Consider the following 115,229-nt stretch of genomic DNA (forward strand, 5'->3'; position numbering starts at 1 on the left):
CAGCAGCCAGACAGCACTTCACAATATTCTTTCAAAAGCCTCTTTTTTTAGACCCCCCTTTTTTTAAGACCTCAACTTATACTAAGTTTGGCCATACTGCACAGAGTTTATCAGACGTATTATTGTTTAAGATGCCAGATTTACACCATAGAGGAAGGGAAACTAAGACATAAGTGAAAGAGTTGTAAGCTACAGATGTCAAAAAGAGGAAGATGAAACTGATTCATTGATATTTTAGAAACAAATATAATTATTTTAATTCAATAACTCTCCTTATCAAAGATAAGTACACATACTGAGAATTTAATACATCAGCTTGTCTTGTAGAGATAATATGAATGCATTGCAATTCTGTTAAACCTGTACTTAGATTTCTGGAGCATCAGTCACTCTCCAAAGTCTTATTTTTAGAATTATTTGCGATTTCCCCCTCAACATGAATCTGAATCCAAATTTTGAAATAAAATTAAATCTGAAATGAAAAATAAATGGATCCCCCCCAAATATTCAAATTTTTCAAATCCCACTTGGATGTTCCCTGAACCTCTTTAATAAAAATTCTGCCTTGCAGTCAGTCTGTGTCACGGTTAGATTTATAATGAGGCAGTACAGTGGTGTCATTTGGGGCTGGGTTCAGAAGCTTGATTGCCTAGATTTGAATTCTCGTTGTCACCACTAGTTAGCCATGTGACCTGGGGCAAGTTCCCTCTGTATAATGCCAGTTTCCACACCTGGAAAATGGAGATAATATTTATTCTTATGTTTAAGGATTGTTATGAGGAGTACATGAACTAATACTATAAAGGGATTAGAATTGTTACCAGCACACAGTAGATGATAAGTAAATCTTAGCTGTTGTCTGTCATTCAGCTCTATATTCAAGGATGTTCCCAGCCAAATAGACTAGATTCTTCGCCATCATTCGCTAACTAGAGTGGCAATAAACTGGGGAAGATAGTCTATGCATACTGTATCAGACTGCAACAATATGTGGATATCACATTATCCACGGAAAAGAGAGAAATACGGAATAGTAGCACAATCAGCTAGTACATGGCAAAACTTGATTTTGAACCCGGGTCTCTCTGCTCCAAAGGCCAATCTGTTCTCTTTGAACCCTGTTGCCAAGAGCTCAGCATGAGCTGACAATGTGCAGTGGTTGTTAATGCAGTGAATGTGGTGGTAGGCAAATGGGATGTGTACAGGCAGAAGCCTGTGGAACAGAGGAATGGTGGTAGCCCTGCTCCATTCCTCTGTTTGACCATCTGGATCGGTCAGACCATGCTTCCAAAAGTGACTAGCGGGTGGGAAGACATGGAATCGCGTCCTGTGGTGACCCTTAGGAGGGATTAAGATATTTTGCCTGAAGAAGAGAAGACAGCTGTGGACATGAGAGCAGTCTTCAAACAATAACCAATTTATCAAAAATAGAGGGAAAGAGAATTCAGTATAATATAGGTGAAAACTTCTTTCTTTTTTGCCCACACCGTGTGGCTTGCAGGGTCTTCCCTGACCAGGGATTGAACCCGGGCCGTTGGCAGTGAAAGCTCAGAGTCCTACCACTGGGCCACCAAGGGAATTCCCTAGGTGAAAACTTTCTAACTGTCTGAACCATCCAAGGCTCTCTGGTTTGGGAAGTGATAACTTTGCTCTCATTGGAAAGATTGAGGAGAAGCTCGATAACCACTTGATGGGGTAAAGTAGAGGAATTTTGTCAAATGAATTCAACATATGTTTAGTGGACGTCTGTTACAAGCCATGTATGGTACATGAGTTAAAGTTCCTGCCAAACTTGAAATTCTATTATGAAACTAGAAGGGCTAAATAGGACCTTATATCCTGCTCAAAACTCTGACTTTGACCACTATACTCATTGGCATAAATATCCTTGTAATTAATTTTAAAATTATAATAATTATAATAATATAATAATTAATTATAATAATTAATTATTATATTATATATAATTATATATTATTATTAATTATAATTATAATAATTAATTATAATAATTATAATAATATATAATTAATTATATATTCTGCTTTCCCTGACCTGAGTAACTTTTGCCACTTGCTATAAAGTAGGGGCAAATTCCACCATATCAACCTGGATTGTTCCTGTTCCATGTTCTCCCATGTAAGCTTCCTTTTAGCACAGGGGAAACCAAGAATAATTTAGTCAGCAGTATTAGAACAGGAAACCAAAGGTTTCCAAGTACATTTTAAAGGGAAAAAAATGCAAAATAAAATGGAAAATAGTACCAACCTCAAATATCAACCTCAAATAAATATATGAGCTGACAATTCACCTACATTCTCTGGAACACATCCTGTTCCAGTGCGCAGAGCTCCATATTTTTATTTTATGATTCTGGCCCTAAAATGATTGCCCTGGGCTTAGGGTTCCAAAGTAAAGAAAGTGGATACAGCTTGTCAAATAGGAGCTGTGGTCAGAGCTGAATGTAGGTTGGAGTAGCGTCTATAGTGGTTGCTGGGAGGACCTATACTATGTGACCAGCAGAGTACAGCCATGACTGACCAAAGCATGTTTGAAAGCATTTGAAAAGGCTTTATCTATGTTTTGTTTTCTAACACTGCCTCCCAATTCATAAAACCTCAATCAGTATTTGCTCAAGTGCAGGGTGGTAGAAAGTCGAAACATTGGGCAAAGTAACAGGGAGAAAACTTGCAAGTTGATATTTAACTTTGAGCGAGTCATTTGTCCGGTTCACTAGAAAGATTTATGCTCTGAGAAAGGAGATGGATTAAGACTGTGGTTTTCAAACACAGGTCGTAGCCCACTGAGAAATCAATTTAATAAGTTGAAATCAGCATTTTAAAAAATTAAATAGAAAATTCCAGACTGCTTTGCACACAGCAAGGGTATTATTTAATGAAACTTTTGCTTATTTCATGTGAATACACACACAACCCATATACACACACACACACACACACATACACGCACATGCACATGCACATACACACATGTGTATACTGGATTGTGCAGTAAAGTGAACATTTTACCATGGAGCACAGTCAAAAATGTTTGACAAATGCTGACCTAAGAGAACCCATTTAGCATTTGGGCCACAGAGAGGACCCCAGAAAAAGCAAATGATTTTGGATCCTCTATTACTGAGTTGACAGATTAATGTATTTTTATAAATTGTGATACAATATACATAACATAAACAGACTAACGTTTTAAAATGTAAGGGAAAAAGCACTAAATGCCTTTGTCTAAAAACTAAAAACCTCCCACCCCCAACTTGTATCATCTTAGAGGTTTGGGTTTACAATGCTGTCCCCCTTCTCCCATCCCCATTGTTTTTCCTCCTAGGACTAGGACCAGGACTAGGTTCCTGGTCTGTATCTCCCGGAACAGGTGTATGTTTTGATTTTGATCTTATGGGGCAAGTAGCAAAAGTTCCCTCTTGTATCTGTGACTGAGTTAGAGAGGAGAGTGTGTTTACATTCAGTTGTACTTTTACATTACAAAATAGATTGTTAAAAAGCAGGTAATTAACTAGAATCTAAATAGGCATATAATTTGGAACAAGATTTAGAGAACTACAGTGTGCCTTGGTGAGCACACCAGTCTTACCTTCCTTTTCAGATCTGGGCAGTTGTCTGTCACAGACCCTGACTCACTTTTATTTTTGCTTATATTTCATATTTGCATCCTTGTTTTTTGTCCTTTAAGTATAAATTGTTTCCCCAGCTACATTGTTTGCCTTTTCAGGGGTACAGATTCCTTTCTTATCTCTTTAAGTGTCTTTGCCAGACACACAATACTATTCAATAAACGTAATTGTATAAATGCAATAAATGATAATTGATTACTTTTTCTTCTCAGCCATTATCAATAACTGAGTCATTTTTACTGGAATCAGGGCAGTCAAATGCCATTGAAGACAACTTTCCTCTTCTGGAGCAATAACCTCATTGCTAGTTGCTTAGAATTTCTCAGTTTCCAGGCTTTTCCCCCTCAGGCCACATTTACTCACTTGGCTTGGGCTCTGAACTAGCAGCACCTTGTATTTGTATAACTGTGTAGTTAAAGGAGCTTTCCTACTTTTTAATTCACTGGTGAAGGAGATAAAGGGATGTTATCTTCATGTGGCCAATGGGGAAACTGAGGCATAGAGCCATTAAGCCCATGGTTCTGCAGCACAGTTGGTGACAGCTCTGGACTAGTTGCTGACTTCGAGGCTGGGGCTCTTTTCACTACATCAGTGGCTTCTCTGCTTTGTTTTTCCCTCCTATTTCTCCCTCACTAAATTGGAAGATTCCTGCTTTCATCTCAACGTGAAGAAAAAAGAGAGGGAGGGAGAGTTGTGCAGCTGATGATTTCTATAACTCTCTTTTCCACCAGTGATTTCCCTGAGGTATTTACGTAGAGTAGGATTTTTAATACACACCACAGGCAAGCCGGTCTCCTCTGGCTAAATACCTTATTTCTTCCTCATCAATCCAAGTCTGGCCTGAAGACATCTTCCATGTTACTTTCCTGCCGGATCCTGCTCCATCCCACCCAGACTGACTCAACGAAGAGTCTACTCTGTGCCAGTTTACTGTGTGTTTTTAGGAGACTGCACCTGCCTTATCTCACTTAAACCCACAGAAAATCTGTGAGGCAAGTATTTTTATTCCCGTTTAAGAGCCGATAAAACTCAGGCTCAAGAAAGCTGAGAACTCCAGTTCCTCAACTCCAGGTTTTGTGCTCTTTTCCCAGATCTCCAGGGCTTTTATTTATTTACTTGCTTGTTTATTATTTAAGCACATCATACATTCCTCTCCAACCTCCAGTTTCCTTTATGCAAAATTCTAGCATACATGATTTAAAAAAATTTTTGTGTATCTTTTGGAATAACTGCAAGAATTTTAGGTCCACTGTAAGGTAAGTCTTGTGTAACAGTCTGTGGAAAGTTGGAAATTGAATAATGTCCATTTCAGTTATGCTGGATAGTTTAAATAAAGCTACCAAAAATTTATTTCATTGCAAGCAACTAAGTTACTGGGTCTCCAGAAGTGGGAGGCAATGCTATGTAATAATGGCAACAACAACAACGAAAATCAGATTTAAAAAATAAAATCTTTGAACATATGTATGGGTTACCAGACAAAGCAAAATTGCCTCTCAGTATGTATAGATACTACAAACAATAAATGCTGGAGAGGGTGTGGAGAAAAGGGAACCCTCTTGCACTGTTGGTGGGAATGTAAATTGATACAGCTGCTATGGAGAACAGTATGGAGGGTCCTTAAAAAACTAAAGATGGAATTACCATATGACCCAGCAATCCCACTCCTGGGCATATACCCAGAGAAAACCATAATTCAAAAAGACACATGCACCCTAATGTTCATTGCAGCACTATTTACAAAAGCCAGGTCATGGAAGCAACCTAAGTACCCATTGACAAACAAATGGATAAAGGAGATGTGGTACATATATACAATGGAATATTACTCAGCCATAAAAAGGAACGAAATTGGGTAATTTGTAGAGACGTGGATGGACCTAGAGACTGTCATACAGAGTGAAGTAAGTCAGAACGAGAAAAACAAATATCGTATATTAACGCATATATGTGGAATCTAGAAAAATGGTACAGATGAACTGGTTTGCAAGGCAGAAATAAAGACATAGACATAGAGGACAAACATATGGACATCAAAGGGGGAAAAGGGGTGGGATGAATTGGGAGACTGGGATTGAAATATATACACTAATATGTATAAAGTAGATAACTAATGAGAACCTGCTGTATAGCACAGGGAACTCCACTTTGCTGTACAGTAGAAACTAACACAACATTGTAAAACAACTATACCCCAATTTAAAAAAAAAAAAGATTCTACAACAAAGCAAGACAAATTTATTTTCATCTACTTGAAATTGCAGAGGAGGGAGATCCTGCAAAGCTTCCAGGGAGAAAGGGATAGTGAAGGGAATGTAATTGCACAGTATCCGTTATTACTAATAAAAGCATGAAAATAAACATATAATTGGCACGCTTTTTAGTGTCTTCTTTATTGTTTCATTTTACTGAATGTAAACTTTTAAATTTGGATTTTCATAGGTTCCATCCTGACCTCCAGTCTCCTAAGTCTATTTTCTCCACGTGGTTATAAGATTTTCACCTGGATTTTAGCATTCTTTTCTTTTCTTTTTTTTTAAGGTCCAACCAGTCTGGGAAAGAGAAGGGACTCAGGACCTACTGTCAGAATTTCAAGTTGGCCGCATCACAGCGAATCCATCCCATTCCCTGCTTTAACTTTTTCCTGTGTAGAGCAACTAAGGTGCAGCGATATTCCTACTTATAAGATTTTAAAATATTTCTTCTTGGGGAGAGATTTTAGGGCGGCGGGCACACCCCTCTGTACTTCCACATTTCGGAGCGTAATAAGTGGAAGAGCAGAAGCCCGAGGCCGGGAAACGGATTTGGATTTCAAAGGGCTATTGTGCCTCCCTCTGGGCTCTGACCTGGAAAGCGCTTTATCTGTAACCCTTTTATGGCCCCAGACGTATTCTTGCTTCCTGGCTATTTGTAAACTTGTCTAATCTCCCTCACAGGACTGTAGGTTACCGATCAAAGGGAGGGAGAGGGTGAGAATGTTTGTAAGAGTTTAGAAAGTGATAACAATCCCATTTTATTTATGTATTATGCATTGCACAATCCTATAATAACAATGACAATGTACATTAAAGTTCTTCTACAATTCTATCACTCTAATAAATCGCTTGTTTCTATTTTATCTTCCATTTCCTCATGCATTAAAACATTCTGCAAAGCTCTGTGCCAGCCTTAGGGATTCACGGGAAGCTTTTACACATCCTAAATGCAAATTTGCATTTTGCTTTTTTAAAAAAATTATAGTTGATTAACAATATTGTGTTAGTTTCAGGTGCACAGCAAAGTGATTGGTTATACATATATAGGTACATATCTATATTCTTTTTTTGACTCTTTTCCATTATAGTTTATTACAAGATATTGACTATAGTTCCCTGTGCTATACAGTTGCATTTTGCTTTTAATTCTTTTTCCTTTTTACTTATCCTAAGTATTTCTGATGCTGCAAAAAATATTCACAACATGGCTTTAGTGACTACCTAATATTCCATCAACGACATACACTTTAAAGTGTTATTTCAGTGTAAGTATCCAGCATTTAGGAGTAAACGCTAACACCCTTTGACCTTGCACTGCAGGGCCAGAAGACCGGTCAAGGTTAGACGGAGGGCTCCGGGAGGAAGGGCTGCGGCCCGCGCGCCAGCCGGCCGGCCGAGGACGCGAGGAGGAAGGTGGTGCGCCACCCCCTCGACCCCTCCCGGCACCTGCAGTCTGGCGCCTTTTCCCTCCGACCTCGCCTCCTCGGGTTCCGCGCTCCAGCGAAGGGCCCCCATCCGGCTGCGTGCCCACCCCTAGCCCCGGGCTGTTTCCAGAGCGCCTCCTAAGGTGTACGTGAGGCAGGAAGTGACGCAAAGGGTCTCCGAGGATCTGGAGAGGGCGGGAGACTATAAACGGCTGACTGCAGGCAACCAACCCATCAGAGGGCGTCAGCATCGGCCGGTGACGGGCAGTGGAGCGTCGGACCCGGGAGGCGCCTGTGTGAGTGACACGCTGCTGCTAGAATTCCTCTGACCCTCCTGCCCTCTGTTCAGCCTGCAGGGCTGCTCCGAGCAGTCTCGGGGGCGGCCCTCCGCCGTGCAGTCCAGCAGCCTCAGGGAGCCGCCGGGGGCGCGGGGAGGCTGCAGCGCCTCCGGGTGGGGCGGGAGGGGGATGCGCGCCGCGTGGCGGCGGGGAAGGGGTTGCGGCGGAGAGCGGAGTAGGCTGCAAGTGCAAGCAGGGTGGAGCCGCGCTGCAGAGAGGGGCTGCCCTACCTTTCTCTTCCTCTTGGTGCCCTCCTCCTCTCGGCCCCCGACCGGCGAATGGATTCTGTTACTGGTAGGCGAGATGAGGGGTGCCCCACTGTCGCTCTGCGCCCCGCCATTCTTCTTCCGGTTCCTCAGGCCACCCGGATCCCTTGTCCTCAGTAGCTTGCCCTTAAAAAATGCAGGCCCTCGTGGGACAGCCCTAGCCTGAGGGCTCGGGAGCGAGGCGTGAGCCACGCTGCCGCAGCGCAGAGCCGCTCTGCGGGGAGCACGTGGCCGCTTCAGGAAGAGTTCCCAGGGAATGGCTGTCGCGGTGCGTGGGTGACCTTGAGCTCGTAGCTCTTGGATTCCTTGGGGCCCGCCCGGGCCCTGGTCTCATTGCTGTCCTCGACTGCATTACGACTGGGTCCTGGGCATTTAGGCGGGGGTTTCTATAAGCTGTATATTTGAACTCTAATACAACCTGATCTTTCAGCGCTGCCCGTTGGCCTTGTGTGTGGGTTCTCAGTTTTCCCAAGGCAGAAGCCGACTGAAAGCCGCAGGTGTTCATATTAAGAATATTCGGATTGTTAGGCCCTCCTCACTAACAGATGGGAGACCGTAGGAATAAGATTTATACTTTGTGAAAGCTATGGTCTAGAGGCTAAATAAAAGCTATTTGGATTGGAATCGGCTTTTGCCTTCAGGAAATTAGGAATATGGTATAAAAAGGCTGTGCCGTATGGTATAAATGGGCTTAGAGGCGCATTGTGTCACTGTTTCGGGTGGACAGCTTTCTAAGCTCGTAGTGGGGAGAGTGGGTAAGTTGTGACTTGACTCGGGTTAATGTCTTCCCTCTGCCTACTGCTTGTGGCGACTTTGGGTATACCAAGGAAATTGATTGCTGCTGCTTTTTTCGGAGAAGATTGAAGTAGGAAATAGTTGTCCTGTTACAAAAGTATTTGGATACCTTTATTCTAGGCTTTGATAGGACTTTGGAATACTAGATGCTGATTCTGTGGTATCTGAGCTAGGGAGTTTGACCTTATTGACAAAGACATTTAAGGTGATTTCCAGAAGTGGTTTTCTACCTTTTTTTTTTTTTTTTTGGTGGTATCTTATTTCCCCGACCAGGGATCGAACCCACGTCCCCTGCAGTGGAAGCTTGGGGTCTTTACCACTGGACTGCCAGGGAGGTCCCTGATTTTCTGCTTTGAAAATTAAGGTTAGGCTATCTAAAGTATACTTGTTTGCCCTGCTGTTCCCCCCCCCCCCTCAATTTTGGATTATAATAAACTCAATATGCTTCACAAGAAAATCCAGAATTAAAAAAATTTTGTCATTGATATGAAATATTTTCCAAAAGTCTATATATAGCATAGCATCCTTTAACTTTTCTTTGATGGAATGTTCTGACAAGAACATTGTAGTGCTGGCTGTGAACCTAGCCTGTGCTGAAGATTGTTGGATAGCAAACAACTCAGCTAACTCTGCCCTAAGGGGTGGCATTTATTTGCCTCTGATAATGTAGTTATCTGTAATGGAGACGGCTCCCAGCTAAACTTGAATCAGACAACAACTGAAAGCTCCTAAAAATGATTCTCTGAGGCCTTTTGGAACTCTTCTGTGTGTGTGCCTTCTGTCTGCTCTCGCAGATGAGCACTACACAAACAGACCGCAGGGACTTCAGGTGGTCCTGACCTTCAAGTTGAGCAATCTTTTTTTCAGAAAGCCAAATAGGAATGAAGATTTTGCTTGTTTTCTTTGACTTCCTCCACTGCCTTTTCATTTTAGGCCCGTAAAGTTAACTCTTGAAGCTAGTAAAGACCTTGACCAACCGTCTCTTTACAAGTCATTGTGGGTATACACAAGTATGTGCATTCTGAGGGCCATGCAGAAGTTTTGTAAGTTCCTGTAATCTTTTCATTTTCACCTGCAAGTGCCTAATTGTCTTGGGAAATTGTTTGTAAAATGGGTATCTATAACCAATTGCTTGACATCTTGGAGCTCTGCCAGGTAAAGGTGAAAGTTTTTCTACTTTTTAAAGTTTCCTTACTACCCAAGCTTTACCCAGTCATTTCAGGATAAACCAAATTAGTAGCAAGGATGGGAAGATCCCACATCCAAGGTTTTCATCATATTCTCTTTCATATAATTTCCAAATGATATGAAAAGTGAACCTCATATACATTAAGCATGCCCCAGTACTGTTAACAAATAAAATATCTTTAGTCTTTGTTGATTATGAAATAATTGCATTTCAAGTATTATAGGATAGGGATATCAGAGAAGGCTTCATAGAGATGGCCCTTGAACAGATCTTGGAAGAAATGAGTAGGACTTTAAGAACAGAGGAAGAATGTTAGTGGGTACAGGCAGGGGCTGGATTCTGTCTCATCTTGGAGAAGATAGAGGGCGGCGAAGTAATTAGGTAGTGTAGGTCTCTAGAACAGAGCCTCAAAAGCAGGCAGAGGAACTTCATTTTATGTGATCTCCAAGGACTTGAAACTGTGGCTTGTTTTCTAAATTGAAATGGGCTTGTCAATAATAACAAACAAGTGTCTTATTTTTATTTCAGGTAAAGTGGAGTAGCAGCTTTGGGTATGTTTTATATATAGGTGAAAGTGTATTTTGGTACCTGATCCCCACAGCCCTTTAGCTGTACATATTTTGTACAGAACTATTGTTTTAAGACATCCCAAAGTAGCTTAAGACCACAAGATAATTACTGTATTTAAAAAAAAATTAAATAGAAATTAATGCCACATTTCAAGAAAGTAGGAATAAGATGATTTGAATTTGAAAGAAGTTTGGGGCTGTAGTCTAGCGAGTACCTTTGCCTGCCTCCTGTCTTCCATCCCATGGCTCAATTAAAAAACATTTCAGATCTTCCTTCCATTTCATGTTCAAAACATGTGGGGCTCTGGTTTTGCTTACCTTAATTTTCATTATTGTAAGAAACTGAATAGTTTTCCCAGTTATCACTGAGAACACCAAAGATATACAAGATGCTAATATGAATAAAAATCAAGGTGATGTTTGGTTTGTCTCTTGTAATAGATTGTTAGCACTGGTGGTGACATCTTGACAGAAGCCAAATAAGGGTTGTTTGCCTTTTATACATAGTCTTGTAAGAGAACTACTTGTTTATAGACTGGTATATAAATGGTATGAAAAGTTTCTCTCCCATGCTTTTAGAGCACGTAAATTAGAGTTATTTCAGTTAGAAGAAAATTCATTAAGGGTTCTTTGAAATAGCTTTACTATGTGTGAGATTATTTTGAAAGAATAACTCAATTTTGTTATGTGTAAAACTTCAGGAATAACTTTTGTGGATATCATAGAATTAATTGTGTTCTTCACAGATGTGGGGTTAAATGACGGAGTTAAAATGGAAATTACCTAGGTCACACTTTTTTTCCCCTGACTTGATTTCTTTTATGTTATAGTCTTAATATTGTGTCTGGGGATTGAAATAGAAATAGTGTATCTGTTTTCTCAGTAAAAAATATACTTTTAATTATACAAAATCATGGCATGTGCTATTAATATCTGTTTTTTCAGACTTGCAATCACTCAATCTCATTGTTTATATGTAGATCATTTATTTAAATATGTTGTCACTTTAGTCTTTAATTTAAAACTAGAAGCCTCGAGGAATGGCTGGGTCAGATGAATATTAAACTGGTAAGCTGTTTTTTCCTAGAAAAGGGTGACTAAAGTTGGTTCAGGGTGGGGCCTTCTAGTTCTGGCTCTAGTGATTGGGTCTGTACGGTTCTGGTGCAGTGGTAGTGATAAGCTTTTGTACCACATGGAGCAAGAGATTGTGCTTCTAAGAATATGATCTATTGCTTATTGGCTCTGGTCTTTAAAGCTTGGGGATTAAAAATTGTTTTTTTGTTAATAGGTTTTGATAGACTTTTCTAATGCCAGTTTTTATAATTTCTTTGTTTTACAATCTGCATATATATCATAGCTTGCTTTGTGCAACGTGGGTGTTAAAATGTGCTATGAGTGTACTTGTAGTGGAGGAAAAGCTTTAAAATAGTATGAAATAAATGTCCATTTTATACATCTCAACATACTATCACTTTCAAGCATCTAGATGGATTCAAACCAAATTAATTAGAAAATCTAGATTTCAGTTAATACCTACGCTTTAACTTAAGACTCCCTCTTGGTTACAGAGGTGGTTTGCTTTGAAAAAAGTTGAAATTAATTTCTTAAATTTCTGGAGATGAGAACGCGCTTTCTATAAAACCAGTGTTATAATAGAAACCCATTGGACTTCATTTTTGGATTATCAGTTTTCAGCCTTGAGCAAGTCACTTAACGTCTCAAATAATTGGCATTTTCATCTGTAAAATAGCATACTCTGTGTTTTTCTTTTACCTATTCTTTTTGCATCGAAGATCTATCAAATCATTTGTTAGGAACTGTTCATTTAATCAGAAGGATCAGGTTTTCTCTCCTTTTCTATTGGCGGTGATTTGTTACTGATTTGTGTAGCATAACCAGTCTTAATTTTACTTTTGTTAGGTTTTTTTTTTTCAGGTGCTAGTCTATTTTCTTTTGTATTTGTCTCTTTTCTTTGACTACTAAATTCAATTACTTAAATCTACTTACCATGGATAACATTCTAACTAGTTTTCCTCACATTTTTTTCTTTTTTTAATAAATTTATTTACTTATTTTTGGCTGCATTGGGTCTTTGTCGCTGCGCACGGGCTTTCTCCAGTTGCAGCAAATGGGGGCTAGTCTTCGTTGCTGTGCGCGGGCTTCTCATTGCGGTGGCTTCTCTTGTTGCAGAGCATGGGCTCTAGGCGCACGGGCATCGGTAGTTGTGGCATGCGGGCTCAGCAGTTGTGGCATATGGGCTTAGTTGCTCCACGGCATGTGGGATCATCCCAGACCAGGGCTTGAACCTGTGTCCCCTGCGCTGGCAGGTGGATTCTTAACCACTGCGCCACAAGGGAAGTCCCAGTTTTCCTCACATTTTTCATTAAAAAAATTTCAAACCTACAGGAAAAGCTGAAATAATATTACAGTGTATATCCATGTACCCTTTACCTAGATTCACTGATCGTTAACCACATTTCCTTTATTTCTTACATACTTTTTTAAACTGAACTCTTTGGAATTAAGTGACAGACATCACAATACTTCATCCTTAAATTCTGTGGCATTAATCTCCTAAGAAAAGGGTGTTCTCCTCCAAAAAATGCAATACCATTATCACACTCCTAAATCTAATATTGATACAATACTGTTATCTAGGATATAGTCTATATTCAAATTTCTTGTTTCTTCCAATAATGTCCTTCAAGCTGCCTCCCACCCCAATTCAGGATCTAATCAAGGATCACACTAAATTTAGTTGTCATGTAAACTAAATATCTTGGTTAAAGACCATTTCTAGAAAGGTGATAATATATTTTAAAGGATATTTGATATATAATAATCTAGTGTGGTAATGAAAAGTCCTCACCAGTCTGATACAGTGGTATCTATCTCATTATATTAATTCTGTATTTTACTACTAGGCTCTTCTGTGTGGCAGCTCACAATGATGGATCAAGCAAGATCAGCATTCTCTAACTTGGTAAGATTTTCAGTAAGAAAGATTTATCTGTTACCAGTTTGCAAGAATACGAAGTATACAAGGATGGCTTTCACCCAGTAAGCAGGAAATAATACCCAAAGTTTTCATCAGGTATTCATTTATATTTGAAGTGGTGGTCTTAAGGTGTAACTGATCTCACAAAGGAAGGGTATATTCAGTCTTGAGTAGAGTTAATTATGGAAAATCTTGTAAGAAGTTTCAGGGCAGAGAGACAATCAAGTAGATAAGATGAACTAAAGAAAGCACTGGTCAAATTGTATACCAGTAGACATGCATAACAGAAACCCTGAAGGAAAAGTCTGAATGAGATGAAGGCCAGTGTGTGATCCAGCCCTCATCTGCCATTGACAGAACTGGGCACAGGGAAGAATGCTGATTTGAAGGGGGAACTTCTTTTTCCTTGAGAATGTATAGCAAGTCATAGTAATGGCCCAATAATATGTATAACACCTCACCAAACTTTCTTTAACTGTCCCTATTCCCTTTCTTCTCCTTCATAATGCTTTCTCTCTGTCCTTTTTTTTTTTTTTTAATCTCAGTTTGGTGGAGAACCATTGTCATATACCCGGTTTAGTCTGGCTCGGCAAGTAGATGGCGATAACAGTCATGTGGAGATGAAACTAGCTGTAGATGAAGAAGAAAATGTTGACAATAACATGAGGGGTAACCACACCAGTGTCACAAAACCAAAAAGGTTAAATGGATATATCTGCTATGGGACTATTGCTGTAATCGTCTTTTTCTTGATTGGTAAGAATGGCCATTCAAAACTTAAATGTTCCTTGTCACCAACTCTAGGAATTCTGTTCATCCAGATCAGCAAACATTTATTTCGTACATTTTTATGTGCCATTGTGCAAGGCACTAGGAATACAATGATGGCTAAGACTCTATACCTGCCTTTGAGGTTAGCCTGGTGGGAGAAGAGAGACACATGAATCATTTCAGTGTAATGTGCAAATGTTACACTAGAAATATGCACAGGATATTTGTAGCATAGACCCTGGACCTGAGGATTCAAGGAAGGCTTCGGGGAAGAAAAGGTACCTTTGCTTTGAAAAGGTAACTGTTTAAAATAAAATTATTATATAATAGATTGACTGGTTTAAAATAGACAAAATGGAGATGCATTACTTACTTTCAAATGGCTTACAATTTGATTAAAACCAGTATTTTCAAGGGTTAGCTGAAAATATTAACAATTCTTATAGGAATAGATTATAAATGAAATTCTATGAGTTCAGCTCTGAAACTTTTTATCCTTAGGATTTATGATTGGCTACTTGGGCTATTGTAAACGTGTAGAACCAAAAGCCGATTGTGAGAGACCGGCAGGAACAGGGCCTTCGTGCACAGAGGAGACAGAACCTTTCGAAACAGAAGAGCAGCTCCCCGAAACACGTCGCATATTTTGGGCAGACCTCAAATCAATGTTGTCGGAGAGACTGGATGCCATAGACTTCACCAGTGCCATCAAGTAAGCTTGAGCTGCTTTACAAGTTCAACCTCAGTGCCTAAACAAATATTGATTATTAGGTGCAGTGGAACAAAACAAAAGTGATAGTCTGGAGGAAAAGCTTTATAGAATAGGCGAGACTTCCCATGTTCAGTTAGAGGGTAAAGAGTCAGTAAAGAACTCAAACTATGTTAAGAAAAAATGTTAGAATTTCTGTGGGGACTCTCCTTTTTTTAAAGAAAATTCACAGGCTCTTGATCTTTTTGTCATCTGGTTCTTTGTAGCCTGTTGCTTGCTGTCAGACTTTCTTCTGCTCCGATTTTCCGTCTCAACCCCTTATAAGTCATGCTGAGCTCTGCTGCTATCCATAAGGGCATCGGTAGCCTTTTTCATCCTCTAGTTCAAGACTAACTTGACTGCCCAGCTTGATACGTCTCTAGTATTTCTTGATTTCTTCTGGTTCTCACTCAATCTATACCCTAAGAAGTGTCCTTAAGGTTCCTGTCCTTAGATTTTTAAGGTCTTCTTTGGACACATATCTAACTCTGTGTAAAGAACAAATCATCTTTTACCTTTTGTTAGCCCCCTATAGTTTCAATGTTACAGTAATTCTTTTGGTCTTAAATTAGAAATCTTGGCATTTTTTACTTCATCTGGTGAATACTTCTGTGTATACTGTATATTAGGCATTATGGATAAAGTGAGGATAAGGTCTATCAAAAAAAACATCATATAACTAATATGATGTGTATATTTACAAAGAGTCATGGGAAAGAAATCGGAACGAAGAGGAGTTTTGCTTCCAGGGTATTCAGAATGCTTCAAAAAAGTGAAAATTGAAGCTGTACATCTTGAGTTCACCAGTAGTGATACTATCTTTCATTTTGCTTATAGCAGATCTTCTGGAAGCTACTCATTTCCCCTAAAGTTACCCTAAGCAGATACATCAGATAAAGAGGTTTTAACAGGTTTGAAGTCACAAATTCCCTAAAATATGGGCACACATTTTTTTTCTTCTAAGCTTGTCTCTATCTGGTTAATCCAGGATTTTGGGTCACAGTTAATTTATTTTTTTGAGTTATGCTTTTAAAACGATTTGCTTGATACTTGAGTTCAATGTTTATTTTAGGTTAAACTTTAGTTCATTTAACAGTGACTTTTTTTCCTCCAGGATGCTGAATGAAAATTCTTATGTCCCTCGTGAGGCTGGATCTCAAAAAGATGAAAGCCTTGCTTTTTACATTGAAAATCAATTCCGTGAACTTAAACTCAGCAAAGTCTGGCACGATGAACATTATGTTAAGATTCAGGTCAAAGGCAGGTATGTTGAAAGATGGTAACCTTATTTTATAAGAAGTAGCTATTCTCAGGTGTGCTAATTATAGCAAAGACCTTCAAAATAAATAATGCAAGTCAAATGCTAAATGTATTAAATCCATTTAATTTGTTTCTCAGGAATGCCTTAGCTTCATTTTAACTTAATCTTTTTTTAGCAATGCTCAGAACTCGGTGACCATAGTGAGTAAGAGCGGCGGCAGCAGTATGGCGTACCAGGTGGAGAATCCCGAGGGTTATGTGGCGTATAGTAAGGCTACGACAGTTACTGTGAGTAAGGCAAAACCATGCGTGAGACATTTTCCCCTGTTGACGAGCTCAAAAACTCATTGTCTTTACTGTTCTTAGTATAAATTTACTCATAAAATGTAACTGACCTTGGGATATTTTTGTTCTCAACCCTCCTATGCCACAGTTAAAGTAAAATCCCAAGTCCTCATCTTGGTCAGCAAGGCCCTGAGTAATTCTCCTGCTCCCCTCTTTGCTCACTCTGCTGTGGCCACTCTGACCTCCCTGCTGTTCCTCAAACTCTCAAACTCAAGCATGCTCCCACCTCACGGCCTTTATAGAAGTCGCCTTTCCCTTTGCCTGGCCCACTCTTCCCTTAAGTATTAGCATGGCTTCTTCCCTCACTTTGTGCAAGTCTCTTCCCAGCATTACCTCCTTAGGGAAGTCTTCCTTGATTATCTGATCAAAAATGTCCTTCCTCTAATCACTTCTCCTTATCCTGCTTTATTTTTCTTCCTAGTACTTATAGCACCTGACTTTATTTACTTGTTTCCACACTAGAATGTAAACTACATGAAGGGCTAGGGGTTGGTTTCATGTTCTGCTATATCCCAGAGTCTTGGACAGTGCCTGACACATGGTAGTATTTACTGAATGAATTCATGTATCAGGTATCCCCTTATGTGGGGACAGATATAAATAACCGTCTCAGCTGGAGTCTAAGTTTGGTTCTTTAATGCTTGATCTTTTAAAATTTAGGCAAATACGGCCAAACTACTATAAAATTAAAAAACAGCTAGATAGATCTATCTAGGTTTTTTAGGTTAAAAACCACATATTTATATGCTGGGGTCTATCTAAAAACTGCCTTCCGAGCCAAATGAAGTTTTAGGGTTGTTCTCTGCCTTCCTGGTTTACCTGTGCTGTATCACTTTCCCAGGCCACCCACAAGCCAGTGGTTTGGAGGCGGGTAGATTGTTCTGTTAAAGAACGTGGAGAGTTTTGGTTCACCTGCGAGCTTTCTATATTTAGATATTTGGTTGTTAATGTCAGTTTATAGCTGTACATCTGAACTCTGATAGAGTTTAGGAGCATTATGATAACAGCTTATAAAAACATCTAAAAGTTGATCTATGCAAGTCATTTTATTATAAAACAATTTTTGGACAGATTTATTATCAGAACTTTTAGTTAATTCTTATGTCCTCAATTGTCTGGAGTTCAAGTGTGGGAACATTATGTAATTGGTACTGCCTTGGCTAGCCTATCATATTTATATTGATAGATGTCTCTTTGCTTAAGGATATCTTATTATCCTTTCTCTTTCCCCCAAATATCTGAAGCAATGTAAATTAATTGATGTAAATAATCAATGTTAATTAAAGGCATCATAAGATAATAAATGGCATGAATATAGGAGACCAGAAATCTTGACTTCACTCCTGTTAACCCTGACCAGTTTTGACTTTAGAACTCTCATATATTCTTTCCTGGCCTTGGCCTTCTTTTTTTTCTCTCTTGGTTTTCTCTGTTGGGTTTGACCTGTAAAATATTTGGTGGCAGACTCTGTCGCTATTCTAATACCATAATGCTCACTGAATCTAATGTCTTTATTCTAGGGTAAACTGGTCCATGCTAATTTTGGCACTAAAAAAGACTTTGAGGATTTAAATATGCCTGTGAATGGATCTTTAGTGATTGTTAGAGCAGGGAAAATTACTTTTGCTGAAAAGGTGAGTATGAGTTATTAAATACATTGGTATCATAACATTCTTCAGCTAAATGGTATTGTTAATTTTCTTACATTCTGAAAACCATCTGTCTTAAACTCTCATACCTGATAATATAATTTATTAAAGTACTCTACAAATCAGATAAGTTCCAGTTATTTAAAGTTATAGGATACTTCCAAAACTGGCATATCCACTTGGAGTATTTTGCAGTCATTGTCTTTCAATAAAAATGCAGTAATCTGAAATGCTTAAGTGAAAGAAGTTTAAATTGTGTCTATGTAACTGAGTTATATATAGAATATATATATATATATATAAAATTCAGTTATAACTATGTTTTATAAAAAGGAAAATTAAAAGTCACCTACACAGGGCTTAGAATGGAAAGACAGTGGTTGGTTGTTTTGGATGGGTTTTTATTATTTCTCTTATCTTTTGAACTCTCCTTAAGAGTTAGTTAAACTTTGTTGTGCAGCCACATTGAATTGTTTCTTTTTTACTTTTTAAATTGAGATTTAATCCACATATCATAAAATTCACTCTTTAAAGTGTACAGTTCAGTTTTTAGTATATTCACAGGTTGTGCAACAGTCACCATGATCTAATTCCAGAATATTTTCATCGTCCCCTAAAGAAACCCCATACCCAGCAGCAGTCACTCCCCATTCCCCCCTCCTCCTAGTCCCTGGCAATCACTAATCTACTCTCTGTTTCTATGGATTTGCCTCTTCTGGACATTTTATATGAATGGACTCATACAATATTTTGCGTCTTTTGACTGGCTTCTTTTCACTTAGCATAATGTTTTCAAGGTTCATCCATGTTGTAGCATTAATCAGTACTTCATTTCTTTTTTTGGCTGAATAGAATTCTACTGTGCAGATATACCACATTTTGCTTGGCTACTTATCAACTGATGGACATTCGGGCTGTGTCCACTTCCTGGCTTTATTAATAATGTTACAATAAACATTCATTTACATGTTTTTATGTGAATAGATATTTATAATTCTCTTGTGTATCTACCTAGGAGTGGGATTGCTGGGTCATATGGTAACTCTGTTTAGCTTTTTGAGTATATAATATTTTTGAAATGACAACATTTTAGAAATGGAGGAGAGGTTAGGTTAGTGGTTGCCAGGAGTTGAGGGTGGAAAGGAAGTGGGTGTGGATATCAAATGGCAATGGGAAGGATCTTTGTGGTATTAAAACTAATTGTTCAATATTTTGATTGTTTAGAACTTAATACACACAAACACAGAAATGAGTACAAGTAAAACTGGGGAAATCTGAATAATATTGGTGGATTGTATTGTATCAATGTTAATATTCAGGCTGTTACATTATAGTTTTGCAAAGTTTGACTAATGGGAGAAACTGGGCAAAGTTTACAATGGATCTCTATTACTTCTTAAAACTGCAAATGAATCTACAATTATCTCGTTAAAAATTTCAGTTAAATTTTTTAAAAAAGTTAAATTTTAAGGCAAGTATTTTTTTCTAAACATATAAGCTATTTGAAACATTGGGAGTACTGGTGTAGTCTGCTGTAAACCTTTGTCTTTCAGTATAAGTTCAGTATGTATTCTTCTAATTTTGGTTGATTAGATCTTCATTTTCTGAGCTTTACCTGTTTTTCTTTAGGTTGCAAATGCTGAAAGTTTAAATGCAATTGGTGTCTTGATATACATGGACCAGACTAAATTTCCCATTGTTAACGCAGATCTTCCAGTTTTTGGACATGTGAGTTTTTATTTCTTGAGTAAATGAGTTACTGGGTTCTCCAAATTGTTGCTGGATTCCATCTACATTAACAGAAAGAGAACTGTGCCATCCTTAAATACTCTTTTTCCCTTGGAGAGTTTTAGCAGTAAGTGAGAAGATGAATTACGTGACTTTGAGACCTAATTATTACTCATTGGTAAAAGTACTTTATCAATAGTATCTTGAATTGAGAATTTGACATATGCCATATAAAAATAAGAGTCACATATTATAGAACCACTCAGACTTTCAAACTTTAAGGTGCTAAACTAAACTCAGGTTATAGCCCCATACTGAATTTGAATCTTACAGGGATTTCTTGAATAAATGCCTGAGCTAATTATTCTTTTGTTTTACTAGGCTCATCTGGGAACAGGTGACCCTTACACACCTGGATTCCCTTCTTTCAATCACACTCAGTTTCCACCATCTCAGTCATCAGGATTGCCTAACATACCTGTCCAAACAATTTCCAGAGCTGGTGCAGAAAAGCTATTTCAGTAAGTTCTTATTTGAAAACTGTAATGCAGGGTCAGGTTTTATGATTAGGGAGAAATAATAATAATTTGTTGATTTGATAAAATCTTAAAACAATTGGCTATAATTTTCCACATTTTGGACATTTTGGGGATGGTTAGCTGTTAACTTGGTGTAGATAAAAATGAAATTTTTCCTCCATAAAGTGATCTTAATAACAGACATTGGATTTATAAACTCAAGGAGTCCTTGTTCAATCCACCCAGTGAATTTCTTGTGTAATATTCCCGGCATAGCTTCTGCTTAAGTACTTCCTGTGGTAAAGCATTTTGTTACCTATGGCAACCCGTTCAATTACTGGAGATCTATAAGAATTTGTATTGAGCTGAAATCTTATTCCCTGGAACGCTCATTAGTTCTGGATTTTCTTTTTAAGCAACAGAATGATTCAAGTTTCCTTGTCTATAGATTGAATATCCTCAGTTCTCATGACAGTTTCCAGATGCTTTATAGTCATGATTAGTTCTTCTGGATATCTCCCTAGTGTATTAGTATCCCTCTTTAGAAATAGAACTCAGTCTGATTAGAGTACATGTCATTAATTTTTATCTTGATCTGGATATATTTCCCACCTGGTATTGGCATGGGATGTCAGTCTAGTTTCAAAACTCATGTGAGCATTTATTTGCTATGTGACATAGAACAAGTCAATCTTAACCCCATTGATCATGTTTCTTTGACTTAATTGGATAGCTATAAAGTATATTCTACTTAGCAGGTTTATTGGTATCAAACGAAGAGCCATGTACATGTAAGGACTTTCAAATATCCTATATGGCTATTAATAATGCTGTTTAAGAGGTTTTTGTAATGGATGATTCTTTTTGACTAAAACCAAACTTAGAATCAGCTAATTCTTCCTACCATCTACAAGTCTTTCCTAACCTATGAAGCCAGCCCCTTATCTTCTTGTGTAGTGTGGAGTAATGATGTTTTGACATATTTATGTAAGTAAGCCCTTTTAGAGTAGTCAGTGTTCGGATAACACATGAGGAATCAGATAGGGGAAGATATCTAACCTAACTACCAGCAGCATGAGAGTATGCTTTCTTAACTGAAATAAGAATGTATACTACCCTTGTTAGGAAACATGAGAATATATTAATGTACTTTTATGTATAAGAACTTCCTTCTGAGTCAATCTTGGAATCTATTTCAGATGTAAATTGTAGCTATGTCTCTGGCAGAAAGGCACACATCAGATGGGATAGGTAATACATTTTTTAGAAAACATTGGTTAAATTAGGAAGTAACTCATGGTTTTCAAATGACCGCCTACAGATCAGAGTAAAACACAAATGTTTGGCCACTAGTGAATAATTCTGTATGTTCTATTTATATGTCCTCTTAACCTAGAACTTTACTGGACAGTAGGAAGGACTGATTTTGTAAACCGGCGGGAGGTTAACAATAACTCAGAACTCTGATCTCTGTTTTCTACTTCTAGAAATATGGAAGGAGACTGTCCTTCTATTTGGGGAATAGACTCTTCATGTAAGCTGGTATCCTCACAGAACAAGAATGTGAAGCTCACTGTGAACAATGTGCTGAAAGAGATAAGAATTTTTAACATCTTTGGAGTTATTAAGGGCTTTGAAGAACCAGGTAAAGATCCTTGGGGGTTTTTCATTTGTTTTGTTTTCCTTACTCTTAAGGATGTGGCCAGAGGGAGGGAGTGCAGGAAGGCTGACTTGGCTTGGTTTCTTGAAATGCTAAATCTTATCTGTCCTAAAGCGAACTGTTCAGGTGTCAGTTTTAGTGGGAGGTAATAAGGTCCTAGGAAACTAACTTGTCAAAAACTGACCATTATGACTAGAAAATCTCTTGTAAGTTATTAAATAGACCAGAGGTAAGCAAATTTCTTCTTAAGGGGGCAAATAATAAACATGTTGCAGGCCATACAGTCTCCATTGCAACTCTTCAACTCTGCCACTGTAGCATAAAAATAGCCATGGACAATATGGGCATGCAGGCTGTAGTCTGCCAGTGTATCTGAATGCCATCAAATAATAATATTTGGTAAGGAAAGCCCTTGCACTTCAGTGCTTATTAGACAACTAGCACAAATAAGTAGTCAGTGAGTAACCTTATTGGTAATGTAGAAAAAAGAGTAGCAGTATGAATAAGGGAAAAGAGATCAGTATTGTCATGTGAATTTTTTAATCCCTGGAGTCCTAAGTCAGATCTGAAGGAAGGCTCTCTTACCCTTAGTGCATATACTACATTTTTACCCTTCTACTAACGTGCTTATTCTAGACTTCAATATTAGAAAACAGTTTAAAAGCTGATTGTATAATTTATCTTTTTTTTTTTTTTAATTAAGATCGCTATGTTATAGTAGGGGCCCAGAGGGATGCCTGGGGTCCTGGAGCTGCAAAGTCCAGTGTAGGAACAAGTCTCCTATTGAAACTTGCCCAGATACTTTCCGATATGGTCTTAAAAGGTAGAGTACAAATTTTGAGAACTTGAACATCTATGTACTATATTTCTAAATGTTGTAATATGCTTTGCTCACTTTTGCCTATATTCTTATGGTTCACTTGTGTTAGACCCTGAATTCTTAAGTACAAAGCAGGTTGTCTTTTGTTGTATCTGCCTTTGACTTTGAAACAGCTTTCTGTGCAGTGTCTTCATTGTACTGGGAATCATGAGTTTCTTTGAGATGCTGGAAAGCATTATATTGGGCCCTAAATTCTTAGTTTGACATATCCAGAATGATACAGCAAATCTAACATGGTCCCTAAGGAATCTATTTGAAAGCAAGCAGTGTCATACCTTTGCACTAATGTTCTATAGTTTTGTTATAAAATGATAATATATAACTTAAATATTTATAAATACAACATAGAATATGTATTTATATATTTGATTTATAAATATATAATATTATATAGTATATAATTAGTTTATGTAAGAAAGGCTTCCTTTCAAGCCTTTCTCCCATAGTACTTGCCACTCCTTTATACCCACCCACATGCAAACCCCCATCACATTCATGAATCTTTGGGTCATAGGGTAAGTTGCAGTGCTTAACTTTAATACAAAAGTACATTAATGCAGAAAACTACATACCCAGGGGAGGGGGAGGGATGGAGGGTAGTGGCACATAAAACCCCCAAAGGAGCTGTCATTAATGTAATTTCTCTGAAAACTCACTCTTTCCTAAACTTAAATTTGTGAGTTTTAATTTTATTTCAAACAGTTGTTTTTAAAGTAATCTAGTGTTTTAAGTGACTTACCTCTAGGCACATTGTTTTCAAAGAAGATACTTTGGCTATGATGTCCAATATCTCTTGGTCTGGAAGTTATAAGGGACTCAAAGAATGGAGTGTAAAAGAGTGAGGTCTAGTAAGCTGGTCCCTACTATGTACTTAAGATCTTATTTGCAAATGATCTCCTATCCTGTTCTTTGCTATATTACTTTAAAATTTGATTTCTCTTTCTTTTTTTGGTTCTTTCACCTGGGGCCTCCAAAGGAAAAGAAATATTTCTGAATCTGCAGTCTTGAATTAGAAGTTTCTGATTTCATCTTAAGTCAGTTACCTACCTATAACCTTTACCAAGACAAAACTAACTTTTTGTTGTCTTTTAGGTCAGTTTAAACCCAGCAGGAGCATTGTCTTTGCCAGCTGGAGTGGTGGAGACTTTGGAGCTATTGGTGCCACTGAATGGCTAGAGGTATTATCTATATATCATCCATACCCAGAATGGGCACTCGAACTTGTATTGGCTTAAGCTGTCCTCCAGAAACCATGCTCTTTTAAATTTGATTATATCATTTTTACCTTTGTATGTTTAGTTTCAATAGAATCCAAACTTAAACAGAAATCCCTAATAATAGCTACTGTCTGTGACAATTAAGTTAATACATATTTAGTACATTCGTATTTTTCCTTCTCTTCTAGGGATACCTTGCCTCCTTGCATTTAAAGGCTTTCACTTACATTAACCTGGATAAAGCTATTCTTGGTAAGTATCCTTTCATTAGCCATTTATAAATTTATAAACTACTTATAGAATAGTAGAAGAAAGCTTTCTAAAGCAGCACTTGTTATTTTTTACGACTTACACTGGACATAACCAGATCAAAAGACTGACTTAGCTTCCTTTTAAATAGTGGATTAAGTTATAGAATGGGTACAGACTGCCTTGTCTAGAGCAATGGTCTTAATGTGGTCCCAGATCAGCAGCATCAGGATCACCTGGGAACTGTTAGAAATGCAAAATTTCAGGCCCTACCCTAGACCTTCTGAATCAGAATCTGGAGCACAGTGGCCAGCAAACTGTGTTCTAACAAGTGCTTTAGGTGATTCCGTTGCACTAAAGTTTGAGAACCACTAGTTCTCTACTTTGGACCAGAAGGAACTAAACCATACCAATAGAATGGTATTCTAGAGACTAATTCACAACTTGCTAGATTGTGGCATCATGGATAGAAATACAAGATAATCAAACTTCTGAAAGAGTTCGGTGTTATTTAAAGTACAGATGTAGCTAGTGGATGAACTGGCTGAATAAATTGGATGAACTGGAGAGTAATGAAATGTCTACTTTGAGAATAAAAAGGAAGGCGTTACAATTAAACTAAATTTTATTAGATTAGTCATTATTGCCATTTTACCTTTGCAGCAGAATGTATTGAATATAGCAAGCTTACTGTAGCTAATAGATGCCTGCCCTAACATGGGTGAACCAGAAAGGTACCAGAAAAACAGGTCATTAACATTAAATATGCAAACTCAAGGAGTAAGAGCTTCAGTTGAGTGAAATTAGGGTTATCAGTCACGAAAGAGCTTGACTCAACCATTTTTTTATCTACTTCATTAAGACGACAGTTGTTGTATATGCCACTGATCTAGGTTATTGTCTTCCTGTTTGCCAAGTAGTTTTATAGAAGTAGCAGTGTGCAAATTGCTTGACTAAAGAAGGAGCAATGTTAAAATAATCTCTTTGCAGGTACCAGCAAGTTCAAAGTTTCTTCCAGCCCACTGTTGTATTCGCTTATTGAGAAGACGATGCAAGATGTGAGTGTATACCTACTTATGAAAGTGTAATGTAAATTAGACAAAAAATTAAGATGAAAAACATTGATATTTAAACTGTAGGTGCCCACAGAGGTTATCTATAGAGTCAGAATGTTAAGGAAGGTTTAAATGAACTTGAACCATACCTGAGACTTAAATAAGAAGGCCAGATGAGATAGTCATTGAATAAAAACAGACATGTGAATGAGTGAGGAACAAAGTTTCCCTGATGGGATTAGAGACAATATATTGGAGTGACTGAAGTTGGCGAGAAATAAGGGTCAGGGAACTTGACCTTGATCCCATGGGAAACTAGGGATTGCTATAGGGTCTCCAACAGGGCAGTAATGTACTTGCAGGTTAGGCTGGCAGTAGTATAAAATGTGCTGGAAGGAAGAAACCAGAAAGAAGATAGGCAGATCATAAAGACTAGAGAGGGCTTTTTTTTTTTTTTTTTTTTTTTAAATGGCACAACTTTTTTTTTTTTTTTTTAACTTTGGGTTTATTTATTTATTTATTTATGGCTGCGTTGGGTCTTCGTTTCTGTGCGAGGGCTTTCTCTAGTTGCGGCAAGTGGGGGCCACTCTTCATCGCGGTGCGCGGGCCTAGAGAGGGCTTTTAAAACTGTGGTGAAGTCACCTTTAAAATGTTAAGAAGGAAAACTTTTTTTTTCTCACCATAACTAGAGGAACTAACAGCACGAGCCTAGTAGAAGTAACTTCAGAAATTTGGGATTGTTTTAACTGTCTTAAATTTTTTTCAAGAAGATATAATAAAAAATTTAATATTTTTAATAGATGTTTATAGAGAAAAATGTTAGTGACTAGCCTGAATGAATAAGTCCAGAAAGGTTCATTGTAATGATAAAATAATTCCTTATTTTACAGGTGAAACATCCAGTTACTGGGCTCTCTCTATATCGGGACAGCAACTGGATCAACAAAGTGTAAGCTGAGAAAAGTGAATGAATAGCTAATAGAAAAGCAGAGTCACTCAATAAGTAGCACCTACTGTGTTAGGTAGAGGTTTAAACATAACCTTGCAGTGAGTTAAAATTTACTTGGGGGTAGGGTAGGGTTGCATGTAGCAGTCTTTTTCTTCAGATAACTTTCTAAAAACACATTCCTGCTTTTCTTGCAGCGAGAAACTTTCTTTTGATAATGCTGCTTTCCCTTTCCTTGCATATTCTGGAATCCCAGCAGTCTCTTTCTGTTTTTGTGAGGTAAGTCTGAAGAACGCTACAGCATTATATCTTAGATCTTCTTTCGTCAGTTTTGAGGCCAAGTTTCCTAGAGTGCTTATATGTTTTGAGAAGTTAGATACATGCAGTTATTGTAATCTCGCTTATTATCAGTCTTAAGATAGAATTTTAATCTTGCCTTAGTTAGCATTTGAGTTTATTTGCTAAACTTCTTCAGTTATGTATGATGAGTTTTAATAACAAGGCCGTCTATTGAACAGTGCAGTATAGAATATTTCCTTCAAACAAAGTTCTATAGGATAATAATACTGTTCTTGATGCCTGTTGAAATACGGTTGTAGATGTTCGTCCTGAGATGTTAGTCTCTTAAGCAGGGATTATAGATAAAAGCAGAAAAACCAAACAGAGGTAAGATTTTTAAGAGACAGAACTTTGAACTGACCAAGTTGGAAAACAAGATTGACTTGGTACAAGAGCCAATTAGAAGGCACTGAAAACCAGGCAGAGTAAAAAGAATGATGAAGGCTTCTGTGCTGAAGGGCTAGAGTTGGAAAACCAGCTCCGTAGCAGGCTCTTCTGCGGTGTGAAGAGATCCCAGAGTTACCATAGCGGGTCAGCATGGAAGCTGTTGACTTTGGCATCAAATTGATGATCCAGTAGAGGCCAGGCCCTTAATAGACTTCTTAACCACTGGGGGTTTTAGCCTGGAACTAGGACGGAAAGGTGTGAAGTGAGGGAGTGATGAAAGATCTGGATTTGGGGATTAACATAGCTGGAATTCCCCTTTCTGCTAGAGCAACAGTATGAATGGTATTGAAATATCTGGTCATTATGTCTATTTAGTACTTTAGGAAGAAGTGAGTGTCAGGTCCTAGGGTTGAGGAAACTTATGGATGATTTCTGTTGACCTTCAGAAGTCATGTTTTTTTTAAAAACTTCTTAATGATTCCTAGCAGTGCTGGTTCAGAGGTATAGGTAATACAGATATATACAGTCTGAAAGTAAAGAATTGAGGTCAAACCAAAGGATTGCCAATGAGATTGTCACCGAGGACAGTGGTAGGGAATAGAGTTGAAGAAATAGCTACTAAAGTTGTCCAGTGAAAGTGGAGAGAAGTTCTTGTGAGCATCAAACGGTCTTGTTAGAAAGGTAACATGTATGAATGGATGAATGCTGCATGAAGAAGAAGAAGGTAAATTTTTATCTAAAAGTAACACTTTATATTGAAAGTACATTTCATGCATGCTCTCCTCTTTCCTCATTAATATGGGCCAAACTTCCCAGAGAGAAGGGAACAAGGATATAACCTCAAGGAATTTGGCTAGAAATCTGTTTAGGGTCTGTGATGTGATTGATAGAGCAGGGATTCTATGGAACCTAGAAGAAACTAATCATTCCAGGAGTAGGTTAGGTTCAGAGGAACTAGCAAAAGCCGTATCTTCTTAAAGTAGTGGAGATGAGATAAAGTTGGAGTAGGAATATATTAGAAGCAGAGGAAGAATTACAGTTACTGTTACTTTGATGGGGAAACTAGAATGTGAGGTTCCTAGTCTTATAACCCACCTGAGTACATTAACCTACCTTTGTTTTCCAGGACACAGATTACCCTTATTTGGGTACTCCCATGGATACCTATGAGGTACTGAATCAGAATGTTCCTCAGTTGAACAAAATGGCACGTGCAGCAGCAGAAGTAGCCGGTCTGCTTGTGATTAAACTTACCCATGATGTTGAATTGAACCTGAACTATGAGATGTATAATGACAAAATACTTTGGTTTGTGAGAGAAATGAACCAGTTCAGAGCAGACATAAAGGTGAGCGCTAACTAAAATCAGGTTCTTACTGCTGAAGTATCAAGCAGTTTGAAGAATAATGTCTAGCTGTTCCTGGACAGCATGATTGGTAGCCAAAGTATGTTTTAAAGTGAACTGAAGTATAATTTCACTTAGAATCCGTAACTCATTTGAAAGGGAAGTTGGGAGGCCGAAGGTTGTAGATAGCCCACAGCAAGTCTTTCAGAATCTAAAATGGTGTTAAGCTTTCTCTCATTCATGTATCCCAAGCAACCCATAAAGAACTTGGGCCTAGAGAATATAAAGATCTCAACTATGACTCTGAACCTGTGAGTTGGGCCACATGTGCCTTGCAGAGATGACATGGATGGAGAGAGAACATAGCCAGTGGTTAAAGTGTTATTTAGTGTTGATCCTTTGTGTCTAATATTCAAACATTTGATAAAACCAAATTAATATTAATAAGTGGCTTTTATGGTACTAGAAGTCAATTTAACAGATCCCTTAAATGAAGTAAATCATTGATAACCGAATCTTAATGATTAGGATTGGCTTACTTGAAACTAATTGTAACTGATCAGAAACTGGGACTTACCAGATGGAAATAACTAGATTTTGAAGTTCACTGAACCAAAATGTTTGAAGTTTGCCACCAAAGGGAAAATGAACCAGAAAGAATATACTACACAGGATTATATACTTTTACTAAGTACATTATATTACATTTCTTGATGAGGATGGTTTTCTTATGAGACTAAGAATGGATAATTGTACTATCTGCTGAGCTTAAATATGAGCGTGTTATGAGTTTATAGAACTTGGAACCTCCTGTACAAGATGGTTAAGTCTAGCTTTTGCTGGCTTGAGGTTGTCTGTGAGTCTCACCCCCTTGTATCAGAATCATTTCAGTTAGTACACCTAAATTTAGAAAGGTATATAGAATAACATCCTTAGAAATATAACATCTAATAAATAGTGAGTTTAATATCTTTCTGCTTCAGGAGATGGGTCTGAATCTACAGTGGCTGTATTCTGCTCGTGGAGACTTCTTCCGTGCTACGTCTAGACTAACAACCGATTATAAGAATGCTGAGAGGACAAACAGATTTGTCATGAGGGAGATCAATGACCGTATCATGAAAGTACGTAAACCCTTAGAAAAGGAGGAATTCAAGTATGTGCATTTTTAATTGGTAAATCTTGTGTTTCTAAAAAGTAGAGTAATAATTCCAGGAGCCTAGAATCCTTTGCTGCTTTAGAATTCAGCACAAATTTTAACTTTTACTTATTAGCAAGGTATAAAGCCAACATATCTAAACTGGAAATACAAAAGACATTTGACCTCGTATTAACTTTTTTAGGCTTTAAAAACATTTTAAAGAAGGGATCATTAATGGTATTTCTGTTTAATTTAGCCCTTAGCTGCTTTTAGCCTAGTCTGCTTGGAAGAAGCAGAAGACTGCATTACAGTGGAAACTTGTAAACCTTCCCTGTATAGCCTCCGACCAAAAAAAAAAAAACCAAAAACGCAATGCAGTTAGAGTTTACAAAGGAATTGACAACTTGCTTTACAATTTTAACATTAGAAGATTAGTAGCCTGTTCTCAACATTCTTAAATTCAGGGAAATTTTAACATTTGAAGTGAGAGAATGACAGTTGTTTTACTCTATCAGGTCCTTTCCTCACAACAAAAGTCAGAGCACTGTGTAAGCTCCCTTGTATGTTTTGTTTTCGTAGGTGGAATATCACTTCCTGTCACCCTACGTATCTCCAAGAGAGTCTCCTTTCCGACATATCTTCTGGGGCTCTGGCTCTCACACTCTGTCAGCTTTACTAGAGCACTTGAAGCTGCGGCAGAAAAATAACAGTGCTTTTAATCAAACACTGTTGAAAAACCAGTTGGCTCTAGCAACTTGGACTATTCAGGGAGCTGCAAATGCCCTCTCTGGTGACATCTGGGACATTGACAATGAATTTTAAATGTGATACCTATAACTTATATAAGAACATCAGGGTAGTGTGGTTCCTAGACTTGTGTTGGTTGTGCTAAATTTTCAGTAGGGCTACAAAACCTAATACTGTTAAAATTCTACCCAATCTTGGTACTGCTAGATGTCTTTAGGCAGCAGCTTTTAATACAGGGTAGGTACCTGCACTTCAAGTTAAAGTGACTAACCACTTAAAAAAATGTTCACGATAGAATATTTTCTCTGATTCTCTCTAGAGTTTTAAGTGCTTTGTAATGGTAAACTGCCTCTTTCCTGTTACAGTTATGAAAAAGTCAGAACCAGTTACGTGAACTATTGCTCTAAATCCTAAGTACGTGAACTGGTATCTTCTGAATTGGAGGCGGAAGGTGATACCTGCTGAAGGTGGAAAGTGGCAGCTTAGCGTGATCCTCCACCTTCACTGGATGCCAGATAGGAGATCCCAGGCTGTAAGGCTTTACTCTCCACGTGAGATCTCTGCCTTCTTTAAGGATTTAGCTGGTTTCCACATCTGAAAGTGAAACAGTTCACTTTCAGAAGAGATGGGACTTGTTTTCTTGCCAGTGAGGTCTGAAATAGAGGTCCTTCAGCTGCATAAAAAGGAGGTTCAACTGTTTAATCACAGGAGTAAGGCCTTAATGTGTTAACCTCAAGATTATGTATGAAAAGAGGAGACCAGAAGCCAAAGACCTAGTCTATTTCCTCTTCCTCTGTCCCTCGTCCCATAAACCTTTGTTAGTTTTTTGTTTTCGTTTTTTCCAAGGTATTTTGAAAGAGAACCAAGTTTTAGGTGTTTAATTTCAAACTCAGTTCGTCAGACTTTAAAGAACACACTGCCAAATTTTGGCCAAAGTGTTAATTTTTTGGAAAAGCTTCCTGTCATTTTGGCACTGAGATATTTATTGTTTATTTATCAGTGACAGAGTTCACTATAAATGGTGTTTTTTTTATAGAAGATAATTATCGGAAGCAGTGCCTTCCATAATTATGACAGTTATACTGTCGTTTTTTTTTTAAATAATAGCAGCATCTGCTAATAAAACCCAACAGATACTGGAAGTTTTGCATTTGTGGTCGACACTTACGGGTGTTAGAAAACAACCGCAAGCCAAATAAAATTATAAAGCTAAGTCTTGGAGAAGAATTAAATTTAATTAGTGGTTGCTAATCAAGTTAAATTTCTATTTAGCTAACCAGATAAAAACAGCAGTTCCCCTAAATGCAGTGAATTGTGACCAAGTTATAAATTAATGTCACTTAAGAGCTGTGATCGTACTCATACATGCAAAATTTTACAGCTCAATTTATCCAAGGTGTAACTTTAATTCGAATTTTGCAAAATTTCCAGTACCTTTTTCACAAACCTAACTCACATTATCGGGAGCAGTGTCTTCCATAATGTATAAAGAACAAGGTAGTTTTTGCCTACCACAGTGTCTATATCGGAGACAGTGATCTCCATATGTTACACTAAGGGTGTACGTAATTATCGGGAACAGTGTTTCCCATAATTTTCTTCATGCAATGACGTCTTCAAAGCTTGAAGATCGTTAGTATCTAACATGTATTCCCAGCTCCCTCTTATTCTCTTTTAGTTTTAGTTGCAGAAACATGGAGGTCATTAAGCATTTGGTGGATAACTTCAACCACTGTAAAATAAAATTACTTCCTTCAAGAGTCTTTGTTTTTAAACCTAACGTTGTGTTTTGTTATATTTGTGGTTTCCCCAGGTCTTCTGTTTAGTGGGATAGTAGCATACATTTATAATGTTTGCTGTTGTCAAACGAATTTAACTTTATCCCCTTATTTGCATGTTATCGCCTATAAACTTAGTTCATACAAGTCTGAATCCAGAATTGACCTTTTAGCTTAGAGCAGGGGAAACTTATATAGGAGTTTGGGGGGAGGGGGGAGGGGGGAGTGGAGGGTGTGGGGAGATGAAGCTTGCAGAGAGGTATTTGATCATGTCTCCCCAACCATTAGGATTTGGTGGTTATAAGTTAAACATAGATGTGAACAAATAAGTTTGAGGCTACATCAGTCAGGAATTTATTTTCTACTCAGCCATCATTATAAACCTGATAATCAGCTATTTGTTCTGAGGCAGTTCAATACTGTCGCCTAAGAAAAAGTCCATAGGGTCTCTTCAGATTCTTAAACTTAGTGTCATTTATGTAAGTTAAAATAGATGTAGATTAATACAGTCTCACTGATTTGACCATTCACAGTCTATTTTAGTCTTTACAGTGTTTTATCTTGAACTGATAGTTAGTGGTAAGTGAAAAGGTCATAGCTGGGATTCCTGGTTTGAGTATCATGCTTTATTGTATTTTAATGAAAGTTCAGTGACTTCAAGGCATATTATGAACAATGGGCATACATTTTACAACAGTAAATCTCTTCAAAAAACTTTTCTGTAGTTAGGACTAAGTTATTTACAATCAAACAAGTCGGTAAGTGGTAAAGGGCTTAATATTCCTGAATGAAATGTGTATCTGACTAGTGACAACCAACTGGTCTTCAGATTTTTTCTGGTTTTAGATGTCATGTGCATTTTGAAGGTAAAGCATAAAATGAGTGAGCTTTGTCATGATTCACTATTCTAGAACTTGCATGACCTTTATTGTGTTTCCTTTTGAATGTTCTTGAAATTTTAGTTGGCTAAACATGGTTTATTAGACTTGTCAACTTACTGCTCAGCTGTGTCTTCGTAAACAAGTGATATGCCCTTATAATTGTATACAATCTGGTATGTGCAACAATGTGGAGATTCCTCATCTGATTTAATAAAATGCTTGAACACTGTTGTCATTTTTAATAGACTTTTTAGATCAGTTTTAGGTTCCCAGGAAAACTGAGCAGAAAGTACAGAGAGGTCCCATATACTCCCTGTCTGCACACTGCTCCCACCCGTTTCCCCCACTATCGACGTCCTGAGAGCCCCACCCCCAAGAAGTACCTTTGTCACAATCAATGAATCTAACTTGACACATCATTATCGTCCATAGTTGACATTATGATTCACTCTTGGTGGTGTACATCCTATGGGTTTGGACAAATGTATAATGACATTTTTACCATTATGGTACAATACAGAATAATTTTACTGCCCTGAAAATCCTCTGTGCTCTGCCTCTTCATCTTCCCTTCCCAGGAACCCCTGGCAACCCTTGATATTTTTACTGTCTCCATAGTTTTGCCTTTTCCAGAATGTCATATAGTTAGAATCATACAATTCATTCAATCTAGCTTTTTCAGATTGGCTTTTTTCACTTAGTAATATGCATTTAAGATTCCTCTGTGTCTTTTCATGGCTTGATTGCTCATTTCTTTTTAGTGCTGAATAATATTCCATTGTCTGGATATAACAGTTTATTTCTCCATTCACCTACCAAAGAACATCTTTGTTGCTTCCAAATTTTGGCAATTACGAGTAAAGCTACTATAAACGTGTACAGGTTTTTTGTGGATGTAAGTTTTAGTTCATTTGGGTAAATACCAAGGAGTGCAATTGCTGGATTATATGGTAAGAGTATCTTTAGTTTTGTAAGAAACTTCCAAACTGTCTTCCAAGGTAACTATACCATTTTGCATTCCCACTAGCAGTGAATGAGAGTTCCTGTTGCTCCACGTCCTTGTCAGCATTTGGTGGAGTCGGTGTTTTGGATTTTGGCCATTCTAGTAGGTGTGTAGTGGTATCTCACTTTAATTTACATTTCCCTAATGACAAGATGTCTCATATTCTTATTTACCAAGTGTATATCTTTGGTGAACTGTTCAGATCTTTTGCTCCTATTTTAAGCGGGTTGTTTGTTTTCTTATTGTTGAGTTTTAAGACTTTTTTTTGTATATTTTAGATAACAGTCCTTTATTAGATATGTGTTTTACAAGTATTTTTTCCCAGTTTGTGGTTTGTCTTCTCATTCTCTTGAAAGTGTCTTTTGCAGAGCAGAATTTTTTAATTTTAAAGAAGTCCAGCTTATCAATTATTTCTTTCATGTATCACCAAACCCATCTAGATTTTTCCCTGTGTCATCTTCTAGGAGTTTTATTTTTCCATTTAACATTTAGGTCTGAGCTATTTTCAGGTAATTTTTGCAAAGGGTATATGGTTCATTTTTTTTTGCATATGGATGTCCAATTGGTCATTGGTTTTCAGTAAGAATACTCTAGCAGGTCACATCATTTGCGAATATTTTCTCCCATTCTGTAGGTTGCCTTTTTGTTTTGGATTAATTTCCAAAATATACAAACAGCTCATACAGCTCAGTATCAAAAAAACAACCCAATAAAGAAATGGGCAGAAGATCTAAATAGATGTTTCTCCAAAGAAGACATTCAGATGGCCAAAAGGCACATGAAAAGATGCTCAACATCGCTAATTATTAGAGAAATGCCAATCAAAATGACAATGAGGTACTACCTCACACCAGTCAGAATGGCCATCATCAAAAAATCTACAAACAATAAATGCTGGAGAGGGTGTGGAGAAATGGGAATTCTCCTACACTGTTGGTGGGAATGTAAATTGGTGCAGCTACTATGGAAAACAGTATGGAGGTTCATTAAAAAACTAAAAATAGAGCTACCACATGACCTAGCAATCCCACTCCTGGGCATATATCCGGAGAAAACCATAATTCGAAAAGATACATGTATCCTAATGTTCATAGCCAGCACTATCTACAATAGCTGAGACAGAAGCAACCTAAATGCCCATGGACAGATGAATGGATAAAGAAGATGTGGTATATATATACAATGGAATACTACTCAGTCATACAAAAGAATGAAATAATGCCATTTGCAGCAACATGGATGGACCTAGAGATTATCACGGTAAGTGAAGTAAGCCAGAGAGAGAAAGACAAATATCATATATCACGTATATGTGGAATCTAAAAAAACCCCCAAAACCAAAAGATACAAATGAGCCTATGTACAAAACATAAACAGGGGGCTTCCCTGGTGGCACAGTGGTTGAGAGTCTGCCTGCCAATGCAGGGGACACGGGTTCGAGCCCTGGTCTGGGAGGATCCCACATGCCGTGGAGCAACTGGGCCCGTGAGCCACAATTACTGAGCCTGTGCGTCTGGAGCCTGTGGTCCGCAACAAGAGAGGCCGCGATGAAGAGTGGCCCCCGTTTGCCGCAATTAGAGAAAGCCCTCACACAGAAACGAAGACCCAACACAGCCAAAAATAAATAAATAAATAAATAAATAAATAAACCCGAAGTTTGAAAAAAAAAAAAACTTCTCCCTAGCTCCCTCCTAAAGACCATTGGATAGCCTGATACAGAAAGGTATTCTAGTTTAAGCAATTACACATATTTAAAAGAAAAAAAAAAAAAAAACATAAACAGACCCACAGACAAACAGACAAACTTATGGTTAACAAAGGGGAAAGGGGGGAGGGAAAAGGATAAATTAGGAGTTTGGGATTAACATAAACACAATACTATATATAAAATAGATAACCAACAAGGACCTACTGTATAGCACAGGAAACTACACTCAATATTTTATAATAACTTATAAGGAAAGAGAATCTGAAAAAGAATATATATATAAAACTGAATCACTCTGCTGTACACCTGAAACTAACAACATTGTAAATCAACTATACTTCAATTAAAAAAAAAGAAAATTCTAACAGGACCTATTTTGTCTCCCCTCCGCCTCAAAAATAGGTGAGTTACCTATCTAATTTTAATTTTTAGTCACATTAAAAACCTAAAAAGAAACATGGAATTTTAGTATATTTGAAATCAATATATTCAAAATGCTATTATTTTAACATGTACACATTAAAAATTATTGCCAAGATATTTTATATTCCTTTTTCCATAATAAGTCTTCAAAATCCATTGTGCTTATCACATCACAATTTGGGCTACCCCTATTTCGAGTGCTCAATAGCTAATGGTTAGTGGACACTGCTGCTCTATAGTAAAAGGCATAACTGGTAAGGGTTTTATTTTACAGGCTTTCTACTAAGCAATTACCAAAAAAACCGTTATACAACTGAATCTCGTAGCTACAAGTGCCAGCCAGAATTCTTCAGTACACTTGCAGGAATTGCAGCCACTAGAATTGGGAAGCCTTTTAATTGCCTCACCTATGTCCAAGCTTTCCCCTGTCAGAATTAGTAGCCACGTGCACAGCCTGGAAAAACATCAAGACAATAGATGACTATTCTAAGGAAAATGTGCCTTGTGAAAGGTGATGGGCCAGGAGGCAGCCCTAAACAAATATTTGAAGAGACATATGGTTGGTTATCTGCAACATATACCTTCGCTTGGAATTTAACACATCAGATACCGTTATCTTCCTTGTAGCTATCAATGCGCTTACCTTCTCAGGTGCTTGAGTTAAAGCCTTTGTAGTTTGCTACATCTATCCTTTAAACTACCTAATGTTTAATCCATCCCAAATTGATTATTTTGACTAGTTGTTAATGCCTTTTTTGAAAAATGTTTACATACTAATGGTCAAAGTGCAGAAGGATCTGTATTGAAAAGTAAGTTTTTCCTCTTGGTCCCCACAATTTCTCCCTCTAAACATCCACAATCACCAATTTCTTGCATATGCTTTCAAAATAGTCTATGCGTAAGTGAGAATAGCCGTGAAACCTTCATGAAAGGAGTTTTGGTTCCAGTATCACAATGTAAGCCCCTACAACCCATCCCTCCACTGCTTACGATGATAAACTCTGAGTAAAATAGAAAAAAAAGAAAGGAAAAGAAACCCACCTGAGGACTTAAAAAGTAAACACAGGCAAACAGACTGTGGATGGGAGTAAAGCTTGGAGAAGTGACCTTAAAAAAAAAAAAGCGTGAGAGTTGGTAAGGACAAAAAGAGAGGACAAACAAAAAACTAATAAAATATGCCAAGGTCCAACTATATCAATAATTACATTAGTGACACGTTAACATTCTAATCAAAAAGTTCATTTAAGTGCTGCCTACAGGGCTTCCCTGGTGGCGCAGTGGTTGAGAATCTGCCTGCCAATGCAGGGGACACGGGTTCGAGCCCTGGTCTGGGAAGATCCCACATGCCGTGGAGCGACTAGGCCCGTGAGCCACAATTACTGAGTCTGCGCATCTGGAGCCTGTGCTCCACAACAAGAGAGGCCGCGATAGTGAGAGGCCCCCGCACCGCGATGAAGAGTGGCCCCCGCTTGCCACAACTAGAGAAAGCCCTCGCACAGAAACGAAGACCCAACACAGCCATAAATAAAAATAAATAAATAAATAAATAAATAAATAAATAAATAAATAAATAAATGCTGCCTACAAGAAACACTTTAAAAACACAGATAAGTTGAAAGTTAAAGGATGGAAAACAAAGAACATGCAAATTAGCATAATAAGACAAGAGTGGCTACATAAACACCAGATAAAAATAGACTTTAAGACAAAGATTATCATAGATAAAAATAGGAACATTTCATGATAAACAGGACAATTCATTGGGAAGATAGTACAATTATAAATATGTATGTAGGATGCCTGATAGCCTTAAATACATGAATTAGAAGTTTATAGCATTGTGGGGAGAAACATAATCCTGCCATAGTAGATTTTAACACCCACTTCTTAGCAGTCATTAGAACAATTAGACAAATCAGGACAAAAGATCTGAACCACTTTATCAGCCACCTCAATCTAATTGATGTTTATAGGACACTACCTCCAACAAGTGCAAAATACTATTTTTTTTGAGGTATGCATGGTAAATTCAAGATAGACCATATGTTGGGCTCTACAAGGCTCAGATTAAAAAGTATTGAAATTATACATGGTGTGTTCTCTGATAACAAGGGAATTAAATTAAAAATTTAAAATCAGTAACAACATATCCAGAAACCCCCAAAACCTCAGGAAATTAAACAGCACATTTGTAAATAATTTATTCATCAAAAAGATGAAATCACAAGGGAACTTAGAAAATATTTTAAATTTAATGATAATTACAACATAAAATTTGTGGATGCAGGTAAAGCAGTGCTTGGAGATGCACTGCTCATTACAGAAGCCACTGGATACATGTGACTAAATTTAAATTAATACAAAAGTTCAATTCCTCAGACACACTGGCCACATATCAAGTGCTCAATAGTTACATATGGCTAGTGGCTACTGTACTGGACAGCAGAAAACAGAATACTTCCATCACTGCAGAAAGTGCTATTGAATAGTCATGGCTTAGAGGGAAACTTATAGTTTTAAATAATTATATTAGAAAAACATCTAAAATCAATGACCTAAGTTTCCATCTTAATAAGTTAGAGAAAGAAAAGCAAAGTAAGCTCACGTGAAATAGAAGAAAGGAAATACAATAAAGAACAAAAATCAATGACATGAAAATCATACAATAGATAAAATTAACAAAGCCAAAATCTGATTCTTTGGAATGAATAATGAAATAGAAAAACCCCTAGCTAGAGCAATCAAGAAAAAAAAAATGATGGAAAACAATTACCAATAACAAGAATGAAAAAGGTTATCACTACAGATCCTATGACATTAAAGGATAATAAAGGTATATCACGAACAATTTTATGCCAACAAATTAGACCACTTACATAAAGTAGACAAATGTATTGATAAATTTAATTATCAAAATTAATACAAGAAAAAATCAGGAAATCTGAATGGCCCTGTATCAAATAAACAGAATTTATCATAACTTTCCATAAAGAACTCTAGACTCGGTTTCACTGGTGAAGTCTATCAATCATTCAAGGAAGGACTATCACTAACCTTACACAAACTTTTTCAGAAAATAGAGGCAGAGGAAACTATTGATGTCAGTATAACATACCAAAACCTGACAAAGACATTACAAAAACAAAATTTACAGACCAATATTATCATGAACGTAGATGCAAAAACTCTTAACAAAAGACTAGCAAATTGAATCCAACAATATATAAAAGGATAATATATTATGACCATGTAGGGTTTATTCTAGGAATGCAAGGTTAATAATAGTAATCATTGTTAATAATGGTAATCATTACACCCAGATATTTCATGCCTATGTATACACCCAAGAGAAATAAAAACACAAGTCCACACAAAAATTTATAAGCGATTGTTCATAGAAGCATTATTCATAATAGTTAAAAATTGAAAACAACCCAAATGTCCATTACCTGATGAATGAATAAACAAAATGTGGTATAAGCCTACAATGTGATATTATTTGGCAATAAAAAGAAATGGAATGATGTCAGGGAAGGAAGCCATTTCTCCACCTAAACAACTACTGAGCTGGCAAGAACTGTCTAAAGCAACTATTTTGGAATTCTGGAGTCTAGTTAAATACTTGCAATGTTCAGGGTACAGCTTGATGAAGAGACTGGTAAATCAGTAAATTCTTGGGAATGTTGGTCTTTCACATAGTGGCCACCATTCCTCCACTACCATCCTCTGAAGCAGGGAGCAGAAAGGAGAGATGGTGGCCCATATTCCTGGTGCAGCTTCCTGGACAATAAGAAACTTGTCCTCCAAATATTAGGATTGTGTGTTTTGATTGATAATTGCTGCTTTTGATCACTGAGGGGCCAGCAAAAAGGTTGGCCATTGTTTCAACCCCCATGAACTAAAGTGGTTTACAGGGGATTAGAGACAGTATTTCCCTTTGGGAGCTAGACATTTGAGGAAATATTGTCAGCTTACTGGCTGACTGTAGAGATATCAGATAGAAACTTCAGTGACCACACAAAACAAGGAATACACACTTTGCAAAAATAGTTTGGAGAAGTCACAAACAATGGCTCTGGCCCTCAACTAGCAAGATTTACCAATTCCTGAGGAGAGGGAGAATTAGATTTCAGAGTTAAGACAACATAATGCTCAATGTATCTGGTTCTCAATAAAAGAGTTACAGGAAACAGAAACAGGAAAGTATAGCCCAATCACGGGGGAAAAAAGATTTCGACAGAAACCATCCCTGAGGAAGCCCAGACACTGGAATTATTAAAGATATTTAAGACAGTTGACTTAACATGCTCAATGAGCTAAAGGAAGCCATGGGCAAAGAAGTAAAGGAAATCAGGAAAACTATGTAGAACAAATGAGAATATCAGTAAAGAGATAGAAAATATTAAAAGGACCAAATAAATGCTGGAGCTTAAAAGTGAAATAACAGAAATGAGAAACTCACTAGAGTTATTCAACAGCAAATTTGAGCAGACAGAAGAAAGTATTAGTGAACTTAAAGGTAAAGCAATGGAAATTATCCAGTCTGAAGAGCAGAAATAAAAAAGAATGAAGAGGAGAGCAGCCAAGATGGGAGAGTAGAAAGATCTGAGCTTACCTCCTCTCACAAGCACACCAAAATCACAACTATCTGCAGAACAACCATCAGTGAAAAAGACTGGAACCTACAAGAAAAGACTTTCTACAACTAAAGACATAAAGAAAGAACCACAATGAGACGGGTAGAAAGAGCAGACTTGCAATATAATCAAATTTCATATGCCCTAGGTGGGTGGCCCACAAATTATAAAATAAATATACTGCAGAGGTTCTCCCACAGGAGTGAGAGTTCTGACCTCCACATCAGGCTCCCCAGCCCAGGGGTCCAGCACAGAGAAGACAAGCCCCCAGAGCACTTGGCTTTAAGGCCAGCAGGGTTAATTACAGGAGCCCCATCAGATTGGGGAAAATAGAGACTTCACTCTTAAAGGGCACACATAATATCTCATGTGCACCAGGACACATGGCAAAAAGAGGAATTTGATAGGAGCCTGGGCCAGACTTACCTGCTGGTCTTAGAGAGCCTCCTGGAGAGGCAGCAGGGGTTGGGGGGAGATGGCTGCAACTCACCCTGGGGACATGGACACTGGCTGCAGACATTTTGGGGGGCATTCAGCTGCATGAGCACTGCTACTGGTGGCTGCTGGACCCACCCAACAGTCTGTAGGTGCCAGTGCTGGGACACCTCAGGCCAAACAACTAACTGCGCAGGGAGACAGCCCCACCCATCAGCAAACAGAATGCCTAAAGACTTCCTGAGCCCACAGCCACCTCTAGATATGCCTCTAGACATGGCCCTGCCCACCAGAGGGCCAAGACCCAGCTCCACCCACCAGTGGGCAGGTGCCAGAAGCAAGAAAACTATGATCCCGTACCCTGCAGACCACCAAGAGCAGGTCAGACCCTACCCTGGGACCAGATGGGCCCTGGCCCTGCCCACTAGCAGGCCAACGTAACCTGTGGGACATCCTGGCCCCCATGCCCAACAGTGTCAAGAACTCATCTGCCCCAAACGATCTGAAACAAGCTCTGGGATCCCTGGGCCCTGCAGCCAGACTCCAGGAACCAGCTCTGCCTGCCACTAGTACAACATTAACCCCAGGATCTGGCTTCACCTGCCAGTGGGTGGGCAACAGACCCAGAGTCTTCAGGACCCTGACACTGCCCACCAGTGAGCTAGCACTAGCCCTGGGGTCCCCTAGGCTTCTACAAATAGCCACCTTGTGACCAAGCCCTGCTAAACAGCAGCAAGCAGCATCCACACATGGAAGGGTCAGGCAACCAACAAGACTAGGGGCCAAAAAGCCTACCACACTGCCCACAGAGTCAGCCCACCACAAAAGAAGAACCCATGCAGCCCTCTTAGGGGGGATTCCCTAAAGCATATAGCTTAGGTGATGAGAGGGGAGTGCACTGCTGGGATGCATACGACGTCTTCTACAGAAGGTCACTTTTCCAAGGTCGAGAAACTTAACTAACATACCACATACATAAAAATACAAATAGAAGCTCAGACAAAATGAGGCAGCAGAGGAATATGTTCCAGATGAAGGAACAAAATAAAACCCAAGAAGAACTAAGTGAAGTAGAGATAGGCAATCTCCCTGAGAAACAGTTCAGAGCAATGTTGTAAAGATGATCAAAGCATTCAGGAGAAGAATGGATGCACAGAGCGAGAAGTTATAAGTTTTTAACAAAGAGTTAGAAAATATAAAGAAAAACCAAACAAAGATGAAGAATACAAAAATTGAAATGCAAAATACACAAGAAGGAATCAATAGTAGACTAAATGATACAGAGGAACAGATCAGTGAGCTGGAAGACAGAGTAGTGGAAATCACTGCTGCTGAATAGAAAAAAGAAAAAAGAATGAAAAAAAATGAGGACAGTTTGAGACTTCTGGGACAACATCAAATGCACTAGTATTCGTATTATGGGAATCCCAAGAGAAGAGAGCCTGAGGGCTGAGAAAATATAATATTTAAAGAGATAACAGATGAAAACTTCCTTAACATGGTAAGGGAAGCAGTCACCCAAGTCCAGGAAGTGCAGGGAGTCCCATACAGCATTAACCAAAAGACATGTTGTAATAAAAATGACAAAAATTAAAGATAGAGAATATTAAAAGCAGCAAGGGAAAAGCAACAAATAACATACAAGGGAACTCCCATAAGGCTATCAGCTGATTTTTTCTGCAGAAATTCTGCAGACCAGAAGGAAGTGGCACAATATGTTTAAAGTGATGAAAGGGAAGAACCTACAACCAAGAATCCTCTACCCAGGGAGGCTCTCATTCAGATTTGATGGAGAAATCAAAAGCTTTACAGACAAGCAAAAGCTAAAAGAATTCCAAACCAGTTTTACAATAAATGCTAAAGGAACTTCTCTAAGTGAAAAAGAAAAGGCCACAACTAGAAACAAGAAAATTATGAAATGAAAGAGCTCATCAGTAAGAGAAAACATACAGTAAAGACAGGAATTAATCTGTACACAAAGCTAGTAGGGAAGTTAAAAACAAAAGTAGCAAAATCATCTGTATCCACACTAAGTAGTTAAGGGATAAACAAAACAACTAGATGTAAAACATGATATCAAAAACAGTAATTGTGAGGGGAGAGAGTACAAATGGAAGGTATCTAAAATGTATTTGAAATTAAGGGATCGGCAACTTAAAACAAGTATGTGTATGTGTGTGTGTGTGTGTGTGTGTGTGTGTGTGTGTGTGTATATATATATACACACACACACATATATATATATATATATATATATTGCTATACAAAAATCTCATGGAAACCACAAATCAAAAATCTATAACAGATATACACACAAAAAAGAAAAAGGAATCTAAACACAAAACTAAAGATAGTCATCAAATCACAAGAGGAGAGAACAAAAGAAGGGGAAAAAAGACCTACAAAAACAAATCCAAAACAATTAACAAAATGTCAGTAGGAACACACATGTCAATAATTACCTTAAATGTAAATGGACTAAATGCTCCAGCCAAAAGACATAGACTGGCTGAATGGATACAAAAACAAGACCCATGTATATGCTGCCTACAAGAGACTCACTTCAGACCTAGAGACACATACAGACTGAAAGTGAGGGGATGAAAAAAAGGTATTCCATGTAAATGGAAATCAAAAGAAAGCTGGAGTAGCAATACTTATACCAGACAAAGTAGACTTTAAAATAAAGACTGTTACAAGAGACAAAGAAGGACACTACATAATGATCAAGAGATCAATCCAAGAAGATATAACAACTGTAAATATATATGCCCCCAACATAGGAGCACCTCAATATATAAGGCAAATGTTAACTCAATAATAGTAGGGGACTTTAACAGCCCACTTACATCAATGAATAGATCATCCAGACAGAAAAATCAGTAAAGAAACACAGGCTTAAATAAGACATTAGACCAAAGGGGACTTCATTGATATTTATAGAACATTCCATCTGAAAGCAGCAGAATACACATTCTTTTCAAGTGCACATGGAACATTCTCCAGGATAGATCACATGCTGGGCCATAAAGCAAGCCTCAGTAAATTTAAGAAAATTGAAATCATATCAAGCACCTTTTCTGACCATGCTATGAGATTAGAAATCAACTACAAGAAAAAAAAAAAACTGTAAAGGCTAAACAATATGTTACTAAACAACCAATAGATCACTGAAGAAATCAAAGAGGAAAGCAAAATATACCTAGAGACAAATGAAAACAAAAACACGACAATCCAAAGCCTTTGGGACACAGCAAAAGCAGTTCTAAGAGGTAAGTTTATAGTGATACAAGCTTACCTCAGGAAACAAGAAAAATCTCAAATAAACAACCTAACCTTACACCTAAAGCAACTAAAAAAGAAGAACAAACAAAACACAAAGTTAGTAGAAGGAAAGAAATCATAAAGATCAGAGCAGAAATAAGTGAAATAGAGATGAAGAAAACAATAGAAAAGATCAATGAAACTAAAAGTTGGGTCTTTGAAAAAATAAACAAAATTGGGAATTCCCTGCTGGTCCAGTGGTCAGGACTAGGCGCTTTCACTGCTGAGGCCTGGGTTCAGTCACTGGTCAGGGAGCTAAGATCCCACAAGCTATGCAGTGCTGCCAAAAAAAAAAAAAAAAAGGAAGAAAGAAAAGATAAAATTGATAAACCTTTAGCCAGACTCATCAAGAAAAATAGGGAGAGGGCCCAAATCAATAAAATTAGAAATGAGAAAGAAATTACAACTGATGCCACAGAAATACAAAGCACCATAAGAGCCTACTACAGGCAACTACATGCCAATAAAATGGACAACCTAAAAGAAATGGACAATTTCTTAGAAAGGTGCAATCTTCCAAGATTGAACCAGGAAGAAATACAAAAAATGAACAGACCAATCACAAGTCCTGGAATTGAATTTGTGATTAAAAAACTTCCCAACATACAAAAGTCCAGGACCAGACAGCTTCACAGGTGAAATCTATCAAACATTTAGAGAAGAGTTAACACCTATCCTTCTGAAATTATTCCCAAAAATTGCAGAAGAAGGAACACTCCCAAACTCATTCTGAGGCCACCATCACCCTGATACCAAAACCCAACAAGGATACCACAAAAAAAGAAAGTTACAGGCCAATAACATGGATGAACATAGATGCAAAAATCCTTGACAAAATACTAGCAAACTGAATCAAACAATACATTAAAAGGATCATACACCACGATCAAGTGGGATTTATCCCAGGTTTGTAAGGATTCTTCAATACCCACAAATCAATCAGTGTGATACAACACACAGCAAACTGAAGAATAAAACCCAAATGATCATTTTAATAGATGCAGAAAAACTTTTGATAAAATTCAACTTCCATTTATGATAAAAACTCTCCAGAAAGTGGGCATAGAGGAAACATACCTCAACATAATAAAAGCCATATATGACAAACCCACAGCTAACATCATACTCAATGGTGAACAATTCTTCTAAGATCAGGAACAAGACAAGGATGTCCACTCTTGCCACTTTTATTCAACATAGTCTTGGAAGTTCTAGCCACAGCAATTTGAGAAGAAAAAGAAATAAAAGGGATCCAAATTGGAAAAGAAGTAAAACTGCCGCCGTTTGCAGATGACATGATGCTCTACATAGAAAATCCTAAAGATGCTACCAGAAAACAACCAGAGCTCAATGAATTCAGTAAAGTTGCAAGATACAAAATTAATATACAGAAACCTGTTGCATTTCTATACACTTATAACAAGAGGTCAGAAAGGGAAATTATAGGAAACAATCCCATTTACCACCACATCAGAAAGAATAAAATACCTAGGAATAAACCTACCTAAGGAGACAAAAGATCTGTTCTCTGAAAAACTATAAGATGCTGATGAAAGAAATCAAAGATGACACAGATGGAAAGATATACCATGTTTTTGGATTGGAAGAATCAATACTGTCAGATGACTATACTACCAAAGTAATTTACAGACTCAATGCAATCCCTACCAAATTACCAATAGCATTTTTCACAGAATTAGAACAAGAAAATTTACAATTTGTATGGAAGCACAAAAGACCCCAAATAACCAAAGCAATCTTGAGAAAGAAAAATGGAGCTGGAGGAATCAGGTTCCCAGACTTCAGACTATACTACAAAGCTACAGTAATCAAAACAGTATGGTAGGGCTTCCCTGGTGGTGCAGTGGTTGAGAATCTGCCTGCCAATGCAGGGGACACGGGTTCGAGCCCTGGTCTGGGAAGATCCCACATGCCGCGGAGCAACTAGGCCCATGAGCCACAACTACTGAGCCTGCGCGTCTGGAGCCTGTGCTCCACAACAAGAGAGGCCGCGACAGTGAGAGGCCCGCGCACCGCGATGAAGAGTGGCTCCCACTTGCCACAACTAGAGAAAGCCCTCGCACAGAAACAAAGACCCAACACAGCCATAAATAAATAAATAAATAAATAATTTTTAAAAATGTTTGAATGAATGAGTAAAAATTCTATCTATGATTTAAAACAAACAAACAAACAAACAAACAAACAAAAAACAGTATGGTACTGTCACAAAAACAGAAATATAGATCAACGGAACAGGATGGGAATTCCAGAGATAAACCCATGCACCTATGGTCACCTAAGCTATGACAAAGGAGGCAAGAATATACAATGGAGAAAAGACAGTCTCTTCAATAAGTGGTGCTGGGAAAACTGGACAGCTACATGTAAAAGAATAAAACTAGAACATTCTCTAACACCATACACACAAGTAAACTCAAAATGGACTAACAACCTAAATGTAAGACCGGATACTATAAAACTCTTAGAGGAAAGCATAGGCAGAACACTCTCTGACATACTGCAGCAATATCTTTTTGGATCCACCTCCTAGAGTAATGAAAATAAAAACAAAAATAAATGGGACCTAATTAAACTTAAAAGCTTTTGCACAGCAAAGGAAACCATAAACAAAATGAAAAGACAACCCACAGAATGGGAGAAAATATTTGCAAATGAAGCAACCAACGAGGGATTAATCTCCAAAATACACAAACAGCTCATGCAGTTCACTATCAAAAAATACAAACAACCCAACCAAAAAATGGGAAGATCTAAATAGACATTTCTCCAAAGAAGACATACAGATGGCCAAGAGGCACATGAAAAGATGCTCAACGTCACTAATTATTAGAGAAACGCAAATGAAAAGTACAATGAGGGGACTTCCCTGGTGGCACAGAGGTTAAGAATCCACCTGCCAAAGCAGGGGACACGGGTTCGATCCCTGATCCGGGAAGATCCCACATGCCGCGGAGCAACTAAGGCCATGCGCCACAACTACTGAAGCCCATGCACCTAGAGCCCGTGCTCCACAACCGGAGAAGCCACTGCAATGAGAAACCCGCGCACCACAACGAAGAGTAGCCTCTGCAACTAGAGAAAGCCCGTGTGCAGCAACAAAGACCCAACGTAGCCAAAAATAAATAAATAAATAAATTAAATAAATAAAAAAAAAAAAAGTACAATGAGGTACCACCTCACACTGTTCAGAATAGCCATCATCAAAATGTCTACAAACAGTAAATGTTGGAGAGAGTGTGAAGAAAAGAGAACCCTCCTACACTGTTCATGGGAATGTAAACTGGTACAACCATTACGGAGAACAGTATGGAGGTTCCTGAAAAAACTAAAAATAGAAGTACCATATGATCCAGCAATTCCTCTCCTGGGCATACACCCTGAGAAAACCATAATTCGAAAAGATACATGCACCCCAGTGTTCATAGCAGCACTACTTACAATTGCCAAGACATGGAAGCAACCTAAATGTCCATTGACAGAGGAATGGATAAGGAAGATGTGGTACATATATATACTGGACTATTACTCAGCCATTAAAAAAGAATGAAATAATGTCATTTGCAGCGACATGGATGGACCTGGAGATCATCATACCAAGTGAAGTAAGTCAGATGGAGAAAGACAAATATCATGTGATATCACTTATATGTGGAATCTAAAAAAATATGATACAAATGAACTTATTTACAAAACAGAAACAGACTCACAGACTTCAAAAACAAACTTACGGTTACCAAAGGGGAAAAGTGAGGGGAAGAGATAAATCAGGAGTTTGGGATTAACATATACACACTACTATATATAAAATAATCAACAAGGACCTACTGCATAGCACAGGAAACTCTACTCAATAGTCTGTAATAACCTATATGGGAAAAGAATCTGAAAAAGAATGGATATATGTATATGTATAACTGAATCACTTTGCTGTACACCTGAAACTAGCACAACATTGTAAATCAACTATACTCTAATATAAAATAAAAATTAAATTAAAAGAAACCCAAGTGCCATGTGGGAAAAGATTGATAAACTGATTTCATACAAATTGTTGCACTGCAAAAAAAAAAAATAGCATAAACCAAATCATAAGATAATTGACAAACTAATAAAAAATGTTTTCTCCATACATAAAAGGCTTCCTTAATACCTAAAGAGATCCTATAACACCTTTTTGATGTAGCATCATTCCTGCGGCCCCTTCTCTTTTCTGTATTTTTTGCCCTGTTTCCTGCTCCTCTCCCTGCTGAAAAAGTCTATCCTATGTAAGTGCTCACACCAAGGACCAGGAACTTCGTCAGCTCAAAGTGTGTTTGACTACTATCCACGCAGGCTACCAGTGTTTAAGAAAAAACTATGTGCGGGTGCATTCATGCATGTATGAACTGGAAGGTAAGGAGGCCTGATGGTCTAACCTGTTCCCATGCTAGAACTCAGCCCCAGCCTTCCTTGATATCCAGCTATTCCCCTCAACTAATTCCATAAGGTGTTTTCTCATCACCCCCAACCAAGCATACAGAGACTGGCCCATATATAATTTCTATATGTAAATCATCAGAACTCACTAAGATATTCTTACTCCCTTCTGTTTTTGCCGCTCAGCTTTGGCATGGTATATATGTATTTGCTAGAGGGGTTAGGAAGTTGGGAAAAAGAATTAGTAGAGTAGGAGTCCTGAATTTGTAACTGGGTCATGGAGATTCTAATCTAATTCAATCACCACCCTTAAATTGCTGGACGTCCTTGGGTAATCTGCTATACATCTCAAGACCTCAGTTTCCTCACTTCTAAATGAGGGGGTTAGGCCTGATGTTCTCTAAGATAATTTCTAGTTCAAACAAAAAATCCCTCTCCCACTGAGAATGTATGTTTCTTCCCTCAAACCCAGATTTGATTCTATCCTCTTAGGGTACCTTTACAATCCTTTCTTACCCATCCCAATAGCTCAGATGTGCTACCGATGAGATTGTTAATCTGTCCTTATCTTGTAGACATTCTTCAGGCACTTATGCAGGTGCCCTGGATCTCCCCAACTAGTGTTTCCCATTGGTTTAACCACCTGATCACCTCCTTTGGGGCTGTTGATATTGAGGTGTCTTGGACCCACGTTCTCCCTAACGGCACTAAGGTGGTAGCTGAGAGGAAGTGAGTCTGGGGAGGAGGAGGCAGGCTGGAGCCCTGCAGTGTCTGGGGTCTGTACACAGTGCTGAAGGAGGGGATGTGGAAAGAGGCAGCCAAGGACCTGAGTCTGGTTCCTGGGCAAATGAGAGAGCCAGGGGAGTCGAGGAGAGAGGGCTGGATTTGAGAGTTTGGGTTCTGTTGCCACTTCCTCAGATTGGCGCGACCAAAAGGAAGTGTCTGGTAGTCAATGAACATCGTGGCTCAAGAGGGCAGCCACAGATGCAGGGAGCTCTATCCTGTGGGCCTAATTAGCTCAGATGTGTGTGTGTGTGCAGGTGGGGGTGGCAATGAGTGGAAATTAGCTGACCAAACTGCAGAGGTGGCCAAAAAAGCAGCAGGTATGAGCTTCCCTGGGATGGTCATCACTGAAGCAGAAAGAGGAAGAACAGTCAGCTAAGGATTGTGCTGTATCTACACTACGAATGGGGAGATTTAAACAAAGATAGAGAGAGGAAGAGCAGGGAGGTCCAAAAGTGAAAAAATACCTCAGTAGCCCTGAGTGCTCCTCATTTCTAAACTTAGCACAGTGAGTTCCAAGGAAAGCCAGATCTGGGGGATGTAAAGAAGTAGGTGAAGAATAAAAGGAGTCAGTCCTTTATTTGTTTAGTCTTGCTTCCCCCAACTAGCAGTTTCTTGATTATGCATATGGGTCATGTCTTTTTTTTTTTTTTTTTTTTTTTTTTTTAAGCATCTTTATTGAAGTATAATTGCCTTACAATGGTGTGTTAGCTTCTGCTTTATAACAAAGTTAATCAGTTATACATATACAATATGTTCCCATATCTCTTCCCTCTTGCATCTCCCTCCCTCCCATCCTCCCCATCCCACCCCTCTAGGTGGTCACAAAGCACCGAGCTGATCTCCCTGTGCTATGCGGCTGCTTCCCACTAGCTATCTATTTTACATTTGGTAGTGTATATATGTCCATGACACTCTCTCACCCTGTCACATCTCACCCCACCCCCTCCCCATATCCTCAAGTCCATTCTCTAGTAGGTCTGTGTCTTTATTCCCGTCTTGCCACTAGGTTCTTCATGGCCTTTTTTTTTTTCCTTAGATTCCGTATATATGTGTTAGCATACTGTATTTGTTTTTCTCTTTCTGACTTACTTCACTCTGTATGACGGGTCATGTCTTCTTTGATTGTGCCTGACATTGGCTTGGGTACGTGATAGATCAAGACTACATTCCATCAAAAAGGGAGATAAAGAATTAATATTGTTAAAATGGCCATACTACCCAAAGCAATCTACAGATTTAATGTGATCTCTATCAAATTACCTATGACATTTTTCACAGAACTAGAACAAATAATCCTAAAATTTATATGAAACCATGAAAGAGCTAGAATTGCCAAAGCAATAAAGCAGGAGGCATGATCCTCCCAGACTTCAGACAATACTACAAAGCTACAGTAATGAAAATGGCATGGTTTTGACACAAAAACAGACATATGGACCAATGGAACAGAATAGAGAGCCCAGAAATAAACACACCTATGGTCAACTAATCTTCAACAAAGGAGGAAAGAATATACAATGGAGAAAAGACGGTCTTCAAGTGTTGCTGGGAATGCTGGACAGCCATATATAAACCAGTGAAGTTAGAACACTCCCTCACACCATACACAAAAACAAACTCAAAATGGCTTAAAGACTTAAGTATAAGACATGATACCATAAAACTCCTAGAAGAGAACATAGGCAATACATTCTCTGACATAAATCGTAGCAATGTTTTCTTAGGTCAATCTCCCAAAGCAATAGAAATAAAAGCAAAAATAAACAAATGGGACCTAACCAAACTTATCAGCTTTTGCACAGCAAAGGAAACCATGAACAAAATGAAAAGACAACCTACAGAATGTGAGAAAATGCTTACAAATGATGCAACCAACAAGGGCTTAATTTCCAAAATATACAAACAGCTCATACAACTCAATAACAAAAAACCGAACAACCCAATCAAAAAATGCGCAGAAGACCTAAACAGACATTTCTCCAAAGAAGACATACAGATGGCCAAAAGGCACATGAAAAGCTGTTTGACATTGCTAATTATCAGAGAAATGCAAATCAAAACTACAATGAGGTATCACTTTACACCAGTCAGAATGGCCATCATCAAAAAGTCTACAAACGATAAATAAATGCTGGAGAGGGTGTGGAGAAAAGGGAACCCTCCTACACTCTTGGTGGGAATGTAAATTGGTGCAGCCACTATGGAGAACAGTATCGAGTTTAGTTTTCCTTAAAAAAGGAAACTAAACAGTTTTAGTTTTCCTTAAAAAACTAAAAATAGAACTACTTTATTATCCAGCAATCCCACTCCTCGGCATATATCCAGAAAAGACAGAAACTCTAATTCGATAAGATACTTGCACCCCAATGTTCATAGCAGCACTATTTACAATAGCCAAAACATGGAAGCAACCTAAATGTCCATTGACAGGTGAATGGATAAAGAAGATGTGGTGTATATATACAATGGAATATTACTCAACCGTTAAAAAGAATGAAATAATGCCATTTGCAACAACATGGATGGACCTGGAGATCATCATACTAAGTAGGGTAAGCCAGACAGAGAAAGACAAATACCATATGATATCACTTATATGTGGAATCTAAAAAAAATGATACAAATGAACTTATTTACCAAACAGAAACAGACTCATAGATGTAGAAAACCAACTTATGGTTACCAAAGGGGAAAGGGGAAATGGGAAAGGGGAAAGGGGAGGGGGAGGGATAAATTAGAAGTTTGGAACTAGCAGATACAAACTACTATATGTAAAATAGATAAACAACAAGGACCTACTGTATAGCCAAGGGAACTATATTCAATACCTTGTAATAAACTATAATGGAAAAGAATATGAAAAAGAATATATATATGTATAGCTGAATCACTTTGCTGTACACCAGAAACTAACACAGCATTGTAAATCAACTATACTTCAATCTAAAGAAATAAATTGTAAATTTTCTGAGGCAAAAACAACCAAAAAAACCCAGATGAATGGATAAGGAAGCTGTAATACACACACACACACACACACACACACACACACACACACACACACACACATGCAATGGAATACTACTCACCCATAAAAGAGAACAAAATTTTGCCATGTGCAGCAACGTGGATGGACTTGGAGGGCATTATGCTAAGTGACATAAATCAGACAGAGAAAGACAAATATTGTATGATATCACTTATATGTGGAATCTAAAAAATACAAAAATCTAATGAATAAAACAAAAAAGCAGACTTTCAGATACAGAGAACAAACTAATTACCAGTGGGGGGTGGTGTAGGGGTGGGGGAATGGGAGGTACAAACTATTGGGTGTAAGATAGGTTCAAGGGTGTACTGTACAACACAGGGAATACAATCAATATTTTGTAATAACTGTAAATGGAAAGTAACCTTTAAAAATTGTATTAAAAGTTTAAAAAATAAATAAATAAAAGAGTACCTGGACGTGGTAGTCTGCTTGTTGGTTACCAACTTCAACTCTAGGTGTCCACCAGAGGGCGTCAGAACCCAGGACCGTGGCGCTTCATCCTGAATAGTCCATGTTGATCCAGGGTTTGTAATCTCTGGACTCATCTGGCTCTTTCTCTAGCAGGGCAGAGGGGGCAGGGTGTGGGAGCAGCTGGCAGCACCTCCTCCCACTGCCCTAGTAAGGTTCTGAAAATGTCTGAACTGCTTGGGGGCATGTTAGCCCAGCCCCCGGAGCAGCTGTGGGGAGCTCTGACTTGCTTGATAAGGTGAAGGCACGGGTCTGTTCTTGGTCCTGGGAGGATGTGACCTGGGTTAGCAGATAGCCCCACGCCAAAGAATTCCTTCAGAAATCCCTCCCTTCACCTCCACTAAGGAGCAAATGGTCCATTCCTAAGAAATCTCTTGCCCTTTGTGATACTGGATCATTTGCTCAGACACCAGACCTGACCCCACACCTCACTTCCCTCCCACCTCAGCTCAGGCACTGGGGGTACTCCAGGGAACCAGCACCCACTGTTTCTGGCTGCACACTGGAATCACCAGGGGAGTTTTTAAAACCTATGGATGCTGAGCCCCACCACAGAGATTCCAACTGAATTGTTCTGGGGTGGGACCTGGGCAGCAGTGTTTTTAAAAGCTTCCCATGTGATTCTTATGTACAGCATTATTGAGAATCTCTGGGTTCAAGGCCTTGCTAACCAAGTGTAGGAGATTGACAGAAATGTAGAACCGCAGCATCCCCTTCCCAGCTTGCTGAATCAGAACCTGCCTTTCAACCAGACGCCTGGGTCATTCAGTGGCACACTGCAGTTTGAGAAGCACTGGTCTAGTCAGCATACTATTCTACTTCATCCACGCTCATTCCCTGGGCCTGAACCACAGCCTCCACAGCTTTCTCAAGTTGGAGCACTGGGTTTCAGAAGTCTTTGCCTCTGATCTGCAGAAAGAAACACATTTTATATCAAGATGTAGAGCACACCTGTGTATATATAATGAAACCATACCTTTACTATTGTTACCAAACCAAACTTCAGTCCATTCACTCGGGCACAGTAAAGCCAATCTGCTGACACCAGATTGTGGTTAAGGAAAGCGCAGCGTTTATTGCAGGGCACCAAGCAAGGAGTCCAGACTGCTAGTGCTCCAAAGACCCAACTCCCTGATGGCTTTCAGGGAATCGTTTTTAAAGACAGGGTGAGAGAGAGGGGTGGATGATCAGCTCGTGGACATTCTTCTGATTGGTTGTTGGTGAGTAATTGGGAATCAACATCATCAACCTCCTGATTCCAACTGGTCTGGGGTCTACGTGCTTGTGGGCAGCATGCAGTTAACTTCTTCCACCTCATGGGGGTTTTAGTGGCTGTCAAACAGCTCAAAGGATATGGCCCAGTATATTATCTATAGCCCTTGAGGAGGAACTAACAGTCCTTGACTTTGTTTAATGACTAAACTATTATTATTCTGTCTTGCTTGGCTGTTTTCCTTTCTTTCTGCATTTTCTTACTTCTCTGATTAAATTTATTCTTTGGAAGTTGGAGAAGGCCTAGGAGGCTAAAGTTTTTCTACAGACAAGAGGGAGGCAGAGGACATGGTGGGGGGTAGGGTCTGTCCTGGGAAGGCCCCATAGGGTCCTGCTTGGTTATACTATCTGTGATGCACTCTCATCCATTCAATAGATATTGCTGGCACCTACTGTATACTCGGCATTGTTCTAGGTGCCTGTGCCAGTCTTGTCCCCAGACAAAACTTCCTGTCATTGTGGAGTTTATGTTGGTGGGCGGAGGCCAGGGAGGGTTGTCAGAAAGTTAAAAGTAAATCATAAATATGAAGGACATGCTTGAAGATTATAGTTTCTTTTAAAACTTACATTTGGGGGGACTTCTGGATCCTGATTATAGTGTTTCTTGATCTCGGTGCTGGGGATATTCACTTTGTAAAATGCCCAAGTCTTTGCACTTCTCTGGATGCATGTTATACTTCAATGAAAAGTTCAGAAAGTTATATTCTGATATTTTCTATTACTGTCCTCTTTTATTAAAAAAAAAAAAAAGCCAGTTAAGGGACTTCCCTGGTGGCGCAGTGATAAAAGAATCCGCCTGCTAATGCAGGGGACATGGGTTCGAGCCCAGTCTGGGAAGATCCCACATGCCGCGGAGCAACTAAGCCCATGCACCACAACTACTGAGCCTGTGTTCTAGAGCCCACAAGCCACAACTACTGAGCCCATGTGCCACAACTACTGAAGCCCACGTGCCTAGAGCCCATGCTCCGCAACAAGAGAAGCCACCATAATGAGAAGCCTGTTCACTGCAACTAGAGAAAGCCCGCATGCAGCAATGAAGACCCAACACAGCCAAAAAAAAAAAAAAAAAAAGCCAGTTAAAACTCACTAAATTCAGTTCACCTCCAGCTAATAGTTTGCAAGAGTAGTTTAAAACACATTGCTCTATTTTTAAAAACAAAACAGAACCCAAAAAACCTTCAGCCCAGTCACTCTGCAGCATCAACACTCTTGGCCGAGCACCTGCTTACAGGTATGAGCCAGGCTGCCTTCACCACCCGCCGCTGCCTTCCTTGCCCTCCTGCTTACCCCACACATGCAACCATCTCACAATGGAGATTCTTCAAGGCACTGCCACAAGCCTCCCTCAAGCAGCTTGGGCTGCCTCTGCTTAGAACTAGACCTGACAAGCCCTTCTCCCTGCAGAATCACTCTGCTGTGGACAGCTCTTTTCAAGTTTCAGATCAGGGAAGAGACTGGCACAGGCACGTTGGAGGGTTGGGGTTATCCCCACAGCCTCCTGAATCTCCTAAGCCTTGTGTTTCTAGCCTGTGTCTCATTTCCTCTATTGTGCTGTCAGTCCCCTTGGGAGAGAGCAGTCTCCCCAGCTACCAGTACCAGAGTCAAACACAATGCAGAGGAGACATGCTCCAAGACAACTTCCATCACAGCCCCAGTGCTCAATGTGGTGGTGGGGACAGTCCAGGAGTTGAGATGGAAGGATGGGGGAAGGGAGCAGGAGACCTCTTTTCTGTGAGCCTAAAGCTCCAGATAACCCTGCACTAGGGATGTCAGAGGCATGGGTTTGGCTCTTGAGAGCAACTGGAAGGGAGATGGGAGAATGGGGAGCTGGGCTCCCCTAAGAGAATCACCCAGCAGAACAATCCAGCATGTAGGTGCTTTGACCCCTTGCCTTGTTTGATTTAGAACTTGATTTACCAGCAGAGAAACTTGCTCCAAATCAGTTGTTTGCATCTACTGATCCCCAAAATCTGGTCAGACTGATGCCAAAAATCTTGGCTCTCTGTGCACTAATGCCAAACAGAAATACAGAGTTTTGGAGGAACAAGAAAAATGGCTTTAATCTTTGCCTGGCAAAGGGGAAAACACAGCAGGCTAGCACCTCAAGAACTGTGCCCCCCCTTCCCGGGGAATCAGACAAGATCTTATAGGTGGGGCTCACAGTCCAGGGTATATGATAAGGATCAAATTGTGAAGGTCTTGCATTCTTCTTGCATTATTTCAAAACAGTCATAGCTGGTGTCAGGCAGCCGGGTAACTGGGTCCAGCAGCCCGGTAGTTGAGCCTGTTTGTCTCTGGTTTATCTTTCTTTCTGAAATGCAAAAGGCTACAAGGGGTGATTTGTTACAAGGGAGTGCAGGGTATGTAGGTGCATGATGTAATTTACATAGAGTTAGGGGGTATTACCATGCAGGATGTAGTTCACATAGTGTCAGGGAGTAATAGGTTAGCTTTGTGAAGGACAAATCCAGTTACAGACACTACAGATTAGCAACAGTTAAAATAAAGCTAGGAGTGATTAACTCTTTCCGTCCCGTTTGTTTCTTCTCTAGCCTGTTCACTGTTCCCTTTACTTTCCTTGTTCTCAGGAGAGGAAAAACTTCATTTCTATTTTTGTTGCAACAAATTCCCCACTGCTAGTTCATTCCGTCCATATTAATGGAGGAAGGGAAACGGGCGTCATTCTTGTCTGGCTGAGGACAAAACTTCAGTTTTGCTCCACTTGACAATCACCAGCTGTCCAGCCCAGGGGCCCATCTATCTTCTGCTTTAAGACCTGATGCTTCCCAAAGCTCCTGGGTATGGTGTTGCTTTGTTGTGCCTTATTGGTTCAGAGCAGACTTGGGAGTCAGAAAAGTGGATTTGAATTCTGGCTTCACTACTACCAGCTGTTACTTAATCGTGTAGAGCCTCAGTTCTATCACCTGTGGAGTACTGCCTGCCCTAGACCCTGTCTCGGCCCAGGTGGGGTGCATTCAACTTCCTGCTCAGTGGCCCTGGTTGCATGGTGAAGGGCAACCCCCTTACACACACTGTTATCGAATGATTTAGTAGAAAGTTGCCCTGCTCACCTCACAGGGCAAGACGCCATGATCCAAATCCACCCAGTCCAGCCCCCCCATAGCTGTCTAGAACCCGCCCCCTTCTCATTGTCCTACTGTCCTCAGGCCAGAGCCCTTGGGCCCAATGCTGGAAAATAGGAGTGCAGAAGGAGTCACCCTTACACAGTTCTCTGATGTCTGATCCTTGGGACAGTTCTGTCTGGAGTTGTTTTATTATTAAACGCATCTTATAGATGAGGTACAGTCAGAAACAGGGCCAACTTGCCCTAGCTTTTGGGTTCTAAGCTGGGCAGCCCAAGGCCGCCTCCAGCTGTGCTAGGATCTGGGTCTGCAGGTTGCACTATCACTGGGACAAGGAGCTCTGAATTTTCTCCTCCTTTCAGGGTACAGACCCAAGAGGGAGCAGTGCAAGAGGGAGGAAGGCCCCCTTTGCCCGGGGCTCTTTCTGCCTGTATTCCCAACAGGAAGTGTCACAGGCCTGAGCCCAGCTCTCCCTTGGCCCCAGGGAAAGGGTGGAGGCAGCCCAGGTTCATAGATCTCTGGGCTGCTGCTGAAAGATTAGGACTAGAGTCCCTCTCTGCAGTCAAACACTCACTGGATTGGGACCTTGGAAACTTTCCGGTCCAACTTCCTCTTCAATTTAGAAACGAAGCAACTGAGGCCAGAGGGAAATGGGTTTTTTTACACTCACAAGTCAGGAGCAGCTGAACTGCTACTTAGAATTCGAGACTCCTATTTCAGCGCTCCTCCATTGGGTCCTGTTGACTACACCGTCTCAGTGTGAGCTCCCTACCTTCTGCTTCACCTCTTCTCCCTTTGGCTCCACAGGAAGGCGCAAGCAGGGCTTCTGTCGGGACGAAGAAGGGGGAGCAGTAAGTGCTCTGAAGAGGAAGGAGAAGTGGTACATGGCCCCTTAAGGTGGCGGGCCAATCCGGCCAGGCTCCGCCCCCCTGGGGCGGCGCAGGCGCAGGCTGGCTCCAGGAACCCCCGGCGGGAGGGCAGGCGCTGTTGGTTCTCGGGCTGGGGCGCGGGGCTGCAGCACCTGCGGGGGCCGGCGCAGGGCGCGGCGCCCGGCGGGCGGACGTCGACGCCCAGGAGCTAGGGCTGGGAGCCGGGACCGGGACGTGGGGGCGGAGCGGGAGGGGACGCGACCCCGCAGCCCCCTCCCCCGGGGGACGGGGCGGAAGGAGCCGGGTAGGGGGCGGTGTGAGCGGGCAGCGAGGGCAGCACCATCTGGAGGGGCGGGACCGCGCGGCCTCTGGGGGGCAGGAGAGTGCGTTGGGCAGTGCCGGCTGGGGGCCCTAGGCCGGGAGCGCAGGAGGAGCGCGGCGGGCTCTGCCCAGCGCTGCCGGAGCAGCAGCCGCAGCGGATCGGGGTTCTCAGCTGGGGCCCGCAGCAGCTCCGCGGGCTGAAGCTCGGCGTGGAGGAGCAGGGGGGCGTGGGTCCGGCCGTGCAGGAGGAGGGCGGGGTGGGCCCGGGGGTGCAGGAGCGGGGCGGCCGGGGCCGCGAGCCTAGCCTGGGGGTGGTGTGGGGGTCTGCGAACGGCGCGGACTGGAGGCGCCCGCCGCCGTGGACCGGCTCCGCGGGCTGGCCTGTGGTGCAGGAAGAGGGGCTGGGGCCCCGCAAGCAGCACCAGGAGAAAGGGGGAGGCAGCCCCGCAGTGCAGGAGCGGGGGGAGGCTCGCACCGGGGTGCAGGAGCAGGGGGAGGGGAGCCCACGCAGGCTGCTACAGCAGCCCGAGCAGCTGTCCGAGCTCGGGGACGGCCTCTGGGAGAGAAGAGACGAGTTCGAAAGTTCCGAGGAGCTGGGGGAGCAGTACTGGGAGAGCTGCGGGCACCTCAGAGGGGAGGCAGAGGTCCTGGGAGCGGCCCCGGCACGCCGCAAGAGACTCGAACTGGTGGGGAGGGCCCGGCCAGTGGGGCCCCAGGGGCCTGAGGGAGAGGGGCGCCTGGGGGTGCAGGAAGCAAATTGGCTACCCGGGGTGCAGGAAGGGCAGGTGGTGCGGGCTGTCCAGGAAACATACCTGGACGGGAAAGGGTCCCAGGAGGGAGAGGGGCCCCTGGAGAGACACAGGATCCGGAGGCGCAGGCGGAGGAGGAGGTGGTAACTCACAGGCCGGCTGCTCAGCACCAGCATCGGGCCGGGCCAGGGCCGTGGTGAGCGCGGGATGTAGGGGTTTGGGGAGTGGGGGGCAGAAGAGCGCCGTGAACCTGGGAGCGTTGGAAACCACTGCCCGATAGCAGGCAGTGTCCTGCTGGGTCCTTTTCTGCCACCTCAGCCGGGACATCATAGGAGCTTTGTCTGCAGAGAGCCAGTGGAAGGCAGCAGGTAAGGAAGCCCAATTCTGTTCTCAGCTGGAATTGGTGTGTTTGGAAGGAGGGGGCTGCAGTTATCTCAGGAGAGTGTGGTCTCCAAACTGCTTTTTTTCATTCCCCTGTGTTTAAACCTGGAGAGGAATGAAGCAGTGCAGTGTTCAACAGCGAGACAGGACTCCTCCCCCCAGTACTGTATATGCCAACTGGAGTGATGGGACATTTTCTTAGAGTCTAGACTGGTGGTGAGACTGTCTGGGTGGCTGCCAAGCCTGGGCAGAAGGGAGAGAGGGGTAGTCCCAGGCTGAGGTTGCAGAGGAAGTAGTCACCTCTCCACTCCTCCACCCCCGCTCCACCCGTTTACCGGTGGAGATAGGGGTATCTCCATGCCATAGCTGGGTTGGTGCAATCAGCACAGGCTGCCTCACGTCCTCAAAACACGTTCCAAAAAAGGGAAGGGGCAGCTGTGCATTGACAGGACCTTATCTTGTAACCCTCTTGGCCACGTGAGCTGAGATGTGAGTGTGGCAGCCGGTAACTTGGGCACGAGCCTGGCCTGCTCCTGCCACACCTTCTTGTCACATTTGATTAATACTGAGGGCCCAGAGCCAAGGATAAATAGTGGGCAGAAGGGTGGAGAGCTGGTGAGGACTTCTGTCTCCGTGTGGGCTCTCAGGACCCCAACCTGAAAGTGTGGGATAGGAGAGGGTATCTGCACTGCTGGACTCTGGGCATCCTCTGTGGCCCAGACCTCAGCCCCACCCCATGGAGGTGGACAGATGGGCAGCTGTGGCATCATGGGTTCTGTACCAGCCAGGGCCAGCTCTCAGCCCAGCTTAGAGGTGGGGTTTGCAGAGGTGGGGGCTAAATTTGGCTTCCTGTTGACTTCCTCATGGCCTGGGTGCCAGGCCTATTCATTCCTGCCCCATAGGGGCTTGGTTGGCCACTTGCGGGCCTCATCTGCCTAGGGATGTTCACCTCTTACCTGGCGCTGTCTGGGTGCTTGCTTCTCTAGTCCTCGGGTGGGAGTGGGTACAGAGTTGCTGCCTGTCTCGGGGCCTTAGCCAAGACCCATCTCTGCCCCACCCCAAGGAGTGGCTCTTAGTCAGATGGCCCCCAGACCCCTGTCCCAACCAGACTGGGTGGAGATAGTCCTTTTCTGTTGGGGCAGGGGGAGCGGTGGTCGCGTCCTAAGCAGGCAGCTGCTGGGACTCTGCTGGAGGAGCCAGTTAGCCTGCTCCCCATGCAAACCCAGACTTGACTGTCAACTTCGTCCCATGCCTGCCTGTCATCCTGCCACCCCAAACACTCATGCACCGGAAGTTCAGCTGCTGTGTCCAAGGTGTCTGGCTCTTCTGGGATGGCCAGACTTTTTCTTGCGCTCTGGCTTCAATGGAGAGAACTGTTCTAAACACATGCACATAAGCATACACCTTCACCCTATTTCAGGTTGATTCTTTTTTTTTTTTTTTTTTTTTTTTTAAATTTATTTGTTTATTTATTTATTTTATTTTGTTTATTTATTTTTGGCTGCGTTGGGTCTTCGTTGCTGTGTGTGGGCTTCCTCTAGTTGCGGCAAGCGGGGGCTACTCTTCATTGTGGTGCGCAGGCTTCTCATTGTGGTGGCTTCTCTTGTTGCGGAGCATGGGCTCTAGGGTGGATGGGCTTCAGTGATTGTGGCTCACGGGCTTAGTTGCTCCACGGCATGTGGGATCTTCCCAGACCAGGGCTCGAACCCGTGTCTCCTGCATTGGCAGGCGGATTCTTAACCACTGTGTCACCAGGGAAGCCCCAGGTTGATTCTTGAATTTATGGTAGACGAAGAGAAAGAGGACTTTGGCAGATCTGGGTTTACTAGCTGTGTAACTAGTGTTACTAGCTGTGTAACTAGTGTGTAACTAGGGTAACATTTCGGGGCTTCAGTTCCTCGTCTGTGAGGCGGGCCCTGGTTTTCCCTACAGTGTCCTGAGTGCAGAGGGCTCAGACCCTTCTTTGCCAGCCTAGCGTCCACCTTCCCAGGAGCCATGGCCAGTGGACATTAGGCAGGAGGGGTCAGCGCTCCCAGACGTTTTCCTCTAGCCCCTGAGCCCACAATTATCCCCCTGCCCTGTGCTTTATCCTGGAAGATGAAGTGTTTGTTTTTAATAATAGCTTTATTGAGGTATAATGACATATGGTAAATGGAACATATTTAAAACATAATTTAGTAAGTTTTAACATATGTGTATACCTGTGAAACCACCACCACAATCAAGATAATGAACATACCCATTATTCCCAAACCCCCAAAAGTTTTTTGTGCCCCTTTGTAATCCCTCCATCCCACCCCTCCTTTGCCATCCCCCTTCCCCAGGTAACAATAGTCTGCTTTCTGTCACTCTACATTAGTTCACATTACCTAAAATTTATGTAAATGGAATCATACAGTATGTGCTCTTTTTTTTTTTTTTTGCCTGGCTTTTTTCACTCAGCATAATTGTTTTGAGATTCATCCATGTTTTTGTGGGTATCAATTGCTTATTCCTTTTTGTTGCTGAGTAGTATACCACAGTCTGTTTATCCATTTACCTCCTGATGGGTTGTTTTCAGTTTTTGGTTATTAAAAGTAAAACTGCTATGAACATATGTGTAAGTCTTTGTATGGACATATGCTTTTATTTTTCTTGGGTAAATCCTTAGGACTAGAATAGTTGGATCATATGGTAGGTGTACATTTAATTTTTAACAAACCGCCAGACTGTTTTCCAAAGTGGTTGTACCATTTTATGTACCCACCAGCTGTGTATGAAAGTTCTAGTTTGTTCACTACTTTGTCAGCACTTGGTATGATCAGTCTCTTTAAATTTAGACATACTAATAGGTCTGTAATGGTATCGCATTCTGGTTTTAATTTGCATTACTCTAATGACTAATGTTGAGCATCTTTTCATCTTATTTGCCATCTGTATATCTTTGGGGATGTGTCTGTTCAAATTGTTTACCCATTTTTTAATTGTGTGGGGGGGTTTTTTTGTACTAAGTTTTGGGAGTTCTTTTATATTCTGGATTCAAGCCTTTTATGGGATATGTGATTTGCAAATATTTTCTTCCAGGCTCTGGCTTGCACTTTAATTCTCCTAACAGTGTCTTTTGAAGAGCAGAAGTTTTAACTTTTAATGAACTCCAGTTTACCAGCTTGTTCTTTTATGGATTGTGCTTTTGGTGTTTAAGAACTCTCTGCCTAACCCAAAGCATGATGGTTTTCTCCTATAACTTTTATAGTTATGGGTTTTACATTTAGGTCTACAATCAATTTGGGGTTAATTCTTAGGTTAGTATATGGTGCAAGGTATGAATGGAAGTTCAGTTTTTTGCATATGGGGATCCAATTGTTCAGCAAAATTTTTTGAATAGACTTGCTTCTCTGTGGAGTTGCCTTTGCACCTTTATCAAAAATCGGTTGTTTGTGTATAGATCCAATTGTGGACTTTGTTTTGTTCCATTGATCTAACTTGTCTGTCTTTATCCCAGGACCACATTATCTTGATCACTGTAGATTTTATAGTAAGCCTTGAAACCAAGGAAAGATCTTAAACTTTGTTCTTCCTTTTCAAAATTGCTTTAGTTATTCTAGGTTTGTTGCACTTCCATACCCATTTTAGAACAATTTGTAAATTTCTACAAAATAGCCTGCTGGGATTGCATTGAATCTCCAGATCAGTTTGGGGAGAATTGCTATCTTAGCAATATTGAACCTGACTCATGAACAATGTGTATCTCTGTATTTATTTAGATTTTTAAGAATTTCACCAGTGTTTTGTAGTTTACAATGTACAGATCTTTTAAATCTTTTTTCAGATATATCCTTAAGTATTGCATATTTTTGATGCTATTGTAAATGGTATTTTTAATGGAATTCAGTTTTTTGTTAAAAAAATTTACCTGCCTTAATTGTGGTAAAATATACACAACATAAAATTTACCATTTTAACCATTTTTAAGTGTATAGTTCAGTAGAGTTAGGTACTTTCACCTTGTTGCACAACCATCACTATCATCCATCTCCAGAACTTTTTCTTATCTTGCAAAACTGAAACTCTGTACCTATTAAACAATCTCTGTATTCCCCTGTCTCCTCCCACCTCTGGCAATCACATTCTACTTTCTGTCTCTACGAATTTGACTACTCTAAATACCTCATGGGAGTAGAATCATACAGTATTTGTCCTTTTGTGACTAGCTTTTTTCACTTACCGTAATATATTCAAGGTTCATCCATGTTCTAGCATGTGTCAGAATTCCCTTCTTTTTTTTTTTTAAGGCTGAATAGTAATCCATTGTATGAATATACCAGATTTTGTTTATTCATCTATCAATGGTTGCTACTACCTTTTTGCTATTGCCAATAACGTTGCTATAAGATGGTGATGTTTTTTAAATTTCAATTTCCAATAGTTTGTTGTTAGTATATATAAATAAAATTGACTTTTGTATATTATACCCTCCCACCTTGCTAAACAGGTTGTTCTAATAGCTTTTTTGTAGCTTCCATTGGATTTTATACATAGACTGTCATGTCATCTGCTAATATAGACAGTTTTACTTCTTCCTTTCTGGTCTTTATGTCTATTATTTCTTTTTCTTGCCTGATTGCACTGGCTAATCCTCTGATATAATGTTGAATAGAAGATTAGGTATCTTGCTCCTGATCTTCAGGGGAAAACATTCAGTATTTCACCACTATGCATGATTTAGCTGTAAGTTTTTCATATATGATCTTTATCAGGTTGAAGAAGCTCCCTTCTGTTCCTATTTTACAGAGATTTTTAATAGAAATGGATGTTGGATTTTGTCAGATGTTTTTTCTGTGTTTATCAAAATGATGATAGGATTTTCTTTTTTAGTTAATGTGTTGAATTACATTGATTCCGTCTTCAAATGCTAAATCAACCTCGCATTCCTGAGACAAGCTCCATTGGGTCATGGTTATAATTCTTTATGTATATTGCTGGATTCCATTTGCTAAAGAATTTGTTAAGAATTTTTGCATCTATGTTTATGAGGATATTTTTCTTGTAATGTCTACAGGATTCATAATATACATCTTTAATTTATCATATGTTTATGAGGATATTTTTCTTGTAATGTCTACAGGATTCATAATATACATCTTTAATTTATCATAGTCTGCCTTCAAGTGATGTAAGAACCTTAAAATATTTTCATTTTTCCCTTCCTTTATGCAATTATTATCAAAATTATACATGTTATAAACCCCGCACTACATTGGTATAATTTTTGTTTAAACAGTCAGTTTATCTTTTAAAGTAATTTAAATATAGTAAAAAAATTTTGTTAACTATTTACCCATGTAGTTGCCATTCTAGTGCTGTTCATTTCTGTGCATAGATCCATATTTCTATATGTATTATTTTTCTTCTGTCTGAAGGACTTCCTTTAACATTTATTATAGTGCAGGTCTGCTGGTGTTGAATTCTTTCAGCTTTTGTATATTTAGAAAGTTTATTTAGCCTTCATTTTAAAAAGGTATTTCCATTGGAATAGAATTCTAAGTCATTAGTTTTAATGACGTTGTGCCACTGTCCTCTCATTTCCATTGTTTCTGCAAGAAATCTGTTGTCATCTTAGTTCCCTGTATGTAGCATGTCTCCCTTGCCCTCCCAGCTACTTTTTGAGATGTTATCCCTGATTTTGAGCAATTTGATTATGATGTGCGATGGTGTAGTTTTCTTCATGTGTCTTGTGTTTGAAGTCATTGAGCTTCTTGAATCTGTGGGCTCTTAGTTTTTGTCAAATTTGGGAAAATTTCAGTCATTGTTTCTTAATATGTTTTTTTTCTGTTCCCAACTCTTCTTGGGAACTCTAATTACACATATATTAGGCCACTTGAAATTGTCCCACTGCACACTGATGCTTTGTTCATTTAAAAAAGAATCTTTTTTCCTTTGTGTTTCATTTTGGGTAGTCTAGTATTACTATAGTAATGGTACTATTACTGTGTCTTCAGTTTCACCCACTTTTTCTTCTGCACTGTCTAATCTGACTTAAATTCCATTCACTTTATTTTTTTTCATTTCATATAGTGTAGTCTTTATTCTAAAAGTTCAATGATAGTCTTTTAAAAACATAGTTATAATTGTTTTAGTGTCTTTGTCTACTAATTCTAACATCTGTGCCAGTTCTGGGTTGGTTTTGATTGATTGCTTTTTCTCCTCGTTATGGATCATAGTTTCTTGCTTTTTTTTTTCTGGTAATTTTTTTTTTTTTTTTTTTTTTTGGGCTGTGTTGGGTCTTTGTTGCTGTGCGTGGGCTTCTCTCTAGTTGCAGCGAGCGGGGGCTACTCTTCGTTGCGGTGCACAGGCTTCTCGTTGCAGTGGCTTCTCTTGTTGTGGAGCACAGGCTCTAGGTGCACAGGCTTCAGTAGTTGTGGCACGCGGGCTCTAGAGCACAGGCTCAGTAGTTGTGGCGCACGGGCTTAGTTGTTCCGCGGCATGTGGGATCTTCCCGGACCAGGGCTCGAACCCGTGCCCCCCTGCATTGGCAGGCGGGTTCTCAACCACTGCACCAGAAGCCCTCTGGTAATTTTTTATTGGATGCCAGACAATCCATTTTACTTTGTTGGTTGCTGGGTATTTTTGTATTCCTATAAATATTCTTGAGCTTTGTTCTGAAATCCAGTTAAATGACTGGGAAATAGTTTGATCCTTTTGGATTTCATTTTTAAGATTTGTTAGGTGAGACCAGAGCCATGCTCAGTCTGGGGCTAATAATTCCACACTGCTGAGGCAAGACCCACCTGTGTATTCTTTTTTTTTTTTTTAAATAAATTTATTTATTTTTTGTTTATTTATTTTTGGCTGTGTTGGGTCTTCATTGCTGCACGCGGGCTTTCTCTAGTTGCAGGGAGCGGGGACTACTCTTCGTTGTGGTGCACGGGCTTCTCATGGCGGTGGCTTCTCTTGTTGCAGAGCACGGGCTCTAGGCATGCAGGCTCAGTAGTTGTGGCACACAGGCTCAGTGATTGTGGCTCGCGGGCTCTAGAGCGCAGGCTCAGTAGTTGTGGCGCACGGGCTTAGTTGCTCCACGGCATGTGGGATCTTCCCGGACCAGGGCTCGAACCCGTGTCCCCTGCATTGGCAGGCGGATTCTTAACCACTGCGCCACCAGGGAAGCTCCCCACCTGTGTATTCTACCCAGTGCCTAGCTTTTCCAGTCTGGCTAGTGGGAACAGGCCCTTTTCCCAGCCCTGTGAGCACCAGGCACTGCTATATCTAATCCTTTTGGGTGGTTCTTTTCCCCAGCCTTGGGTAGTTTCCATACATTCATGTGATGATCAGTACTCAGCGTATTACTCAAGGGGGATCTTTTACAGACTTCTGTGGTGCTCTCTCTTCTCTGATGCTCTGTTCTGTGAATTCTGGCCACCTGAGTTTCCCCAGAGTCTCAGCTCCATCTCTTCAACTCAGAGAGTCCTTTGGGGTCCAACTGGTTCCCTTCCCTCTTCTGTAGCCTGGAAACTCAACCACAGGGCTGACCTCCTTTGTTTCCTATCTCCTAGGTATCACTGACCTTTGCATCTTGATGTCTGGTGTCTTCAAAACCATTTTGTATATTTTGTCCATTTTTCTGTTGTTTCAGTCAGGAGGGTAAGTCTGATCCGTGTTATTCCATCTTGGTCAAAGATGAGGATTTTACTTTAATTCCCTCATTCCCACCCTGCTACTCATCCCATCTTCCAGCCCATCCACTCTGGGCATATCTCATTTTTTCTTCAATCTACTGTTCATTGTTTATATTGTTATGGTGTAGTAAACTGTGACTTTTCCTTTCCTGGGCACCTTTTTGTTCTTCCTGGAGTTGCTTTTTTTGTTTGCTTAGTTTTCTATGTACTTTTCAATTAATTAAACTCTCCAGTAGCTGTATAAATTTCTCAGGGTGTCAATTCCATTAGGTATTCTATCAAATTCACCTCTCTGAAGAAGTCTCTTTCAGAGCCTTGTGCCCGAAAGCGGCATGGACTAATTGCTCTCTATCACTGATGCTTAGCTGTCCTCCTGGGATCTCCCTTTCAGCATCTTGGGCATTTCCTTCACTGCCTTTCTGTGCCTTTCTCTCCTGTTTCCTATCTTCCCCTTTGTTGGTTTATTCTCTAGTTTGGTAGAGTACATCCTTTAGTAGCTTCCTGAGAGAGGAGGGTGAAAGAGTGGTAGATTATTTTGAGACCTTGCCAGTCTGATACTCAGTCACTTAATTAGCTGAATATAGAGATCTAGGCTGGAAATTGCTTTCCTTTGGAATCTTAAGGGCATTGCTCTTAAGTTCCAGAGTTAACATTAATGTCTAAAATCATTCCCAATCCTTTTTGTGGAACTTGTGTTACACCGTTGCCCAGGAGTTTGTAGCATCTTTTCTTTATCTCCATTATTCTTTAATTATGTAGCTTGGTGTGGGCTTTTGCTCTCCATTGTGGAAGATACTTTATCCTCCAACCCTTCTATTGTGATTTTAGCAATTTTAACAGCAGTAAATGTCTGTTGATATTATTTTATCCCATGGCATGGATGAGGTAGACACAAAACTACTAAATTCAACTTAAGTTTTAACAGAAACATTGGAATAATGGATTAGGATTTTTGGCTAGGGAGATATCCACATTTCACTTTTAAAAATCCTTTATTTTTTTTAAAGGACTTGCTAAAGTTTTAAGGTCCAGATTTTTTTTTAATTAGAAAAATTAAGATAAGTGTGTGAATCTAATAAGGAAAAAATTCTCAGAATGAATTTTTGGAAATTTAGTAGAATGATTTCTCCATCCACTGACATTAATGGGACTTAGCATTAAGAACTACCATCTGCATAGTAAATAGTCCCATAAACTGATGCTCATGGCCATGATGAGAAGGGCCTTCTGAAAGAGTGGTCAGTGTCAACAATGGGAAAGAATATTTGAAAACAGGACTGTTCTGGCCAGGACCAATGATTGGCGCAGTTACAGGCTTTCTCCAGAGCAGCAGTTCTCGACCCCAGTATGGATTCATCTGCAGAGATTTCAAGATATGATGCCTGAGTCTCACCTAGACCAAGCTGATTAGAATCTCAGTGGGCGGGGCCCACACACCGCCAAGTTCCTACCTCCCAGGTGATTTTAATGCACAGCCAGTGCAAAGAACCACTGCTCCAGGGTTTAGCAGAGACCCTTGCTTCCTAGAGTATGGTCTAAGGACCAGAACATTATCACTGGGAGCTTGTTAGAAATGTAAAACTTAGGCCCTACCCCATATCTATGGAATCCGAATCTGCATTTTAACAAGATTCCCCCAGGTGATCTGTATGTGCATTAAAGTTCATGAAATACTGCCTCATTTATCCATTCAGCAAATATTTATGAGCACCTGCTGTGGGCCAGACTTTGTTGGTTGGGGTGAGGATGGGTCTGTTGAATTTTTTATGTTTCCTGTCATATTTGTAATTTCTTATTCCCCCTATTAAAAAATAATAATATTCTCTTCTTGTTTTATAGATAAAACATCTTGTCTCTCTGAGGATTTTTTTTTAAATTTTATTTATTTATTTATGGCTGTGTTGGGTCTTCGTTTCTGTGCGAGGGCTTTCTCTAGTTGCGGCAAGCGGGGGCCACTCTTCATCGCGGTGCGCGGGTCTCTCACCATCGCAGCCTCTCTGGCTGCGGAGCACAGGCTCCAGACGCGCAGGCTCAGCAATTGTGGCTCACGGGCCCAGTTGCTCCGCGGCATGTGGGATCTTCCCGGACCAGGGCTCGAACCCGTGTCCCCTGCATTGGCAGGCAGATTCTCAACCAGTGTGCCACCAGGGAAGCCCTCTGAGGATATTAATGAGCATTTTCTGTCAGAAATTTCCTTCTCCTGCATAGTCTGCATTTCTTCTGAGTTGCTTTTTTCTGTGTGTTTTGCTCGCTCTTCCATGTTAGAGGCTTTCCTTGGGTGTCCAATAGTTTTTGTCATCTGCTCTTTACTACAGGCACTGGGTGGCCTTGTTGACTGAGCTTCTTTGTGTGGTGGCCTGGCTGCTCGGTTTGTGGAGAACTCCCAATGTTGGTTTCTTTATATCTTCCTTGGCCTGATCAGAGTCCCCAGAAAGGACGCTCCTGTCTTCTGCCAGGAGGTGGAGGCCTGGCTCCATGTTCCTGGAGGGAGCCGAGGAGGGGACGGAGATCTCCACATCTATGTGTGCTTTCCTTGTTAGGTCCGTGGCACCCCGCTCTCAGCCAAGCCTGCTGCGCCAGTGCAGAGGCCTGCACTTTACCCCTGAAGGGAAATCCCGATTTTGCCGGGTGGTACCGGGGCAGCAACCCAGTGGCTTTGTACCGGGGAGGGAGTCCAGGGGGGTCTTACGGCTTCTTAAACAGCTTTTGACTAATCCCCTGTATTATTAGCACCTGTTCTTCTTCTAGAGGTTTCTGGGGCTTCTAGTTCCCAGGCCTTTTGAGGATTCTGGGGGGTCAATCAGGTCCTTTTCACCTTGGGATTGGGGATTTTCTCAGGTCTGCTCTCCATAGTCACTGGCCATCTGCTTTCCAGCTTCCAAAGCTATGTTGTGGTTTTCTCTTCTACTCTTCTTCCCGTCCTTAGGGACTTTTGCCCTTCAGAAAATTTCTCTTTCGATAATTTTGGCTTTGGTGGGGTTTTGGGAAGGAGTGAAATTATGTGCATCTGTGCAATCTATCTTTTCCTGGAGCCTCTATTCCCTCTTTAAACTTCCTCGCAGAATCCATGAATTCATTCAGTATCTAGTATATATTCAACAAATAAGACTCCAGCTCTGCCCTCCATGAGCCCAAATCCTTGAACCGAGCAGTTTCGTGTCCAATTGTACATGGACTGAATTCTGGTTCACCTGTTAACTCTCCAGTAACGGGTGACCCTGGTCACCTCTCCAGAGCCTCAGTTTCCTCATCTGTAAAATGTGGATAATGTAGGGTAGTGGGGGGGGGGAGGTTAATCAGGCAATGAAAGATAAAACTTTTAGTAAAGAACTTGCACACAGTGTCTTTTTGAGGACCTGAATCGTGACTTCTCCTCCTTCATAGTCCCCCAAACCTAGCACAGGGTGAGCACACAGTCAGTATGTGGTGAGTGACTAAAGAGGCGGGTGGGGTGAGAGGTTTGGCCTGGGCCCTCCTTCAGCAGCTCTAGGTCCTGGGAGCCAAGGGCTTCTGCTGGATGTGAGAACTCTAGGTTCCTCCTGTCTCTGCCTCTCCCCTGGATGTTGTGTCTCCTCCTGAGGCAGGTTCTCCCCTCAGGCCCCTGACCTTTATTAGCCCCTGACCTTGGCAGAGCTGCCCCTCCATGGCCAGAGAGGAATCACCATTGCTCTGAACTGCTCCCCAGCTCCTAGAGATCCATTCCTTATGACAGCTTCTTAGGTGCCTCAGACCAGGCATGTCCCTTCCCTTTCAGGGTCTCAGTTTCTTTATCTCTAAAATGGGTGGGATTTAAGGTATCTTAAATATTTTGCAGTCCCTGACATCTCTCTCGCTTCCAGGTTCGGACCCTTTCTCTCCCTGGCCCAGCAGCCCACCCTGCGCTGGATGTTCCTAGCTCCTGGGGTTCTGGTGTGGGCGCTGTCCCAAGGGAATGAGCAGTCCCTCTCACAGAGTAAATGCTCTCCAATTCACAGCTCTGGGCCCACCCCACCTCCAGGGCCCAACAATAGGCCCCTTCAGCTCTAGGCTCTTGCTGAGGGGGTGGGGGGAGTGGGGTGAGGCCTGAGCTGGTAGGCAGGGTGACCAGCTGGGAGGCCTCTGCCCAGCCTTGGAAGAGCCCTGGGAGTGGCTGGCTGCTGGGAGCCAGACTACATCCTTCCTCTCTTCCCGGGAGCCTCGGCTGCCGGGCCTTGGTGCCGGGAGGATGCTTGGGCCAGAGGATGGTGAGACGCAGCTCTCTGCGGTACCCTGCATCCCAACCCTGTCACTCGGGCGTGAGTGGTGCGCGTGTGCAAGAGACCCAGACAACTGCAGGCATTTACCCACTGTCACACTTGTGTGCTGTTTATGTGCGGGGGAGGGATGCTCCAGGAATGTGTTAGGGCTCTCAGTGTCCTGTCTCTGGGTGTCAGGGTTGGCACACTGGTCTTTCGCTGGTGGAGCGTGAAACAGCTAAAAAATACTTTCAAGACCAAGTTGGTAGATGTGGGGAGGTACTGGGTTCAGTGAGGTTCTGTGTTGTGGTGTTTAGTCAGGTTCTTTCCTTTCCTCTCTGAAAGTTACACCTCCTTCTCTGCTGGAGTCAAAGGAGATGAGGCATAGGAGGGTCCCTGTATCTGGTGTGTCTGCCCCTGCTTCTGTGCCCTGCCTTTCCACCCTCTGACCCCCCTGTCTCCCTCCTCTCTCTGCGAGGCTGGGATGCCTGACAAACCAGACCTCCTGCCCATCGATCAACCCTGTGGTATCCCCAGCTCTCCCTCCGCAGTCTGATGAGAGGGCAGCCTTCAGTCAAAGCTCTCCCTCTGCCTTGAGGGACTGCTGTGTTGTCCCCGGGGCTGAAATAGCTTTGTGGGAGCAAAGTAGCTTAGTGGTTCTGGGACAGGAGTAGCTGTAATGAGATTGGCTGCCCTTCTTCCCACGAAGGTGCTTGGTTTTCTGGATTCGAAATAATGGGGGGAAGCAAAGCCAGGGCCGACAAGGGCAACCAGACTTATTCCTGGTATTCACTGGACATAAGGAGGTACCAGCTCACTGGAAAAGAGACAGGCCTCCTTTCCCCAGTGTCTGTCACAAAGGCTTGAAGTCCCTTTCAGCAGACTCTCTTGACCAGGTGCCTTGCCAGATTCTTCTTTCAAGGTGACAGATATAAACAGATGGTTACAATGTACAAACTACAAGAGGTGCGTACATAGGGCTCCTTCAATAGAATTATGTATTAATACAGAGTGCTACAGAAATAGTACCCTTTAAGGATTAGAGCATGATGGATAATTAAAAATTTTTTCATTCTTTTGGCTATTTTCCATGTGTAGTATTATGTATTTATACTGCTCTTGTTTTCAAACATACTTTAACAAGATAACATGGGAAGCAATGGCAAAAAGAACCGTTTGGGGATAGGAAATGGGAATTTACAAAGGAGATGACGTTTTATTTGGGTCTTGAGGGATGTGTAGGAGTTCATCATGAAGAGAAAAGAGTATCACAAAGAATAGCTCAAAGACATTAAAATTAAAGAAGATGGTGTGTCTAGGGAAGGGCAAGTATTTGACTTGGTTGGAATATGGAGACGTTTGAAGGAAATGATAAGAGGTGGAGGTGGACAAATAGGCAAGGGATGGATCCTGAAGGGCCTTGTATTTGGCTCAGTGAGGAATTACAGAAGGATGTAAGCAGGAGAGGAACTTCAGATCTGTGTTCAGATGACAGTATAACAATAGGGAACTATGTGCTAGATGCTGTGCTAAGTGTGCCATTCATGATCTCATTGAGTTTGCACTTTATGAAGGACGTACTGTTTATTCCCATTTGCAGATAAGGAAATTGAGGCTTAGAGGTTAAGGCATCTGCCCAGAAGTCGTCTGACTAGAGAGTGATACAGCCAAGATTTCAGCCCAGGTCTGCCTGACTCTTGTCCCAAAGGTATTGATGGGAGGAGTAATGAGGAGGCAGAAACAACAAGATTTTGTGGCCTGCCCAGTGGGGAAAGAAGGGAGTTATGGTTGGGGAGCCAGGGGTGAGGTGTCTAGCCTAGGTGGCTGGTGTTGGCTTGTGATGTTTTCAGTCAGGATATAAGAGCACACATAAGCTAGGTTTAAGGCGGGGGTTGATGAGCTCAATTTGGGCATGTAGAATTTATGGTACCATTGCATCCTCCTGGTGAAGCTGGCTGTAAATGTCTAGAAGCATGGGTGTAGAGCTTCTAGAGCTCAGGAATGGAGACAGACAGCACATGGTGCTAATTGGAGCCCTGGGAGGAGAGGAGGTGACCCCCAGGGAGGGAAGAGAAGGAAGGGCGAGTTCCAAAGTGTTAGGAAATATCCACAGTTAAGGAGAAGGGTGAAAAGCCCTCAGGGTTAGACTCAGGGCCTGTGGGCTCAGCACTGCTGGCAAATATGCCTCAGCCTTGACTGTCCTCAGGGCCTCAGCTGCCAAGCTCCCCTGGAAGGGAGTGGGCCACTGTGGCCTGGAGATGGAGAGGGTGTGGACAGCCATGGTATGTGTCTGAATCACCCCCTTCTCTCCCTTGGCCCGTGGCCAGCCTCCTCCCCAGACCAGTGTGATTTCAAACCTGGGATGACCTGAAGGTGTGGGGTTACCTGGTACAGTTCCCTCTGGGATGAAGTCCCAAGGGGAACCAGCCTGGCCTTGGTCCAGAAGCTTGGGCGCTGCACACAGAGGGGTGAGTTGAGGTTGACTGGGCTTGGTGGGGCTGGCATGTGTAGGCAAGATAATCCTCTGGTTGGGAGAGAAGCCATAAGCCCCCCTCCTTCTCCTCCCCAATATGTTGTTTTCCCTCCAGGGCCTGGAGAAGAGGGAGGGCAGAGATGGGAGAGAGCTGGCCTGGCATATATTCCTGAGAATACGGTAGATTGTTTTGGAAAAATCTTCTTGGCCGGAAATTACATGTCACGTCTGCTCCTCAGTGTGGATTTGTAACTTGACTGATGCTGTTGGAGAGCCTGGGGGAGGGGAGTGGACAGCAGAGGCAGGCTGGTTCCTGGGCCACTACCGGCTCCCTTTAGAGATAAGGGGGCAAGTTGTAGACCAGAGGGTGTACACGTGGGGTGGATTCCCCAAATCCTAGAGGCAGTTTGGATCTTGTGGGTATCTTGTAATAGGATGGCATTCGGAGGCAGGGGCCTTGTGGAGGGAGGAGGTAGGGAGAAAGCAGGAAGGGGGAATGGTTTAGATCAGACCCTTTATCCAACCAGGAGAAGAAGGGGTCTGTGGGCCTGGCATTTTCAGCCTCTCTTTCTCGACAGCCTCCTGAGTGTTCGTGCAGCTGCTCCCAAAACCAGTTTCTGCCATAGCTGCAGTAAGGTGCAGAGGAGCTTCTGCCTAGAATAAACACCCTGCCTGGCAGGGTCATCCCCTATGCCAACGCGCTTCAGCTGGAGAAGGAGCTTTTGAAGAGAGTGAGCCTTATGGGAACTCACCTAGTGCCCACCCGGGGTCTCCTTCCTCAGTCTTGAGGTGGAGTGTGTGTGGGGGGAGGAGTGGAGAGTAGAGGTGTCTCAGCATTTCCCGCCTCCTCTGCCCCAAACCCCCAAGGGGTGAGGGTGCCCTGAGCTCAGCCCTAAATACCTGGTACTGAGGAGTCAGTGGAAGCTTCAGATGCCATTGGAATGAGAGGGTGTGCGTGTGGCACCTTGGGGCCTCTGCCGTGGGACTTCCTCCACTAGCTATGTCCTCATCCTGGCACTGGGTGACAGCCCTGCGTGGACACGTGTTGGGGCAGCACCTGCGGGAGGGAGTGTGGGTACTCGCACTCTTCTGAGCGCAGAGAGGTCAGCCACAGTGCTCTGCCCAGCCCCGAGCTCCCGGCACCCCCCCACCCCCCACCCCGCAAGGCGCAGTCTTGGGGCCGGGGCGGGTGGAAGTGCAGGCGGGGAGAAGTCCAGGCCGGTGAGAAGAGGCGTGGGCTGCGGAGGGCTGAGGTCTCCCTCCCCGGGCGGATGCGGGGGGCGTGGCTTCCACTGCGGAGAGGAGTGGGCTGGGCAGGTTCCCCGGGCCTGAGTGGAGTGCGGAACGGCAGCGCACCAGGGAGCCTGGCAGGTGGGCGCATGCTTGGAGCCAGGTGGAAGCTGGGCTGGTGGAAGGAGAGGGGTCTAGAGGGAGGGGTCTCAGGTCGAGTTAGGATGGGGGCTTCTCTTCTGTGAGCTTCTTGGATGGACCCCCCCCCTTGTCATGGAGTATGGGGGCCCTTGAGTCCCCAGGACCTGATCGGTGGCTGTGCATCTCTGGGGTCCTGGAGGGACCTCACCTGGCTCTCTGGGGGGGCAGCCTGCGCTGCGGAGAGGCGGCTCCTTGGAATGGAGGCTGTGCACGGGATTGGGGGAGGGGCAGCCGCAGGCCCAGCGGGAGAGACCGCTACCACCAGGCTCTGCTCCCTCGCTCTGGCTGCAGGTGGCAGATATGGGGCTGTGGGGTGCGTGCGGGCCCGAGGACTGGGCCTTCCCTTGGCTGAGGTGCTTTAGCGTCCCCTGCCCTTCTGGAGGATGCTCGAGGCCTGGCCCTTCAGGACGCAGGGCAGTGACGCTGCCGGTGCGCTGGAGGGGCGGGGACTGCGGGAGGGCTCTGCTCCCCTCCCGGGCCCTAAAGCCCGGAGTTTGGGTTCCGAGGGTGAGAGATTTGCATATCTGCGCCTAACTGAGGCCGAGGAGGGACAGCAGGTAATAGGGGAAACATGGGGGATAGCCATGTAGCCGGGCCCTAGACCGCATCGTCTGCTAGTGAGCTGAGGGGAGCCTCTCAGGAGTGAGGGGTATCTGTGAGCCTGGCCCCAGGACAGATCCTGGGGGCTGGGATGCTGGGTAAAGAAGGGTGATGTGTTTGTGTGTTGGGTGGGGCGGGGCGAGTCAGTGGTGGTGAATTCCTGTTGCTGACATCTGCTTCAGTATCTCTGAGTCCTTGGGACCCAATTAAGCTGCCCTTTGGGCTTGCTTCAGCGCTGCAGGGGAGCCCCGAAAGCACTGCCAGGATGTGGGTTTAGTGCTTTATGGACACTGAGTCCCTGTGCCCTGGACATGCCCTCTTACTGGCTTTGTGAAACTGCGTATTAAGCCAAATGTCCCTGTTTGCTTTGGAAAACATGATCATGGTATTTATGGGTCGTCTTCCCTTCCCCTTGGAGATCAAGCACTTTCTCTCTTGACCAGTAGAGGGCAGTCACTGACAGGACGAAGCGGGGTGGGGGTGGCGGTGTAGAAAGGTGGCTGTTTTCGGGGCTGGGAGAAGAGGTCCAGGAGCTGGCCTGACCTCTGACCCCTGACCATGCTTTGCTTTTCTCCACAGCCTCCCACAGCTGGATTGCTGAGCAAGCTACTGAGGCTTGTTCTTACCTGATGTGCAAGGGAACAGGCAGGCATGGGGTTCTGGTGGATTTGGGGCACATCTTTCAGGGGTGGCTATAATTTTCAGTCTGGCCATTCCAATCCAGCAGTCCCCCAACTTGCGGTAGAGGGAATAATCCTGCTTAAATTGTCCCCTGAAGTCAGGTCCCTGGATCTCCTTCAGAATGGTGCTTTGTGGGAAATAAGCAATAGGCTTCTCTGTGCTGTGGGCGTTGTGAGGCAGCGTTTGCAGGAAGGTCAGCTCCAGTGTGACCTTGACCCGACCTCATCTTGTCCATTAGCTCTGATTCCATTCTCAGACTGGTGATTCATTGGCACCAAAGGGAGGCTGCACCTGGCTGGCCTCACAAGCTTTGGGTGGTGGTGGATCACAGGGAGATGGGAAAGAGGGACTGATTGCTGGGGGGGTGTCCCGTTTCCCCCCTCCCTGAGTCAGATCTGGAAACGGCTGTCCCTGCAGGCACCTCCCTGCCAGGGAGGTCAAGCACTGAGAGAGAGGCCCTGGAAAGAGCCTGGGATGCTGACTCCCCAAAACTCAACCCCAGCTGCCTACTCCACCAGCCAGCTGGGACTCCCAGAGCTGGTGGCCAGCTGGATAGGGACAAGAGAGTAGTGTGCAAGAAACAGGGGCTCCCTGGGCATGGCTGGGAGGGGGGTGCTGAGGGAGCCTGAGAGGACTTCCTGCAGCTGTCAGGTGTTTCTGGGGGCTGTAGCGAGGGGGGTGTAAGAGCAGCTGGCGCCCTTGAGGAGGGCCAGAGGGATCACTTGTCAGCTCTAGGAATGTGTGGGTTCCACGGGGGCTTCATGGGGTGACTGCAGTTCCCTCTAGCTGGGGCTGTTGTCTGTGTGTGTAGGTGCTATTCAGGAGACATCCTATAGCCCGGAATCCTTTAGCTTTGGCTGGGGGCATCGCAGGGTTTAGGGGCATATTTGTGTGTTTTGAGGGGGCTTTGGATCTTGGCCAGCTGGACTGGGAGATTCTTCCCCCCTCGCCGGCTCTTGGCTGGACTGCCCCGCTCTGGCAGGCTGCCGGACTCCTATTTCCGTCGGGCACCAGGGTAACAGGGCCACATTAGGGCCTGAGCCAGGAGACGCCCAGCCAAGGCTGGGACTGGGAGATGGGGGAGGGTCTCCGAAGGGTCTGCCTGCAAGGTCCAGGAACGACTCTCTGGTGTCCAAGCCCCCAACTCAGGCTGTGCACTAAGCCCTCACAGCCCCAGATAAGTGCGTACGGGGCCTCTTTGTATGTTGCTGCCTGATTGACCTAGCCCCCACCCTAAAATCCCAGGGGTTGTCTGCAACTCTGGGGGCTGGGGTGGAAGCCAGAGACAGGGGCCTTGTGTGCGGGGAGGAGGTGGGGGCAGCGCGGGTGGCTGGGAGGAAGAGTCCCCCCATTCCCGCCGCCCTCTTGGCAGTGATTCAGAAAGGTCCTTTTTCAGCCAGTGTCAGAGCTGCTCAGCTGCGGAGGGAGGGGGGAGGGAGGCGGGCTGGCGGGGGAGCCAGGGAGTAGGGCTGGAGCTGTGACCACTGCGCTGGAGAGAAGACAGAGAAACAGGACCAAGGACCCAGGCTGCAGTCAACCGAGAGAAGAACTAACTCTCTCCTGCCAGGGTAGCCAGCTGTGGAAACAGCTGTAGGGCAGAGAAAAGGGGACCACCCTATTCTTCTGCTCCATTTCCCACCCCTGGTGTGGGATTTGGGGGGCCTCTGGGGCAGACCTCTGGCCAACTTCCCTTCTGGGCAGAACCTGAAATTCAGGAGCTGAGACCACTGCCCACCCCCACCTCCTCGGGCCAGAGCCCCGGTGACCTGGTCAGGGGGTCCAGCTCCGTGGAGATGCCAGCAGCTCGTCGGTTCCCTGGCCTAGAGCTCTCCTTCCCTCTTCTGGCCAGACTCCGGCGGAGACTCTACACAGTGAGTGGGGGGCTGCGGGCGGGAGCTGGACAGACTGGGATGGAATCGGCTCCTCAGAGGCAGCCCTGCGCTGAGGGCCAGAGAGCAGGACCGGGCGGCTTGACGGGGTTCAGGGCCTCCCTGCTCCAGCGGCTGCATTCTTGGTGGCGAGTGTGTCAGGAGAGCGTGTGTGGGAAGTGTGCGTGCCGGCCATGAGAGCCACACGTGTCAGACACAGGTGTGTGGACGGGGCTGTGCTGGGGGCAGCCGCAGCAGTGCTCTGTGCTTCACCGACACAGACACGGGCTAGAGAGGGAGGGCGGGGAGGGAGGGGACATGTCCAGGGTCACCCTGGGCGGGGTGGTGGAGACCGGACAGGGACCCTGGCTGCTTTCTTCTCACCCAGATCCCAGTGTTCTCTTCCCACACACACCCCCGCCCCACGCAGAGCAGCCCTGTTCCTGGGGTTGGGGAGCAGGGAGAGGAGGACCCAGCCGAGCAGGGAGATTTGTTAGCTGGTGTTTCAGGGATAAAGGAACAGGGCAGACTGTGCTTTCTAAGCAGCTTCTTCAGGGGAGTGGCCTCTGGGTCTCTCCCAGCCCGGACCACACAGGGCAGGGCTTGGAGCTGTTCTCAGGAGTGGCTGCCTTCTACCCCCAGGAGGGTAGGAATGAGCGGCCTGGAGCCCTGGGATTTGGCGACTGGGGAGGAAGCAGTGGGGGTCTTCAGACCACTTGCCCGGGTGGCCAGCCTCTTCTTGGGCTGAGCCGTGTAGGGAGTGGGATCATTTTGCTCCAGGGATGAAATAGGGATAGCGGAAGTGCTGGCTGGCCTCTCCTGGTCACGGCACAGAGAGACGCTGCCTAGGTTGGTGATTTTCACAGGGTACCTTTGGGCCTTTCTTCTGGAAAGCAGTGGTGCCCTGCCCTCTTAAGTCCACACCCCCTTGTTTGTAACAGATGGCTTTGTTGTGGATAAGTGAATTAATACAGCTAAGTGCTCAGAACTGTGCCCAGCATGTAGTTAACTGTAGTTGAAGTGTTAGAGTTATTTTTATTTTTCTTAACTAAAATTAAGAGAAATGCAACCTGTTTACTCTGTGTGTGTGTGGTCAGTCAACTTGATGCCTCCTGTAATATAAAGGAGAACCAAAAGGAAATCAATTGTAGCATTTCATGTATTCTAATATGTCAGTACAATCTGACATTACCAAGCAGTCAGATGCTAAGACCTCAGGTAGAACCAGCACAGCAACATCTAGAAGTGCTGACTGAGAGGAGAGTTTTGAAATAGTAAGGTGGGCTGCCTTCAGTGATATTTTTCTGAATGGTGGACAACTTCTGCTAAGTTCCAAACAAAGCGAAAGGCCAGTTTTCCCTCAGTTTACACAGTAGCTCCATTCCAGGAAAATCCAGTCTGTATTAACACTGTAAAAATACTTTCTTGTTCATATGTAAAATGGGATTTGATTTATAATCAGATGATTATAAACAAATTTCTCACCTGCATGAATTAAGTTGTATGGGATTTGGGACAGTGTGTGAGTCCCCCAGCCACCCACTCAGTGCCACTAATGGTCCCCCAACACCGTGACAACCAAAAATGCCCCCTCTGGAGCTGTATGGCCCTCATGAGAACCATCTGGGTGAAGGGTTAGGGCTTAAAGTTTGGAAACCCCCTTCTGGCCCAGCCGCTTTGGTAGAGGAGCCAGGGTTTGAACTGAGGGCTTCTCTTTCCCGTTGGTGGCTCTTTGTACTGCCCTGAGCTGCCTGGGAGAGTCTGAGCTCCTGGCACTGGGTTGGCAGCACCGCTGGGAACTGTGGGAGCAGGAGGCTCACGCTGGGCCCAGGCTGTGAGCACCTGCTCTCTCAGTGCGACCTGTGATGAGAGCTGGGGGACAAGGCCACCTCCAAGTCGGGAGGAGGGGGTCTTGGGGCAGCTGGCCTTTTCCCTCATCCCTGTCTTCTCCAGTGGGGATTGAACACAGGTCAGGGGCTGGCCAAGCCGTCAGCTCTGACGGGTCTTACTCGGACAGGGATGGGTTTAGTGTCGGGCTGCCTAGCTTTGAGGGTGCCACTGGCTTCTTTCTCTGGGCCCCAGAGGGTGTGACAGGTCTGGTGGCCCCTTGGCTGATTGAGGCCTGCATGTAGTTTTGTTTGGCCAGCACAGCATACACATGTGCTTGCGTGTGTGTATTTCAAACTTGAATTAGTTGACATAGTTCAAAAGTCAGGAGAAAGATCTAATGTCAAGTGTAAAAACAAGGAACAGAATGGTGTGGATAATGGGTGAGTATTTGTGTGGGGAAAAAAACAAGTCTGGAAGAATGCGTAAAAGTCATTAATGGCAGCCGACTTCGGGGATGGGGGTGAGGTGGCTGTGCGTTAAGAGAGGGATGAGACTTTATGGCTCTCATGTGCCTTTTGAATATCTTACATGTGCATATATTACCTTTTCAAAAAAAATTTAATAGCGAGATTTTACACGTAGATTCAGATTTCTGGTATTTCTTGAAAAAGTTGAAAGCTTTGACCACACTGGGCCAGAGTCTGTTGTGACAGCCGTTGACAGCAGTCTGAAAACCCGCCCCAGCCTCCGCTCCTCCTTCCCTCTGACCCTCCTGTGATCCTGGAGGTGTTTGTGTGGTGGCCTGTGGAGGGGTCTTTGGACTTGGGGGGAGGCTCCTGCGATGTCAGGCATTGAAAGGAAAGTAGCTAGAGCTCATCTAGTCCCTGTGGGGTCCATCAGGTCTGGGGAGCTCATGGATGGGTCTCAAGGGACACTGCACCCCCAAAAGTTTTGTAATTAAAACATTATGAATAAGGATGCATATATTTTCCTGGAGACACAATCGATAGTTTCCATCAGATTCTCAAAGGCCTTGTGACAACAGGAGAGTTTAAGAGCCAGTAGGGAACCGGAGAACAGAGTTTGATCTCCGGTCACTCGGCCATGGATGGCAGATTTGGGGAGTAAGACCCTAACTCCGGGGCCTGGGCTGTGTCCCAACTGCCCTGATTCTACCCTTGTTGCCATAGGAGGAGGACAGGTGGCTACAGGCTCTTCTGTACAGCTGTTTTGGGGAGCAAGAAGGTGGTTTGAGTCCTTCCCCACAGCACATAGTAGGATGTGGGTGAGCCCAAGGCAGAGGCAGGGTCGCCTGTTACCCCCCTGCATCCCGTGGTCCCTGAGCCATTCTTCTCTCCCCGCAGAGGCTGGGGAGCAGCAGCATGCAGCCGGAGGAGGGCACAGGCTGGCTGCTGGAGCTGCTGTCCGAGGTGCAGCTGCAGCAATATTTCCTGCGGCTCCGCGACGACCTCAACGTTACCCGCCTGTCCCACTTTGAGTATGTCAAGAATGAGGACCTGGAGAAGATTGGCATGGGCCGGCCTGGTAGGTGGGGGCATTGGCCTCGCCTGTCGTCGTCCCACTGACCATTTACCTCCTCTGTCCTCAGGATCGCCAACCGCGTGGAAGAGCCCTCCCCCCTTTATTCCGTGGGGTGGCAGAGCTGAGAACTCTCACTGCCTGTCCAAGAGCCCCCGCGGTGGGGCAGAGGGGCATCAGTAGATGCTGCACACAGTGAGTGCATGAGAACAGTTTGCAGTTGTGAAGGTGGTGAATTGGAGTTTGAGGAATCTTACTTAAATTTCTGGCTACTCACTGTTAACTACACACTCTGTTTTGTTTGTGCGGACATTTCTAGGGTGTATTTCTTCCATCTTCTCCTCTTTTATAAATGTAGAATTGAGTCTGTTCTGAACACCAGGGGGGTTAGTGTCCAGAGGTCTGTGGAGAAGGGAAGATAAAATCCTTCAGATGATGGTTTGCTGCTTTTCTCCCCATCTCTCCCTTTCTCTGTCTCTCCTACAAAGATCTGTTCTATAAGTTGAACTCTTTTTTTTTTTTTTTCTATGTGTTTATCCTGAAAGTAGTGGCTATAGCTTCTAGAAGTCACGGTGTTCCTTGTAGAACATTAGAAACTTTTGAGTGCATTCAGCCTAAAATAGCTAAATAAGTAATAATGTGCTAATTTAGGCACTGACTTAACGCTGCTTTTAGCCTAGAGAGTTGATATCTATGTCAGTAACATAATAAAATTTTATGGGAGAAAAACTCAAAATTGGGGAAATTCTGTCCGTTACCTTGATTTATTTATTTTTTCTTGAGAGTTGGCATAAGAGCACTACTGTTCAATTTTGGTGGTTAAATACCTCCATACAGTTCGAGAAGAATTGCCTAGAAGCGGAATGCAGTGACCATCTGGTTAATGGCAGCCCCTGGTTGGTGGGGATGGCTTGTTCCCTTGGTTTCATCGTGCTGGGCAGTGTCTAGTGGTGGACTCCCCGCAGGGTGACCGAGGAAGCCTGCGATGGGCAGCAGCCTCTTGGGGGTGTGAGCGCCTTAACAGCACAGGTTCCCCTTCCTCCCCGCAGGCCAGCGGCGGCTGTGGGAGGCTGTGAAGAGGAGGAAGGCCGTGTGCAAGCGCAAGTCCTGGATGAGCAAGGTGGGTGGACAGGGAGGGACGTGGGAGGGGTGGCTCACTGGGGCCTCCTCTGGTGTCGTCCTGAGAGCCTTCCCCCACTCCCCGCAGTATAATCTCGCACTTTGTACAGACCTCCCTCCTCCGGGGTCTTATCGGGCAGGGTGCTTGTAGAGCTGCCTGGCTAAGCGTCTGTCTCCACTGGAGACAGCACTGAGCAGCCTGTGTGCAGCCTTGGCTTCACGTCCCCTCCCGCTGGGCAGTGGTGCCGGGCATGGAACAGGCGCTTGTTGACAAGTGCGCTGTAACTTGAGCCCTCGCTTTGTCTGAGTGTTGGGGCCGGTGTCCAGTGTGGGGCGGTGGGGCCGTCTGGACCCAGGACGTCTTTGCTTCCCTTGTCCCGCACCTCCCTAGTCTGTGGAGGGTTTCTCTGGTCACCGGGCCCCACTGACAGCTTCCTTCCCCAAGGCCCGCCCCCACCCCCGTTGCCCTAATTTGGGTCTCTGGAGTGGTGAGTCCCAGGTCTGACTCAGTGGAACTTTGCCCATTGTCTGGAAGACAATGTGAGAGGAAGTGAACCAGCCGGGCCTTCCCCCCCCCACTTCTGGCCTCAGGGCTGGGGAGAGGGGCGGGCAGTGCAGAACAGCTGGACCTGGGATTGGGCCGCAGAGATTTCCTGGCTGTGATCTGGCAAGGGGCTGTCTCTTGGGATCCTGTGGCCTTTTCTGGGGACACTGTCCTGGTCCCTTGCCCAGGTTTTAGGGGAGGATGGGTGTGTTGGGGCGGGCGAAGGCAGGAGGGAAGAGCCACGCGGTGTGCAGGATTCAGGGGGTCTTGGATCTACCACCAACTCACAGGAGGTCCCCAGGCCAGTCGGTTGACCACTCCAGACTCGAGGCATGTGGCCAGTAAGACAGTGCCAGCCACACTTGCCCAGCTCACCTCACGGGGCCTTGGGGAGTGTCCCTTGAGAAAAAGGCTGTGAAGGACCTTGTCAGCTGAACACTGCTTGCAAATGGAAGGGATTCCAGTTGCTGGGAGGAAGGACGGAGCAGCGGCCAGAAGAGGCCCTCAGACTGGAGACCCCTTCACCCCATACAGACAAGGCTCTGCCAACCTTGGGGGCAGGGACCAGCTGGGAAGAGGGTGCCGCCTGAAGCCGAGGCTTTGCATGCCCTGGTCGGGTGGTCAAGTCAAACTGACAGGGCCGCTCTGACCCTCAGGGCTTCCCTCCTGTCCCCTGACCTTTGGCCCCTTCCCTCTCCAGCCCAGGCTGCAGAGTCCTCTTCAACCTTCCTTCTTTCTGAGCCCTCAGCTCTAGGCCTCCCTCCAGAAGCCCAGCTGTCTTCCCAGGCCCTTCCCCAGCAAGGCCTTGCTTCATCTGCACCCCCATACACACTCACGGTCCAACCTCAGGCTCAAATTATCCTCTCCCCGGGCAGGATGAAGAGCAGCCGACGCCCTGGGGAGGGTGGAGACAGACAGCGCCAAATGGGCAACCCAGAGACGGGGCCAGGGCTAAAAATGGACAGGAGGTGTTTGTGAGGGCCCCTCGGGCTCCTGCCCATCTGCTCGGGTGAGGGGCTGGAGTCTGTGCTGGGTAGGGGTACAGAGCAGGAAGGGGGGCAGAGGTGGTGCCGGGAGTGGCTTTGGGCTACCCCTGACCCCACAGCTGGGTGTGGGACTGCAGCCGCCGCAGGCTACATGCCTGGCAGCCCATTTCTGGCACGTAGCCCGAGGACACACCGAGGCCGTGGGTTCCCGTTTGGAGGTGTGGTCAGGAGGGGGCGTGGGCCTCCAGCCAGGCCGCCCCCCAGAAGTTTGGCAAAGCCACGACCTGTCTGGCGGCCTCACCAAAGACCCAGTGGCAGGACTGAATGACTGGCTCTGGGGCCTCAGGGTTCCATCTGGCCCCTGGCTGCCTTCAAACAGGTGTTCAGTGGAAAGCGGCTGGAGGCTGAGTTCCCCCCTCATCACTCTCAGAGCACCTTCCGGAAGACCTCACCCACCCCCGGAGGCCCAGCAGTGGAGGGATCCCTGCAGAGCCTCACCTGCCTCATTGGGGAGAAGGACCTGCATCTCTTTGAGAAGCTGGGAGATGGCTCCTTCGGCGTGGTGCGCAGGGGCGAGTGGGACGCGCCCTCAGGGAAGACGGTGAGCTCTCTGGGTCCTGCAGAGCGTGGCAGGCCCTGCTCTGCCCTCTAAGGCGGACCTGTCGCCTCTGCTGGGATGTGAAGGGGGCTGGGGACAGGTCCAAAGTGGCTCACCCTGGAGCCCATGCTCAGGGTTAACTAGACACATGTTCCTTTTTTCAATTATAAAACTAATTATCATAAAAGTTTGGAGACTTAAAAATAAGAAGAAAAAAAAAAAAGCCTGTAATCCCACCACTCAGAGGAAGCAGAGTTAGCATTTACACCTTTTTTCCCCTTCAGATATTTTGTTGAATTTCTTTAAGATACAAATTTTAGATACAACTTTTTAACGCTTGCCCTTTCATCTTAGTATTGTATTTTAAAAATTTTCCCCAGAGGGAAAGATAGCGTGTGTGCAGTAAAGCATACAGTTCTTGAGTGTACGGCTCAGTGAATTTTCACATATGCATGGGCCCGTGTGACCACTGCCCAGATTGTGTTGTAGAGCAGGGGTCCCCAACCCCCGGGCCGTGGACCGTGACCGGTCCGAGGCCTGTTAGGAACCGGGCCGCACAGCGGGAGGTGAGTGGCGGGCGAGTGAGCGAGCTTCATCTGCGGCTCCCCATCGCTCGCATTACCGCCTGAACCCTCATATCCAGCACCCCCCCCCATCCTGGTCTGTGGAAAAACCGTCTTCCACGAACCCGTCCCTGGGGCCAAAAAGGTTGGGGACCGCTGATGTAGAACATCTCTGTCACCCTTCAAGGGAAGCCATTCTTCTGATTTCTGTCACCATAATTAGTTTTATGGCATTATATTTAAAGCATTTTCCTTCTACACCAAAAACATTTTTTATCGTAACATTTTAATATTCCGTCATTGTACCGGTCATCTCTTACCTTGCGGTTGCCACTTAACCTGGGCACTCCCGCGGGAAGGGGAGGCCCGGCTCACGGCTGTTGGGGTCAGCCAGCTGCCCTCCCCCTGCCAGGCCACAGGCACCTGGGACATGCTCACCCGCCCGATGAGCAGGTCTGAGGCTGGAGGGGGGAGCGGGCTGGCCCGGAGTGTGGAGGCTGGGGCCTGTCCTGACTCTCTGCAGTCCCCACTCTGGCCAGGTGAGTGTGGCTGTGAAGTGCCTGAAGCCTGATGTGCTGAGCCAGCCAGAGGCCATGGACGACTTCATCCGGGAGGTCAATGCCATGCACTCGCTTGACCACCGAAACCTCATTCGCCTCTACGGTGTGGTGCTCACGCCGCCCATGAAGATGGTGAGTACTGTGGGCAGGAGGGGGATGGCGGCAGGGAGGGCCCTGTGCCCCTCACCTCCTGCCTGTGCTGTGGTTACTCCCTCCATCCTGACGAAGGTCAGAGGTCCTCCAGATCCTGCTTTGGTCCCCCACCTGATGTGGCAGAGGGGCTCACAGGCCTACCCCGGTACTGACTGACCCCGGTGTCCGCTGGAGCTCACTTCCATCTCTCTGGATTTGGCTTGTGTTCAGCGGCAGAGGGTTGCACCCACGGGAGGGGCCGGTCCCAGAGTTTAGTTTTTGGCATTGCTAACCTGAGCCTCTTTGGGTTGCTCTTCTGGGCCTCGGTTTCCCATGTTCCCTAGAGGGGAGAGGCTTGGGAAGCTGTAGGACTCCTAGAGGTCCCTGGAGGACAGGCCAGGAAGGAGCATGGAACATGGCTCTGGCAGGCCTTAAGGGGAGGAGCTGAGGGAAGGGCAGGGCTCAGCCATGCTTATTCCTCCCTCCTCCTCCGTGGCCTCAGGTGACAGAGCTGGCACCTCTGGGATCGTTGTTGGACCGGCTGCGCAAGCACCAGGGCCACTTCCTCCTGGGTACCCTGAGCCGCTACGCTGTGCAGGTGGCTGAGGGCATGGGCTACCTGGAGTCCAAGCGCTTTATTCACCGTGACCTGGCCGCCCGCAATCTGCTGTTGGCCACCCGTGACCTGGTCAAGATCGGGGACTTCGGGCTGATGCGAGCACTACCCCAGAATGACGACCACTACGTCATGCAGGAGCATCGCAAGGTGCCCTTTGCCTGGTGAGGGGCAGGCGCTGCCGGCTCGTGGGGCCTGGACCCCACCCAGCCCCGCCCCGCCCTGGTCCCTACACACCCAGGCCTCAGAGCTTCCAGGGCCTTCCATACACCCACCAGCCCTTGTCTCTTCTGGGCCTGCGGTGCCCTTGTGTGCCCATCCATTCACTTATGCATCCAGGAATTCTTAGGGGCCCACGTGCCAGGTGCTAGGATGCACAAGGATAAGTGCTGTGGGACACATTAAGGCTTCCTGGAAGACCCAGTATTAAGCTCTTGAAATATCAGGAGAAGTTGGCCAGGCAGAGACTGGCTGGTAAGCGTGTCCCAGGTAGAGCTGGGGGCAGGCAGGGCCTTGTAGACTGATGAGGGATGTTCACCTGCACACTGGGGTGGTACCTGGCCCTGCCCTGGCCTCTGTGTGAGCTTATCGTGTGCTGAGGCCATCATGATCCTCTGCTGTCAGAGGCTCCTGAAGGAGTGTCGTCTCCTTGCTTTGGGGTGGGAGGAGTTGGTCCAGTTCTGGTTGCCAGAAAACCCTTCTAATCCAGGATGTACGGTCACCCCTAATTAATTACTGACTTTATATCTAGGATGATCACACATCCTGGATTATGCCTGATGTCCTGGAGTAATTAATAGCACCTCCTTTCATACTCAAGCGTCCTGGTATGAATGGTAAATTATAAGGTCACCATTTTTTATGCAGCCCTCTTAAAACAGTCCTGTGAAGTGAGCAGATTATTGTTATTCCCATTTCACAGATGAGGAATGTGGGGCTTAGAGCTCTTGGGTGACTCTCCCTGGGTCCCACCCGCTTTGAGTGGCAGGGCCAGCCCTCCAGTCCCATGAGATATCTCTGATTCTCCATCGAGGGCGGCTTCCTCCTTACTCCCCGTGCCTCAGTCCACCCTGGAATGAATACCCTTTGTTAGCTTCCCTGCAGTGCCATTTTTCTTCCTTACCCAAGAGGGAGCCCCAGAGAACGTGTGGGATGAGGAAAGCCGCTGTGACTGTTCCCACCCATTTTGGTTCTTCCCCAGGCCCTATCCAGATTTCCCACCCACACCTTCCTGCTGAAATGACCTAAATCCTAGGATCCTGCCCCAAATCTGGAAATTGTCATCCTCCCACCACAATTAGAAAACAGCCTGAGATCTTATCCCACCCCACTTTTTGCCCCTCCTGGAGCTGCTGACCTTCTTCCTTTCCCTGACATGGGAACGTCCTCCTCTCCCCACCCCAGGCCGTGTGTGGTTAAAAGACCTGAGCAGAGACAATTTTGTCCAAATCTGTGCACCCCGTAGTTAAGAAGTCCTTAACTTCACACTGCGCCCCCAGTACCTACTGTGAACCCAGGCACGCGGGGCAACGGCACACTTGTGCATGAGCACTCGGGGTCCACTGGTGCTGATGCAGGGGGTGGGGCTGCTCTGAGAGGCCTTCTGCTTGACCCCTGCCTCTGCCAGGTGTGCCCCTGAGAGCCTGAAGACTCGCACCTTCTCCCATGCCAGCGACACCTGGATGTTTGGGGTCACGCTGTGGGAGATGTTCACCTATGGCCAGGAGCCCTGGATTGGCCTCAATGGCAGTCAGGTGAGGGGGCTGGGGCTATGCTCCCCACAGCGTGGCTGGGGGTTGATTTGATCCTTGTCTCCCAACCTGGCCCTGTTGGAACTGGCTCCTACCTGTTGGAATCCCTGTCTCCTGTGCCGTGTGTCTGCCTCACCCCCTTAGGTAGCTGAGCAAAGAGCACGGCCCCCAGTGGTCAGGAATAGGCCGGCCTGGGCTTTTTCGCAGTCCTCCTTTGCCACAGCCCCCTGTTCGGAGGCCCCAGACCTAGGGGTGAGGGTCAGAGGCCCAGGGCGCAGGCAGAGCTCTTCTCTGGGGTACAGGCATGGCGGCCAGCATTTCCAGCTGTTCCGTGGGCTTGGGGGGAAGACGAGCGGTGAAGAGCCGGGTGCTCTGCTTGTCCTCACACTGCACCTCCCCACCACCAGATCCTGCATAAGATTGACAAGGAGGGGGAGCGTCTGCCCCGGCCCGAGGACTGCCCCCAGGACATCTACAATGTCATGGTTCAGTGCTGGGCTCACAAGCCAGAGGACAGACCCACCTTTGTGGCCCTGAGGGACTTCCTGCTGGAGGTGAGGGCAGATCTGCCCCCGGGGGCAGGGGTATCTGAGCAGGTGTCAGCCTGAGGTGGTTAGTGACCTGTCTCTGCCCCCAGGCCCAGCCCACTGACATGCGGGCCCTTCAGGACTTTGAGGAACCAGACAAGCTGCACATCCAGATGAACGATGTCATCACCGTCATTGAGGGGAGGTAGGGAGCGCGGGGGCTGTGCCTGCACCACCTTGAAGGGCGCAGAGTGGTTGGGCCTGGGACCCAGAGCCGTTCTGCCTCTCAGGTCCCCATGGCAACAGCCCCTCTCAGGGCTCCTGCAGCAAGAGGGAAGGACAGGCCTGGGTCCTCCTGAGTGCTTGGGGTTAAGTATGCAGTTGCGGTGGCTCGCAGGGGGGTTTCCCTGCCTAGCGTCTCCTCTGTCACCCTTTTCCCACCAGGCTCCAGCCCTGGCTCTGTGGGTCGGGGCCGCACTGCCGTTACGGTGGGGTGTAGGAAGTGGAGCAGCCTGACCTCAGGGCCCAACTGGGACTCCTGGACGCTCCTCCTCTTATCCTCCCCTGCCCCTCCTCTTCCCCCTCCTCCCAGGATAAGGACTCTGGACTCCCACCTGGGTGCCCTTCAGTAGCCCCAAGCAGCCCTGCCTCTTCCTGGCAGCCTCTGCCCTCCCACTGAGCCCACTGCCCCCTCCCAGGGCTCTCCTCCATCCTCTGCTGGGCCTCCCACCTGGCCTTTTTGTCCCCAGGCTGCCCTCACAGGGTCTCTTGTTCCTGCCCCCTCCCTCCCCCTCACACCTGGCAACACGTATCTGCCTGCAGGCAGCCTCTCCTGAGTCAGGTCTCCCACCTGGAGCCCCCAAAGTTCAAGCCTGCCTGCTGTGGAGGCCCCCCTACCACTCAGCCCACCCTCTGTTATCTCATCCCCAGGGTGTCTGAGGCAGTGGTTGCGGTGGGGCGGGCTAGAGGTGCCTTTGGGGTAGGGGGTGAGCCTGGAGGACCAGGAAGAGGAGCGAGGCAGAGGAAATTCCCTGCACTCCCAGCTCCTCTGACTCAGAGCCAGGCAGGGACTTCCCACAGAGCCCTTTCGACCTGGACTTCAGGTTTAGGGGTCTGGGACCTTTGGATAAACCTTGTGCCTCGTGGGGGGTTGTTGAGAGGGAGTGTTTCTGGGTCTGAGTCAGACTGATGGAGTAGGCCCTGGAGCCTGGGCTGGCCGCGGAGGAGCATGACCTGCACGCGCTGTGGCCCCAGCATCTCCTCCTCAGGCCAGGGCTCCCCCCACGTTCGGGCCCACTATCTGTGAATAAGAGTGACATCCCAGCAAGTTGGGCGGGGGGAGGTATGGTTGGGGAGTTCGTGGTGGTGGACAGAAGTAGAAAGCTGCTAGGAGAGAAGCCTGGAGGACAGGAAGGAATATGTAGTCTGTGGTTTGGAGCTAAGGGGCCAGGGAAGGGAATGCAGGCATGGCAGTCTGGGGAGCATTCTAGAAATAGGAAGATTCGGGTGGGGGCCCTTCTGGAGGTGCATGGAAGGACCTTCAGCTAGAATCTGAGCCTACAGCCATTCCCACCTCCAGGAGCCAGAGGGCCTTGGACCTGAGCCCTCTTGGACCCTGTAGTCCCCAGGCCTCTACTTCCCTCTTCCCTTGCTCTCAGTGGGGGCCCGTGTACCAGGGCCCAGTGTTTCCTAGGGGGTGACTCGGGTTTTGTGTGTTTCTGGGGCGTTTGTCTGTGGAGCTGGCACCCTGGGTCACCACTGGAGTGAGGCGGGGAACAGGAGGGGAGAGGGGAGCCGCTCCTCCTGCGAGGCCACCGTGGGCGGGCCCTGCCCCGCCCTTTCGTCACAGGCTTGGGTTGGCCCAGCTGCTGGCTCCACCGCCACTGCCTGCCAGTGTGGGCTTGCTGGGTTCTTCCTCCAGGGCCACCGGCCGACTTGGACCACAGTGCCTGCCGCAGGTCCCTGGAGCTACTCAGGAGGTGGGAGGTGAGGGGCAGGAGGCATGACAGCCGGTGAGGCTTTGGGAGTGGGCCTGTGTGTCGGTGGTACCAGAGCTTTAAATGCCCCCTTGTTTCCTTGGTGCCCCAAGTGTGTTTGTTTGTCTGGCTCTGTCTCCGTGTCTCCGGGTGGGTGGGCTCTGTTCATGGGTGTCCCTTTAGGTCTGGGTTTGTACATGTGGGTCTCGGTCTGTTTCTCCGTCTTCCTTTAGCAGCCTGGGTCTCAGCTGTCTTGTATCTGTGCTCTTCTGTTAGACTGGAATTTCTTCTTGCAGAAGCTGTCTCCTAGCCAGAGTCTGGAGCACCCTTGCCCCTGGCTCTGACTGATTCTTTAGACTCAGGGCTTCTCGGGGTACCAGGCAGGGGGCAGAGAGAGGACACCAGATGTCCTGTGAGCCAAGCTTGCGAGGCTCTGTCTAGACTGTGAGGGACAGATAATGACCACTCTTTTCCAGGGGGTCTTCTTTGGAGGCTGGGATGGCTGACAGAACTTTGATGTTCTGTTTTCACAAACCAGAGAAGGGGGACAGAGATTTTGAAATCCATGTGTAGGTCCTTGGCCTGGCACGGTCCCTGGAGCCTTTGTTTCCTGTGGTGGGTGGGAGAGGGGGAAGCAAAGGGGGTGTGTTGTCCCTCAAGGCCAGGGGCTGCCGGGGACACCTGGAGAGAAGTGCGTGGGGTGGTGTTTTGAGCAGAATGTTTAAGCCACATTTGTCAGCCATTTCTGGGCTACCTAAGCCAGGACTGGGATAAGGGGCTGAGGTTTCCAGAGGCTGGTCCCCAAGAGAGCTGGGGCAGCCTTCGGTGGTTCTTAACCCAGGCCCTGGTGTTTCCCAGGTGCTGCTTCACATCTTGCCTGTCCCAGGATGCTGTCAGGCATCCTGCTGGAGGTGCCTGTCTTTGCTGCGGGGACTTCGCCCTCCAATTGCTGTGGAGACTCTGGGCTGTTCTTGGAAGGGGAAGGGAGGTGTGGCCAGAGCAGGCTAGGTGGGAAGGGCTGGTCTGGTCCTCTCTGGGCTGCTGGTATCTCCGCCCCACTGAGCCTTGGAGGGGGACCAGTGGGCAGCGTGACGTAATGTTGGCCATCTCGGGAGTTATAATTGACCCTCGTTGGGAGGATGCTGTTTCCGTGCTTGGGATGTCATTCCCAAGGGGGTCTTTCTTATACATACTCTGCACTCCCAACTCCCCTCCCCCAGTAGCAAGGGCTGTCGTGCCTCCTGCCCCTCACCTCCCATCTCCTTTTTTGAGACTTGATGTGAGGACTCCCAGCAGTGATAAAGGGAGCCCTTTCTTCTGGGCCTGGCTCTAGCCTTGGCCATACCTGTAACACCATACCTGTAACAAAGAGAGGTAGGCTTGGCTCTGCTCTTGCTCTCAGAAGTGGGTCCAGAGGAGGCTTCCGAGTGAGGGTCTGTTAGCAAAAGGAAAGGAGCAGAGGGAGTGACCTCCTGCCCATCTGGTCTTGCTCAGGGTCCACTGGGAGGGCGTGATCACGGTGTCAGCCTGGCCTTGGACGCGAGTCTGTCCCACTCTGCACTGCTTCTCCACCTCAGTTAACGAGCATCTCTGAAGAGGTGTGGAGAGCAGAGTCCAGCGTCCAGCCATGGGCTTGGTGTCTGAGCCTGTTCCGTGGAGGGGCACGTGGGACCCAGGGGGCCCATGGGTGTTGGGTGAGAGCAGCATCGGGGTCTGGGGGCCAGGGGCTCCCCACCCTGCCTCCTTGGCCTCAGCCGGCCTGGGGGTGGGTGTGGGGAGGGGAGGCGTTTCTCTCTTTGGAATGGCCCTGCTATTTTTGGATGGGCTTTGTCCCTTCCCGGGTGTTGTCCTCTCTTCTTCCTTCCTTTCCTGCCCTTCCCACCCAGGGGGGCTGGGTGGTAATCACAGGATTGCTGTGTCTGTGGTGGCCGGTCAGCAGCCTTGCTGACAAGGAGGCTGGGCTCTCGTCCCTCCCCCTCCACGCCTCTTGGCTCCCCAAAGATTGCTGTGTTTGTGGGGTTCAACATTTGGTCTCTGGGACAGGCTCTTTGGGGGTCACACCGGCCCAGTGGCCACATCACCTCACGGAGGGGGCTCCAGGTGTTCAGGCCTCACTGCCTCCTTCCAGCCTCCACCACCCCCAACCCCTCTGGTCTGGCTGCAGCTTGGTGGAAACCTTTCTTTGTGCTCCTGCTGTGGACAGGTGATGTACAGGTTGGGGGCTGACAGTGAGCGGATGCAGCTTGGTGCCACACACGTCCGCTGCAGGAGCAGCATGAGGCTGTCACCACCTCTGCCTTAGCCCAGATTCTGTGCCTGTCCTCAGGTGTGCGTGATTCCAGCAGATGCAGGAGCCTCGTGGCCTGTTGGATTTTGGGCATTGGAAGCATCCAGGAGGGCGCTCTGTTCTTTCTTGCCCACCTGGCCCAGCTCCCACCCCCACCCCAGGCCTGGACTTAGGCTGTGCCAACAGATTCTGTGTCTGAGGTCAGAGCGAGGGGCTGGTGGTCCCATAGTCCAGCCACACTGGGAGGCTGGGTTCCCTTCTGGACCCCTTGTTTAAGACAAGAGTGGAGCTCTCCTCCCAAGGAGGTGGATGGGGGCCAGAGTGGGGGTCCCATGGTCCTGGCAGGAGGTGGTGGAAGGCACTGGAGATGTGTAAACTGGTGATGTGATAGCATGGGTTGCCCCAGGTGCTTCCAAAACTTGGAGGGCTGCCTGCAGGAGATGGGATTATGATAGGAGGGCTTGGCTCCAAGCCCAGTCCTAAGGCCATGGTGCTCCCTTGGGCTGTTGTAGCTCAGAACTCCTGGAACTGGGTTGAAGAGTGAGATCGGGTGGCTAGGAGAGGACTGGGGCTTAGCGGGGGAGGAGGGAGGCGAGGTGGTATTGTGAGAAGGGCGCTGGCTTCATGGATTAACAACTGGGTTTGAATCCTGGATCTGCTGTACTCTTTCTGGTAACTGTAGGCAAGTCACGTCACTTGTTTGAACCTGTTTCCGTATTTGTAAACTGTAGGAAAAGCTGTCTGACCCACCTAGGGCACTTAGGGTAAGGCTGCGTGCAAATACCAGGCCCTGTACTGGGTGAGTGGCAGGTCCTGGGGGGCTGCTGGGAGGAGGTGGGCTGGTGGCAGGCTACTCTGATCCTGGGGCCTTAGCCCTTGTGCTCCCTTCTGCCAAGGTGGTCAGATACCACGGCTAAAGAGAGCTTGGTGTGAAAAGGGTCCCAGTCCTTGGGACCGTCCCACCACGCCCTGGTGTTCACCATGTCACCTCTGTTGCGCAGGGCTGAGAATTACTGGTGGCGCGGGCAGAACACACGGACGCTGTGCGTGGGGCCCTTCCCTCGCAACGTGGTGACCTCTGTGGCCGGCCTGTCGGCCCAGGACATCAGCCAGCCCCTGCAGAACAGCTTCATTCACACAGGGCATGGCGACAGCGACCCCCGGCACTGCTGGGGCTTCCCTGACAGGATTGATGAGTGAGTACCGACAGGGTCCCGCCTGGGGGCTCCAGGGCCAGCAGCCCCTCTCTGGGCACGCAGGCTCTCCAGGCCTCCAAGGTCCCAGTTACAGCCGTGGGCCAAGGGTCTCTTGTTCAGCAGCTTTTCCTTGTCGGCAGAACTGGGGTTGGAGCCTCAAAGGATAAAAGGCCTCCAGGGTCCACACCTTAAGCCCCCCTGGCAAACTGGCTTTAGGAGAATGGACTTGGGAACAGCCTTTGGAAGCAGTTCAGTAGGAAAGCTTCTCATGAGCCCCGGCACTTGGGTGGCAGTTTCCCTTCTTCTGCTGGTAGTACCTGAGTCCTGGAGATGGGAGCTGCTGGCTCAGGCCCAGGGGTGCAAGGTGCAGAAAAAGCTCCCTGCGGGGAAACTTCAGGGCGCCCACCTGCCTGCTCACTCTGCACCTGGGAGGGGGGTTCAGTCTCCTTTAAGTGAAAGGATGAGGTCATCGGGGGGGCATCTGGGGAGGACACACAGGAGAATTAGTCACTTCCTGGGGGCCCCGCCCGAGGGAGCCACTTGGAGCTCCTCCTGCCGGGCCTCCGAGCCTCTGTGCTGGCACCACGGGGCTTCCGGGCAGCGCTCTCTCCTCTGACTTCTGACAGGCTTCTGCCCCCGGGGGTGAGGCGCAGCAGGCCCATCACCCCCTGCCCCGCACACCAGAGCACAGCCCTGGGAGGGTGCCCGTCTCTTGCCTCACAGGAGCCAGGCGAGGGCCTGGGAGAGCTGGGGCCGGAGAAGGCAGACACCTTCCAGAAGGCGGCCCGGCACCCTCTGCCCTGCTCCTGGCGTGCCATGGCCAGCCCAGCCCCATTCCTCTGGCCTTTAATCAGCCCCAGTGACTACGTCCCAGATCCTGAGAGTAGGCGCAGGGGTTGCAGGTGAATTGGGAGCGTGGCGGTAGCCCGGCCCGTACCCTACCTCCTGGCAGTGGGGCAGAAGGATGCCTCCTGTCCACGCTGGCTGGGGCCGTGTGGCCCAGACGCCTCAGGGCCTGGCAGGAGAGAAGAGAGTGTGCCAGCAGGTGGCTGCCGGGCATGGGTTGGGGTGCCTTGGGGTTACAGAGGGCCAGCTCTGCCCTTTTGGGGTGTCCTTAGAGCTCCTACAGTACTAGGTTTTTCAACCTACAGTCAGGAGTTCTTTCTCTGCCCCCTCTCCACGGTACCCTCCCCGGGTTCCTGCTAGATCTACAGAAGGGAGCTACTGGGGGTCAGAAGTCCTGGGCTCCAGGCCTACGTCTGCAAGGGGCTTGGATGAGATGGTTCTGTCCTCTGCCTGACCCCAGGGGACAGGCCCAGCATCTCCTCCAAGGTGCCCTCACTGCCACCGCCCCACACCCTCACCCATCTCTGACCTGCTTCTCTCCCCACAGACTGTATCTGGGAAACCCCATGGACCCTCCCGACCTGCTGAGTGTGGAACTGAGCACCTCCAGACCCACCCAGCATCTGGGCAGGGTGAAAAGTAAGGGCCCCCAAGCCCTGGTCCCCTAGTTCATCAGCTGCCCAGGAAGGGATGCTGTCTCCTCAGACCACCCCGAGCTGGCTGTTCCTGCTCTGGGGCGGTTGGGTCGGGGCAGCAGGGGGACAGCTGTGTCCCTGGCTCCGGCTGGGCGTGGGGCGGACGGTGAGAGGCAGCTGTATCCGCCCAGGTGGGCACCCTCGGTCTGGCCCGCACTGGCCTGCCCGCTCAGCTTCCCTCCTCCCTCCTCCTCCCCGCCGTGCTCAGATCCTGGCTCTCCTCACTCCCCCTAATCCTGCTCTCCTCTCCTGCCAAAACCACCCCACGGGCTCCATCTTGGCCAGGAGCCTCATCCATCTCCCGGATCCAGGGCCTGTCGCTCCGGAACATAGTTTTCCCATCCTGCCGCCCCATTGCTTCCCATTGCTGCTGGGTTTGTACATTCACTTGCCCCCATTCACATCTCTCTCTCTCTCTCTCTCTCTCTCTCTCTCTCTCTCTCTCTCTCTCTCTCTCCACCCCCTCCCCCCTCCACACTCTGCCCTCTTGTCTGACTCTGTCTCCCCTCCCTTGTCCTCTCTCCCTTGCTCTGCCCCTTCTACTCTCCGCATGACCTTTCTCGCAGGGGAGCCTCCACCTCGCCCTCCTCAGCCTGCCATCTTCACTCAGAGTAAGTGGGGCTGCTCTTGGTGCCTTGGCCCCCGCCCCCGCCCCCTCTCTCCTCTCATTTCTCTCCTCCTGGAAGGTACAGAGCCCTGGCCTGCCGGCTGGTGGGAGGGGAAGCGGGTGTGTGCTGTGAGCTTTTGCTGCTGACCTGGCCCGGCATGCCTGCCTCTCCCCCCACCCCCAAAAGCCTGGGCTTCTGGAACAAGAGTGTGGTCCTGGCGCCCACTCTGCCGCTGTCCGCCATTGCCTGGCCCTGCCTCACTTCCTTTGGGACCTGCAGAGGCCGCGTCTGGGCTTTATGCCAGTTGATCAGGAGCTCTGTCCTCTCTAAGGATAGCTCCTATTGCCCTTGATGGTGGGAGATTGCCCATAGCCCCCTGCCTGCACTAATGGTGTGCCGTAATGGGGTAGGGATTACTAACCGGGGCTCAGGAGCTGGGGTATATGGGGTCTTGTGTTGATGGAGGGGTGTCAGAGGCAGGCAGGTGTGGGGTGTTGCTTGCTCTAGCTGAAATGGAGGGAGGGGCTCGCCAGGCCCCATAGAGGGCTGCCAACCACCGGCGCAGGATCTGCCCTCCTGTTGAATGGGGTCTGGGTGCGCAGAGAATTCTGGCGGCTGAGGGCCGACCTCTGCGGGAATTGGGAGTGGGGAGTTGGTGGGCTGTCTTCCCCACACCCCACCTTTCCCATCGGCCTGCCTGACGCCGCCTCCCTGTTGGGGTCTACCTTCCATCGCAGAACCAACCTACGACCCTGTGAGTGAGGACCAAGACCCCCTGTCCAGCGACTTCAAGAGGCTGGGCCTGCGGAAGCCAGGACTGCCCCGTGGGCTGTGGCTCGCGAAGCCCTCGGCCCGGGTGCCGGGCACCAAAGCGGGCCGCGGGAGCAGTGAGGTCACGCTCATCGACTTTGGTGAGGAGCCCGTGGTCCCGGCCCCGCAGCCCTGTGCGCCCTCACTGGCGCAGCTGGCCATGGATGCCTGCTCCTTGCTGGACAAGACCCCGCCGCAGAGCCCCTCACGGGCGCTGCCCCGGCCCCTGCATCCCACGCCGGTGGTGGACTGGGATGCGCGCCCGCTGCCCCCGCCTCCTGCCTACGACGACGTGGCCCAGGATGAGGATGACCTTGAGGTCTGCTCCATCAACAGCACCCTAGTGAGTGCAGGGGTCTCTGCTGGGCCCAGCCAGGGCGAGACCAATTACGCCTTTGTGCCTGAGCCGGCGCGGCTCTTCCCTCCCCTGGAGGACAACCTGTTCCTCCCGCCTCAGGGTGGGGGCAAGCCGCCCAACTCAGCGCAGACCGCAGAGATCTTCCAGGCGCTGCAGCAGGAGTGCATGCGGCAGCTACAGGTCCCGGCCGGCTCTCTGGTCCCCTCGCCCAGCCCGGTGGGCGACGACAAGCCCCAGGTGCCCCCCCGTGTGCCCATCCCCCCGAGGCCCACGCGCCCACGTGGGGAGCTGTCTCCAGCCCCCTCGGGCGAGGAGGAGATGGGGCGGTGGCCTGGACCTGCCTCCCCTCCCCGGGTACCACCCCGGGAGCCCCTGTCCCCACAAGGCTCCAGGACCCCCAGCCCCTTGGTGCCACGCGGCAGCTCCCCGCTGCCACCCCGGCTCTCCAGCTCACCTGGGAAGACCATGCCCACCACCCAGAGCTTCGCCTCAGACCCCAAGTATGCCACACCCCAGGTGATCCAGGCACCTGGCCCCCGGGCTGGCCCCTGCATCTTACCCATTGTCCGCGATGGCAAGAAGGTCAGCAACACCCACTACTACCTGCTGCCTGAGCGCCCACCCTACCTGGAGCGCTACCAGCGCTTCCTACGTGAGACCCGGAGCCCCGAAGAGCCGGCCCCCATGCCTGTGCCCCTGCTGCTGCCCCCTCCCGGCATCCCAGCTCCTGCTGCCCCCACTGCCACCGTTCGACCAATGCCTCAGGCTGCCCCAGACCCCAAGGCTAACTTCTCCACCAACACCAGCAACTCAGGGGCCCAGCCGCCAGCCCTGAGGGCCACTGCTCGGCTGCCACAGAGGGGCTGCCCCGGGGACGGGCCAGAGGCTGGAAGGCCAGCAGACAAGATCCAGATGGTGAGTAGTGGGCCTGGCTACAGGGTGAGGAGGGGCAGGGGCCCGAGGGACCCAGAGGAAGGGGCCCGAGTGGTGCTGACGGGTGGGTGGGTGTGCCCAGCTGCAGGCCATGGTGCATGGGGTGACCACAGAGGAGTGCCAGGCGGCCCTGCAGAGCCACAGCTGGAGCGTGCAGAGGGCTGCCCAGTATCTGAAGGTACCACCACCTCCTGCCCACTCTGGCTTTCAGGGACCCTGAAGACTGGTTCTGCGGCTCTCCTCCAACCCTCCTGCTCCCTGCCCCCACCCTCACTCTCCTCTGTCCCGCCCTGGTCCGGCACCCCTTGGCCCCAGTGTGTCCCACGGCACCACCCTCTGCTCCTCAGGTGGAGCAGCTCTTTGGTTTGGGTCTGCGGCCGCGAGGCGAGTGCCACAAAGTGCTGGAGATGTTCGACTGGAACTTGGAGCAGGCTGGCTGCCACCTGCTGGGCTCCTGCGGCCCAGCCCACCACAAGTGAGCAGACCTTGCCCCTGCCACCTTCCTGTCCCCGGGGTGTCCTGGAGCAGTCACTCTGGGAAAAGCCGACAGCTCACAGCCACACACGGCCAGACACAGGGCTCCAGGCGGGAGGAGGGAAAGGGGTCCCGATCCCAGGACACAGACAGTTCTCGGAGAAAACAGCTTCTCCTAAGCACGTTTATCTAGACTTCATAGCTGCTTTGTTCAAATGAGCTAATGAGTAAAAGGAATTGGAGCCTCTCTGGTTGCAGGGGGCTTGCTTCCTGACCGGGCTCCAGTGAGAAGCAGTTTAGGATCCAGTGGTTTAAACAAATCTCTCTCACCTCTTCATTTCCTATTGCAGTTTAAAGTAACAAAGATTTAATGCCTTTTTAAAGGAAAAAAAAAAAAATCCATTACTTTCCTATAAAAAATGCATGTACGTGTTTATATAACAAAATATATAGATACATAAATAGCATACTTGATATAGAGTATAAATACATACAAATGAAAGTTTTATCAAGTCAAAAAGTGAAATCCTTCCCTGGGGGGCGCTGGCGGGGCGGGTGTGTCGGATTCCTCTGGCGGCAGACAGCTTGAGCTGGAGCCCAGCCTTCTCACACGTGGCGTCAGCTTATGCTCCTTTCCTGACCTCTCAGGGTCCTCATCTGTAAAACGTGTGTAAATGATAGTGCCTACCTCGTAGAACTGGTTAGGAGAATTAATGAGGGATGCGCCGCACAGCAAGTGTCTGGCCCGTGGGACGCCATCACTGAATGTTGGCCGTTACCTCGTGGTTATTCTTACTGATTTGCCTCCGTTACTCTAATACACGATACGGCTGGTCTCTTATTCTTAGTTTATTAAAGAAGTCATCCCAGGATGCTAAATTCCAAAATTAGTGCCTAGAACCACCAGTTTTCAACCGATTTGGCTGACCCTGAGAGGCCCCTCTCGCACCCACCCACACTGGACATTCCATACTCTGCTGCACCGACCCCTGTTGATGGAAGGGCTTTCTGGTTGTTTCCCATCCTTTAGGCGCTGAGATGTCTGGAGACCCAGAGGATCTGCCCTGAAGGAATCATTTGAGCCTGTCCATCTGACGAGGGTGGGGAGATGCCCTGCCAGGCCTGGAGGACCTGCTGCACCTGCTGCTCCCAGTGGCAGAGCGAGGCCAAGGCAGCAGGAGGCTGGGAGCCCCGCCTTGCCTGTCCCTCCCTCACCCAGCGCTGTCCCTGCAACTTCGGAGCTCTCAGTGCACCCAGCCGAGGTGCAGGAGGGAGCCTCTTGAAGGCAGGCCTGGGGGCGGCCTCAGCAGGCCCTGTGGCTGACCTGCCTCTGGCTTCAGTCCCTGGTGGGGCCTGTAGCTGAAATGTGTTGCCAGGCCCTGCCGGCGGGGAAGCCAGGCTTGACCCCGGGCAGGGAGGATGTGTTGGCCGTGCAGAAAGGTGGAACAGCACCCAGGGTGTGGGGCGGCGGCCCTCCCCAGGGAGCCCCTGGCGGCAGTTGACGTGTCGGACAGAATGTGACTTGTGGCCTCACCATGGACATGTTAAGGGACTTGGCTGGTGTTAGGATCTTGTGCCTGGAAATAGCCTGAGGTGGCTCAGGTAGCAGAGCTAGGGTGCCAGATCGTTCTCTGGCAGGGACCAGGGCCCAAGGCCCCAGGGTTGGAAGGAGACCAAGGGGGCAGCTGCCCTGGAGGGACACCAGTGCTTCCTCTTTGACCCAGCTCTTCCCCTGTGCTGTTCTTTGTTTTCCCACCAGCCTCTTGCCAAAGTTGCTGCCCCGGCTATGAATATCTGCTTCTTCCAGAGAAATAAAGTTAGTTTCTATTTTATGTTACTTATTTGTGTCTGCCTGCTTCTTTGCCTCTTTGTCAGCGGCCTGAGGCTCCTGGGCTCCCCAAGCCACTGCCATCTGTCCCAGGCCACAGGCCCTGTAGTGCCACCTGTTGACGGAGGGGGCAAGTGCAGGCCTGGTTGACCGTAACGGGTCTCTCCCCTTCCGGGGCTGGCAGTGGGCAGAGCCCACTGATGTCTCTGATGTTCCAGGAGGCAGGATATACCGCAGGATATACCACAGGACAGAGTACAGTAACTCAATTAGCGGGAGCTAAGCCAGAAACTTTCAGAACATGGAAGGACTCAATATGTATAAGTATTTTAATTTTCTTTTTCTGAATAGCTAATAATTCACATGGTTCAAAATTCAGAAGGTACTAAAGAGTATACAGTGAAATTCCCCACCCCAGCTGCCACCTCCCCTCTCCAGAGGCTGCCTTTATCATCAGTTTCCCGTGTGTTTCTAATTATTTTCACTATTTTGAAGAGCTCCATAGCCTTACTGAAAGAACTCTTGTTTAGGGTTGCATGGATATGGTTTTACCATAATCTATTTAACCAGGCCCCTTTGGATGGAGGGGTATTTGGTTGTTTCCAGTCCTTTGCAGTTATAGCCATTGCATCAATAAATGGCGAATGTGGGTTATTCCTTACTTGCAAGGCAATCTGAAGGATGAGTTCCCAGAAGCGGCGCTCCTGAGTCAGGGTGTGTGCGGCTAGTGAGGGATCCTGCCAGTTGGGAAAGTTTTCTCCCCACAGAGGAGGCTCTTCCCGATGTTACAGCCACCAGTGTGTGAGAGCTTTCCATGTGGTACCAGAGCTTTCTGATTTTTGACAGTATGACACGTGGAAAATGGTGTCTTGATAGTTTTAATTGCATTCCTCTAATGAATGAATAAACATTTAAAAAATAAGTTGGGCCATTTATATTTCCTTTTCTATAAGCTACCTATTAATAGCTTTTGTGGAGCCCTACATCAAGGACACAGGACAAAAATTCTGGAATTAACCAAGCCCCCATAGCAACTGTTGCCGTGGGCTCTCCTAGTCTAAACTTGGGCAGCCCCCCAGCTCCATATTAGACAAAATAATCACCATGTCATAACCTTGTAGCATCCTGACCAATCACCTAATGCCATCCTGCCAGCAGGAATTTCTTTGTCTTGAGGCTATAAAAGTTGGCTACTAGCCCACAAAGGGGGTCGGCTCTCCCTGGTCTATCAGGAAGTCGGCCCGCTGTATTGGCAGCGCCCCTCACTAACTCTGCTCTGCTCTGTTCTCAATAAACTCACTCTTTTCTAAAATACTTCGTGTCTGGAAATTCTTCTTCCAACCCACGCTCGGACCACGACATTTTGGTGGCCCGTACGGGGACATCTCTTGGGGGGTCTCCTCCCCAACCTCCTCTCCTCATTTCTTGGGACTCTGTGAACAAGCAAGCTGCCGGGGAAGCAACAGAGGAACTCTGGCCAGGGCCACACCCTGGTGTGTTCTGAAGGCTCCACAGCTCACTTTGCCCCAGGAACTGCCGCCCAGAACGGGTGAGGTTCCCTCTGTCTTCCTTCTGACCAAGGACTAGGCCGATTGGTATTGTACTGGCACGGGTCAGGCATTTAAAAGCCATTAGGGCACCTGCCACTTGAAGACTCCAATGAAAGGATAGGGGGGTCACGGAACAGCCGAGGCTGTTACAGCGTCTGCCCCCAGCAAGCCAACTTCCATGCACCATGGGGTACATATTGGTTCAAGCAAAACACTGAGCCCCCTCCCCTTGGCTGCCACCTTCCTGGCAGGACTACGAGGCAGATTCCTCAGCCTGTCTTCTCTGTTACTTTCACCTTTTTCTCAGTCCAGATTGACTTACAGGGGCCTAGGTGTTGCCTCTGAGCCATCCCAGGAGTGCCTTGTCACGTTTCAGGGAATTGCCAAACAGTGGGTCCTGGGAATCTCTCCTTTCTTTCCCTGCCCGAGTCGCATGGTGGCTTAGTCGCACGCTCAGGGGTCATCTCTCATAGTTGGATGCGATTGTTGGGATGGTCGGCCCATTTTGTGCCTTAGTCACACGAAGAGATCACTGGGACACAGGGGACGCTTTCTGTCAGCTGGTGCCTCTCAGTACCACCATTCTACGGCATACAGGCTAAGAATGGGTTCTGGTACGTCTCGGGAGCCTCCCTCAGACTCACCCCTCGGCTGTATCCTCAGGAACTGGAAAAATTTGACCCTGAAAATCTCAAAAAGAAGAGGCTCATTTTCTTTTGTAACACGACTTGGCCTCAGTATAAACTGGGGGACCGAGAACAATGGCCTCTTAATGGCACACTAAATTATAACACGATCTTCCAACTTGATCTCTTTTGCCGGAAACAAGGAAAGGACTCAGAGGTTCCTTATGTCCAGACCTTTATGGCCCTTAATCAGAATCTGGAGCTAAGGGACTCGTGCCACATGTGTCTTTTTGTTGCCGCCTTATCCTCCCAACCCCCTCTGTCTCCCTCTCCATCAGATCTCCTAGGCGGCCCTCTACTCGACCTTTCCTGTCCCCCACCCCATCAACCCCCTTTGCTTCAGCCCCTGCCCCTGCCTCAACCCACAGCTCCCCAACAGGCACCCCCTTATCAGGGCGAAAGCCTCCTCTCCCTTCCCCACAAAAGGTGGAGGACTGCCCAACGCCAGGAAACAGATTCTAATATGCTTCCTTTAAGGGAAGTAGCAAATGGAGACATGAGCACTGAGTCCATGTTCCCTTTCCCATATCTGACATTTCCCAAATTCAAAACAAGTTAGGTTCCTTCAGTCAGGATGGCCACAATATTCTTTAGACTCCGGAGAAAACTGGTTAAAATACAACTTTTTTTGAAATTGCAAAAGGGGTTCTTTTTGCATGTGCAGTTAGAAAAGCTAGCCTGTTGAAATATTTTTTTTTAGAATCCTGACCCTGAGAGAACAAAAATATGCCTAGGAAAAAGTTTGAAGCTAACTCTTATCATGTCCTTGAGCTACAAACACAGCCCACTTTGCCTCAGACTTCAGCCTTGGGTTAATGAGTAGAACTTCAAGCCAAGAAAAAAAAAAGAGGCAAAGAGACATTTTAAATCTCAAGTGGAAACAATGAGATCTCTGACTGTCTGGATATATGTGTATGTCTCAGTATGTGTCTTTCTCTTTGGATAATATTGCTGAGGTTAATTTGTAAATGAGCTCTATTTAATTGGCTTAAAAGAAAGGTAAGCGCTTACAAATCAAACATTTCTAAAACAAGAAAAATTAAGCTAAATAAATTTCAGGTTCATGTGAACTGGGAAATATTCAATATTAAATTAATACCTGTGTTAATGTTTATGTTTGTTGATCTAATTAATATAGACATGTCTTTCGAGCCATCAACATTAAGTATAATACTTTTATTGTGCCTAGGTTTAATATAAACTAAATAAGATCTTATTATTTCATTGCTGCAAATTTGTCAGCAATGAAAATAATTCAAGGTGAAGAAACTTTTAAGAAAAGAAAATACAAATGAGATAAGAGCTTTGGGTGAACTTTTTAGGGATAATTATGTTTTAGGAATGTCTGCTTAAGAATAATCTCTCCAGATAGTCGACAACTTAAAATATTGAGTTGTGCTAAATTAAGTTAAAGGATGGAAGTTTATTAAATACCTAGTCCATTTCCAAATAAAATAAGATACTGAAACATTAATTACTGAACACTGGCTTCCTTTTACAGAGAAACAAAAGGTTTGGAACTATTAAAAAATGTGTTGGTGCCACACTGAGATACTTACTATAAGAAAGCACATTCTTCAAAAATTATTATTTGGATGTATGTTTACCAATCTACAGAGTGATGATATAAAGGACAGTTCATGGTTGCTTAAGGAAAGTAAGATGTATGTTTTTAGTAAAAAAAGGTATGAGGAATGGAATTGCATTTTATTAAGGAAAAAGGAAGTAGGACTGACTTACAGGTAGCTGTTTTTGAATGGGAAAATAAAATGATGGATACAGAAAGTGATAAAAAAAGGTTTGTGGAAAGTGGACCCCGAGAAAAGAGTTTTATACATGCTACAATTTTCTTAAGATGTTGAACTGCCTTTGCAAAAATACTGCCTCTTCAAGATTTATAGAAAGGACTTTCTAAGATTGAATTAAAATTAATTAGGTAAGTAAATTTTGTTATTAACAGTAAGCTGGTACCAGACTGGAATTTGGTTCTTTCTCTCTGTTAAGAGAACGAAGTTTTCTTGGAATGTTGCTTTTGATAAAAGACTGTGTGAATTACCTTGCATTTAAGTGATTTATATTTGCTTTTAAAATCCTTTTGTTACTTTGGTTGAGTAAATAAGTAATATTTCACAATGATCTATGAAGATTATGGCGCATGTAGATAAAGTTAATTCTGCTTCCACAAAAATTAACCTCTCATTGCCAGACTTTTGCCATCCTGATGCCCTTAAAACATGGCAACAGTCTACTCCTAAATCAGGGAATTTAAAATGGGTAAACAATAGCTGTCAATCAAACAGTCAAGGCTATGGGAAATCCAAGACAACCGTTTGGTTTTTTCCAGCTCCCTGACAAACCTCATTTTTTTTTTTTTTTAAATTTTTTTATTTATTATTATTTATTTTTGTTATTTATTTTTGGCTGTGTTGGGTCTTCGTTTCTGTGCGAGGGCTTTCTCTAGTTGCGGCAAGCGGGGGCCACTCTTCATCGCGGTGCGCTGGCCTCTCACTGTCGCGGCCTCTCTTGTTGCGGAGCACAGGCTCCAGACGCGCAGGCTCAGTAGTTGTGCCTCACGGGCCTAGTTGCTCCGCGGCATGTGGGATCTTCCCACACCAGGGCTCGAACCCGTGTCCCCTGCATTGGCAGGCAGATTCTCAACCACTGCGCCACCAGGGAAGCCCAAACCTCATTTTTTTATTTGAAGGGATAAAGATTTCCCTGGCTGCAGGGTTAATACCCTCACAATGGGAAAAAAAAAATTACGTTTCACTGAATATTAAATTCTAGTTTTGTTAATTAAGGTCTGTGTTACCAAGACTCACTTCCCAGATAGTTCCTTGCTGTTATGTTATATTGCTAAAAAGTTTAATTGAATTATTAAAGGACACTCTAAGTTTGTTTCTAAATCTATCTCAGTGATCTATTTTTGGATGAAGATCAGACGCCCTACGACCTACAATCAGGGGACTGTGCATACTGGAAAAGACATAATTTAAAGGACTGTCTCCAACCTGGATGGATGGGGACCCATTTGGGGCTGGCTAAATGACTCTCTTTGTATCTACACCCTCAATTTTAATCAGACTAGCCTGGAGTGGGATCCCTGGTCAGAGGAGGATGAATATGATGTATGTGAAGATAATTTCACTTTGTGTTGGGAAAATTCAAGGAAAAATGCAACTAACAAATATATTAATGAAGGCCATATCCACATAAACAGCTTGGCCCTGGGAACTAAATATGTGGGGATTGGTGTGACGACCGGACACTTACTTAGTTTAACCTCCTGACAAGCCTCTCCTCCGAAATATAACATAATTCAACTAACATTCAGAAATTTGTTATGCCGATCCCCCCATCACACTCATAATCAGTCAGAGCCCGGATTCTCCCCTTTATGCGTAGATGATTACTTCCTCGGAGTTTGGCCTTCCCAATATAATCCTAGGCCATGGGACCCCAGTCTATTTCCAGAGGAAATCTCCCAAAAGGTCAGGGCCTGGCTCTGGGGACCCACAATGGGGTATCCTTGAGGGGCCCTGGATTTTCATTTCTATGTGGTAACAGGGTCTATCTGGATCTTCCCACACTTTGGGGGCTCCTGCATGATTATTGCTGCGGTCCCAGAGGCGACCATTATGACTACAAAGGATTTAGCTTCCTCGGGAGGCATTCCCAACCTTGGGTCCTTCCTCGAGGAGGCCTTAAGACCTGTCCCGGAGAGACAAAAACGAACCACTGATTGGGGGACATGGTTATGATATCCCAATTCTTGATCGACCCGAAATAATACATAGTGTCTTTAGAGGGCTCTTCTGGTTTGCAGGCATAACCCTTAGAGAGGAGCGTTCTCCATCTCACCATTGTGGTCCAGGAGTCTTGGAAGACTATGGTAGCAGCCACTGAGGAAGAGCAGTCAGCCCTAGGCTCTCTGGCTGAGGTGGTTTTACAAAACAGGAGGACCCTTAATGTTTTGACAGCTGAGGCAGGGGGGTGTCTGTGCCCAACTAAATGAGACAGGCTGCTTCTATGTTCATACCTCCGGCCAGGTTGAAGAAGACCTTCAGAGTCTAAAGAAAAACATCAAATTAATAGAAGATTTAAAAGAGAGAGCAGGACAGGGCCCCAGCTGGCTTTCCAGCCTCCTCTCCTCTATGGGTATCCAGATATGGACATGGCTATTGCCCTTGATGGGCCCATTAATCCTGATGGCCTTTGTTTTGTTGTTTGGCCCCTGCATTATCAACACATTATCTAAGTTCATCTCCTGACAGGTTCAAAAGATTCAATTCCAGATGGTGCTACAACAAGGATACCAGCCAGTTGGCACACGAACTACATTGGAACAAGCCGCCTTATCATTCTGTGGGCTCTCATCTCCCTCCGTAAATACACCCTGATGGAGAGCGGGCATTGGGGACCAGGGCCCCACGAGGCCCCTGTCCAGCAGGAAGAAGCTAAGAAAGGTCATCGCCTCTTTCCCCAATACCCTAGGTTCCTATGGCCCCAGATGGGCTAGGCAGAGAGTTAGTCATGAGCGGAGTGCTAAGGGGCCAAAGATTTGGCCCATAAATAAAAAGAGGGGGGAATGTGGAGCCCTGCATCAAGGACAGCCTACATCAAGGACACAGGACAAAAATTCTGGAATTAACCAAACTCCCATAGCAACTGTTGCCATGGTCTCTCCTAGTCTAAACTAGGCAGCCCCCCAGCTCCATATTAGGCAAAATAATAACCATGTCGTACGTAAACTTGTAGCATCCTGACCAATCACCTAATGCCATCCTGCCAGCAGGAATTTTGTCTTGAGGCTATAAAAGTTGGCTACTAGCCCACAAAGGGGGCCGGCTCTCCCTGGTCTATCAGGAAGTTGGCCTGCTGTATTGGCAGCGCCCCTCACTAACTCTGCTCTGCTCTCTGTTCTCAATAAACTCACTCTTTTCTAAAATACTTCGTGTCTGGAAATTCTTCTTCCAACCCGCGCTCAGACCACGACAGCTTTGACCCATTAAGGATTAGGTTATTAATCTGTTTCTTACTGTTTCTAAGGAATTTACTGGAAAAAGAAATTTAGCCTTTTGAGCTTTACAGTATTATCATCTGAACTTTAGGAAAAGAGATAAATCATAACAAAGCAAGCTGGTGGCTTGGGTTTATTAAAAACAAAGGCCATTCAGGGTGGGTCTGAGCCACTCTCTTTGGGGCTCCAGGATGGCTTGTGTGGTGGTTCCTGAGGCCTGGGAGGTCTTTAGCCTTCAGATCCAAATGTGTTCTGTGTGTCCTATTCACTAATGCAGGAATTAAATTATATGTAGCTGCAATTTTAAAAAATTAGTCAAATATGATATCATAGAAGGGAAAAAGTATTGTTACCTTTGGGCATCACTGCTAGACCTGGATTTCATTCTCAGCTGTTGGATCTGGGTAAAATTTCTTAAGCTTTCTGAGCCTGTAAACTGGGGGAGAGCAATTCCTGCTTTATAGAATGGTTGTGAGGATTAAATGAGGTCACATAGGTAAAACATTTTGCTAAGTGTGTGGGCCATGGTAAGTACCCAATAAACTATAATCATAATATATTTTATTTCTTCATGTTCCTGCCTGTCCCTACCAATCAATAGATTACATTATACACCGAACAACTCTAAGTGTACAATTGTCTTCTTTTCCCATCCCCCACCCCCTTTTTTTGGAAACTGTTTTTTTGCTGCAAAGCCGCTCCTATTTATAGAGCATGAGCACTTTGGACTCCATTGAAAAATGTCATTTTTTGATAAATAATGGCAGAGCTAATACACTTCAGAAATATTTTTTGTAAGGGGCATGCCAAAGCGTCTGGGGGTTCCTCAGGGGGTCAGGAGAACCAATGTATTGAATACTTTTCTTGCCAGACACACAGTTCCCTAAACTCTAGGGTTTCCTGCTGTTTTTCTCACTTCTGATCAGCCTGCCAGCTTCTGCCAGCATCTCTTGGGTTTATTGAGAAGATCTCAAGGAAAGATATTGAAAAAGCTGACCCAGGTTTGTTTGCCAACATGGAGAATCGCTAAATCAGTGAGGATTCATTGGGAACCTTCTCTGTGTCAAGCCCTGAAGAGGGGATACAAGTTGAACAGACATACTCTGTGCCCCAGGGGACTGTGACATTGCAAGGTGATGAGTGCTCTAGATCATTATGCACCAGGTGCCTTGGGATCAGAGGAGGTAGCTCCCCAGAGGAGGTGACATTGTCTGATGTGATAGGGAAGAATAGGCCTATGCCAGGAAGGTGAGATGGCGTGAAAGCATTGTAGGTGTGGGGAACTGCACATGTAACGGTATGGAAATGCCAACTGGCCTGTCCTGAGAACTGAAGTTGGCAAGGTTAGCACCCATCCTTTTGTTAAGTTTCTGGGGTGGGTTGGAAGTGGCTTTCGTGTGAGCCTAGCTAGTAAGGCAGGCCTGGATCATGAACACGTTGGTGTGAAATGCTGAGTTCTCTGACTCTGTAGACAAAGGGAGATGGCAGAGAAGCAGCAGCAGAGGAATAATGTGGTCGGACCTGTGTTTTTAAGAGAGATGGGGGTTTGGGGTTAGCAGATGCAAACTATTATATATAGAATGGATAAACAACAGAGTCCTACTGTATAGCACAGGGAACTATATTCAATATCCTGTGATAAGCCATAATGGAAAAGCATATGTACATGTATAACTGAGTCACTTTGCTGTACAGCAGAAATTAAACACAACATTGTAAATCAACTATAGTTCAATAAAATTTTTTAAAAGGAGAGATGGCTCTGCTTTAAAGTGGCTCTCTCCTCCACTGCGGCCATGAGTGGAGGAAAGATCTAGCATATTTGTCTCGCTGCACAATGGGAAAATAAATGTGTTCTTAATTTGAAGCAAATTGATTTTTACAGAAATTTGAACTTGGGGAATGAAGAGGCCACAAATTCCTGGAATCCTTGGGTAGAACAGGGGTCCTGAGGGCCAGTCCAAGGCCAGTGCTGGCCTAGGGTCAAGTTTTCACTGGCCTGAGGTGAAATGTTAAGAATAAGAAGCAAGCAACTGAGTTTTTCTTAAAATGAAATGTGCTCAGTTGCAGGGATTTTCTTTACTCTGAGATTTTTGTCTTCCTACATTTTTGGTATTAAAATGGCTATTCTTGTGTGGTGATGGCAGTGGTAGGGGGTAAATTTGTCCCCTCACCCTTACGTAGCAATGCTATATCAGCACACCCTCTCAAGCAATTATTAGTTTAAATCATGATCCCTGAAATCTATCGTCAGAACTCCCAGGCAAGAGTGCTTTTGTGTTAGGCAGCACCACCTATTGACAACATGGGGCATTGCACTCTCTTGGGCTAAATGTCAGCTAGGGGGAGGGATGAGATTGTGTAAAGTCATTGCCCAATAATCAAGTCCAAAAGCTCCGGGCCCAGGCCCTTGGGTGCTTAAAGGGACTCATTCCAGAGAAGCTGCGAGGAAAGGAACAGGTTCGCCCATCATCTGGAGCCAAAGAGGGGTCAGCTAGGATTTAATGCCAGGAAGAGGGACTGAGTGGGGGGCTTTGAAGGAGCCCACCCCTAACCTAGGAAAGAAACTCTGGGCCACCTGGGAGGAAGTTGTGGGCTAAGGGAAAAGTCCTGGGAGGACAAAAGTGCCCTTTGGGACCCCCCCACACACACTCTATTTTTTTAATTTATTTTTTAATTGAAGTATAGCTGATTTACAATATGTATTAATTTCTGCTGTACAGCAAAGTGACTCAGTTATACACATATGTCCATTCTTTTTTATATTCTTTTCTATTATGGTTTATCCCAAGATACTGAATAGAGTTCCCTGTGCTATACAGTAGGACCTTTTTGTTTATTCATTCTAAATGTAGTTTGCATCTGCTAACCCCAAACTCCCAGTCCATCCCTCCCCCATCCCCCCAACCCTGCCCCCAGCAACCACAAGTCTCTTCTCTGTGTCTGTGAGTCTCTTTTTTTGTAGATAAGTTCATTTGTGTCATATTTTAGATTCCACATATAAGTGATATCATATGGTATTTGTCTTTCTCTTTCTGACTTAACTTCACTTAGTATGATAATCTCTAGTTGCATCCATGTTGCTGCAAATGGCATTATTTTGTTCCTTTTTATGGCTGAGTAGTATTCCATAGTATTATGTACCACATCTTCTTTATTCATTCATCTGTCGATGGACATTTAGGTTGTTTCCATGTCTTGGCTATTGCGAATAGTGCTGCTATGAACATAAGGGTGTGTGTATATTTTTGAATTATAGTTTTGTCCGGATATATGCCCAGGAGTGGGATTGCTGGATCATATGGTAATTCTAATTTTAGTTTTCTGAGGAACCTCCATACTGTTTTCCATAGTGGCTGCACTAACTCACATTCCCACCAACAGTGTAGGAGGGTTCCCTTTCCTCCACACCCTCTCCAACATTTGTTATTTGTAGACTTCTTAATGATGGCCATTCTGACAGATGTGAGGTGATACTTCATTGTAGTTTTGATTTGCATTACCCTAATAATTAGCGATGTTGAGCATCTTTTCATGTGCCTATTGGCCATCTGCGTGTCTTCTTTGGAGAAAAGTTTATTTAGGTCTTCTGCCCATTTTTTTTTTTAAGATTTTTTTGATGTGGACCATTTTTAAAGTTTTTATTGAATTTGTTACAATATTGTTTCTGTTTTTATGTTTTGGTTTTTTGGCCAAGAGGCACTTGGGATCTTACCTCCCCAACCAGGGATCGAACCTGCACCCCTTACATTGGAAGGTGAAGTCTTAACCACTGGACCTCCAGGGAAGTCCCTTCTGTCCGTTTTTCGACTGGGTTGTTTTGTTGTTGTTGTTGAGTTATATGAGATGTTTGTATATTTTGGAAATTAATCCCTTGTCAGTCACATCGTTTGCAAGTATTTTTCTCCCATTCCGTAGGTTGTCTTTTTGTTTTGTTTGTGGTTCCCTTTGCTGTGCAAAAGCTTGTAAGTTTGATTAGGTCCCATTTGTTTGTTTTTGTTTTTATTTCTATTGCCGCAGGAGACTGACCTAAGAAAACATTGGTACGATTTATGTCAGAGAATGTTTTGCCTATGGTCTCTTCCACCACTGTGTTTTTTAAATTCTTTTTTGTGTATTCTTTAGTATTCCATTGTATATATATACCACATCTTCTTTATCCATTCATTTGTCGATGGACATTTAGGTTGTTTCCATGTCTTAGCTATTGTGAATTGTGCTGCTATGAACATAGGGGTGCATGTATCTTTTTGAATTATAGAAACAAAACCTATATGTTTCTAAAGACAGGATTTATATTTTGGAGCCATGTTTAAGAACATTTCTGAATGAAGTGATCTGTTGAGAATAGTCCAGATGGTTGGAGGAAATGGGCCATGAGTTGATAATTGTCGAAGCTGGTGATGGGATATGATGGCTTATTCTACTTAAGGGGATGAATGAACTGTTCCATGATAAAAAGTTAAACGAAAATACACGCACTTTCCAGGTGGGAACATTCTCACTGGTCCAGTTGTCTTCTCTGAAACTGTCCCTTTGGAGGTTTCTGACTTTGTTTCTGCTGCACCTCCAGGATGGCCCCCAGGATGCATGGCTTCTCCCTTTACAGCTCTGGCATCAGGTGGACAGAATCCCCTTCTCTTGCTGGCCTTTGTGAGGTAGAGACAAGGTGGAGGTTTTACAAACCGCTGGGCCAAATTCTGAGGGAAACATCTCCAGTCCTGTTATCACAGGCTGCATCCTGTGTTCATCTTTTATGCTAAGGGTATCCTTATCCTTATCCTTGCTACTTAAAGAGTGGCATGAGGTAGATCCAGCAGTGTCAGCATCACCTGGGAACCTGCTAGAAATGCAGAACCCGGGCCGCACCCTGGACCTACTGAACTGGAATCTCCATTCTACCAAGATTCCCAGGGGATCCTCGGACACGCTTAACTGTGTAAAGGCTTGAAGTAAGGCAGCTCTGCTCTAATCCCAAAGAGCTGGTGGGCCTTGGGTGGCCCTGCTGGCTCCCAGGACCCCTGGTCCTCTCCCAGCAGGGGCTGTGCTCCCTGCCCTGCCCTCCCCGATGACCCATCACCCATTCTAACGCTCCCCCCCTTTTGTGAATAAACAATTCGTTTAAAAATATATATACAAGGAATTTAATCACAACACCGTGTATAACAGTAAACAATTGGAAACCATCAAAATGTCCGATAATGGGGGATTGGTTGAACATACTTTATTTCATCCACAGAATGGGATACGACACAGCATATCAAACCATCCTTAAAAGAATATTCAATTGATATTCAGTTAATATTAAAATTGATTATTTCTTAGTGATGGGATTGCGGCTGGTTTTTTAAAAAAACAAAAAAAAATTTTTTTTAAAACTTCTCTTCTATTGGAAAATGACTTTCTGTTATACTTTTTTTCCCCAATGTTTTTTCTTTTTGTTTTTGGCCGAGCCAGGCGACTTGTGGGATCTTAGTTCCCCAACCAGGGACTGAACCCGGGCGCTCAACAGTGAGAGCGCGGAATCCTAACCACTGGACCGCCAGGGAATTCTGCACCCCCACCCAGTTTTCTTTTTTATGTGTGGTAAAATACACATTACAAAATTTTATTTATTTATTTATTTATTTTTAAAAATAGCAGCCATCCTAATGAGTACAAGGTGGTTTTGATTTGCACTTTTCTAACGATCAGTGATGCTGAGCTTCTTTTCATGTGCTTGTTGGTCATCTGTTTTCCATTTTTTTAACTGGTTTGTTGGTTTTTTGTTGTCCTAACTGCCCTCTTGCTTGACCCCATGACCTGGTGCCTCCTCTCTCGCCATCTAGTTTCACTGGCCTTAGGAATCCTGCGTTTCTCCCGTCTCCAAGCATGTGATGTGGGCCCAGCTCTCCCTACACACACGCCAGCACCTTCTGTCCTGACTGTTCCTTTTTCCAGGGTTTTTATCAGCCGGTTCTTGGAGGAGCAGCGCCTCGCATGTGTCTCTCGCCATCCCCGCCAGGCTGGCGGCGCCCCTGTGCGGAGACGTCTCGCAGTCCTGCTGACGGCAGCCACCCCGTAAGTGCCGACTCCCACACGGCCTTCCCAGCCCCTCCCGCCCAGGCTGCCTCTTCCGCGTGCCCGTGGCCGCAGCCCCTCCCCTACGGTTCATTCGCAGGCGTCCCCGTCTATGTGAGCTGCCCTCTCGAGCCATC

The 115,229-nt window shown here is 45.3% G+C and overlaps 2 protein-coding genes and 2 long non-coding RNA genes across 20 annotated transcripts; 2 read left to right on the plus strand and 2 right to left on the minus strand.

Annotated features, from left to right (window-relative positions):
- Nucleotides 1-7,281: 7,281 nt before the first annotated feature.
- On the plus strand, nucleotides 7,282-33,358 carry TFRC (transferrin receptor). Of its 3 annotated transcripts, none has more exons than XM_059920870.1 (19): nucleotides 7,282-7,624; nucleotides 13,410-13,468; nucleotides 14,029-14,239; nucleotides 14,756-14,966; nucleotides 16,117-16,266; nucleotides 16,439-16,550; nucleotides 18,128-18,241; nucleotides 19,886-19,984; nucleotides 20,366-20,505; nucleotides 21,990-22,147; nucleotides 22,866-22,985; nucleotides 24,135-24,220; nucleotides 24,448-24,511; nucleotides 25,499-25,566; nucleotides 26,454-26,512; nucleotides 26,707-26,788; nucleotides 28,362-28,583; nucleotides 29,564-29,704; nucleotides 30,301-33,358. In XM_059920870.1, the coding sequence occupies exons 2-19, from the start codon at nucleotides 13,433-13,435 to the stop codon at nucleotides 30,541-30,543; spliced, it is 2,316 nt and encodes a 771-aa protein (XP_059776853.1). In that variant the 5' UTR covers nucleotides 7,282-7,624; nucleotides 13,410-13,432; the 3' UTR covers nucleotides 30,544-33,358. The 3 variants fall into 3 exon arrangements, with proteins under 3 accessions (XP_059776853.1, XP_059776852.1, XP_059776854.1); XM_059920869.1 differs by lacking the exon at nucleotides 7,282-7,624 and adding an exon at nucleotides 7,942-7,960; XM_059920871.1 differs by lacking the exon at nucleotides 7,282-7,624 and adding an exon at nucleotides 8,148-8,200.
- On the minus strand, nucleotides 14,712-54,125 carry LOC132364764 (uncharacterized). 2 transcript variants are annotated; one of them, XR_009502906.1, is made up of 4 exons: nucleotides 53,347-54,125; nucleotides 52,973-53,034; nucleotides 37,303-37,368; nucleotides 14,712-15,003 (listed from the first exon to the last, which is right to left on the minus strand). It is a non-coding gene; the product is annotated as an uncharacterized LOC132364764 (long non-coding RNA). The 2 variants fall into 2 exon arrangements; XR_009502905.1 differs by lacking the exon at nucleotides 14,712-15,003 and adding an exon at nucleotides 32,876-33,593.
- Nucleotides 54,126-54,145: 20 nt separating this feature from the next.
- LOC132364765 (uncharacterized) lies at nucleotides 54,146-58,648 on the minus strand. Its single transcript, XR_009502907.1, has 3 exons — nucleotides 58,534-58,648; nucleotides 55,243-55,351; nucleotides 54,146-54,312 (listed from the first exon to the last, which is right to left on the minus strand). It is a non-coding gene; the product is annotated as an uncharacterized LOC132364765 (long non-coding RNA).
- A 640-nt stretch (nucleotides 58,649-59,288) lies between these two features.
- Nucleotides 59,289-101,785, plus strand: TNK2 (tyrosine kinase non receptor 2). Of its 14 annotated transcripts, none has more exons than XM_059920879.1 (17): nucleotides 59,289-59,896; nucleotides 78,834-79,003; nucleotides 82,195-82,375; nucleotides 83,419-83,489; nucleotides 85,398-85,619; nucleotides 86,719-86,871; nucleotides 87,374-87,651; nucleotides 89,115-89,241; nucleotides 89,646-89,792; nucleotides 89,876-89,970; nucleotides 95,030-95,224; nucleotides 96,618-96,709; nucleotides 97,332-97,451; nucleotides 98,111-99,456; nucleotides 99,557-99,652; nucleotides 99,822-99,949; nucleotides 100,979-101,785. In XM_059920879.1, the coding sequence occupies exons 2-17, from the start codon at nucleotides 78,926-78,928 to the stop codon at nucleotides 100,983-100,985; spliced, it is 3,336 nt and encodes a 1,111-aa protein (XP_059776862.1). In that variant the 5' UTR covers nucleotides 59,289-59,896; nucleotides 78,834-78,925; the 3' UTR covers nucleotides 100,986-101,785. The 14 variants fall into 14 exon arrangements, with proteins under 14 accessions (XP_059776862.1, XP_059776872.1, XP_059776865.1 ...); XM_059920889.1 differs by lacking the exon at nucleotides 78,834-79,003 and adding an exon at nucleotides 82,440-82,564 and having other exon boundaries at nucleotides 82,195-82,328; XM_059920880.1 differs by lacking the exons at nucleotides 59,289-59,896; nucleotides 78,834-79,003 and adding an exon at nucleotides 76,386-76,408 and having other exon boundaries at nucleotides 98,111-98,526; nucleotides 98,641-99,456.
- The last annotated feature ends 13,444 nt before the right edge of the window (nucleotides 101,786-115,229 follow it).

Source organism: Balaenoptera ricei, chromosome 4 (assembly GCF_028023285.1).
Source record: "Balaenoptera ricei isolate mBalRic1 chromosome 4, mBalRic1.hap2, whole genome shotgun sequence".
Lineage (NCBI taxonomy): Eukaryota > Metazoa > Chordata > Mammalia > Artiodactyla > Balaenopteridae > Balaenoptera > Balaenoptera ricei.

Excerpts from the sequence above, each read along its gene's own strand:
- TFRC (XM_059920869.1), top strand. Across the intron at positions 24,512-25,498 it reads CCTGGATAAAGCTATTCTTG|GTACCAGCAAGTTCAAAGTT; the intron begins GTAAGTATCCTT and ends ATCTCTTTGCAG. Across the intron at positions 26,513-26,706 it reads AGCAACTGGATCAACAAAGT|CGAGAAACTTTCTTTTGATA; the intron begins GTAAGCTGAGAA and ends CTTTTCTTGCAG.
- TNK2 (XM_059920879.1), top strand. The coding sequence starts at position 78,926 with ATGCCAGCAGCTCGTCGGTTCCCTGGCCTAGAGCTCTCCTTCCCTCTT. Across the intron at positions 79,004-82,194 it reads TCCGGCGGAGACTCTACACA|AGGCTGGGGAGCAGCAGCAT; the intron begins GTGAGTGGGGGG and ends CTCTCCCCGCAG. Across the intron at positions 89,971-95,029 it reads ATCACCGTCATTGAGGGGAG|GGCTGAGAATTACTGGTGGC; the intron begins GTAGGGAGCGCG and ends TCTGTTGCGCAG.